General features: G+C 35.4%; 3 protein-coding genes across 7 annotated transcripts; 2 read left to right on the top strand and 1 right to left on the bottom strand.

Moving 5' to 3' along the window:
- Window positions 1–33,079: 33,079 nt before the first annotated feature.
- Window positions 33,080–93,467, bottom strand: LOC141386909 (uncharacterized). Its single transcript, XM_073955811.1, has 3 exons — window positions 92,608–93,467; window positions 90,954–91,866; window positions 33,080–33,202 (listed from the first exon to the last, which is right to left on the bottom strand). The coding sequence occupies exons 1-3, from the start codon at window positions 93,465–93,467 to the stop codon at window positions 33,080–33,082; spliced, it is 1,896 nt and encodes a 631-aa protein (XP_073811912.1).
- Window positions 84,273–125,579, top strand: LOC141387588 (uncharacterized). 2 transcript variants are annotated; one of them, XM_073957482.1, is made up of 5 exons: window positions 84,273–84,424; window positions 118,474–119,485; window positions 119,661–119,866; window positions 119,943–120,099; window positions 125,047–125,579. In XM_073957482.1, exons 2-5 carry the CDS (start codon window positions 118,498–118,500, stop codon window positions 125,502–125,504), a joined length of 1,809 nt encoding a protein of 602 aa, XP_073813583.1. In that variant the 5' UTR covers window positions 84,273–84,424; window positions 118,474–118,497; the 3' UTR covers window positions 125,505–125,579. The 2 variants fall into 2 exon arrangements, with proteins under 2 accessions (XP_073813583.1, XP_073813584.1); XM_073957483.1 differs by lacking the exon at window positions 84,273–84,424 and adding an exon at window positions 109,458–109,573.
- Window positions 97,328–117,941, top strand: LOC141387587 (uncharacterized). Of its 4 annotated transcripts, none has more exons than XM_073957478.1 (5): window positions 97,328–97,732; window positions 115,565–116,668; window positions 116,741–116,943; window positions 117,007–117,163; window positions 117,408–117,941. In XM_073957478.1, the coding sequence occupies exons 2-5, from the start codon at window positions 115,651–115,653 to the stop codon at window positions 117,863–117,865; spliced, it is 1,836 nt and encodes a 611-aa protein (XP_073813579.1). In that variant the 5' UTR covers window positions 97,328–97,732; window positions 115,565–115,650; the 3' UTR covers window positions 117,866–117,941. The 4 variants fall into 4 exon arrangements, with proteins under 4 accessions (XP_073813579.1, XP_073813581.1, XP_073813578.1 ...); XM_073957480.1 differs by lacking the exon at window positions 97,328–97,732 and adding an exon at window positions 109,429–109,568; XM_073957477.1 differs by lacking the exon at window positions 97,328–97,732 and adding an exon at window positions 110,180–110,373.
- Window positions 125,580–144,179: the final 18,600 nt, after the last annotated feature.

Here is a 144,179-nt window from a genome sequence, read left to right as displayed (position 1 = left end):
TCTTTAATTTCGTTTTAGTAGTGCCAACATATACCTTCTGGCATATGTTGGACTTGTCACCCTTGCAATTTATACGGTATACTAGGTTAGACTTTTCCTCGTCATTTACTTTATTTTTCAATTTGCTAAACACATTGTTCAGTGTGTTGGTAGATTTAAATGCCAGCTCGTATTTGGTATGGTCATATATATTTGCATCTTTTAGCCTTTCTGAAAAACCCCGTATGTACGTCATAGGTTTATATATTTTCTCGCCGGTTTCTCGTGGTTTCTCTGTGTTTACATTGGTTGCGCGTCTTATAAGACAGTCAATAATAAATGATGGAAAATCGTTTTTATGTAGAGTTTCCCTAATTTTATGTAGATTTTGTGTATGAAATTCTGTATCGCTAATGTCTAATACTCTTTTAATGAAATTGGTTGCTGTGTTGACTATAGTTCCTCGCGGATGTTTTGAGGTGTAGTTAATCAGTCTCCCTGACGCCGTAGGTTTCTGGTACCAGTCAAGTTTAAGTTGGGTTTCATTTCTAATAACTATTGCATACAGATATGGTAGTTTGTTGTCTCGTTCCATCTCCATGGTAAATTGTATATGTGGGTTGAAAGAGTTAAGAATGTCCATATTTTCCATGATTTCATCTTTTTTCATTATCGTAAAAATATCATCGACGTACTTCGTCAATATCTTAGGTTTTGTGCGCATTTTCTTGAGTAATGAGTCCAGTAACAGTTCCATTATAATATCGGCTACAACGGGGGAGGCGGGAGAACCCATTGGCATGCCTTTATTTTGTTTGTAAAACTTATCGTCATAAATGAAATATCTTGTATCCTTAATACACAGTGTCAAAATATTCATAAATAGTTCCTTAGGAATCGTCGTATGTGTTTTTATTGTATCCCACTTATCTTCTATGGTGTTTAATGCTAGATTTACAGGGATGCTGGGAAAAAGCGATACCACGTCAAATGAAATAAGGATTTCGTCAGGAAGTATTTGTATGCTATCGATTCTGGTCTTGAAGTCTTTCCTTGAAGTCCTTTACGTTGTAGATCGAGTTCGCTGTCAAATGCTTTAATATGTCTACCACATAGCTACAGAGAGCATTAGCAGGGGAGTTGATTGTAGAACAAATTGGCCTTAGAGGGTTACCATCCTTGTGTATTTTAGGTAAGCCATAGAGTCTAGGTGCCGTAGACGTTTTATTCAAAAGTTTTTATTTTCCCGCATCATTGATAATGTTTAGTTTATAAAGTTTTTCCACAATCAAATTGTTCTTATTTTGAAGAATGTTTGTTGGGTCCCTTTTTAGCCGTCTATAAGTGCATATATCTCCTACGATTGTTGCCATTTTTAATTGGTAGTCTTTTTTGTTCATAGCCACAGTTTTGTCCCCCTTGTCGGCATTTACAATAATTATGTCAGTATTTTGTTTTAAGAAGGTTCTGCATCGACCCGCTGTGTTAAGTATTTGTTTGTCTCTCGCGGGCAGTGTTGTTGTTGTTTTCTTCTTCATGTGTTCGTCTATGAGTGTTACTAATTTTGTTCTCGCGATCTCTTGTTTTTCTTTATCGTCGATTGTTTGTATGCAGTCCCCTCCTCCACATTCACATTCTTGAAAAAAATTATTCAAAAAATCCACGCCTATTTATTTAAAAAATCCACGTCTTTGAAAAAAAAAATTAAAAACTTCCACAACCTTAAAAAATAATTTAAAAAATCCATGTCCTTGAAAATTAAAAAAAAAATCCAATCTACTTGAAAGAATCTATTTAAAAAATCCAACTTTTTTCACAAATGTATTTTAAAAAATCCATGTCTTTGAAAAAAGCTATTTAAAAATCCACGTCCTTCAAAAAAATTATTTAAAAAATCCACGTCGTTGAAAAAATTCTTTAAAAAACCCACGTCCTTGAAAAAAAAAATTTAAAAAATCCACGTTCTTGAAAAAATTATTTAAAAAATCCATGTCCTTGAAAAAAATTATTTAAAAAATCCACGTCGTTGAAAAAATTCTTTAAAAAATCCACGTCCTTGAAAAAAAAAATTTTAAAAAATCCACGTTCTTGAAAAAAATTATTTAGAAAATTCACGTCCTTAAAAAAATTTTATAAAAATTCCACATACTTGAAAAAAATTATTTACAAAATCCACATCCTTGAAAAAATTATTTAAAAAATCCACGTTCTAAAAAAATTATTTAGAAAATACACTTCCTTAAAAAACTTTTATAAAAATTCCACGTACTTGAAAAAAATTATTTAAAAAATCCTCATCCTTGAAACAAATTATATAAAAAAATTCAAGTATTTAAAAAATATTTTAAAAATTTACGTCCTGAAAAACATTTTTAAAAAAGGCCACGTCCTTAAAAAAATTATTTAAAAAATCCGCGTGCTTGAAAACATTATTTAAAAAACCCACGTATTTGAACAACATTTTTTAAAAAATCCACTTATTTGAAAAAAATTATTTAAAAAATCCACGACCTACAAAAAATTATTTAACAAATCCTCGACCTAAAAAATTCGTGTCCTGGAAAAAAATATTTAAAAAAATCGTGTCCTGAAAAAAATTATTAAAAAAATCCAAGTCCTTGAAAAATAAAAACACGACCTTCAAAAAATGTATTAAAAAATTCACGCTTTTGAAAAAAATATTTAAAAAACAAAACCCTCAAAAAATGTTTTTAAAAAATCCACGTCCTTGAATAAATCCTCCTTCTGGAAACAAATCATTTAAACTAAATCCACGAACTTAAAAAAATTATTTAAAAAATCCACGTCATTGAAAAAGTTATTTAAAAAATATATGTCCATGAAAAAGTAAAATCCACATTTTTGAAAAAAATTATTTAAAAAATACACGTTCTTGAAAGAAATTATTTAAAAAATCCACGTCCTTGAAAAAAAAAATTAAAAACTTATAACCTTAAAAAAATAATTTAAAAAATCCATGTCCTTGAAAATTAAAAAAAAAAATCCAATCCACTTGAAAGAAATTATTTAAAAAATCCATGTCCTTGAAAATTAAAACAAAAAATCCAATCCACTTGAAAGAAATTATTTAAAAAATCCACGTCCTTGCAAAAATATATTTAAAAAATCCACGACCTTGCAAAAATGTATTTAAAAAATCCATGTCTTGGAAAAAAGTTATTTAAAAATCCACGTCCTTCAAAAAAATTATTTAAAAATCCACGTCCTTCAAAAAAAATTATTTAAAAAATCCACGTCCTTGAAAAAATTATTTAAAAAATCCACGTCCTTGGAAAAATGTATTTAAAAAATCCATGGCTTTGAAAAAAATTATTTAAAAATCCACGTCCTTCAAAAAAAATTATTTAAAAAATCCACGTCCTTGAAAAAATTATTTAAAAAATCCACGTCCTTGGAAAAATGTATTTAAAAAATCCATGGCTTTGAAAAAAATTATTTAAAAATCCACGTCCTTCAAAAAAATTATTTAAAAAATCCACGTCCTTGAAAAAATTATTTAAAAAATCCACGTCCTTGGAAAAAACATTTAAAATATCCACGGCCTTGAAAAACTTATTTAAAAAATCCATGGCTTTGAAAAAAATTATTTAAAAATCCACGTCCTTCAAAAAAATTATTTAAAAAATCCACGTCCTTGAAAAAATTATTTAAAAAATCCACGTCCTTGGAAAAAACATTTAAAATATCCACGGCCTTGAAAAAATTATTTAAAAAATCAACGTCCTTGGAAAAAACATTTAAAATATCCACGACCTTGAAAAAATTATTTAATAAATCCACGTACTTGAAAAAAAATTTAAAAAATCCACATTCTTGAAAAAAATTATTTAGAAAATCCACTCCTTAAAAAAATTATTTAATAAATCCACGTACTTGAAAAAAATTAAAAAAATCCACATTCTTGAAAAAAATTATTTAGAAAATCCACCTCCTTAAAAAAATTATTTTAAAAATCCACGTCCTTAAAAAAATTATTTTAAAAATCCACGTCCTTAAAAAATTATTTAAAAATCCACGTCCTTGGAAAAAAACATTTAAAATATCCACGGCCTTGAAAAAATTATTTAAAAAATCAACGCCCTTGGAAAAAACATTTAAAATATCCACGTCCTTAAAAAATTATTTAAAAATCCACGTCCTTGAAAAAAATTAAAAACTTCCACAACCTTATAAAAATAATTTAAAAAATCCATGTCCTTGAAAATTGAAACAAAAAAATCCAATCCACTTGAAAGAAATTATTTAAAAAATCCATGCCCTTGCAAAAATGTATTTAAAAAATCCATGTCTTTGAAAAAAAATATTTAAAAATCCACGTCTTTGAAAAAAGTTATTTAAAAATCCACGCCCTTCAAAAAAATTATTTAAAAAATCCACGTCCTTCAAAAAAATTATTTAAAAATCCACGTCCTTGGAAAAATTTATTTAAAAAATCCGTGGCTTTGAAAAAAATTATTTAAAAAGCCACGTCCTTCAAAAAAATTATTTAAAAAATCCACGTCCTTGAAAAAATTATTTAAAAAATCCACGTCCTTGAAAAAATTATTTAAAAAATCCACGTCCTTAGAAAAAACATTTAAAATATCCACGTCGTTGAAAAAATTATTTAAAAAATCCACGTCCTTGGAAAAAACATTTAAAATATCCACGTCGTTGAAAAAATTATTTAAAAAATCCACGTCCTTGGAAAAAACATTTAAAATATCCACGTCGTTGAAAAAATTATTTAAAAAATCCACGTCCTTGGAAAAAACATTTAAAATATCCACGTCCTTGGAAAAAACATTTAAAATATCCACGTCGTTGAAAAAATTATTTAAAAAATCCACGTCCTTGGAAAAAACATTTAAAATATCCACGTCGTTGAAAAAATTATTTAAAAAATCCACGTCCTAGGGAAAAACATTTAAAAATCCACGTCCTTGAAAAAATTATTTAAAAAGTCCACGTCCTTGGAAAAAATATTCCTTGAAAAAATATTATTTTAAAAATCCACATTCTTGAAAAAACTTATTTTAAAAATCCACGTACTTGCAAAAAAATTATTTAAAAGACACGACCTTCAAAAAAAATATTTAAAAAATCCACGTATTTGAAAAAAATCTTCAAAACAATTATTTAAAAAATCCATGTCCTTGAAATAAATAATTTAAAAAAATCCACGACCTTGAGAACGTTATATAAAAAATGTATGTCCTTGAAATAAATAATTTAAAAATCCACTACTTGTTCCTAAAAAAAATTATTTGAAAATCAACTTCCTTGAAAAAAGTTATTTAAAAAATCCAAGTTCTTGAAAAAAAATATTTAAAAACATCACGCAATTGAATAAAACTATTAAAAAATCCGAGTCCTTAAAACAAATTATTTAAAAATTTCCGTCTTTCAAAAAAAAAAAAAAAATATTTAAAAAATCCATGTCTTTGAAAAATATTTAAAAAAATCCACGTCCTTGAAAAAAATTATTTAAAAAATCCATGTCCTTGAAAAAAAATATTTGAAACCCATGTATTTGAAGAATGTTTTTAAAAATCCACGTTCTTGCGAAAAATTATTTAAAAATAAAAAAATTAAGAATCCATGTCCTTGAAAAAATTATTTAAAAAATTCATATTCTTGAAAAAATATTAAAAAACATCCACATCCTGGAAAAAAAAATAATTAAAAAATCCAAGTCCTTGAAAATCACAAAATATGTTTTCTATTTTCTAAACGCTTCCTTCAAACCTGTTGTTCTATAGAAATTTACTAACGCCTCTTTTCTATAAAACCCTGTACCAAAGCATATTTTCTATAGAAGCCTCCTACCGTATCAAATGCTCGAACCCTGTTTTAATCCTTCCAAATATATACCAATACTCTCTCCCTACATTTCAATAAAACTAACATTCTAACAAAAAGATGTATTTTTAAAGAACAAAAAAACTACTTGAAACCACTTACAAAAAAGTTGCTATTTGGAATTTCCCCCCTCTCTCTTTATTTACATCACTGAAGTTTCTTTTGAAAGGAAAAGTATCATAAAAAAGCAGATAACATAAAGTTTTAAATGACATTCTAAAAAATTTGTGCATACATATCTATATCGGGGACATTTTTTATAATATCTAACAAAAAAAAGAACTTCTCATAACATTATTCTTTCCCCGGGAATAGCATTCCACACCTTTCTCGCCTTTGTCGTGGCACGGAAATGGTGTGAAAATAATTGACAAAATACGTTGTTTTGTTGTTGTTGGTGTTGCTGTTGGGATTTTTATTTGTATTTACTGCCATAATCAAAAGGGTTAGGAAGGGGACATAAACATTTCAATACAATTCAATGGAGTGGAAAAAAGTACTGCTGCTCCAACAACAACAAAAAGCCCCAACAACTTTTGCTGCCATACCAACATACATACATACATACATATGTATGTTGCTCTATGTAAAGTCCTTCAAAACAGGAACAGGATATTCACAATGCCACAAAGGGATCGCCGATATAAAGAATCCTCGCCACACACAGTTTTGTGACAAACGACAAAGCACTAAAGGTAGTTGTTGGAGAGGGGATGTGAGGGAAAGGAAGTCAGCCAAGTGTTCAATAACGTGAAAATTTTCCCCCATATATTTCTATTTGTATTGAATATTGTAAAGTTATAAAAAGACATCATGCAAATATTTTACATATATTTTTTTCCGAGGGAGTGTAGAGAAGAAAATACGTTCCATAGAATGATGTGAACAAAAATAAACTTGTCTATAACAACAACAAAAAGAGGTAGGGAGAAAAAACAGCGCTGAAATGAAACAACTTCTAAATAAAGCTATTGAAAAGTTTACACTTCTACTTACAAAAGAAAGTTATGTTGATTTTTTTTATGTTCAATTTCAGTTGAATATAACTCTATATTAAATTCTAGGGAAAATATTTGAAAATTTAAAAGAGAATTGTGAAGGGAATTTGGTAAGGAAATGGGAAAAGCTTGCACATTTTAGAGATATGTGCAAAATACTTTTTGGGCCCTTCCATTGAAAGAAGTTTACTTAATTACTTAGATGGCTTTTATGCTAAACAGAACGTCTTGTTCCATAAGTCGAACTATGAATAGATTAAAAATGCCACAATATTCTGCTTTATGTGTCCAATTTTGGATGCCATGCTTTGCGATATCATTTTCAACATAGTCTTTCCATCGGAGTTTCGGCCTTCCCTTGGCTTGTATTGCATATTTATCCATCCTGCTGACATGGCCCAACCAACCCAATTGTTGTAGCTCGGTACGTTTTACTATAACGCTATCTGCCGAAGAATTTTTTTCTCAAACACACCTAGCAGTGCCTTATCTGCTCTCGCAAGTACCCGTGCTTCAGATCCATACTTAAGTACGGGTAGTATTAGTGTTTGGTAGAGTGATTTTGGGTGCTTCTATAGACCCTTTCTAAGAGAAAGGGTGCTTCTATAGACCCTTTCTAAGAGAAAGGGTGCTTCTATAGACCCTTTCTAAGAGAACGGGTGCTTCTATATATCCTTTCTAAGAGAAAGGGTGCTTCTATAGACCCTTTCTAAGAGAAAGGGTGCTTCTATAGACCCTTTCTAAGAGAAAGGGTGCTTCTATAGACCCTTTCTAAGAGAAAGGGTGCTTCTATAGACCCTTTCTAAGAGATAGGGTGCTTCTATAGACCCTTTCTAAGAGAAAGGGTGCTTCTATAGACCCTTTCTAAGAGAAAGGGTGCTTCTATAGACCCTTTCTAAGAGAAAGGGTGCTTCTATAGATCCTTTCTAAAAGAAAGGGTGCTTCTATAGATCCTTTCTAAAAGAAAGGGTGCTTCTATAGACCCTTTCTAAGAGAAAGGGTGCTTCTATAGACCCTTTCTAAGAGAAAGGGTGCTTCTATAGACCCTTTCAGAAAGGGTGCTTCTGTTTACCCTTTCAGAAAGAAAGAGTGCTTCTGCTGCCCCTTTCAGAAAGAAAGAGTGCTTCTGCTGACCCTTTCTGAAAGAAAGCTTACTTCTATGCTCTTTCTGAAATAAAGGGCGCTGATAAAGGCCCTTTCTGAAAGAAAGGGTGCTTCTATAGGCTCTTTATGAAAGAAAGGGTGCTTCTGTAGACCCTTTCTAAGAGAAAGGCTGCTTCTATAGACCCTTTCTAAGAGAAAGGCTGCTTCTATGGACCCTTTCTAAGAGAAAGGCTGCTTCTATAGACCCTTTCTAAGAGAAAGAGTGCTTCTATAGACCCTTTCTAAGAGAAAGGCTGCTCCTATGGACCCTTTCTAAGAGAAAGGCTGCTTCTATAGGCTCTTTCTGAAATAAAGGGCGCTGCTATAGGCCCTTTCGGAAAGAAAGGGTGCTTATATAGACCCGTTCTAAAGAAAGGTTACTTCTATAGACCATTTCTTAAGGAAAGGGTGCTTCTATAGACTCCTTCTGAAAGGAAGGGTGTTGCTATAGGCCGTTTCTGAAAGAAAGTGTGCTGCTATAGACCCATTCTGAAAGAAAGTGTGCTTCTATAGACCCTTTCTGAAAGAAATGGTTCATCTATAGACCCATTCTGAAAGAAGGGGTGCATCTATAGACCCTTTCTAAAAGAAAGAAGGGTGCTTCTATTGACCCTTTCTAAAAGAAAGGGTGCTTCTATAGACCCTTTCGAAAAGAAAGGGTGCTTCTATAGACCTTTTTTTAAAAGAAAGGGTTCTTCTATAGACCCTTTCTAAAAGAAAGGGTGCTTCTATAGACCCATTCTAAAAGAAAGGGTGCTTCTATAGACCCATTCTAAAAGAAAGGGTGCTTCTATAGACCCTTTCTAAAATAAAGGGTGCTTCTATAGACCCTTTCTAAAATAAAGGGTGCTTCTATAGACCCTTTCTAAGAGAAAGGCTGCTTCTATAGACCCTTTCTAAGAGAAAGGCTGCTTCTATAGACCCTTTCTAAAAGAAAGGCTGCTTCTATGGACCCTTTCTAAGAGAAAGGGTGCTTCTATAGACCCTTTCTAAGAGAAAGGGTGCTTCCATAGACCCTTTCTAAGAGAAAGAGTGCTTCTATAGACCCTTTCTAAGAGAAAGGCTGCTTCTATGGACCCTTTCTAAGAGAAAGGGTGCTTCTATAGACCCTTTCTAAGAGAAAGGGTGCTTCTATAGACCCTTTCTAAGAAAAAGAGTGCTTCTATAGACCCTTTCTAAGAGAAAGGCTGCTTCTATGGACCCTTTCTAAGAGAAAGGGTGCTTCTATAGACCCTTTCTAAGAGAAAGGGTGCTTCTATAGACCCTTTCTAAGAAAAAGAGTGCTTCTATAGACCCTTTCTAAGAGAAAGGGTGCTTCTATAGACCCTTTCTTAGAGAAAGGGTGCTTCTATAGACCCTTTCTTAGAGAAAGGGTGCTTCTATAGACCCTTTCTAAGAGAAAGGGTGCTTCTATAGACCCTTTCTAAAAGAAAGGGCGCTTCTATAACCCTTTCTAAAAGAAAGGGCGCTTCTATAACCCTTTCTAAAAGAAAGGGTGCTTCTATAGACCCTTTCTAAGAGAAAGGGTGCTTCTATAGACCCTTTCTAAGAGAAAGGGTGCTTCTATAGACCCTTTCTAAGAGAAAGGGTGCTTCTATAGACCCTTTCTAAGAGAAAAGGTGCTTCTGAAAGAAAGGGTACTTCTATAGACCCTTTCTAAGAGAAAAGGTGCTTCTGAAAGAAAGGGTACTTCTATAGACCCTTTCTAAGAGAAAAGGTGCTTCTGAAAGAAAGGGTACTACTATAGACCCTTTCTAAGAGAAAGGGTGCCTCTGAAAGAAAGGGTACTTCTATAGACCCTTTCTAAGAGAAAGGGTGCTTCTGAAAGAAAGGGTACTTCTATAGACCCATTCTGAAAGAAAGGCTGCTTCTGTAGACCCTTTCCGAAAGAAAGGGTGCTGCTATAGGCCCTTTCTGAAAGAAAGCGTGCTTTGCAGGCCTTTTCTGAAAGAAGGGGTGCTTCTATAGACCCTATGAAAGGGTGCTTCTATAGATCCTTTGAAAGAGTGCTTCTATAGACCCATTCTGAAAGAAAGGGAGCTTCTATAGACCCATTCTGAAAGAAAGGATGCTTCTATAGATCCTTTGAAAGAGTGCTTCTATAGACCCATTATGAAAGAGAAGGTGCTCCTAAATACTCTTTCTGAAAGAAAGGGTGCATCTAAATACTCTTTCTGAAAGAAAAGGTGCTTTTAAATACTCTTTCTGAAAGAAAGGGTGCTTCTAAATACTCTTTCTGAAATAAAGGGTGCTTCTAAATACTCTTTCTGAAAGAAAGGGTGCTTCTAAATACTCTTTCTGAAAGAAAGGGTGCTTCTAAATACTCTTTCTGAAAGAAAGGGTGCTTCTAAATACTCTTTCTGAAAGAAAGGGTGCTTCTAAATACTCTTTCTGAAAGAAAGGGTGCTTCTAAATACTCTTTCTGAAAGAAAGGGTGCTTCTAAATACTCTTTCTGAAAGAAAGGGTGCTTCTAAATACTCTTTCTGAAAGAAAGGGTGCTTCTAAATACTCTTTCTGAAAGAAAGGGTGCTTCTAAATACTCTTTCTGAAAGAAAGGGTGCTTCTAAATACTCTTTCTGAAAGAAAGGGTGCTTCTAAATACTCTTTCTGAAGGAAAGGGTGCTTCTAAATACTCTTTCTGAAAGAAAGGGTGCTTCTAAATACTCTTTCTGAAAGAAAGGGTGCTTCTAAATACTCTTTCTGAAAGAAAGGGTGCTTCTAAATACTCTTTCTGAAAAAAAGGGTGCTTCTAAATACTCTTTCTGAAAGAAAGGGTGCTTCTAAATACTCTTTCTGAAAGAACGGGTGCTTCTAAATACTCTTTCTGAAAGAACGGGTGCTTCTAAATACTCTTTCTGAAAGAAAGGGTGCTTCTAAATACTCTTTCTGAAAGAAAGGGTGCTTCTAAATACTCTTTCTGAAAGAAAGGGTGCTTCTAAATACTCTTTCTGAAAGAAAGGGTGCTTCTAAATACTCTTTCTGAAAGAAAGGGTGCTTCTAAATACTCTTTCTGAAAGAAAGGGTGCTTCTAAATACTCTTTCTGAAAGAAAGGGTGCTTCTAAATACTCTTTCTGAAAGAAAGGGTGCTTCTAAATACTCTTTCTGAAAGAAAGGGTGCTTCTAAATACTCTTTCTGAAAGAAAGGGTGCTTCTAAACACTCTTCTAAACACACTTCTAAATACTTTTTCTGAACGAAAGGGTGCTTCTAAATACTCTTTCTGAAAGAAAGGGTGCTTCTAAATACTCTTTCTGAAAGAAAGGGTGCTTCTAAATACTCTTTCTGAAAGAAAGGGTGCTTCTAAATACTCTTTCTGAAAGAAAGGGTGCTTCTAAATACTCTTTCTGAAAGAAAGGGTGCTTCTAAATACTCTTTCTGAAAGAAAGGGTGCTTCTAAATACTCTTTCTGAAAGAAAGGGTGCTTCTAAATACTCTTTCTGAAAGAAAGGGTGCTTCTAAATACTCTTTCTGAAAGAAAGGGTGCTTCTAAATACTCTTTCTGAAAGAAAGGGTGCTTCTAAACACTCTTCTAAACACACTTCTAAATACTTTTTCTGAACGAAAGGGTGCTTCTAAATACTCTTTCTGAAAGAAAGGGTGCTTCTAAATACTCTTTCTGAAAGAAAGGGTGCTTCTAAATACTCTTTCTGAAAGAAAGGGTGCTTCTAAATACTCTTTCTGAAAGAAAGGGTGCTTCTAAATACTCTTTCTGAAAGAAAGGGTGCTTCTAAATACTCTTTCTGAAAGAAAGGGTGCTTCTAAATACTCTTTCTGAAAGAAAGGGTGCTTCTAAATACTCTTTCTGAAAGAAAGGGTGCTTCTAAATACTCTTTCTGAAAGAAAGGGTGCTTCTAAATACTCTTTCTGAAAGAAAGGGTGCTTCTAAATACTCTTTCTGAAAGAAAGGGTGCTTCTAAATACTCTTTCTGAAAGAAGGGGTGCTTCTAAACACACTTCTAAATACTTTTTCTGAACGAAAGGGTGCTTCTATAGACCCTTTCTGAAAGAAAGGGTGCTTCTAAATACTCTTTCTGAAAGAAAGGGTGCTTCTATAGACCCTTTCCGAAAGAAAGGGTGCTTCTATAGACCCTTTCTGAAAGAAAGGGTGCTTCTGTAGACCCTTTCTAAAATAAAGGGTGCTTCTATAGACCCTTTCTTAAAGAGTCTTTTCCTTTTGAAAGAAATTGTGGTTCGCCATATGAAAATTTCTTTCTCTTCTGTAAGAAGACCCCTTGCGTCTTCTATTTTGAATAATTTATATTCCACTAGGTTATGCTTTCCTTCGAAAGCAACCATCTTTAAACTTAAAATTCCTAGACAAAGGTAATCCATTTGTAAGGTAAACTCCCTTATAACACGTGTCCCAGTCACTTCATTTTCTGTGTGTGTTTGTGTGTGAAAATGTGTATTAATTTGTAAATTCCTTTCAGCATTTCCATTTGTTTTCAATATTCTTTACTTAATAAAATGAACAACAGCAACAATTTTAAGAAACATTACTACGAAACAAAGGCTATACAACTGCTGCAACACGTGCCCTGGACAACATGTCTTCACTGAAACTGCCTTGTGTTCCCAAAAGAAAACGAAAAACTCGTAAAAGAAACAATGCACCATAAAAATGATGAAACTCTCTACCATTCAGAATCAGTTGGCCGGTACATTTTCCATATGTGTGTGATTTCGTAATGCGTAGCCCCCACCCCAAAAACAGGGAGGCTACTATAGAATTTACAAACAAACCAAGGCTACATTTGAGTGGAATTTTTTTTAAAAACCCAACAAAAGAAAAATAAGCAAAAAAAGAAACCTACCCATGTTTTCCATTAAACCAAACAATAGTTGTAAAAGAAGGAGAAGAAGAGCAAGCGGATTGTTGTAGAACTGATAAAAACCTACATTAAGGTTCAGTAAATGAAAATTAATTTGTCTGGGCTACTCTGAAAGATATGTTGTTTTGTGTTTATGTAATGCTAATGGTGGTTCATATGTATGCATGTGTGTGTATGCGTTTTTTCTTGTTTTGAGATAAACAAATGCATGTGTTGCTTTTAATATTTACACAAATATTTTTACCACATAATCCTTAATGCAGCCAGCCAGCTACTCAGACTACATTATGGAGATTTTGATAACATCTGACAAACTGCGCACATGTCTAGGTTTGAAATAAACACCAACAACAACTCCAACAAGAGTAAATTAGTAGACTTTACTACGTGTTGTAGAAGAACACTTGTTGGGAGGTCAAGCGATCTTCCACAAGAAAAGCAAGTGATCTTTTATAAGAATATAAGTTATTACTATGGATCTTAACTAATCCGCAGGAAGACCCGACTTGTGTGAGAAGACACACCTGTCATCTATGAGATGACCTTAAGTTCTTCGTGAAGAAACGTACAGGTCTAAAATTCTTTAAAAAATCCACGATTTATTGGCTAAAGGAAAGCTTAAAAAATTCTTTAAAAACTCATCGCTTTATTGGCTAAAGGAAGGCCTAAAAAATTCTTTAAAAACTCATCGCTTTATTGGCTAAAGGAAGGCCTAAAAAATTCTTTAAAAACTCATCGCTTTATTGCCTAAAGGAGGGCTTAAAAAATTCTTTAAAAAATCCACGCTTTATTGGCTAAAGGAGGGCTTGAAAAATTCTTTAAAAAATCCACGCTTTATTGGCTAAAGGAGGGCTTGAAAAATTCTTTAAAAAATCCACGCTTTATTGGCTAAAGGAGGGCTTGAAAAATTCTTTAAAAAATCCACGCTTTATTGGCTAAAGGAGGGCTTAAAAAATTCTTTAAAAAATCCACGCTTTATTGGCTAAAGGAGGGCTTGAAAAATTCTTTAAAAAATCTACGCTTTATTGGCTAAAGGAGGGCTTGAAAAATTCTTTAAAAAATCCACGCTTTATTGGCTAAAGGAGGGCTTGAAAAATTCTTTAAAAAATCCACGCTTTATTGGCTAAAGGAGGGCTTGAAAAATTCTTTAAAAAATCTACGCTTTATTGGCTAAAGGAGGGCTTGAAAAATTCTTTAAAAAATCCACGCTTTATTGGCTAAAGGAGGGCTTGAAAAATTCTTTAAAAAATCCACGCTTTATTGGCTAAAGGAGGGCTTGAAAAATTCTTTAAAAAATCCACGCTTTATTGGCTTGAAAAATTCTTTAAAAAATCCACGCTTTATTGGCTTGAAAAATTCTTTAAAAAATCCACGCTTTATTGGCTTGAAAAATTCTTTAAAAAATCCACGCTTTATTGGCTTGAAAAATTCTTTAAAAAATCCACGCTTTATTGGCTTGAAAAATTCTTTAAAAAATCCACGCTTTATTGGCTTGAAAAATTCTTTAAAAAATCCACGCTTTATTGGCTTGAAAAATTCTTTAAAAAATCCACGCTTTATAAGCTAAAGGAGGGCTTAAAAATTCTTTAAAAAATCCACGCTTTATTGGCTAAAGGAGGGCTTAAAAATTCTTTAAAAAATCCACGCTTTATTGGCTAAAGGAGGGCTTAAAAAATTCTTTAAAAAATCCACGCTTTATTGGCTAAAGGAGGGCTTGAAAAATTCTTTAAAAAATCCACGCTTTATTGGCTAAAGGAGGGCTTAAAAATTCTTTAAAAATCCACGCTTTATTGGCTAAAGGAGGGCTTAAAAAATTCTTTAAAAAATCCACGCTTTATTGGCTAAAGGAGGGCTTGAAAAAATCTTTAAAAAATCCACGCTTTATTGGCTAAAGGAGGGCTTGAAAAATTCTTTAAAAAATCCACGCTTTATTGGCTAAAGGAGGGCTTAAAAAATTCTTTAAAAAATCCACGCTTTATTGGCTAAAGGAGGGCTTGAAAAATTCTTTAAAAAATCCACGCTTTATTGGCTAAAGAAGGGCTTGAAAATTCTTTAAAAAATCCACGCTTTATTGGCTAAAGAAGGGCTTGAAAAATTCATTAAAAAATCCACGCTTTATTGGCTAAAGGAGGGCTTAAAAAATTCTTTAAAAAATCCACGCTTTATTGGCTAAAGGAGGGCTTAAAAAATCCTCGCTTTATTGTCTAAAGGAGGGCTTAAAAAATTCTTTAAAAAATCCACGCTTTATTGGCTAAAGGAGGGCTTAAAAAATTCTTTAAAAAATCCACGCTTTATTGGCTAAAGGAGGGCTTAAAAAATTCTTTAAAAAATCCACGCTTTATTGGCTAAAGGAGGGCTTGAAAAATTCTTTAAAAAATCCACGCTTTATTGGCTAAAGGAGGGCTTGAAAAATTCTTTAAAAAATCCACGCTTTGTTGGCTAAAGGAGGGCTTGAAAAATTCTTTAAAAAATCCACGCTTTATTGGCTAAAGGAGGGCTTGAAAAATTCTTTAAAAAATCCACGCTTTATTGGCTAAAGGAGGGCTTAAAAATTCTTTAAAAAATCCACGCTTTATTGGCTAAAGGAGGGCTTAAAAAATTCTTTAAAAAATCCACGCTTTATTGGCTAAAGGAGGGCTTGAAAAATTCTTTAAAAAATCCACGCTTTATTGGCTAAAGGAGGGCTTAAAAAATTCTTTAAAAAATCCACGCTTTATTGGCTAAAGGAGGGCTTGAAAAATTCTTTAAAAAATCCACGCTTTATTGGCTAAAGGAGGGCTTAAAAAATTCTTTAAAAAATCCACGCTTTATTGGCTAAAGGAGGGCTTGAAAAATTCTTTAAAAAATCCACGCTTTATTGGCTAAAGGAGGGCTTAAAAAATTCTTTAAAAAATCCACGCTTTATTGGCTAAAGGAGGGCTTGAAAAATTCTTTAAAAAATCTACGCTTTATTGGCTAAACGAGGGCTTGAAAAATTCTTTAAAAAATCCACGCTTTATTGGCTAAAGGAGGGCTTGAAAAATTCTTTAAAAAATCCACGCTTTATTGGCTAAAGGAGGGCTTGAAAAATTCTTTAAAAAATCCACGCTTTATTGGCTAAAGGAGGGCTTGAAAAATTCTTTAAAAAATCTACGCTTTATTGGCTAAACGAGGGCTTGAAAATTCTTTAAAAAATCCACGCTTTATTGGCTAAAGGAGGGCTTAAAAAATTCTTTAAAAAATCCACGCTTTATTGGCTAAAGGAGGGCTTGAAAAATTCTTTAAAAAATCCACGCTTTATTGGCTAAAGGAGGGCTTGAAAAATTCTTTAAAAAATCCACGCTTTATTGGCTAAAGGAGGGCTTGAAAAATTCTTTAAAAAATCCACGCTTTATTGGCTAAAGGAGGGCTTGAAAAATTCTTTAAAAAATCTACGCTTTATTGGCTAAACGAGGGCTTGAAAAATTCTTTAAAAAATCTACGCTTTATTGGCTAAACGAGGGCTTGAAAATTCTTTAAAAAATCCACGCTTTATTGGCTAAAGGAGGGCTTAAAAAATTCTTTAAAAAATCCACGCTTTATTGGCTAAAGGAGGGCTTGAAAAATTCTTTAAAAAATCCACGCTTTATTGGCTAAAGGAGGGCTTGAAAAATTCTTTGAAAAATCTACGCTTTATTGGCTAAACGAGGGCTTGAAAAATTCTTTAAAAAATCTACGCTTTATTGGCTAAACGAGGGCTTGAAAATTCTTTAAAAAATCCACGCTTTATTGGCTAAAGGAGGGCTTAAAAAATTCTTTAAAAAATCCACGCTTTATTGGCTAAAGGAGGGCTTGAAAAATTCTTTAAAAAATCCACGCTTTATTGGCTAAAGGAGGGCTTGAAAAATTCTTTAAAAAATCTACGCTTTATTGGCTAAACGAGGGCTTGAAAAATTCTTTAAAAAATCTACGCTTTATTGGCTAAACGAGGGCTTGAAAATTCTTTAAAAAATCCACGCTTTATTGGCTAAAGGAGGGCTTAAAAAATTCTTTAAAAAATCCACGCTTTATTGGCTAAAGGAGGGCTTGAAAAATTCTTTAAAAAATCCACGCTTTATTGGCTAAAGGAGGGCTTGAAAAATTCTTTAAAAAATCCACGCTTTATTGGCTAAAGGAGGGCTTGAAAAATTCTACGCTTTATTGGCTAAACGAGGGCTTGAAAAATTCTTTAAAAAATCTACGCTTTATTGGCTAAACGAGGGCTTGAAAATTCTTTAAAAAATCCACGCTTTATTGGCTAAAGGAGGGCTTAAAAAATTCTTTAAAAAATCCACGCTTTATTGGCTAAAGGAGGGCTTGAAAAATTCTTTAAAAAATCCACGCTTTATTGGCTAAAGGAGGGCTTGAAAAATTCTTTAAAAAATCTACGCTTTATTGGCTAAACGAGGGCTTGAAAAATTCTTTAAAAAATCTACGCTTTATTGGCTAAAGGAGGGCTTGAAAATTCTTTAAAAAATCCACGCTTTATTGGCTAAAGGAGGGCTTAAAAAATTCTTTAAAAAATCCACGCTTTATTGGCTAAAGGAGGGCTTGAAAAATTCTTTAAAAAATCCACGCTTTATTGGCTAAAGGAGGGCTTGAAAAATTCTTTAAAAAATCTACGCTTTATTGGCTAAACGAGGGCTTGAAAAATTCTTTAAAAAATCTACGCTTTATTGGCTAAACGAGGGCTTGAAAATTCTTTAAAAAATCCACGCTTTATTGGCTAAAGGAGGGCTTAAAAAATTCTTTAAAAAATCCACGCTTTATTGGCTAAAGGAGGGCTTGAAAAATTCTTTAAAAAATCCACGCTTTATTGGCTAAAGGAGGGCTTGAAAAATTCTTTAAAAAATCCACGCTTTATTGGCTAAAGGAGGGCTTGAAAAATTCTTTAAAAAATCTACGCTTTATTGGCTAAACGAGGGCTTGAAAAATTCTTTAAAAAATCTACGCTTTATTGGCTAAACGAGGGCTTGAAAATTCTTTAAAAAATCCACGCTTTATTGGCTAAAGGAGGGCTTAAAAAATTCTTTAAAAAATCCACGCTTTATTGGCTAAAGGAGGGCTTGAAAAATTCTTTAAAAAATCCACGCTTTATTGGCTAAAGGAGGGCTTGAAAAATTCTTTAAAAAATCTACGCTTTATTGGCTAAACGAGGGCTTGAAAAATTCTTTAAAAAATCTACGCTTTATTGGTTAAACGAGGGCTTGAAAATTCTTTAAAAAATCCACGCTTTATTGGCTAAAGGAGGGCTTAAAAAATTCTTTAAAAAATCCACGCTTTATTGGCTAAAGGAGGGCTTGAAAAATTCTTTAAAAAATCCACGCTTTATTGGCTAAAGGAGGGCTTGAAAAATTCTTTAAAAAATCCACGCTTTATTGGCTAAAGGAGGGCTTGAAAAATTCTTTAAAAAATCTACGCTTTATTGGCTAAACGAGGGCTTGAAAAATTCTTTAAAAAATCTACGCTTTATTGGCTAAACGAGGGCTTGAAAATTCTTTAAAAAATCCACGCTTTATTGGCTAAAGGAGGGCTTAAAAAATTCTTTAAAAAATCCACGCTTTATTGGCTAAAGGAGGGCTTGAAAAATTCTTTAAAAAATCCACGCTTTATTGGCTAAAGGAGGGCTTGAAAAATTCTTTAAAAAATCCACGCTTTATTGGCTAAAGGAGGGCTTGAAAAATTCTTTAAAAAATCCACGCTTTATTGGCTAAAGGAGGGCTTGAAAAATTCTTTAAAAAATCCACGCTTTATTGGCTAAAGGAGGGCTTGAAAAATTCTTTAAAAAATCCACGCTTTATTGGCTAAAGGAGGGCTTGAAAAATTCTTTAAATAATCCACGCTTTATTGGCTAAAGGAGGGCTTGAAAAATTCTTTAAAAAATCCACGCTTTATTGGCTAAAGGAGGGCTTCAAAAATTCTTTAAAAAATCCACGCTTTATTGGCTAAAGGAGGGCTTGAAAAATTCTTTAAAAAATCTACGCTTTATTGGCTAAACGAGGGCTTGAAAAATTCTTTAAAAAATCCACGCTTTATTGGCTAAAGGAGGGCTTGAAAAATTCTTTAAAAAATCCACGCTTTATTGGCTAAAGGAGGGCTTGAAAAATTCTTTAAAAAATCCACGCTTTATTGGCTAAAGGAGGGCTTGAAAAATTCTTTAAAAAATCCACGCTTTATTGGCTAAAGGAGGGCTTGAAAAATTCTTTAAAAAATCCACGCTTTATTGGCTAAAGGAGGGCTTGAAAAATTCTTTAAAAAATCCACGCTTTATTGGCTAAAGGAGGGCTTGAAAAATTCTTTAAAAAATCCACGCTTTATTGGCTAAAGGAGGGCTTGAAAAATTCTTTAAAAAATCCACGCTTTATTGGCTAAAGGAGGGCTTGAAAAATTCTTTAAAAAATCCACGCTTTATTGGCTAAAGGAGGGCTTGAAAAATTCTTTAAAAAATCCACGCTTTATTGGCTAAAGGAGGGCTTGAAAAATTCTTTAAAAAATCCACGCTTTATTGGCTAAAGGAGGGCTTGAAAAATTCTTTAAAAAATCCACGCTTTATTGGCTAAAGGAGGGCTTGAAAAATTCTTTAAAAAATCCACGCTTTATTGGCTAAAGGAGGGCTTGAAAAATTCTTTAAAAAATCCACGCTTTATTGGCTAAAGGAGGGCTTGAAAAATTCTTTAAAAAATCCACGCTTTATTGGCTAAAGGAGGGCTTGAAAAATTCTTTAAAAAATCCACGCTTTATTGGCTAAAGGAGGGCTTGAAAAATTCTTTAAAAAATCCACGCTTTATTGGCTAAAGGAGGGCTTGAAAAATTCTTTAAAAAATCCACGCTTTATTGGCTAAAGGAGGGCTTGAAAAATTCTTTAAAAAATCCACGCTTTATTGGCTAAAGGAGGGCTTGAAAAATTCTTTAAAAAATCCACGCTTTATTGGCTAAAGGAGGGCTTGAAAAATTCTTTAAAAAATCCACGCTTTATTGGCTAAAGGAGGGCTTGAAAAATTCTTTAAAAAATCCACGCTTTATTGGCTAAAGGAGGGCTTGAAAAATTCTTTAAAAAATCCACGCTTTATTGGCTAAAGGAGGGCTTGAAAAATTCTTTAAAAAATCCACGCTTTATTGGCTAAAGGAGGGCTTGAAAAATTCTTTAAAAAATCCACGCTTTATTGGCTAAAGGAGGGCTTGAAAAATTCTTTAAAAAATCCACGCTTTATTGGCTAAAGGAGGGCTTGAAAAATTCTTTAAAAAATCCACGCTTTATTGGCTAAAGGAGGGCTTGAAAAATTCTTTAAAAATCCACGCTTTATTGGCTAAAGGAGGGCTTGAAAAATTCTTTAAAAAATCCACGCTTTATTGGCTAAAGGAGGGCTTGAAAAATTCTTTAAAAAATCCACGCTTTATTGGCTAAAGGAGGGCTTGAAAAATTCTTTAAAAAATCCACGCTTTATTGGCTAAAGGAGGGCTTGAAAAATTCTTTAAAAAATCCACGCTTTATTGGCTAAAGGAGGGCTTGAAAAATTCTTTAAAAAATCCACGCTTTATTGGCTAAAGGAGGGCTTGAAAAATTCTTTAAAAAATCCACGCTTTATTGGCTAAAGGAGGGCTTGAAAAATTCTTTAAAAAATCCACGCTTTATTGGCTAAAGGAGGGCTTGAAAAATTCTTTGAAAAATCCACGCTTTATTGGCTAAAGGAGGGCTTGAAAAATTCTTTAAAAAATCCACGCTGTATTGGCTAAAGGAGGGCTTGAAAAATTCTTTAAAAAATCCACGCTTTATTGGCTAAAGGAGGGCTTAAAAAATTCTTTAAAAAATCCACGCTTTATTGGCTAAAGGAGGGCTTAAAAATTCTTTAAAAAATCCACGCTTTATTGGCTAAAGGAGGGCTTGAAAAATTCTTTAAAAAATCCACGCTTTATTGGCTAAAGGAGGGCTTGAAAAATTCTTTAAAAAATCCACGCTTTATTGGCTAAAGGAGGGCTTAAAAAATTCTTTAAAAAATCCACGCTTTATTGGCTAAAGGAGGGCTTGAAAAATTCTTTAAAAAATCCACGCTTTATTGGCTAAAGGAGGGCTTGAAAAATTCTTTAAAAAATCCACGCTTTATTGGCTAAAGGAGGGCTTGAAAAATTCTTTAAAAAATCCACGCTTTATTGGCTAAAGGAGGGCTTAAAAAATTCTTTAAAAAATCCACGCTTTATTGGCTAAAGGAGGGCTTGAAAAATTCTTTAAAAAATCCACGCTTTATTGGCTAAAGGAGGGCTTAAAAAATTCTTTAAAAAATCCACGCTTTATTGGCTAAAGGAGGGCTTGAAAAATTCTTTAAAAAATCTACGCTTTATTGGCTAAACGAGGGCATGAAAAATTCTTTAAAAAATCCACGCTTTATTGGCTAAAGGAGGGCTTGAAAAATTCTTTAAAAATCCACACTTTATTGGCTAAAGGAGGGCTTGAAAAATTCTTTAAAAAATCCACGCTTTATTGGCTAAAGGAGGGCTTCAAAAATTCTTTAAAAAATCTACGCTTTATTGGCTAAACGAGGGCTTGAAAAATTCTTTAAAAAATCCACGCTTTATTGGCTAAAGGAGGGCTTGAAAAATTCTTTAAAAAATCCACGCTTTATTGGCTAAAGGAGGGCTTGAAAAATTCTTTAAAAAATCTACGCTTTATTGGCTAAACGAGGGCTTGAAAAATTCTTTAAAAAATCCACGCTTTATTGGCTAAAGGAGGGCTTGAAAAATTCTTTAAAAAATCCACGCTTTATTGGCTAAAGGAGGGCTTGAAAAATTCTTTAAAAAATCCACGCTTTATTGGCTAAAGGAGGGCTTGAAAAATTCTTTAAAAAATCCACGCTTTATTGGCTAAAGGAGGGCTTGAAAAATTCTTTAAAAAATCCACGCTTTATTGGCTAAAGGAGGGCTTGAAAAATTCTTTAAAAAATCCACGCTTTATTGGCTAAAGGAGGGCTTGAAAAATTCTTTAAAAAATCCACGCTTTATTGGCTAAAGGAGGGCTTGAAAAATTCTTTAAAAAATCCACGCTTTATTGGCTAAAGGAGGGCTTGAAAAATTCTTTAAAAAATCCACGCTTTATTGGCTAAAGGAGGGCTTGAAAAATTCTTTAAAAAATCCACGCTTTATTGGCTAAAGGAGGGCTTGAAAAATTCTTTAAAAAATCCACGCTTTATTGGCTAAAGGAGGGCTTGAAAAATTCTTTAAAAAATCCACGCTTTATTGGCTAAAGGAGGGCTTGAAAAATTCTTTAAAAAATCCACGCTTTATTGGCTAAAGGAGGGCTTGAAAAATTCTTTAAAAAATCCACGCTTTATTGGCTAAAGGAGGGCTTGAAAAATTCTTTAAAAAATCCACGCTTTATTGGCTAAAGGAGGGCTTGAAAAATTCTTTAAAAAATCCACGCTTTATTGGCTAAAGGAGGGCTTGAAAAATTCTCTAAAAAATCCACGCTTTATTGGCTAAAGGAGGGCTTGAAAAATTCTCTAAAAAATCCACGCTTTATTGGCTAAAGGAGGGCTTGAAAAATTCTTTAAAAAATCCACGCTTTATTGGCTAAAGGAGGGCTTGAAAAATTCTTTAAAAAATCCACGCTTTATTGGCTAAAGGAGGGCTTGAAAAATTCTTTAAAAAATCCACGCTTTATTGGCTAAAGGAGGGCTTGAAAAATTCTTTAAAAAATCCACGCTTTATTGGCTAAAGGAGGGCTTGAAAAATTCTTTAAAAAATCCACGCTTTATTGGCTAAAGGAGGGCTTGAAAAATTCTTTAAAAAATCCACGCTTTATTGGCTAAAGGAGGGCTTGAAAAATTCTTTAAAAAATCCACGCTTTATTGGCTAAAGGAGGGCTTGAAAAATTCTTTAAAAAATCCACGCTTTATTGGCTAAAGGAGGGCTTGAAAAATTCTTTAAAAAATCCACGCTTTATTGGCTAAAGGAGGGCTTGAAAAATTCTTTAAAAAATCCACGCTTTATTGGCTAAAGGAGGGCTTGAAAAATTCTTTAAAAAATCCACGCTTTATTGGCTAAAGGAGGGCTTGAAAAATTCTTTAAAAAATCCACGCTTTATTGGCTAAAGGAGGGCTTGAAAAATTCTTTAAAAAATCCACGCTTTATTGGCTAAAGGAGGGCTTGAAAAATTCTTTAAAAAATCCACGCTTTATTGGCTAAAGGAGGGCTTGAAAAATTCTTTAAAAAATCCACGCTTTATTGGCTAAAGGAGGGCTTGAAAAATTCTTTAAAAAATCCACGCTTTATTGGCTAAAGGAGGGCTTGAAAAATTCTTTAAAAAATCCACGCTTTATTGGCTAAAGGAGGGCTTGAAAAATTCTTTAAAAAATCCACGCTTTATTGGCTAAAGGAGGGCTTGAAAAATTCTTTAAAAAATCCACGCTGTATTGGCTAAAGGAGGGCTTGAAAAATTCTTTAAAAAATCCACGCTTTATTGGCTAAAGGAGGGCTTAAAAAATTCTTTAAAAAGTCCACGCTTTATTGGCTAAAGGAGGGCTTAAAAATTCTTTAAAAAATCCACGCTTTATTGGCTAAAGGAGGGCTTGAAAAATTCTTTAAAAAATCCACGCTTTATTGGCTAAAAGAGGGCTTGAAAAATTCTTTAAAAAATCCACGCTTTATTGGCTAAAGGAGGGCTTAAAAAATTCTTTAAAAAATCCACGCTTTATTGGCTAAAGGAGGGCTTGAAAAATTCTTTAAAAAATCCACGCTTTATTGGCTAAAGGAGGGCTTGAAAAATTCTTTAAAAAATCCACGCTTTATTGGCTAAAGGAGGGCTTGAAAAATTCTTTAAAAAATCCACGCTTTATTGGCTAAAGGAGGGCTTGAAAAATTCTTTAAAAAATCCACGCTTTATTGGCTAAAGGAGGGCTTAAAAAATTCTTTAAAAAATCCACGCTTTATTGGCTAAAGGAGGGCTTGAAAAATTCTTTAAAAAATCTACGCTTTATTGGCTAAACGAGGGCATGAAAAATTCTTTAAAAAATCCACGCTTTATTGGCTAAAGGAGGGCTTGAAAAATTCTTTAAAAAATCCACGCTTTATTGGCTAAAGGAGGGCTTGAAAAATTCTTTAAAAATCCACACTTTATTGGCTAAAGGAGGGCTTGAAAAATTCTTTATAAAAAATCCACGCTTTATTGGCTAAAGAAGGGCTTGAAAAATTCTAATAAAATGTGTTTTATGAGAAGACCAGGAAGTCTTCTAAGGAAATAACAAGAAATCTTCTTGAGAAGACCACAACGTTGTCTAGGAGAAGATCAAGAGGTATTCTAACAAACGAAGAACATTCTTCTATGGGAAGACCAGAACGTCTTTTAAGAGAAGAACAATAGTTTTTTTTACGAGGAGACGCACAGGTCTTCTATGAGATTCCCACAAGCTTTGTATGATAAAACGACAAAACCCACAGGTTTTTTTCAGGGAAGAGCAAGAGGTTTTCCATGAAAAGGGCAACATGTCTTCTAAGAAGTATTCTATGAGCAGAACGGGATGACTTTTATGATGAGACCAGGAGGTCTTCTAAGAAAAATTCCGCAGTTCTTCTATGAGAAGATCCACAGGTCTTCTAAGAGAAGAGCAATACGTCTTCTATGAGAGGACCATGAGGTCTTCCAAGAGAGGAGCCACAGTGTAACATATGATTTTTCTTTGACTTGGTAAGTGTGTTCTGTTGCCTAGTGTTGTATGCAGCCTATTTTTCAGTTGTTGTTTTTATGTTTCATATCTTTTTCTTCGGTTTCAATATAACTTTTCATTTTTACTCTTTATTTTTTTTTTTCGTTCAATCGTCCCTTGAAAGAGGTAAGGTAGACATTATCCCGCAGTCAGCTCCAGTGACCATACAACCAGCCAGCCGAACGACGGCCATGCCATGGATTACATTTAAGAGATTAAAAGTGTTGCAATGACACAAACGTGGGCCACTTAAGACAGCATGTGATTTATGTAACATTAACGGCTAGTTTGGGGATTTTTTTCTGGTTTGCTTTCTTTTATTCTCTTCCCTCTATGAGCCGTCTTCTTGTCTGTTGCTTTTTGTGGGTTTCATGTTTTCGCAGACAGATAGCCAAAAGAACCTGGGTATTATTTCAAAAAGGATTAACCATTTCATAAGTGATTAAAATATCCTGCCGAAAAAAGAGGAGCACACGCAAGAGGACAACCGAATGGAAACCCCTTTCAGTTGGGAATGGGAATACGATAGACACAGGAAAATATTTTAATTACTATCCTGATGAAATGGATAACGAACAAAGTTCAAAGGATTTCAGTTTTTTTTTTTGTGAAAAGGGTCAATTTTTGTTGTGTTTGTGGATGAGATGAGTTTACTATCCCAATGAAACTGTAGTTGGTTGTCATTATCTAATGTTATTATTAAGCTAGTTAATTTGTTGGTATTAAAAACCCATATAATGTTTAACCAAAGGATACAGGAAATGTATCACGTAGAGAGGATTTTGTAGCAGGAAACCTCAACCTAATTAAAAGTATTTCACTAATTCTTTACGCATAACAATTTGTGCTTTTGAGACGGGTTAACTAAGTGTTAATAAATCACGAACGAAAACTTGTCGGACCTGTACCTTACGCCCATACTTTTGAAGCAATACAACGCAAAAAGTTTCTCTTGGATGTAAAGGGAACACCACTGATTACACTTTTTGCAGAAATGTAGTTGGTAAAGGCAATGTCTTACCGTGTAGACCGTTCTTCACAGAAAGGGAACACTTTCTTATGAAAAGAGTGCTGTTCTAGAAAAAAGCTGGCAATCCCTCTTTCTTATTGAACGGATGCTGGTAAGGACCTTTTCTTACCAACATCTCTTTCACAGGAACGGTTCTGTACCCTATCCCTTTCTACAAAAAGTTTTTCTTCCAGCATCCATTCTACATAAAAGGGTTCTCACCAGCAACCAACAGCTCTTCTTTGAGAAAACCAATATGTTTCCTATTAGAACATCAACACGTCTTACAAAGGGAGAAGAACAAATCTTCTATGTGAAGATGGCATGTCTTCTATGGGAAGAACAACAGATCTTCTATGTGAAGACCGAAGACCCTCCTCAGAGACCAAGAAGTCTTCTACGAAAAAACGGAGTAGTATCCTCATAGAACAAAAGGTCTTCTATGAGAACACCAACCGATTATCTTTGAGGATATCAAAAACAATGAGAAGACCAAGAGTTGTTCAATGAGAAGACCAAGAGAAACTCTATGAGAAGACAAACAAATCTATTTTGAGAAGACCAACAGATCGAGAGGTCTTCGATCGGGAGACATATCAATGAGTGCTCAATGATATGGAACTTACTGTTTATTGCCGAGTCCACTTGTACTCAAGAAATGGCGCCAACATCACTGAGGGTTATTTTGCCACAGTTGAAATTTTTTATGTTGCCTGGCCGGGGAATGAAACCCACGACTTTGAGCGTGGAAGGCGGGTGTGCATATAATTACACCACGGTGGCACCCATATAGGTTTTATATAGGAAAATCAAAAGGTCTCCTATGGGAAAACCAACAAATCTTCTATGAGAAGACCATGAGGTCTTGTATGCGAAGACCATGAGGTCTTGTATGAGAAGACCATGAGGTCTTCTATGAGAAGACCATGAGGTCTTCTATGAGAAGACCATGAGGTCTTCTATGAGAAGACCATGAGGTCTTCTATGAGAAGACCATGAGGTCTTCTATGAGAAGACCATGAGGTCTTCTATGAGAAGACCATGAGGTCTTGTATGAGAAGACCATGAGGTCTTCTATGAGAAGACCATGAGGTCTTCTATGAGAAGACCATGAGGTCTTCTATGAGAAGACCATGAGGTCTTCTATAAGAAGACCATGAGGTTGTCTTCTATGAGAAGACCATGAAGTCTTCTATGAGAAGACCATTAGATCTTCTATGAGAAGACCATGAGGTCTTCTACGAGAAGACAATGAGGTCTTCTATGAGAAGACCATGATTTCTTCAATGAGAAGACCATGAGGTCTCCTATGATAAGACCATGAGGTCTTCTATGAGAAGAACATGAGGTCTTCTATGAGAAGACCATGACGTCTTCTATGAGAAGAACATGAGGTCTTCTATGAGAAGACCACGAGGTCTTCTATGAGAAGACCACGAGGTCTTCTATGAGAAGACCATGAGGTCTTCTATGAGAAGACCATGAGGTCTTCTCATAGAAGATTTGCTGGTTTTCCCATAGGAGACCTTTTGATTTTCCTATATAAAACCTATATGGGTGCCACCGTGGTGTAATGATATGCACACCCTCCTTCCACGCTCAAAGTCGTGGGTTTCATTCCCCGGCCAGGCAACATAAAAAATTTCAACTGTGGCAAAATAACCCTCAGTGATGTTGGCGCCATTTCTTGAGTACAAGTGGACTCGGCAATAAACAGTAGGTTCCATATCATTGAGCACTCATTGATATGTCTCCCGATCGAAGACCTCTCGATCTGTTGGTCTTCTCAAAATAGATTTGTTTGTCTTCTCATAGAGTTTCTCTTGGTATTCTCATTGAACAACTCTTGGCCTTCTCATTGTTTTTGATATCCTCAAAGATAATCGGTTGGTGTTCTCATAGAAGACTTTTTGTTCTATGAGGATACTACTCCGTTTTTTCGTAGAAGACTTCTTGGTCTCTGAGGAGGGTCCTCGGTCTTCTCATAGAAGACCTGTTGTTCTTCCCATAGAAGACATGCCATCTTCACATAGAAGATTTGAGGTATTCTATGAGAAGACCATGAGGTCTTCTATGAGAAGACCATGAGGTCTTCTATGAGAAGACCATGAGGTCTTCTTTGAGAAGACCATGAGGTCTTCTAGGAGAAGACCATGAGGTCTTCTAGGAGAAGACCATGAGGTCTTCTAGGAGAAGACCATGAGGTCTCCTATAAAAAGACTGTGAGGTTTTCTATAAGAAGACCGTGAAGTCTTCTATGAGAAGACCATGAGGTCTTCTATCAGAAGACCATGAGGTCTTCTATGAGAAGACCATGAGATCTTCTATGAGAAGACGATGAGGTCTTCTATCAGAAGACCATGAGCTCTTCTATGAGAAGACCATGAGGTATTCTATGAGAATACCATGAGGTCTTCTATGAGAACACCATGAGGTCTTCTATGAGAACACCATGAGGGCTTCTATGAGAACACCATGAGGTCTCCTTTCAGAACACCATGAGGTCTTCTATGAGAAGACCATGAAGTCTTCTATGAGAGGGCCATGAGGTCTTCTATGAGAAGACCATGAGGTCTTCTATGAGAAGACCATGAGGTCTTCTATGAGAAGACTATGAGGTCTTCTATGAGAAGACTATGAGGTCTTCCACGAGAAGACCAGCGGTCTTTTAGGAGAAGACCAACAGATTTTCTATTAGAAAAAATCTTCTATGAGAAGACCATGAGGTCTTCAATAAGAAAACCATGAGGTCTTCTATGAGAAGGCCACGACGTCTTCTATGAGAAGGCCATGAGGTCTTCTATGAGAGGACCATGAGGTCTTCTATGAGAAGACTATGAGGTCTTCTATGAGAAGACTATGAGGTCTTCTATGAGAAGACTATGAGGTCTTCTATGAGAAGACCGTGACGTCTTCTATGAGAAGACCATGAGGTCTCCTATAAAAAGACCGTGAGGTTTTCTATAAGAAGACCATGAGGTCTTCTATGAGAATACCATGAGGTCTTCTATGAGAAGACCATGAGGTCTTCTATGAGAAAACCATGAGGTCTTCCATGAGAAGACCATGAGATCTTCTATGAGAAGACCATGAGGTCTTCTATGAGAAGACCATGAGGTCTTCTATGAGAAGACCATGAGGTCTTCTATGAGAAGACCATGAGGTCTTCCATGAGAAGACCATGAGATCTTCTATGAGAAGACCATGAGGTCTTCTATGAGAAGACCATGAGGTCTTCTATGAAAAGGCCATGAGGTCTTCTATGAGAAGACCATGAGGTCTTCCATGAGAAGACCATGAGATCTTCTATGAGAAGACCATGAGGTCTTCTATGAGAAGACCATGAGGTCTTCTATGAGAAGACCATGAGGTCTTCTATGAGAAGACCATGAGGTCTTCTATGAGAAGACCATGAGGTCTTCTATGAGAAGACCATGAGGTCTTCTATGAGAAGACCATGAGGTCTTCTATGAAAAGACCATGAGGTCTTCTATGAGAAGACCATGAGGTATTCTATGGGAAATCATGAGGTATTCTATGAGAAGACCATGAGGTCTTCTATGAGAAGACCATAAAGTGTTCTATGAGAAGACCATGAAGTCTTCTCTGAGAAGACCATGAGGTCTTCTATGAGAAGACCATGAGGTCTTCTATGAGAAGACCATGAGGTCTTCTGTGAGAAAACCAACAGATTATCTATGAAAAATCCAACAGATTTTCTATGAAAAATCCAATTGATCTTCTGTAAGAAGTCCAAAAAGTCTTCTCATAGAAGACCAAAGGTATTCTATGAGAAGACCATGAGAAGACCATGAGGTATTCTATGAGAAGACCATGAGGTCTTTTAAGAGAAAACCATGAGCTTTTCGAAGAGAAGACCGAAGGCCTTCTATTAGAGGACCATGAGGTCTTCTATGAGAAGACCATGAGGTCTCCTATGAGAAGACCATGACGTCTTCTATGAGAAGACCATGAGGTCTCCTATGAGAAGACCATGACGTCTTCTATGGGAAGACCATGAGGTCTTCTATGAGAAGACCATGACGTCTTCTATGAGAAGACCATGACGTCTTCTATGAGAAGACCATGAGGTCTTCTATGAGAAGACCATGAGGACTTCTATGAGAAGACCATGAGGTCTTCTATGAGAAGACCATGAGGCCTTCTATGAGAAGACCATGAGGTCTTCTATGAGAAGACCATGAGGTCTTCTATGAGAGGACCATGAGGTCTTCTATGAGAAGACCATGAGGTCTTCTATAAGAAGACCATGAGGTCTTCTATGAGAAGACCATGACGTTTTCTATGAGAAGACCATGAGGTCTTCTATAAGAAGACCTTGATGTCCTCTAAAAGAAGACCATGTTCTTCTATGAGACCATGGTCTTCTATGAGAAGACCATGAGGTCTTCTATGAGAAGACCATGAGGTCTTCTATCAGAAAACCAAAGGCCTTCTATGAGAAGACCATGAGGCCTTCTATAAGAAGACCATGAGGTCTTCTATGAGAAAACCATGAGGTCCTCTATGAGAAAGCCATGAGGTATTCTATGAGAAGGCCATGAGGTCTTCTACCAGAAGACCATGAAGTCTTCTATGAGAAGACCATGATGTCTTCTATGAGACGACCATGAGGTCTACTATAAAAAAATCATGAGGTCTTCTATGAGAAGACCAAGATTTGTTTATTAGAATACCAAAAGTTCTTTTATGAGAATACAAACAGGTATTATATGAGAGGACCAACAGGTCTGCTATGAGAGGGCCAACAGGTCTTCTATGAGAAGACCAACAGCTCTTTTATTTTTTGTGAGAAGACCAAGAGGTCTTCTATGAGAAGAACAATAGGCCTTCTATGACAATACCATGACTTCTTCAATGGAAGACCAAGATTTGTTTTATCAGAAAACCAAGAGTTTTTCTTTGAGAACACCAACTGGTCTTCTAAAAGAAGACAAAAGAAGTCTTCTATGAAAACAATTGATCTTCTCTGAGGTGAAGAACCAATGTTTTATGAGGAGACCAACAGAAGGACCCCTCAAAGAAGACCAAATTTTCTTCTTATAGAAGACCAGTTTATCTTTCATAAACCTTCTTATAGTAGAACAGGTAGTGTTCAAATAGTTCGACTACTCATAGAACACCAGTTCGTCTCCTCATAGTTGGTGTTCTAATAGAAGGCCAGTCTTAATAAAATACCAGTATATCATCTAAGTCTTCTCAAAGAAGATCAGTAGGAGAGGAAGTATTTCTGATACAAAGTAGACCAGTAGTTCGTCTCCTAGAAGAACAGTTTGTCGGTCTGCCTATTTTAGCCAAGTTCGTATAAAAGACCGCTATATTTTTCTACGGAAGACTGAAATACAAATGACAGAATACAAACATGTCTCACTATAAAGACAAAAAGTATTTTAACGGAAGATTTTTTGTTTCCTATAGAAGATGACCGGATCTTCCATTAAAAACTGAAGTTGTTCTATAGAATACCACCAGGTTATACTATTGACGATTTGGTCTTATTTTTAGACAAAGTTTTCTTATGCAAGGGTATCTATTACATTTAAAGTTCATTCATCTCAAAAAATACATATTATTATTTTAAATAATTAGCATGATTTTTCTTAAGCAGATTCTGTTGAATTTTCATTTTACTTAAGTGCGGATTCAGCTCCGTTCGATTCGGTCTTTTACAAATTGGCTTTCATTATTTGATTTTAATGTTCGAGGGGGTAATAATGTTCGGTGATTAATTTAAGGTCATTAATAGACCATTAACACTTAAATGCAGGCACGCAAGCCAAAGAAGACACGCAGCCCTTGATCCTCGGGGTAACAGCAGGGAGTGAAATATGTGTGTTATTCTTATTGGGTTGTTGTTTTTTCGTCCATTAGGTTAAAATGTATGCCATGCCAAGCAGGCAGGCAAATAAGCAACAAATCATTTTGTAAGTCCTGAATGCGTGATGGTGAAGAGGAGGGAGACGTAGGGATAGGGTGAGGTTTGTTATATTTAACTGAGATTTTTTTGTGTATTGTTGTTTTGATTTGTAATTTATTTTTAATGTTGAGCCAAGATTTATTTGCAAATGAATTCATTTCGTGTTGCCAACATTTTGTTTCTTTTTGTGTTGGAGCTCGCTGTTCCCCTTGCTCCTGAGGACGTTTAATTGTTGTTAGGGCTTAGCTTAACTGACACATAACAAATGTATTTGAAAGGGGTGTAGGTTTTGTTAATGTGTACAATACAAAACTGGTTTGGGGAGAAGGGGAGGTAAAGTAAATGGTAAGGCTTTCTTTTTTATACCACTCTTCCATTCTATTTTTTCTTTTTTACATACAGAAGGATGAACACAATGGTCCCCGTTGTTCTCCGAGTGGTTTGTCGCATCATTAAACCTAAAACTACATTAACTTTAGAAAATATAGCCATTTTCAAAAACATATGAGTTTTGGGACCGCAGTATAACAGTTCAAACTAAGATGAGTGGCTCAGCTGCAGTCACTTTCCTTTTCACAAAAAGTCTTATAAGGCTATGGGGAAAGTATTCCGAGTGCCTTAAAGCTTTAAATTAAATTTCAATCAACTGTCGACTTCCTCTTTGAAGTCCCATCTAGCGTTCCTAACTACTCGACGTCTCATTTTCTTTTGATGTCGCCTTCCATTCTATATTTTCTCTTCCCTATTTACAGGATAACTCAATGTACCTTTGGTCTCTGAGCAGCAGCATAAATTACTGTCGCGCGTCCTTAAACATAAGCCTACATAAACTCTACAAAATATTAACATTTTCCATAGCATATTTGATCGCAGTATAACAGTTCAAGCACTTAGTTCTGAGATGGCAATGGGTAAAGTATTCTCAGCGTCTTCCTCTTTGAAGTCCTGTCTATTTGTTCTAACTACTTGCCGCTTAAAATTATTTTTATACTACTTTCCACTCAATGTTTTCTCTTCTACTTAGGGGGATGAAAACAATAGACCTTTGGTCTCCGAGTGACTCATCGAGGCCCTAAACCTACATAAACTGTACAAAATATAGTCATTTTCAATAGCATATGCGTTTTGGGGACAGCAGTATAACAGTTCAAATAAAAATGAATGACTTCGCAGCAGTCACTTTGTTTTTCTCAAGAAGTCTTCGATGGCTATGGGGAATGTATTCTGAGTGTCTTCAAGCTTTAAGCTAAATTTCAATTAACTTTCGCCTTCATCTTTGAAATCCTAACTAGATTTCCTAACTACTTGGCATCTAAGTTTATTTTTGATGTCACTCTTCCATTCTATATTTTCTCTTCTGTTACAGGACCTTTGGTCTCCGAGCAGCTGCACAAATTACTGTCGTGCGTCCTTAAACCTAGACCTACATAAGCTTTAAAAAATGTAGTCAAAATAGCAGTTCAAGCAAAGTCTCAGATGGCCATAGAGAAAGTACTCTGAGCGTCTTCAAGTTTTAAACTAAATTGCTATCAACCGTCATCTTCCTCATTGGAGTCCTATATGTCTTTTCCAACTTCCGGTTATTTAATTTATTTTTATACTATTCTTTTATTCAATATTTTCTCTTTTACTTAAAGGAGGATGAACACAATGTAACTTTGGTCTCAGAGTGAGTCGTCGCGGCCCTAAAACTACATAAACTGTACAAAATATAGTAATTTTCAGTAGCATATGCGCTTTGGGGACGCAGCTGCAACGAAAAGAGATTATTATTTTTTAAGTACAAATTATTTGTTTAAATTTGACTATTTTTTGTTTTTGAGCATTTTAGAACAGTATAACAGTTTTGAAAAAACTGTTATACAGCTGTTATACAGCAAACAATCACTTACTATTTTTAAAGTACTCATTTTGACAGAATTAAGAATATTTCCTTCAAATTTTGAAAATTATAAAAGTTTTTGAAACTGTTATAAAGCAACCAATTATTATATCTGTGTTTATAATTGTAGGTTATTGCCAAATAAAAGTTAATAAATGTATTCAGGACTACAGTACAACAGTCAAAAGAGTATTTAATAAAATTATAACAGGTTTTAGAACTGTTATATAGCACACAAATGTTGTATTTTACAAGCATTTTACAACCATTTCTCAATCCTTGCGATATTTTATTTTTTAACATTATTTTTTTAAGTACAAATTAAAACAGAAATTTGACTATTTTTTGCTTTTTGTGCATTTTAGAAATGTATAACAGTTTTTCAAAACTGTTATACAGCTGCTGTAGAGCAAAAAATCTCGTCCTATTTTTAAAGTACACATTTTGGCAGAAATACGAATATTACTTTTACATTTTGAAAATTATAAAAGTTATTGAAACTGTTATACAGCATCCAATTTACTTATAAATGTTGGTAATTGCCAATTAAATATATTTTACATATTCAGAAACACAAAAGCTAAAAGAGCATTTTAAAAAATTATAACACTTTTTAAAACTGTTAAAACTGTCATTTAAGAACAAACGAAATCATCCTCACCCTTTCCCAATACATGCTAAATTATTTTTTATTTACATTCAGTATAACAGTTCAAAGGTGTGTGAATCAGCTACAACAAAATATATCATTACTTTTTAATTAAAATTATGACAAAATTAGTCTATTTTTTAGATTTGTGAGCATTTTGGAGAAATATAACAGATATTTCTAAACTGTTATACATTCAGTTTTCTAGAGTGTTATACAGCCAACAATCACTTGCTATTTTACAGTACATATTTTAACAGAAATAAGAACATTTCTCTCAAATTTTGAATATTATAAAAGTTTTTGAAACTGTTATACAGCAACCAATTATTATATTTAAGGTAATTTACCCTAAAATTATTTAGGAAAATTATAACAGGTTAGAAAACTGTTATGCAGCACATAATTTTATATTTTACAAGCTTTTCATGACGCATTTAAGAAAAAAAGAAATCATCCTCACCCTCTCCCAATACTTGCGAAATTATTTTTTATTTACATTCAGTATAACAGTTCAAAGGTGAATGACTCAGCTACAACGAAAAGAGGTCAAACTTGTTAAGCTTTTTGAGCATTTTAGAAAAGTATAACAGTTTATACAAAACTGTTATACAGTCAGCTTTCAGAACTGTTATAAAGCAAATTATCACTTACTATTTTTAAAGTACACATTTTGACAGACATAAGAATATTTCTTTCAAATCTTAAAAATTATAAAAGTTTTTGAAACTGTTATACAGCAACCAATTATTATATTTGTGTTTATAATTGTAGGAAATTGCCAAAAAAAGTAATTTATGTATTCAGGACTACAGTTAAAAGAGTATTTAAGAAAATTATAACAGTTTAGAAAACTGTTTTACAGCACACAATTTTTAGTATTTTACAAGCTTTTCATGACGCATTTGAGAACAAAAGAAATCACCATTTCTCAATCCTTGCGAAATTTTATTTTTTAAAATTATTATTTTTTAAGTACAAATTATGACAGGCATTTGACTATTTTGAGCATTGTAGAACAGTATAAGAGTATTTTTCCAAAACTGTTATACTATACTATTTTTAAGTACGCATTTTGGCAGAAATAAGAATATTTCTTTTAAATTTTGAAAATTATAAAAGTTTTTGAAACTGTTATACAGCAACCATTTTATTTATAATTGTTGGTAATTGTCCAAAAAGATATTTTAGGTATTCAGGACCACAGTACAACAGTTAAAAGGGAATTTAAAAAAATATAATACTTTTTAGAACTGTTATACAGCACACATTTTTTATATTTTATAAACTTTCCATGACGCATTTAAGAAAAAAAAAAAAATCACCATTTCTCAATCCTTGAGAAATTAATTTTTTATTTCCATTCGTGTCAATTATTTTGTTGCCTCAATATTGTCTCTTCATTTACCACAAACTTACCACAGAAGCACCAATTGTTGCTTCTTATTATTACAGATGCTGCTGCAAGTAGTGCATTTTCGGAGAAAATATACATTTCCCTTGAATTTCCCTTCCATAGAAGAAGACGAAGACGACAAACATGCATGGCATCCGCTGCATACAATCTGCAACCACTACTCTACTTGCTTTTTCAAAAAGCTATTCATTGTAAATATGACATCAATTTATTGTTGCTTTTCATAAAATGTACACATTGCGGAATGACATCTTGTTACAGTTGCTTACATTTTTCCAGATGAGAACTACAGACATGTCAGCCATGTATGCAGGCAGTCGACCAGTCAATCATCCAGCTAAAGTCATGCTGTGCATAGGTAATTGTTTTTGTAGTTGCTTACTTGTAACACACATACAAGCAGCTGGGACACAACATATCCTTTAGCAGGAAATCATATAACTTCGAATGCCATTACTGCATGTGGATGGAAATGTGTGAAATTCCGGTTAACTTTGAGATGTACTCTATTAAAAGGCAAAGACTTCTTTGTGTGTGTGTGTTTTATGGAAGCTTATTATATTTATTGTATTTTGTATGGATTTAATAAGAATCACACACACAATGGCATATTTGCAGATCAAGGAGTCAGGAATTACGGCAAACAAATGTGATTTCATTGTCCAGAATAAAATGATTTGATTTTTAAGAATTTTATTGAAGATGTTATTTAAGCTTCTTTCTTGGATTAAGAGCGTTTTTCTTCCACCAATTGGGTTTCTTTGAGAAGACCAAATGGACTTCTATGAGAGGACTAATTGATCTTCTATGAGAAGACCGACTGATCTTCAATTAGAAGTCCGACTGATCTTCAATTAGAATACCTACTGTTCCTCCATGAGGAAACCAATTGGTTTTCTATCAGATTTCCGGGTCTTGCTTGAGAAGATCTACTTGGTCTGCTATGGAAGACTTCAATAGGACTTTTGTTACCTCTAGAGACCTCTAGAATGAGAGATAAGATTTATTGACTCTCTATGAGAAGACCTACTGGTTACCTAAAAGAAAACTCTGAGACAGAATTTCCTGTGTGAATTTATACTCTTTGCGCTATGTTCTACTACCCTTTTACAATAAAGTCACAAACGTTGTTTATAGGTAACCGTAAGTTGTTATTTTTAAAGAACTGTCTTCTGTCTTCTATTAAATTCCTTTGTCACTAACAACACACCTAATATCACACATAACCGACCAAACAACAACATCTAAAGTCAGATTATTACAACTGTCTGATTGGATTTTTGTGTAAATGAACAATCGGAAATTGCAGTACCCGCCCCCCAACAAATGTCTCGATACACAACGGATACAAATCATGGCAAACAAGCAGCTAAACAGTAACAGTACCGGCAACACCATAAGCATTAATACAACCATTATGATGATGAACACCCCACGAAAGGAACTAAAACATACCATTTGCAATGTACATATGTATGTAGACAACACAAGTAATAATATGTGTTTATGGGGATTTTAGAGAGTGGGGATGCAGGATGTGTTGTGTAAATGTATCACTTCTGTATATAGAGATGTTTGTTTGTCTGTGTGCGTCTCGTTTACCTGTATAATTATCTGTATGAATGAAAATTATTGTTCACAATGTTGGGAAAATGTATAGAATTATGATGGTTGTCGCCGGTACATACACACATATAAATACATACATATGTATGTGTGTATATTGTCTGTGAGTCATTTTGGTTGTTGTTATTGTTTGTTGGTGTAGTCTAGATATTACTGAGTGTGTGAATGTGCGTCTTGTGTAGAAAAAACTTTGAATACTTTTTCCATTTTCATTGTAAATGGCTGAGCTTTTTACAACGTGTATTTACCTTGACAGGATAATTCACAGTTATTAATATAAATAACAATTTTTACAAATGTAATGGTAAATTGGCAAGCACACATATTTCACGCATTTCGGCAGACAGATATGTAGGTTGTATGTGTATTCTGTGATAATACATCAGGTGTTCGGAACAGAGCAAAAATTTACAGTAGAACTAGAAAACGTGGATTTTTTTATGGAGCCCATCTGCCTAGAAAACGTGGATTTTTAAAGAATTTTTTATAGAGGCCATCTGCCTAGAAAACTTGTATTTTTTAAAGAATTTTTTATGTAGCCCATCTGCCTAGAAAACGTGGATTTTTTAAAGAATCTTTAATGAAGCCCATCTGCCTAGAAAACGTGGATTTTTTAAAGAATTTTTTATGGAGCCCATCTGCCTAGAAAACGTTGATTTTTTTAAGAATTTTTTATGGAGCCCATCTACCTAGAAAACGTGGATTTTTTAAAGAATTTTTTATGGAGCCCATCTGCCTAGAAAACGTTGATTTTTAAAGAATTTTTTATGGAGCCCATCTGCCTAGAAAACGTTGATTTTTTTAAGAATTTTTTATGGAGCCCATCTGCCTAGAAAACGTGGATTTTTTAAAGAATTTTTTATGGAGCCCATCTGCCTAGAAAACGTTGATTTTTTAAAGAATTTTTTATGGAGCCCATTTGCCTAGAAAAAGTGGATTTTAAAGAATTTTTATGGCCTAGAAAACGTGGATTTTTTTATGGAGCCCATCTGCCTAGAAAACGTGAATTTTTTAAAGAATTTTTTATGCAGCCCATCTGCCTAGAAAACGTGCATTTTTTAAAGAATTTTTTATGTAACCCATCTACCTAGAAAACGTGAATTTTTTAAAGAATTTTTTATGCAACCCATCTACCAAAAAACGTGGATTTTTTAAAGAATTTTTTATGCAACCCATCTACCTAGAAAACGTGGATTTTTTAAAGAATTTTTTATGCAACCCATCTACCTAGAAAACGTGGATTTTTTAAAAGAATTTTTTATGTAGCCCACCTGCCTAGAAAACGTGGATTTTTTTAAAGAATTTTTTATGGAGCCCATCTGCCTAGAATCGTGGATTTTTTAAAGAATTTTTTTATGGAGCCCATCCGCCTAGAAAACCTGGATTTTTTAAAGAATTTTTTATGGAGCCCATCTGCCTAGAAAACGTGAATTTTTTAAAGAATTTTTTATGTAACCCAGAAAACGTGAATTTTTTAAAGAATTTTTTATGTAACCCATCTTCCTAGAAAACGTGGAGTTTTTAAAGAATTTTTTATGGAGCCCATCTGCCTAGAAAACGTAGAGTTTTTAAAAATTTTTTATGGACCCCATCTACCTTTAAAACCGTGAATTTTTTAAAGAATTTTTTTATGGAGCCCATCTGCCTAGAAAACGTGGATTTTTTAAAGAATTTTTTATGCAGCCCATCTGCCTAGAAAACGTGGATTTTTTAAAGAATTTTTTATGCAGCCCATCTGCCTAGAAAACGTGGATTTTTTAAAGAATTTTTTATGCAGCCCATCTGCCTAGAAAACGTGGATTTTTTAAAGAATTTTTTATGCAGCCCATCTGCCTAGAAAACGTGGATTTTTTAAAGAATTTTTTATGCAGCCCATCTGCCTAGAAAACGTGGATTTTTTAAAGAATTTTTTATGCAGCCCATCTGCCTAGAAAACGTGGATTTTTTAAAGAATTTTTTATGCAGCCCATCTGCCTAGAAAACGTGGATTTTTTAAAGAATTTTTTATGCAGCCCATCTGCCTAGAAAACGTGGATTTTTTAAAGAATTTTTTATGCAGCCCATCTGCCTAGAAAACGTGGATTTTTTAAAGAATTTTTTATGCAGCCCATCTGCCTAGAAAACGTGGATTTTTTAAAGAATTTTTTATGCAGACCATCTGCCTAGAAAACGTGGATTTTTTAAAGAATTTTTTATGCAGCCCATCTGCCTAGAAAACGTGGATTTTTTAAAGAATTTTTTATGCAGCCCATCTGCCTAGAAAACGTGGATATTTTAAAGAATTTTTTATGCTGCCCATCTGCCTAGAAAACGTGGATTTTTTAAAGAATTTTTTATGCAGCCCATCTGCCTAGAAAACGTGGATTTTTTAAAGAATTTTTTATGCAGCCCATCTGCCTAGAAAACGTGGATTTTTTAAAGAATTTTTTATGCAGCCCATCTGCCTAGAAAACGTGGATATTTTAAAGAATTTTTTATGCTGCCCATCTGCCTAGAAAACGTGGATTTTTTAAAGAATTTTTTATGCAGCCCATCTGCCTAGAAAACGTGGATTTTTTAAAGAATTTTTTATGCAGCCCATCTGCCTAGAAAACGTGGATTTTTTAAAGAATTTTTTATGCAGCCCATCTGCCTAGAAAACGTGGATTTTTTAAAGAATTTTTTATGCAGCCCATCTGCCTAGAAAACGTGGATTTTTTAAAGAATTTTTTATGCAGCCCATCTGCCTAGAAAACGTGGATTTTTTAAAGAATTTTTTATGCAGCCCATCTGCCTAGAAAACGTGGATTTTTTAAAGAATTTTTTATGCAGCCCATCTGCCTAGAAAACGTGGATTTTTTAAAGAATTTTTTATGCAGCCCATCTGCCTAGAAAACGTGGATTTTTTAAAGAATTTTTTATGCAGCCCATCTGCCTAGAAAACGTGGATTTTTTAAAGAATTTTTTATGCAGCCCATCTGCCTAGAAAACGTGGATTTTTTAAAGAATTTTTTATGCAGCCCATCTGCCTAGAAAACGTGGATTTTTTAAAGAATTTTTTATGCAGCCCATCTGCCTAGAAAACGTGGATTTTTTAAAGAATTTTTTATGCAGCCCATCTGCCTAGAAAACGTGGATTTTTTAAAGAATTTTTTATGCAGCCCATCTGCCTAGAAAACGTGGATTTTTTAAAGAATTTTTTATGCAGCCCATCTGCCTAGAAAACGTGGATTTTTTAAAGAATTTTTTATGCAGCCCATCTGCCTAGAAAACGTGGATTTTTTAAAGAATTTTTTATGCAGCCCATCTGCCTAGAAAACGTGGATTTTTTAAAGAATTTTTTATGCAGCCCATCTGCCTAGAAAACGTGGATTTTTTAAAGAATTTTTTATGCAGCCCATCTGCCTAGAAAACGTGGATTTTTTAAAGAATTTTTTATGCAGCCCATCTGCCTAGAAAACGTGGATTTTTTAAAGAATTTTTTATGCAGCCCATCTGCCTAGAAAACGTGGATTTTTTAAAGAATTTTTTATGCAGCCCATCTGCCTAGAAAACGTGGATTTTTTAAAGAATTTTTTATGCAGCCCATCTGCCTAGAAAACGTGGATTTTTTAAAGAATTTTTTATGCAGCCCATCTGCCTAGAAAACGTGGATTTTTTAAAGAATTTTTTATGCAGCCCATCTGCCTAGAAAACGTGGATTTTTTAAAGAATTTTTTATGCAGCCCATCTGCATAGAAAACGTGGATTTTTTAAAGAATTTTTTATGCAGCCCATCTGCATAGAAAACGTGGATTTTTTAAAGAATTTTTTATGCAGCCCATCTGCCTAGAAAACCTGCCTAGAAAACGTGGATTATTTTTTATGGAAACGTGGATTTTTTTAAAGAATTTTTTATGGAGTCCATCTGCCTAGAAAAAGTGAATTATTTATAGACTTTTTTATGGAGACCATATGCTTAGAAAACGTGGATTATTTTTTATGGAAACGTGGATTTTTTAAAGAATTTTTTATGGAGTCCATCTGCCTAGAAAACGTGCATTTTTTAAAGAATTTTTTATGGAGTCCATCTGCCTAGAAAAAGTGAATTATTTATAGACTTTTTTATGGAGACCATATGCTTAGAAAACGTGGATTATTTTTTATGGAAACGTGGATTTTTTAAAGAATTTTTTATGGAGTCCATCTGCCTAGAAAACGTGCATTTTTTAAAGAATTTTTTATGTAACCCATCTACCTAGAAAACGTGATTTTTTTAAAGAATTTTTTTATGTTTCATCCCACTGTATATTGGCCCAAATTACGAGCAGCATAAATATCTCTTTTGACTTTGGACCATGAAATGGCAAATAAAAGCCATTCATAGCCTATAGTTGAGAGTATCATGTGCTAGTGAACATTTTGTAGAACCAGGACACACAATAGACTCTGGAAACTACAGTACAGTAGTTGTTACACAAATACACACTCACATTTACATATCCATCTACAATTACATTAATATTTATAATTATTTTTGGTAGCGTAAAAAGGTTTTTTTCGTATCTTACTTTATGACACTTGTGACACACTGCATTACAACAACAATAACAACAAAGCTATGTGAAATATAAAATTTGTTGAAATTAACTTGCATAAATGAAAAACTGCCGGAATTGCAAATGACACAATGAAATGAAATAATTACAAATGGAATAAACGGAAAACGGGCGACATTGATGTTGAATTCAAAAAAAAAAAATCGCTTGAAATTTTTAATTATTCACAACGCCTGTAATGGGTGAAAGTGCTGGTAGCGAGAGCGAATAATTGAAGTTCATAAATTTAAATTAAATCATTAAAAATAATCAGCAGAACAAATACATATGTAAATACACATATCCAACTTCGGATATACATATATAAAATATGTTACATTAATATACATCAAATGAATAATGCCAAAAATCCAAAATTTGTACAGAATTTAATTATGCATAATTTAAAAATAATTTCGGGAGGGTGCACAATAAGACATACCCCCATTATTATAAGTATTATTTTGTTATAGTTTGGATTTACCGAACAGATTCATTGCGTTCCGGTTAACTTAAACTTAAAAGTGGTGATTGAATTTCAAGGAAGAGCTTCTTGGAATTAACTTTCGATGTAAAAATTATATTTTTAATACTTCCAAGTTGGTTTATTTTGCATTTTCAAATCCATCAGATAGTAAAAGAACACGTAATAATGGCCCATATTCTCATAGAAGGCCAGGGCATCTTCTTAAGCAACACCAACAAATATTTGTTTACTCACCAACAGGATGACTTTCTAAAGAGTGCCACGAGGTCACCATACAGAGGATCTCGTTGTCGCTCAAATGAAAACTTGGAGGCTTTTTATAGAAGACCCTTAGGTAGTCGTACAGAACACTGCAGATTTTATAATAAAATACCAGCAGGCGTTTTTTTAAAGGCCAGGAGATCTTTGTAAAAATACCAGTGTTTCATAGCATTCTGGGACAAGTATGTCTTATAAAAGAATCCCCGTATGTCATTTTATAGAAACCAGTAGGTCTTCCCATACAGGACATTAGTCTCCTTATTGAAGACAATTACGGTTCCTTATAAAAGAAAAGTCTATAGACCTTTTCAAAAAGAAAGGGTGCTTCTATAGACCCTTTTTAAAATAAAGGGTGCTTCTATAGACCCTTTCTAAATAAAAGGTTGTTTTTGTAGACCCTCTCTGAAGGAAAGGTTGCTTCTGTAGTCCCTCTCTGAAAGAGTGGGTGCTTCTATAGTCCCTTTCTGAAAGAATGGGTGCTTCTATAGTCCCTTTCTGAAACAATGGGCGCATCTGTGGTCCCTTTCTGTTATAATGGGTGCTTCTATAGTCTTTTTCTGAAAGAATGGGTGCTTCTATAGTCTTTTTCTAAAAGAAAGGGTGCTTCTATAGACCCTTTCTAAAAGAACGGGTGCTTCTATAGACCCTTTCTAAAAGAAAGGGTGCTTCTATAGACCCTTTCTAAAAGAAAGGGTGCTTCTATAGACCCTTTCTAAAAGAAAGGGTGCTTCTATAGACCCTTCCTAAAAGAAAGGGTGTTTCTATAGACCCTTTCTAAAAGAAAGGGTGTTTCTATAGACCCTTTCTAAAAGAAAGGGTGCTTCTATGGACCCTTTCTAAAAGAAAGGGTGCTTCTATAGACCCTTTCTAAAAGAAAGGGTGCTTCTATAGACCCTTTTTAAAAGAAAGGGTGCTTCTATAGACCCTTTCTAAAAGAAAGGGTGCTTCTATAGACCCTTTTTAAAAGAAAGGGTGCTTCTATAGACCCTTTCTAAAAGAAAGGGTGCTTCTATAGACCCTTTCTAAAAGAAAGGGTGCTTCTATAGACCCTTTCTAAAAGAAAGGGTGCTTCTATAGATCCTTTCTAAAAGAAAGGGTGCTTCTATAGACCCTTTCTAAAAGAAAGGGTGCTTCTATAGACCCTTTCTAAAAAAAAGGGTGCTTCTATAGACCCTTTCTAAAAAAAAGGGTGCTTCTATAGACCCTTTCTAAAAAAAAGGGTGCTTCTATAGACCCTTTCTAAAAAAAAGGGGTGCTTCTATAGACCCTTTCTAAAAGAAAGGGTGCTTCTATAGACCCTTTCTAAAAGAAAGGGTGCTTCTATAGACCGTTTCTAAAAGAAAGGGTGCTTCTATAGACCCTTTCTAAAAGAAAGGGTGCTTCTATAGACCCTTTCTAAAAGAAAGGGTGCTTCTATAGACCCTTTCTAAAAGAAAGGGTGCTTCTATAGACCCTTTCTAAAAGAAAGGGTGCTTCTATAGACCCTTTCTAAAAGAAAGGGTGCTTCTATAGACCCTTTCTAAAAGAAAGGGTGCTTCTATAGACCCTTTCTAAAAGAAAGGGTGCTTCTATAGACCCTTTCTAAAAGAAAGGGTGCTTCTATAGACCCTTTCTAAAAGAAAGGGTGCTTCTATAGACCCTTTCTAAAAGAAAGGGTGCTTCTATAGACCCTTTCTAAAAGAAAGGGTGCTTCTATAGACCCTTTCTAAAAGAAAGGGTGCTTCTATAGACCCTTTCTAAAAGAAAGGGTGCTTCTATAGACCCTTTCTAAAAGAAAGGGTGCTTCTATAGACCCTTTCTAAAAGAAAGGGTGCTTCTATAGACCCTTTCTAAAAGAAAGGGTGCTTCTATAGACCCTTTCTAAAAGAAAGGGTGCTTCTATAGACCCTTTCTAAAAGAAAGGGTGCTTCTATAGACCCTTTCTAAAAGAAAGGGTGCTTCTATAGACCCTTTCTAAAAGAAAGGGTGCTTCTATAGACCCTTTCTAAAAGAAAGGGTGCTTCTATAGACCCTTTCTAAAAGAAAGGGTGCTTCTATAGACCCTTTCTAAAAGAAAGGGTGCTTCTATAGACCCTTTCTAAAAGAAAGGGTGCTTCTATAGACCCTTTCTAAAAGAAAGGGTGCTTCTATAGACCCTTTCTAAAAGAAAGGGTGCTTCTATAGACCCTTTCTAAAAGAAAGGGTGCTTCTATAGACCCTTTCTAAAAGAAAGGGTGCTTCTATAGACCCTTTCTAAAAGAAAGGGTGCTTCTATAGACCCTTTCTAAAAGAAAGGGTGCTTCTATAGACCCTTTCTAAAAGAAAGGGTGCTTCTATAGACCCTTTCTAAAAGAAAGGGTGCTTCTATAGACCCTTTCTAAAAGAAAGGGTGCTTCTATAGACCCTTTCTAAAAGAAAGGGTGCTTCTATAGACCCTTTCTAAAAGAAAGGGTGCTTCTATAGACCCTTTCTAAAAGAAAGGGTGCTTCTATAGACCCTTTCTAAAAGAAAGGGTGCTTCTATAGACCCTTTCTAAAAGAAAGGGTGCTTCTATAGACCCTTTCTAAAAGAAAGGGTGCTTCTATAGACCCTTTCTAAAAGAAAGGGTGCTTCTATAGACCCTTTCTAAAAGAAAGGGTGCTTCTATAGACCCTTTCTAAAAGAAAGGGTGCTTCTATAGACCCTTTCTAAAAGAAAGGGTGCTTCTATAGACCCTTTCTAAAAGAAAGGGTGCTTCTATAGACCCTTTCTAAAAGAAAGGGTGGCCAACATAACAGACCACCACTTCTCACAGAAGACCATTCCGTCTTCTCCTAGTAGACCGGATTTTTCATAGAAGACCAGTAGGTATTTTCATAGACCAGATGATCTGCTTATAGACGGAATTTGTATATCCTCATAGAACAAATTGGCATACGACATCTTGAGATCTCCTGCCTATTGCAGACCTTAAGTGATATTTAGGTGCTTATAGAAGACCTCAACAGATCAGATTTGTTGCCTATAGAAGACCACGAGATGTCTTATGTCAATTAAAAGAGTAAGAAAGTATCAGTCAGCGGTGCTGATGGAGATATACCCTGAGCCCCTGACCAAAAAAACAAAACATGCTTTTTTGTTTTTGCCTATGGCCAAATTTATTGAAAAAACAGTCTTACAACTTAACAGATTGGGCCAAACCATACACTACCTATGTTGATTTTGTATCACAAGTTTGCTTTAAAATCTGTACATACCGTAATGTGGGGCTATACCAAATCATTGACATATACCAAACATTTTTAGTAACAAAACTTCTTTATAAAAGGCTCGAAATATTAAATTACGTTAAACTAAGTTAGGAAGAAATTTTTGAAAAATTTTTAGAGTTATCTCCATTTTAGTAAGTGCCGCTAGGATTTTGGAGCTTTTGAGCCATTATCTCAGGAAGTATTGTCGTACTCCGGAAAGAAATTGTACCGTTATAAATGAGGCCGCTAGAACTACTTACTGACAACAGAATCAAAACGATGCGAGAGGAGCTCTTAAACATCACTTTTTCCGAATTTTGTGTGGGAGGTCCCCGAACCAATGGACCGATATAGTCCATATTCCCACTTAATACATGACTAGGTGAAAAATACGATGTGCTTATTCTGCACCAATCAGAAACTCCCTGAAAAATTATCTTGCGGATTTGACATTTTGGTTGGTGCCCTCAGGATTTTATCCGAAATTTTATGTGAGAGGTACCAGAAGGAGTAGACAAATAAAGTCCATAGTCGAACCTGATCTATATCTGGTAGATATATTAGGATGTGCGGTCACTCCCTTCAAGAGTTATCGTGCGCACAATTTTTCCGAACATTTTTGAAATTTTGTGGGGGGGGGGGGGTACCTAAAGGAGTGGACCGATATGGCTTATCTTCAAACTTAAACTATGTTTGGACAAAATATTACTAAGGCCAAATTTTGAACCGAATCGGCAGATCCGTTCTAGAGTTATCTTGCGCTCCAACCACCTCACACGGTGTCATAGGGGGTTTTTGCAACTTTCAAGCTATTTTCTCAGGAAGTATGGACTTGTCCCTAATGAAACATGTACCGTCGTATGGAGGGCAGTGAATACAAGTTGCTAAAACAAAAATTAGAGCCATTCGAGAGATGGCCCTAAACTGAACTTTTCCGAAATTTTGTGTGGGAGGTACCCGAAGCATTGGGTCAATTGAGTCTATACAGAAACATTATTTAAGTCTGGTACACATTTTATGATGGGCAAAGTGTGGACCAAATCGGTTACTCCCTTCAAGAGTTATCGTGCGCACAAATTTTCCGAACATTTTCGAACTTTTGTGGGGGAGGTACCGGAAGGAGTGGACCGATATAGCCCATCTTCGAACTTAATCTAAGTTTGGGCAAAATATTACGAAAGCCAAAATTTGAACCGAATCGGTTTATCCGTTCGAGAGTTATCGTGCGCTCCAGCCAGGCAAACGGATAGACGGACGGACATTGCTCTATCGACTCCAAATTGTCTAAAACACATTTCGTCCAAACATACTTGGGGTCTAAAACCATTATTTCGATGAGGCACATTTTGCCCGTATGAAAGTGTATATACCCTCGTTAGCATAAATGCTGAGGGTATAACAAGGTGTTCTCCTAATATAAGACCAGTTGACCAGCACTTCTCACAAAAGATAATTCCATCTTCTCCCTGTAGACCGCTTCTCCTCAAGAAGATTGGGAACAAAAGACTCCTTGAGATCTCTTGCCTATAGAAAAGATCTTTAGGTACTTACAGAAGACCTCAAAGGGTCTGTTGTTGCCTACAGAAGACCACAAGATGTCTTATGTTAATTAAAAAGTCCTCAGGAGATATTTTGTTTCCTAAAGAAGACCTCAAAAGATCTTTTGTTGTTAGAAGACCACAAGAGGTCTCCGTTTGCTAATAAAAGCACTCAAAAGATCTTCTGTTGCCTATAGGACAACTCAAGAGGTTTTTTGGTGCCTGCAGAAGACCTGAAGAGGTCTTTTATTAATTTTAGAAGACCTCAGGACTTCTCAAGAATTCTCCTGTTTCCTACAGAAGACCTCAAAAAGTGCTTTGTTGCCTATGGAAGACCTCAAAAGTCCTTTGATGCCTATGGAAGACCTCAAAAGTCCTTTGATGCCTATAGAAGACCTCAAGAGGTCTTTTGTTGCCTACAGAAGACCACAAGAGGTCATTTGGTGCCTGCAGAAGACCACAAGAGGTCTTCTGTTGCCGACAGAAGACCCCAAATTGTCTTTTGTTGCTTATGGAAGATCTTAGGGGATATTCTATTGCTCATAAAAGACCTCAGGACTTCTCAAGACTTCTCCCGTTGCCTATAGAAGACCTTAAAAGGTCTTTTGTTGCCTTTAGTCGATCTCAAGAGGTTTTTTGGTGGCTATAAAAGACTTCAAGAGGTATTCTGTTACCTTTATAAGACTTCAAGAGGCCTTCTGTTCCCTATTGAAGGCCTCAAGAGGTATTTTGCTGCTTATTGAAGACCACAAGGGCTCTTTTGGTACCTATAAAAAAATTCAAAAGGACGAAACGATTAAAGAAGACATCAGAAGATATTCTGTTGCCTAAAGAAAACTTCAAGACGACTTCAAGAGATCTTTTGGTGTCTATGGAAGGCCTCAAGATGTCTTCTGCTGTCTACAGAAGACCACAAGATATCATCTGTTGCCTAAAGAAAACCTCAAGAGGTCTTTGGTGCATATAGAAGACCTCAACAGGTTTTCTGTTGTCTATGGAAACAATAAGTCTTTATGAGGCCTTCTGTTGCCTATTGAAGACCTCAAGAGATATTTTGTTGCTTATTGAAAACCTCAAGAGATCTTTTGGTGCATAAAGAAGACCTTAAGAGGTCTTCTGTTACCTATAGAGGACCTCGAGAGGTCCTCTGTTTCCTATATAAGACCTTATGAGGTCTCTTGTTGCTTATTGAAGACATCAAGAGGTCTTTTGGTGCCTATTGAAAACTTAAAGAGGTATTATGTGTCCTATAGAAGACTTCAAGAAGTACTTTGGTGCCTATAGAAGATCTCAATAGGTCTTTTGTTTCCGACAGAAGACTTCAAAAGGTCTCTGTGAACTATAGAAGACCACAACCAATATAAGACCTCAATAGGCCTTATGTTTCCTATTTGACACCTCAAGAGGTCTTTTGGTGCCTATAGAAGACCTCAAGAGGTCTTTTGTTGTCTATAGTAGACCACAAGAGGTCTTTGGGGGCCAACAGTAGACCACAAAAAGTCTTTTGTTGCTTATGGAAGACCTCAGGGGATCTTCTGTTGCTTATAGAAGACCTCAGCACTTCTCAAGAGTTCTCCTGTTGCCTATAGAATACCTCAAAAGGTCTTTTGTTGCCTATAGACGATCTCTAGAGATCTTTTGTTGTCTATATTAGACCGCAAGAGTTTTTCTGTTGTCTATAGAAGACCTCAAGATGTCTTATGTTGCTTATTATTGCTAACAGAAGGCCCCTCGCGGTGTTCTATCAGCAATACATGGTCTCTCGAGCTTCTCTGCAAATAACAAAAAAAACTCTTGAGGATTTCAATAGGCAACAGAAGGTCGCTCTAGGTCTTCGATAAAGTCCATAAGACCTCCTGAGTCTTCTATAGGCAGCAGAAGACCTCTTGAAGTCTTCTATACGCCTACAGAAGACTTGTTCCCTTAAAAGTCTTCAAGAGGTCTTCTATTGCCTTAGAAGACTCTGTTGTCTACAGTAGACCTCAAGAGGACTTCGGTAGGCAACAGTAGACCTCTTAAGGTCTTCTATAGGTAACAGAAGACCTCTCGTGGTATTCTATAGCACCAAAATATCACTTGAGGTCTTCTATAAACAACAGAAAACCTCTTGGGGTATTCTTTCTATGGGCACCAGAAAATCTCTTGAGGTCTTCTATGGCAACGAAGACCCCTAGATATCTTCTAGAGGCAACAGAAGACCATTTGAGGTCTTCTATTGCCAACGTAAGACCTCTTAAAGTCTTCTATAGACACCAAAAGTCCTCCTGAGGCCTTCAATAGGCAACAGAAAACCTCTTTAGCCTTCGATAGGCAACATAACATAACAAGACCTCTTGAAGTCTTCTATAGGAAACACAAGATCTCTTGTCTTTAGAAGACCTTAAGAGGTCTTCTGTTCCCTTAGAAGTCCTTAAGAGGTCTTCTGTTGTCTACAGTTATTTCGCCATAGAAGACCTCTTGAGCTCTTCTGGTGCCCATAGAAGGTAGGAGAGGTCTTCTGTTGTCTACAGTAGACCTCAAGTGGACTTCGGTAGGCAATAGTAGACCTCTTGAGCTCTTATATAGGCAACAGAAAAAACTGTATTTCCTTCTATGAGCACCCGAAGACCTCTTGAGGTCTTCTATGGTCTCTGTGCTTAACAGAAGACCCCTCGATATCTTCTAAAGGCAGAAAAAGACCATTTAATATCTTCTATTGCCAACAGAAGACCTATTGACGTCTTCTATATGCACCAATAAGCCTCTTGAAGTCTGCTATAGGCACCAAAAATCTCTTGAGGTCTTCTATAGACGCCAAAAGTCCTCCTGAGATCTTCTTTAGGCAACAGAAGACCTCTCGAAGTATTCTAAATTCAAGAGAAGAACTCTTGAAGTCTTTTATGGTCAACAAAAGTCCTATTTGGAACTTCTATAGGCAGCTGAAGACAACTTGTCTCTTATGGGCGATAATTATAGTACTTCTATAAGCAACAGAATGGTCTATAACAAGAAGACCTCTTGGCAATCTGTCAAGAAAATTCTTGGTTTTCTACAAGAAGACCTTCCGGTTTTTAATGATAATACTTCCCGGTTTTCTATGGGAATATCTCCTGCTACGAGAATACCTTATCATCTTCTGGTAGTCTTTAGGAAGACCTTTTGGTCTTCTATGAAAATATCTTCTGGACTGCTTCAAGAAGACCTGCTGGTCTTCGTTAAAAAAAGGGGTTTTGATTAAATTCTCTTCGTAAAGAGAGAGACGTTTTACTGAAGGGCAGGAATTCTTCTAATAGTTAGCCATAAGTTCCTTTCTTAGAAGAACTACCAGCAATTCTACTTAAAGAGGTATACAGAAGACGAGTAGGTCTTCTTATGGCATTCCAGGTGTTGTGATCCATGAGATTTTTTCATAAAAGATCAATGAACTCGTCCTACAGAAGCCCAGTCTGTATATTTAAAGAGGGTCAGAAAATCATATATTATTGAAATGGCTCATGGTCTTCTAAGATACGATTTTATAGTTATTCCGTAAGAGGGCCCTATGATGTTCAATAAAATAACTGTATTAATATACACGGTGTGACTTAACCAAATTTTAATGGAAGGTGCTTACACCTGGAAAGGTTTTGCAGATTCTGAAACTACAATGCTCATAGATGAGAAAGGTAAAGAAACAAAAAAATCGCCGGAGGGATTTTCAAATAAATCGCGATTTAAGTTCACATTTTTAGGGGTTCTTTAGGTTTTCACGATTTTGGTTGGAAACCGCGAGTCCTATGTGAATGGGTCTAAAGAAAATAATGTAGCTGTGAAAATTCTCCACAAGATTAGCCTTTAGCTATTTTCGTAGGTTTTACCGTTTTTGAGATATAGAAGTTCAAATTGAGACAATGCACGGACTGTATCGCCTCCTTATAAAACAATGTCATTACTGCAATTTCCCAAATTAAACTTATATATCTTGAAAATGGTACAACCAAGGGAAAAATAAATCTTCCAGCCTTATAGAGAATTTTCACTGCTTCAACATTTCCTTTATTCCCATCTTGAAGACTTAAGATAAAAACCTAAAAATTTGAACTGAACCTCTGTATTTCAAAAATGGTAAAACCTACGAAAAAACCGAAAGGTCAGTCTTGTAGAAAATTTTCACAGCTACAACACTTTCTTTAGACTCATTTCGATACGACTTGCGGTTTCCAAGCAAAATCGTGAAAACCTAAAAAACCCTAAATTGTGAATTTTGATCGCGATTTATTTAAAAATCCCTCTGGCGATTTTTTGGTTGTTTTTTATTTTTTTTTTATCTATGAACATTGCTGTTTCAGAATCCCCGAAATCTTCCCATCTGTAAGCGGTTTTCATCAAATGTTAGTTAAGGCGCACTGAGCATGATATTGTTTTATAAGGGGGCAATACAGTCAGTGCATTGTCTCAATTTGAACTTCTATATCTCAAAAACTGTAAAACTTACGAAAATATCATAAAAGTCAATCTTGTGGAGAAATTTCAGAGCTACAATATTTTCTTTACGCCCATTTACATAGGACTCGCGGTTTCCAAAAAAAATCGTGAAAACCTAATGAACCCCTATAAATGTGAACTTAAATAGCGATTTATTTGAAAATCCCTCCGGCGATTTTTTGTTTCTTTACCTTTCTCATCTATGAGCATTGTAGTTTGAGAATCTGCAAAAACTTCCCAGGTGTAAGCACCTTCCATTTAAAATTAGTTAAGACGCACCGTGTATATATGGTCCCTTATTTGAAAATTCACAAGAATTTGCAATTTCCCACCATTTTCAACCATACCATTTCCCCATGGGTGAACCATGCAATTACGCATACCATCATTTCCTGAATCTTAATTCCATTCGGATTTTATTTGTGGCTCCTTTGTGGTTACGACATTACATCAATTGAACTGGACGGCAGCAAGCAAAAACATAATGCGACAACAAAAAAACCACAAGCGTAATGTCGTCAAGACCACCGCCGAACAACGGCTATAATTTTTGACTTAATGGAAAATAATGTTCGACGGCATTGTTGTCACCGTGTCATTAACGACAAATGTCCTTAAAAATTACTCCTTTGACATTTAATGTCACGGCGAGAATGGAGAAATTGAGGTTAACGCAGTTAAATCAAGGATTTACAGGGTGTCAAAGTATGTATGTACCACACACACATGTGTATTATGTATGTGTGTGTGTTAAGTAGGACATAAAGCGCGGCAATAAATCTTATTTTGTAAAAAAGGATATTTTTAAAGCAGATTATAAATGAACACATTGGCCGTACTCAAATAGGTGTTCTATATTGTAGTATTATTTAGGGGATCCAGGATTAACAGGGCATTTAAGGTGGTATTCTATGAAAAGGCAAATTATCCTGTATGTAGGGATAGAATCTCCTCATAAAAGATGAAAATGTATTTCAAAGACAATAATTTATGTCTTGTTGTTGCTGTTAATAAATGCATGTACAATTCCCTAATTCCTCGACCTCTTTATATCACATTTCATTTAAAATTTATTCCAAGCACTGCCTCCCACTGCAGGAACAAAATATTAAGAATTTTTCCAAAAAAAGTCCTTTTGTGAATCTTTGAAATGTCAACGACAGCAGCAACAATAGCTGCACAGAATAGAACTTGGACTAAATTCTTTTGTGGCAAAAGGCTAAAAAAGGAAATACGAATCCGCCAAGCAGATAAAAAGAGACGGGGGAAGATAAAACGGAGCATCAGTTTAATATTGCAGAAGAATTTGGCTGTCAGCCCAATTTAATAGTTTTCAAATCATTGCAATCATTTTGCCTGTGGCCTGCCCGCTTCGTGTTCTTCTTTGACTTGGCTTTTTTACCACTTCCAATGCCGGCAAAGCATTTCTTAATCACAACGATGATGATGAGGACGATGACGATTATCAACATCATCTTCTCATTCAGCTTTATTCGCATCCTTTTTTTCTGCGCATAAAAAGCAAGGATTGCAGTTGTTGTCCCCTTTAGGCGAAGATTCCTTTTTGCCGTTTATCGCAGCAGTTGTTGTTGCCGCTGTTGTTCTTGTGGTTGTTATAGATAGCCATGGAGCAATAAGTCAAAAACTCAAAAGACATATAAATTTTCTATTTGCCTTTTATACCCAGCCAAGGCAAGAAAGCATCTCTTCCGATGATATTGACAATAAAAGAAATTGCTTGGCAAAGATTTTTCTTCGGCGCTTTGTGGTTGAAGTCTTTTTTCTGGGGGTTTTTATTTGTTGTTCGCAAAGCGTAGCTGAAATTATCAACTGGAATGGGAATAATCATTGAACATTTAAGAGCATTTAATAATGGTTTATTACACATTGAAGTGACCCCAGCAAATTTAAGGATAACTGGATGGGGAATATTATGGAATATCAAAAAAAAAAAAAAATTAGTCGACTTCACTTAAAAAGGTTAAACTGCACTCAAATGAAGACGATAAAAATAAGTCCTTTTTAGGAGGTCACGAGGTGGAGGACCAGGGACGACTTAAACTTCCAACGCAACACCAAGAGAACTTTCTATAGGGGACCAGTAAGAATTCTCATAGAAGGGCAGCAAGAATCCCCACAGAAAACCAGTCTTTATCAATGAAACCACCAAGTATTCCTATGAAAATCAGTGAGTCCTCTCAGAAAACCAGAAGGTCTTCCCAATGACAACAACAAGGACTTCTCATAGAAGAGCAGTTGGTCTCTAATAGGAAGTCATCTACTAGAAGATCAGGAAATTTTCTCCTAGGTCTACTCGTAGAGAACCAGCAGGTCTCTTCTTCTCATAGAAGACCCGTAGGTCTATCAGTAGAAGATAAGTAGCTATTGTTCCTCCAAAGACCTACTCCTAGAAGACCATCAGGTCGTTTGTTATCTTCTTATTGAACATCAGTATGTTTTAGAAGGCCGGTAAATCTTCTCTAAGAAGACTACTACGTCTTATCCTAGAAATTTTGTTGATCTTGGACCTGGGAGACCAGGAGATTTTCTCCTAGAAGACTATGACGTACTCGTCGGCAATAAAAGAAGGTCTTTACTGAGATGACTAGGAGGTCTTCTACAAGAAAGTGGGTAAATCTTCTCGTAGAAGACCTCCTTGAAGACCATTAGGACTTCTGCTTAAAGGACCTGTTGTACTTATCCAAGAAGACCCGCAGGTTTCCTCCTTGAAAACCAAGAGGTCTTCCACTAGAAGACCAGGAGGTCTACCTCTAGAAGACAACAAGCTTTTCCTTTAGAATACCAGGAAGTCTTCTTCTAGAAGACAAGGAGGTCTTCCACTAGAAGACAGGGGGTCCTCTTCTAGGAGACCAGGTGGTCTTCTTCTGGAGAACCAGGAAATCTTCCACTAGAAGACCAGGATGTCTTCCAGTAGAAGACCAGGAGGTCTTCCAGTAGTAGTAGCAGACCAGAAAGTATTCTCCTAGACCAGGAGGTCTTCCTCTAGGAGACCAGGAAGTCTTCTTCTAGAAGACGGCGATGTTTCCGTTACAAGACCAGCAGGTCTTCTTCTATGCGACCAGGAAGTCTTCCCCTAGAAGACTAAGACCAGAATACCAAGAGATCTTCTCATAGAAGACCTGGAGCTCTTCTCATAAAAGTCCTGGAGGTCTTCTCATAGAAGACCTGGAGCTCTTCTCATAAAAGGCCTGGAGGTCTTCTCATAGAAGAACTAGAGGTCTTCTCATAGTAGACCTAGAGGTCTTCTCATAGAAGACCTGGAGGTCTTCTCATAGAACACCAGGAGGTCATAGAAGGCCAAGTGGTGCTCCCATAGAATATCAATAGGTCATAGGAGACAAGAAGGTCTTCTCACAGAAGAAAAAGAAGCTTCCTCATAGAAGAACTAGAGGTCTTCTCATAGTAGACCTAGAGGTCTTCTCATAGAAGACCTGGAGGTCTTCTCATAAAAGACCAGGAGGTCTTCTCATAGAAGACCTGGAGCTCTTCTCATAAAAAGCCTGGAGGTCTTCTCATAGAAGAACTAGAGGTCTTCTCATAGTAGACCTAGAGGTCTTCTCATAGAACACAGGAGGTCATAGAAGGCCAAGTGGTGCTCCCATAGAATATCAATAGGTCATAGGAGACAAGAAGGTCTTCTCACAGAAGAAAAAGAAGCTTTCTCATAGAAGGTAAGAAGATCTTCTCATAGAAGATAAAAAGGCTTCCCTTAGAAGACCAGGACGCCTTTCCTTAGAAGGCCAGGAGATCTTTTCACAGAAGACCTGGAAGTCTTCTCATTGAAGACCTGGAGGTCTTCTATTGAAGACCTGGAGGTCTTCTATTGAAGACCTGGAGGTCTTCTCATAGAAGACCAGAAGGTCTTCTCATAAAAGATCTGGAGGTCCTCTCATAAAAGACCTGGAGGTCTTCTCATAAAAGACCTGGAGGTCTTCTCATAGAAGACCTGGAGGTCTTCTCATAGAAGACCTGGAGGTCTTCTCATAGAAGACCTGGAGGTCTTCTCATAGAAGACCTGGAGGTCTTCTCATAGAAGACCTGGAGGTCTTCTCATAGAAGACCTGGAGGTCTTCTCATAGAAGACCTGGAGGTCTTCTCATAGGAGACCTGGAGGTCTTCTCATAGAAGACCTGGAAGTCTTCTCGTAGAAGACTTGGAGGTCTTCTCAAAGAAGACCTGGAGGTCTTCTCAAAGAAGACCTGGAGGTCTTCTCATAGAAGACCTGGAGGTCTTCTCATAGAAGACCTGGAGGTCTTCTCATAAAAGACCTGGAGGTCTTCTCATAGAAAACCTGGAGGTCTTCTTAAAGAAGACCTGAAGGTGTTCTTATAGATGGCCCGGAAGTCTTCTCATAGAAGACCCGGAAGTCTTCTCATAGAAGACCAGGAGGTCTTCTTATAGAAGACCAGGAGGTCTTCTCATAGAAGACCTGGAGGTCTTCTCATAGACGACCAGGAGGTGTTCTTATAGAAGACCAGGAGGTGTATTCTCATAAAACACTTGGAGGTCTTCTCATAGAAGACCAGGAGGTGTTCTTATAGAAGACCAGGAGGTATACTCATAGAAGACGTGGAGGTCTTCTTATAGAAGACCAAGAGGTCTTCTCATAGAAGACCAGGAGGTTTTCTCATAGAAGACCAGGAGGTCTTCTCATAGAGGACCTGGAGGTGTTCTCATAGAAGACTTGGAGGTGTTTTCATAGAAGACCAGGAGGTCTTCTCATAGAAGACCTGAAGGTGTTCTCATAAAAGACCTGGAGGTGTTCTCATAGAAGACGTGGAGGTCTTCTCATAGAAGACGTGGAGGTCTTCTCATAGAAGACCTGGAGGTCTTCTCATAGAAGACCTGGAGGTCTTCTCATAGAAGACTTGGAGGTGTTTTCATAGAAGACCAGGAGGTCTTCTCATAGAAGACCAGGAGATGTTCTCATAAAAGACCTGGAGGTGTTCTCATGGAAGAGCTGGAGTTGTTCTCATTGAAGACCTGGAGGTCTTCTCATAGAAGACCTGGAGATCTTCTCATAGAAGACATGGAGATCTTCTCATAGATGACTTGGAGGTCATCTCATAGAAGACCTGGAAGTCTTCTCATAGAAGACCTGGAGGTCTTCTCATAGAAGACCTGGAGGTCTTCTCATAGAAGACCTGGAGGTCTTCTCATAGAAGACCTGGAGGTCTTCTCATAGAAGACCTGGAGGTCTTCTCATAGAAGACCTGGAGGTCTTCTCATAGAAGACCTGGAGGTCTTCTCATAGAAGACCTGGAGGTCTTCTCATAGAAGACCTAGAGGTCATCTCATAGATGACTTAGAGGTCTTTTCATAGATGACTTGGAGGTCTTCTCATAGAAGACCTGGAGGTCTTCTCATAGAAGATCTGGAGGTCTTCTAATAGAAGACCTGGAGGTTTTCTCATAGAAGACCTGGAGGTCTTCTCATAGAAGACCTGGAGGTCTTCTCATAGAAGACCTGGAGGTATTCTCGTAGAAGTCCTGGAGGTTTCCTAATGGAAGACCAGGAGGTCTTCCCATAGAAGATTAGGAGGTCGTAGAAGACCAGGAGGTATTCTCACAGAAGAAAATAAGGCTTTTAGTAGAAGACAAGGAGATCTTCTCATAAAAGGCAAAAATGTTTTCCCTTCCGTCTTTTTTTAGAAGATCAGAAGGCATTCTCCTAAAAGACTAAGAAGAAGGCAGGAAAGAGTTCATCTAAAAGATTAGTAGGTATTTACTTAGAACAACAGTAGGCCTTCTCTCGGAAGAGGTCTTCTCATAGAAGACAAGGAGGTCGTATTACAGAAAAAAAGGAAGGAGATCTTCTCATAGAAACCCAAAAACTCTTCCCTTAGAGGAGGGGATCTTCTCATAGAAGACAAGGAGCTCTTCTTATAGAAGATCTGCAGGTTTTTTTATAGAAAGCCTGGAGGCTTCTCATAGAAGACGTGGAGGTCTTCTCATAGAAGGCCTGGAGATCTTCTCATAAAAGACCTGGAGGTCTTCTCATAGAAGACCTGGAGGTCTTCTCATAGAAGACCTGGAGGTCTTCTCATAGAAGACCTGGAGGTCTTCTCATAGAAGACCTGGAGGTCTTCTCATAGAAGACCTGGAGGTCTTCTTATAGTAAACAAGGAGATTTTCCCATAGAAGACCAGGAGGTCATAGACGGCCAGATGGTGCTCCGATAGAAGAGGAGCCCTTCTCCTATAAGTTCTTCACCTAAAAGGTCAGTAGGTCTTCCCCAAGAAGACCAGGAGTTATTGTCCTTACAGATCAGGAGGTTTTCTCTTAGATGACCAGCAGGTCATAGAAGCCCAGGTGATGCTCCCATAGAGTATCAGGAGGTCATAGGAGACAAGAAGGTCTTCCCTTAGAAGATCAGGAGATCGTCTTATAGAAGTCCTGGAGGTATAGAAAACCTGGGTGGACTTCTCATAAAAAACCTGGAGGTATTCTCATAGAAAACCTGGATGGTCTTCTCATAGAAGTCCTGGAGATCATCTCATAGAAGACCTGGAAGTCTTCTTTCGAAGACCTGAAAGTCTTCTCTTCGAAGACCTGGAAGTCTTCTCTTAGAAGACCTGGAGGTCTTCTCATAGAAGACATGGAGGCTTCCTCATAGAAGACCAATAGGTCCTAGAAGATAAGATGTTCCTTCCTAAAGATCAGTAGGTCTTCCCATATAGACTAGGAAGTTTATTTAACGATCAGAAGTTCTTCTCTTTGGAGACGAAGAGCCGTAGGTCTTCACTTAGAAGATCAGAAGTTCTTCCCATAAAAGCCGAGTAGTTCTTCCCCTAGAGGAGTCCTTCTCCTAGAAAATGAGAAGTTCTTCACCTAAAAGATCAGTATGTCTTCCCTTAAAATACCAGAAGTTCTTGTTCTTGAAGATCAGGAGGGTTTCTTTTAGATTCCCAAAAGGTCTTTCTTAGATGAAGAGGACATTTTTTATTAGAAGACTAGAAGTTTTTCCCCAAAAATAAGACAAGAAGTCCTTCTCTTCGAAGTCTAGAAGGTCTGCCACAAAAAATCAGTAAGTCTTCTCCAAAGAGATCAGTAGGTCTTCTCGTAGAAGATCAATCAGTTTCTCATAGAAAACCAGTAGTTCTTTTCTTTGACCAGAAGGTCTTCCTTTAGAAGATTAGTAGGTTTTCCTCTAGAAGACCAGGAAGCCTTCTCTTAGAAGACGAAGATGTTTTCTGTTAGAAGACCCGGAGGCCTTCTCTTAGAACTCGAAGATGTCTTTTATTAGAAAACAAGTATGTATTCTCCTAGAAGGTCAGAAGTTCTTTACCTAGACCCATCAGTCTTTTCTTAGAATATCAGTAGGGTTTCTCTTTAAAGACAAAATGGTATTCTCTTAGAAAACGAAGATGTCTTCTGTAAGAAAACAAGGAGTTCTTCTTCTAGAAAGCGGAAGACAAGAAGATTTTTTTCAGGAGGAGGTGTTTCTTCAGGATTTTCTTCTCCTATATTACCAGGGGGTCTTCTTATAGAATACCAGGGTGTCTCAACCAAGAATATTAGTGGGTCTTGTTTTAGAATATCCGTAGGTTATCTCCTAGATGATCAGGAGCTGTTGCGATAGTAGACTAGAAGGTCTTCTCCTGGAAGTTCTGTAGATTTCATAAAAGAAGAAGGTGTTCTTCCAGAACGATCACAGATTTTCTTTTAAAAGACCAGTAGGTATATTATTAGAAGAGCAGGAAGCCGTTTCCTTGACGACTAGGAGGTCATCTCTTAGAACACCAGTAAGTCTTCTTCGAGAAAACAATGAGGTATTTTTTTAAAAAGTCCGCAGGTTCCAGTAGAAACCAGGAGATCTTCTCCTAGAAGGCAAGTAAGTCTTCTCCTGACAAATCAATGTTCTTCGAAAAGGCCCATAGGTCTTATGCTAGAAAACTAGTACGTATTTTCCTAGAAACCCTGGAAGGCACCCTCTAGGAGAGTAGTGGGTATTTCCTAGAAGAATGCCATTACGTCATCTCATAGAATACCACAGTGTTATACAAAGTCGATGAAAGAGTTATCATATTCGGTCCTGTAATTTTTACCACTTTTTTGTCTATCAGGCCCAATGTTTGGCGTCTATCATCACCAGAGTCTGGTAGGCTGCTTTGAAATTAAATTAAATTCCCCCTCTCATACTTATAATTCCATCCATTAATATGTCAGTTAGGTAGCCTTAAAGAGGCCCCATTACATACGAAATCTACAAATTTTGGCTTAAGGGCTAAAAACCTCTCTCTCTCCTCATCCCCAGGTTAAATATTGCGGTTATTGTATTTCAATCCAATTAAAAACCGCCAAAGTAGGCGATTACAAAAGAAATGATTTCAGCTGAAACTAAGAGCGTAACGAGAGTGAAAACTGAAGAGTTCTGCACTTTTGAATATTAAGCAGGTAGAACTGATGAACGGATGACGGCGACGACGACGATGATGATGATGGTAGCGGTGAAAGAAACAGAAGCAAAAAAATTAAATCACATTTTGTAATCATGCAGATTTCAGACGAATTCCAAAATACAACAACAAAAAACACATTTTTTGCAATGCAAAAACAAGAAACGTTGTAACCACCACAGCGATTATAATTAAATGAAAACACTCACGGAGATCTGTGGATGGTAGAATGTTTGCTGATAAATGCACAGATATGCAGACATTTGCAAAGGCTGGAGGGAGGTAAAGTTGCTTGGCGGGTTAGTTACAACGCAGACGACAGTGGTGACGACATAATAACGGATGCAAAATGTCAACATTAATTTATTTTTCATTTGACAAAAGCTAAAACAATCCCGCCAGAGGAACAAGAATAAACCGAAGGAATCTCTTGCTAAAAAAACAGAACGCATATCTGTGCTAAATTCCAAGGAAAAGGGAAATATAACAAAATGAAATTATTCCACAAACGAAATGTAACCGAGGCAAAAAATACTATATTTCAAATGACAACCAAGAAGAAGAAGTAAAACTGAAATCTCTATCTCCAGGTTAGGGAAGAGGAAATAAAAACGAAAGCACCAAGGAAAGGAGCTAAGCACTAAATTCCAAATGCAAATGTTCCACAAACCAACCAACAATCCACTACCGCCAAGAAAGCAATGGAATCAAACACTTAACATTGTTGTCAGAAGTTAAACCACAGAATAAGCTAAACCAAAACAAGGGTACCTATTTGACTCTTTTTCTTTCCCGCCCTGTCTTCCATCACCATCTTCCGCTGTTTGTGCATATCAAATCAACTAAAACAGACGGTTAGGATACCCCGGCCAGGAACCGCTTCATTTTACGCTTTTTTTTGTTGCCCTATCTCCTCCTAGCCATGGCTAAAATTACAAATGCAACAGACATTACCCCTAACAGTGCCATTGCCAATGACATTACCACTGGAATTCTGTTAGCTTTATCTTAGTAGTTAGACGGATACAACAACAACAACACGGGTAGTAACTACATGGAATAGTGTTTGCCTGGCTGGATGTCTGGCTGGCTGTATGGTTGGCAGACGCATGCCAAAGCCAGCCACACTTTTACATCTACACATCACATCAAATCCTTGTTCAAAGCCTGTAAGAGGACGACACACAACAAAAGCTAGACAATCGGAGAGAAACAAACACACAAAAACAAACAATAACCGACAAAAAGGATGCGTGGATTTTACACAGGAAGGAAATGAATATCTCTTCCAAAACAAAGGGTGTCTTAGGTATAGGAGGATGGGAATTGAAAATTGAAAAAGTTTTCCTATAGAAAACATGTTGACTTTGCCATTTGGACCTATTCAGAAAAACAAGGAGTTTTATACCGAAGCAAGAATTTCACTACATTTTCTTATAGAGGACAAGTCGATCTTCCTGTAGAAACTTAAGAGAACCGTAGGTCTTCTCAAACCAGACATATATATCATTACGGCAGAGCGGTTTGTCTAATTCTAGAGGATCAGATCCCAAACACTATCCTATTGAACAATAGCACGTCTTTTAGAAGACAGACTTCCAAGTATTCTTCTAGAGAAATAGCAGTAATCCTACCCTAGATTAACCGTACGACTTATAAGACTATAAAGTCTTCGATTAGAAGAATAAAAGGTCTTCTCATAGAAAACTCGTAGGCCTTCTCATAGAAGGCTTGAACATCTCTCAGAGATGACTCGAAAGTCTTCTCCCGTAGGTCGTCTCATAGAAAACCCAAAGATCTCCTCAAAGAAGATATTCAGGTCTTCTCACAGAAGATTTACAGGTCTTCTCCTAAAAGTCCCGTAGGTCTTTTCTCAGTCGACTCGCAGGAACACACTCTTAGGTCTTTTCAAAGTCGAATCGAAGGTATATAAGACCTTCTACCTTTCTTTCTGAAAGGGTCTATCGAAGCACCCTTTCCTTCTGAAAGGGTCTATTGAAGCACCCTTTCCTTCTGAAAGGGTCTATTGAAGCACCCTTTCCTTCTGAAAGGGTCTATCGAAGCACCCTTTCCTTCTGAAAGGGTCTATCGAAGCACCCTTTCCTTCTGAAAGGGTCTATCGAAGCACCCTTTCCTTCTGAAAGGGTCTATCGAAGCACCCTTTCCTTCTGAAAGGGTCTATCGAAGCACCCTTTCCTTCTGAAAGGGTCTATCGAAGCACTCTTTCTTTCAGAAAGGATCTATCGAAGCACCCTTTTTTTCAAAAGGGGTTAACGAAGCCCCCTTTCTTTTCGAAAGGGGTTAAGGAAGCACCCTTTCTTTCAGAAAGGATCTATCGTAGCACCTTTTCTTTTAGAAAGGATCTATCGTAGCATCTTTTCTTTTAGAAAGCGCCTATCGAAATACCCTTTTTTCAGAAAGGGGTTAACGAAGCACCCTTTCTTTCGGAAAGGGGTTAACGAAGCACCCTTTCTTTCGGAAAGGGGTTAACGAAGCACCCTTTCTTACGGAAAGGGGTTAACGAAGCACCCTTTCTTTCGGAAAGGGGTTAACGAAGCACCCTTTCTTTTCGAAAGGGGTTAACAAAGCACCCTTTCTTTTCGAAAGGGGTTAACGAAGCACCCTTTCTTTTCGAAAGAGGTTAACGAAGCACCCTTTCCTTCAGAAAGGGTCTATCGAAGCACACTTTCTTTCAGAAAGGATCTATCGAAGCACCTTTTCTTTCAGAAAGGGTCTTTCGAAGCAGCCTTTCTTTGAGAAAGGGTCTATCGAAGCACCCTTTCTTTCAGAAGGGTCTATCGAAACACCCTTTCCTTCTGAAAGGGTCTATCGAAGCACCCTTTCCTTCTGAAAGGGTTTATTGAAGCACCCTTTCCTTCTGAAAGGGTCTATCGAAGCACCCTTTCCTTCTGAAAGGGTCTATCGAAGCACTCTTTCTTTCAGAAAGGATCTATCGAAGCACCCTTTCTTTTAGAAAGCGCCTATCGAAATACCCTTTTTTCAGAAAGGGGTTAACGAAGCACCCTTTCTTTCAGAAAGGGGTTAACGAAGCACCCTTTCTTTCAGAAAGGGGTTAACGAAGCACACTTTCTTTCAGAAAGTGGTTAACGAAGCACCCTTTCTTTCAGAAAGGGGTTAACGAAGCACCCTTTCTTTCAGAAAGGGGTTAACGAAGCACCCTTTCTTTCAGAAAGGGGTTAACGAAACACCCTTTCTTTCAGAAAGGGGTTAACGAAGCATCCTTTCTTTCAGAAAGGGGTTAACGAAGCACCCTTTCTTTCAGAAAGGGGTTAACGAAGCACCCTTTCTTTCAGAATGGGGTTAACGAAGCACCCTTTCTTTCAGAAAGGGGTTAACGAAGCATCCTTTCTTTCAGAAAGGGGTTAACGAAGCAACCTTTCTTTCAGAAAGGGGTTAACGAAGCAACCTTTCTTTTAGAAAGGGTCTATAGAATAACCCTTTCTTTTAGAAAGGATTTATCGAAGCACCCTTTCTTTCAGGAAGGATCTACCGCAGCACCCTTCTTTTTAGAAATGGTCTATCGAAGTTCCTTTTCTTTCAGAAAGGGTCTATCGAAGCACCTTTTCATTCTGAAAGGGTCTATCGAAGCACCCTTTCTTTCAGGAAGGATCTACCGCAGCACCCTTCTTTTTAGAAATGGTCTATCGAAGTTCCTTTTCTTTCAGAAAGGGTCTATCGAAGCACCTTTTCATTCTGAAAGGGTCTATCGAAGCACCCTTTCTTTCAGGAAGGATCTACCGCAGCACCCTTTTTTTAGAAATGGTCTATCGAAGTTCCTTTTCTTTTAGAAAGGGTCTATCGAACCACCTTTTCTTTCAGAAAGGGTCTATCGAAGCACCCTTTCTTTCAGAAAGGGTCTATCGAAACACCCTTTCTTTCAGAAATGGTCTATCAAAGCACCCTTCCTTTCAGAAAGGGTCTATCGAAGCACACGTTCTTTCAGAAAGGATCTATCGAAGCACACTTTCTTTCAGAAAGGATCTATCGAAGCACCTTTTCTTTCAGAAAGGGTCTATCGACCCACCCTTTCTGAAAGAAAGGGTGCTTCGTTAACCCCTTTCTCAAAGAAATAGTGTTTCGATAGACCCTTTCTGAAAGAAACGGTGCTTGGATAGACCATTTCTGAAAGAAAAGGTGATTCGATAGACTCTTTCTGAAAGAAAGGCTGCTTCGGTAGACCCATTCTGATAAAAAAAGGGTGCTTCGATAGAGCCTTTCAGAAATAAAGGGTGCTTCGGTAGACCCTTTCTAAAAAAAGGTTGCTTCGATAGATCTTCTTTGAAAGAAAGAGTGGTTCGATAGACTCTTTCCGAAAAAAGGGCGCATCGATTCACCCTTTCAGAAAGAAAGGCTGCTTCGATAGACCCTTCCAAAAAGAAAGGCTGCTTCGATAGATCCTTCCAAAAAGAAAGGCTGCTTCGATAGACCCTTCCAAAAAGAAGGGTCGTTCTATAGACTGTTTCTGAAAGACAGGGTGCTTTTGAAACTAGAAGATTCTTAAGTCGTCTCGTCAAAGACGTGTAGGTCTTCTCCTAGAAGTGTGGAAAGTCTTCTTGGAAGACCCGTAGGTCTTTTCGTATTAGAAATTATTCTGCAAAATGTCATTAATTTCTCTTCATAGGAGTTCTTTAGGTCTTGAAGAGCCTTAGGTTTTCTCATTGAAGAGCTTTAGGTCTTATCAAAGAAGAGCTTTATGCCTTCTCATAGAAGAGCTTTTGCTCTTCTCATAGAAGATCTTAAGTCTAATCAAAAAAGAGTTTTTTGTCTTCTCATATAAGAGATTTAGATCTTCTCATAGAAGAGTCTTAGGTCTCCTCATAGAAAAGGTTTAGGTCTTATCAACGAAGAGCTTCAGGTCTTCTCATAGAAGAACTTTAGGTCTCCTCATTGAAGTGCTCATAGTAGACTTTTAGATCTTCTAATAGAACACTCGCCTGTCTTTCTATAGAGAACCCGTAGGTCTTCTCGTATAGAAAAGCCTTAGTATTTTTCATGGAGGACCCGTATTTCTTCTTATAGAAGACCTGCAAATCTTCTCATAGAATTCTTTTAGTTCTTGTCATAGAAGACTGTTTATTCGGTCTTCTCAAAGAAGACCTGTAAACCGCATTTTTTCAGCAGAATATTTGTTCAGGTTGTTCCCAAAGAAGTCCCGTGGGCCATCTCATAATATATAAGTAGTAGGTGTTCTCACAGATGACCAGATGTTCTTATCATGGATGACTAGTAGATCATCTCAAAGAAGTCCCGTAGATCTTTTCACAAAGCTCTTCTCATAAAATAGCGTTACGTCTCTCATAGAATACCCGTAGGAAGGCTCATTGATCTTCTCAAAGTTATTCTCAGAGAAGTCTCGTAAGTCTTCTCATGGAGACTCGTAGGTCCCCTGCGCCTTCTAATAGGAACCCGTAGGACTTTTCATAGAAGAACTGTTATTGAGAACCCGTAGGTGGTCTTATAATAAATCCGTAGGAGGCACCTAGTTCTTCTCATAAAAGATCCATAGGTCATCTTACAAAATATCAGCGTCCCTTCACATATAAAACCCATAGGTCTTCTGATAGAAAACCGTTTTTTTTTTTTGTCTTAGAAGAAATTTCCCATCATTCCTTTTGTACAACCCCTTCTACATGTAAAATTCTCCAATAGAAAATAAAAGCGAAAAAATACATTTTGAAACATTTTATAAAACATTTAAATAAATTCATAAGCAATATTTGGATCTCTGCCTTACTTCGTGTTTACATCAGTATTTGCAGTTCTCAAATATGCTGGAAATGTGGATTCAAAGATCCAACTGGTGCCAGCTAGACAAAATAAAATTAAAGAAAAGACAAACCACAGACCAGTAGACAGACACCTGCATCAGCAAAACATGGAATGTGCGAGAAGCATAGATTACTGGATTTGAATATGAAATAAGGAGCAGCAGCAGCACCATCATAAGAACGGGGACGGCATATTTTTAGTATTAAATTTTGAAAATGTTAAAAATAGTAATTCAATTAAGTCACGATAAGATGGGAAGACAGAAGAGAGCCCCACATAAAAATTGTAAAAATTGCAAACTATTCATGCGGGAGGGCGAGTGTCTATTAAATCCAAATTTTTTTTGGTGTGGGTGTTTTTGGAAAGATATCCTGGAAAGGAAAACATAGGTTATACTTTCAAAATTTTGTAAAAAATATTTCTTAAAATAGTCGACAATTATGGTTATGAAAGTCCTTGAAAATTTCAAAGAAATGTCCATTGTTATAGCTCTGATAGTCCTGTATATTTTAAAAAAGTGCTATCTTCCCCGAGATGTACTCAATTTAAAATCTCTTGCAAATCATTTTTCAAATTGTCATCATTACATTATTCAAATTTGTTGTTGCAATCGCCCCCTTCCCTACCCACCATTCAATTTTGCTTAGCTGTGATTTTTTGCGTCCTGCTCCAAGTGCCCTCAGCACAATAGGAATTACAACTTTTGTTGTACAAGAACTTTTAGTCTTCTTCTTCTTATTCTCTATTATTATTGTTGTTGTTAGTTTCTTGTTGTAGCAGAAGTAGGGAAATTGTCGTGGGATCTGCTGTAGTAGTTGGCTGTTGACGCTAATGTCACCAAAGGCTACTTTACAAAATACAAGCTGCTGCTGGCAACAACTACTTAAGTTTTGTTGCCTGACTTCCAGGGAGGAGGGGGAGGAGTCAAAAGAGGGAGGGAGGCACTCAGGCAATATCAACATAGGATATCGCCTGTTGTTAGAATAAATTGTAAGTAGTTGCTGCAGCTGTAACTAGTCGAGTAAATAAAAAAACTCCGAACTTTTTTGTAAAAAACTACACAGAAAAGTAATTGGTACACAGAAGTTGTTCGAAAGTTTTTGCTAGCTAAACGGGCAAGGAGGGATATTTAAATTTATTTAAGATTTTATTTCGAAATGTAATTTAAATATGAAAAAAGGGGGAAAGGAGCGATAGGCCGTCCAGAAAAATGTCTTTAAAAATCCACGCTTATGGCAGAGATTGTCCTCTAGAAAAATTTCTTTAAAAATCCACGCTTATGGCAGAGATTGTCCTCTAGAAAAATTTCTTTAAAAATCCACGCTTATGGCAGAGATTGTCCTCTAGAAAAATTTCTTTAAAAATCCACGCTTATGGCAGAGATTGTCCTCTAGAAAAATTTCTTTAAAAATCCACGCTTATGGCAGAGATTGTCCTCTAGAAAAATTTCTTTAAAAATCCACGCTTATGGCAGAGATTGTCCTCTAGAAAAATTTCTTTAAAAATCCACGCTTATGGCAGAGATTGTCCTCTAGAAAAATTTCTTTAAAAATCCACGCTTATGGCAGAGATTGTCCTCTAGAAAAATTTCTTTAAAAATCCACGCTTATGGCAGAGATTGTCCTCTAGAAAAATTTCTTTAAAAATCCACGCTTATGGCAGAGATTGTCCTCTAGAAAAATTTCTTTAAAAATCCACGCTTATGGCAGAGATTGTCCTCTAGAAAAATTTCTTTAAAAATCCACGCTTATGGCAGAGATTGTCCTCTAGAAAAATTTCTTTAAAAATCCACGCTTATGGCAGAGATTGTCCTCTAGAAAAATTTCTTTAAAAATCCACGCTTATGGCAGAGATTGTCCTCTAGAAAAATTTCTTTAAAAATCCACGCTTATGGCAGAGATTGTCCTCTAGAAAAATTTCTTTAAAAATCCACGCTTATGGCAAAGATTGTCCTCTAGAAAAATTTCTTTAAAAATCCACGCTTATGGCAGAGATTGTCCTCTAGAAAAATTTCTTTAAAAATCCACGCTTATGGCAGAGATTGTCCTCTAGAAAAATTTCTTTAAAAATCCACGCTTATGGCAGAGATTGTCCTCTAGAAAAATTTCTTTAAAAATCCACGCTTATGGCAGAGATTGTCCTCTAGAAAAATTTCTTTAAAAATCCACGCTTATGGCAGAGATTGTCCTCTAGAAAAATTTCTTTAAAAATCCACGCTTATGGCAGAGATTGTCCTCTAGAAAAATTTCTTTAAAAATCCACGCTTATGGCAGAGATTGTCCTCTAGAAAAATTTCTTTAAAAATCCACGCTTATGGCAGAGATTGTCCTCTAGAAAAATTTCTTTAAAAATCCACGCTTATGGCAGAGATTGTCCTCTAGAAAAATTTCTTTAAAAATCCACGCTTATGGCAGAGATTGTCCTCTAGAAAAATTTCTTTAAAAATCCACGCTTATGGCAGAGATTGTCCTCTAGAAAAATTTCTTTAAAAATCCACGCTTATGGCAGAGATTGTCCTCTAGAAAAATTTCTTTAAAAATCCACGCTTATGGCAGAGATTGTCCTCTAGAAAAATTTCTTTAAAAATCCACGCTTATGGCAGAGATTGTCCTCTAGAAAAATTTCTTTAAAAATCCACGCTTATGGCAGAGATTGTCCTCTAGAAAAATTTCTTTAAAAATCCACGCTTATGGCAGAGATTGTCCTCTAGAAAAATTTCTTTAAAAATCCACGCCTTTGGCAGAGATTGTCCTCTAGAAAAATTTCTTTACAAATCCACGCTTATGGCAGAGATTGTCCCCTAGAAAAATTTCTTTAAAAATCCACGCTTATGGCAGAGATTGTCCTCTAGAAAAATTTCTTTAAAAATCCACGCTCTAGAAAAATTTCTTTAAAAATCCACGCTTATGGCAGAGATTGTCCTCTAGAAAAATTTCTTTAAAAATCCACGCTTATGGCAGAGATGGTCGTCTAGAAAAATTTCTTTAAAAATCCACGCTTATGGCAGAGATGGTCGTCTAGAAAAATTTCTTTAAAAATCCACGCTTATGGCAGAGATTGTCCTCTAGAAAAATTTCTTTAAAAATCCACGCTTATGGCAGAGATTGTCCTCTAGAAAAATTTCTTTAAAAATCCACGCTTATGGCAGAGATTGTCCTCTAGAAAAATTTCTTTAAAAATCCACGCTTATGGCAGAGATTGTCCTCTAGAAAAATTTCTTTAAAAATCCACGCTTATGGCAGAGATTGTCCTCTAGAAAAATTTCTTTAAAAATCCACGCTTATGGCAGAGATTGTCCTCTAGAAAAATTTCTTTAAAAATCCACGCTTATGGCAGAGATTGTCCTCTAGAAAAATTTCTTTAAAAATCCACGCTTATGGCAGAGATTGTCCTCTAGAAAAATTTCTTTAAAAATCCACGCTTATGGCAGAGATTGTCCTCTAGAAAAATTTCTTTAAAAATCCACGCTTATGGCAGAGATTGTCCTCTAGAAAAATTTCTTTAAAAATCCACGCTTATGGCAGAGATTGTCCTCTAGAAAAATTTCTTTAAAAATCCACGCTTATGGCAGAGATTGTCCTCTAGAAAAATTTCTTTAAAAATCCACGCTTATGGCAGAGATTGTCCTCTAGAAAAATTTCTTTAAAAATCCACGCTTATGGCAGAGATTGTCCTCTAGAAAAATTTCTTTAAAAATCCACGCTTATGGCAGAGATTGTCCTCTAGAAAAATTTCTTTAAAAATCCACGCTTATGGCAGAGATTGTCCTCTAGAAAAATTTCTTTAAAAATCCACGCTTATGGCAGAGATTGTCCTCTAGAAAAATTTCTTTAAAAATCCACGCTTATGGCAGAGATTGTCCTCTAGAAAAATTTCTTTAAAAATCCACGCTTATGGCAGAGATTGTCCTCTAGAAAAATTTCTTTAAAAATCCACGCTTATGGCAGAGATTGTCCTCTAGAAAAATTTCTTTAAAAATCCACGCTTATGGCAGAGATTGTCCTCTAGAAAAATTTCTTTAAAAATCCACGCTTATGGCAGAGATTGTCCTCTAGAAAAATTTCTTTAAAAATCCACGCTTATGGCAGAGATTGTCCTCTAGAAAAATTTCTTTAAAAATCCACGCTTATGGCAGAGATTGTCCTCTAGAAAAATTTCTTTAAAAATCCACGCTTATGGCAGAGATTGTCCTCTAGAAAAATTTCTTTAAAAATCCACGCTTATGGCAGAGATTGTCCTCTAGAAAAATTTCTTTAAAAATCCACGCTTATGGCAGAGATTGTCCTCTAGAAAAATTTCTTTAAAAATCCACGCTTATGGCAGAGATTGTCCTCTAGAAAAATTTCTTTAAAAATCCACGCTTATGGCAGAGATTGTCCTCTAGAAAAATTTCTTTAAAAATCCACGCTTATGGCAGAGATTGTCCTCTAGAAAAATTTCTTTAAAAATCCACGCTTATGGCAGAGATTGTCCTCTAGAAAAATTTCTTTAAAAATCCACGCTTATGGCAGAGATTGTCCTCTAGAAAAATTTCTTTAAAAATCCACGCTTATGGCAGAGATTGTCCTCTAGAAAAATTTCTTTAAAAATCCACGCTTATGGCAGAGATTGTCCTCTAGAAAAATTTCTTTAAAAATCCACGCTTATGGCAGAGATTGTCCTCTAGAAAAATTTCTTTAAAAATCCACGCTTATGGCAGAGATTGTCCTCTAGAAAAATTTCTTTAAAAATCCACGCTTATGGCAGAGATTGACCTCTAGAAAAATTTCTTTAAAAATCCACGCTTATGGCAGAGATTGTCCTCTAGAAAAATTTCTTTAAAAATCCACGCTTATGGCAGAGATTGTCCTCTAGAAAAATTTCTTTAAAAATCCACGCCTATGGCAGAGATAGTCCTCTAGAAATTTTTATTTAAAAATCCACGCCTATGGCAGAGATAGTCCTCTAGAAATTTTTATTTAAAAATCCACGCCTATGGCAGAGATAGTCCTCTAGAAATTTTTCTTTAAAAATCCACGCCTATGGCAGAGATTGTCCTCTAGAAATTTTTCTTTAAAAATCCACGCCTATGGCAGAGATAGTCCTCTAGAAATTTTTCTTTAAAAATCCACGCCTATGGCAGAGATAGTCCTCTAGAAATTTTTCTTTAAAAATCCACACCTATGGCAGAGATAGTCCTCTAGAAATTTTTCTTTAAAAATCCACGCCTATGGCAGAGATAGTCCTCTAGAAAAATTTCTTTAAAAATCGACGTTTATGGCAGAGATTGTCCTCTAGAAAAATTTCTTTAAAAATCCACGCTTATGGCAGAGATTGTCCTCTAGAAAAATTTCTTTTAAAATCGACGTTTATGGCAGAGATTGTCCTCTAGAAAAATTTCTTTAAAAATCCACGCTTATGGCAGAGATTGTCCTCTAGAAAAATTTCTTTAAAAATCCACGCTTATGGCAGAGATTGTCCTCTAGAAAAATTTCTTTAAAAATCCACGCTTATGGCAGAGATTGTCCTCTAGAAAAATTTCTTTAAAAATCCACGCTTATGGCAGAGATTGTCCTCTAGAAAAATTTCTTTAAAAATCCACGCTTATGGCAGAGATTGTCCTCTAGAAAAATTTCTTTAAAAATCCACGCTTATGGCAGAGATTGTCCTCTAGAAAAATTTCTTTAAAAAACCACGCTTATGGCAGAGATTGTCCTCTAGAAAAATTTCTTTAAAAATCCACGCCTATGGCAGAGATAGTCCTCTAGAAATTTTTATTTAAAAATCCACGCCTATGGCAGAGATAGTCCTCTAGAAATTTTTATTTAAAAATCCACGCCTATGGCAGAGATAGTCCTCTAGAAATTTTTCTTTAAAAATCCACGCCTATGGCAGAGATTGTCCTCTAGAAATTTTTCTTTAAAAATCCACGCCTATGGCAGAGATAGTCCTCTAGAAATTTTTCTTTAAAAATCCACGCCTATGGCAGAGATAGTCCTCTAGAAATTTTTCTTTAAAAATCCACACCTATGGCAGAGATAGTCCTCTAGAAATTTTTCTTTAAAAATCCACGCCTATGGCAGAGATAGTCCTCTAGAAAAATTTCTTTAAAAATCGACGTTTATGGCAGAGATTGTCCTCTAGAAAAATTTCTTTAAAAATCCACGCTTATGGCAGAGATTGTCCTCTAGAAAAATTTCTTTTAAAATCGACGTTTATGGCAGAGATTGTCCTCTAGAAAAATTTCTTTAAAAATCCACGCTTATGGCAGAGATTGTCCTCTAGAAAAATTTCTTTAAAAATCCACGCTTATGGCAGAGATTGTCCTCTAGAAAAATTTCTTTAAAAATCCACGCTTATGGCAGAGATTGTCCTCTAGAAAAATTTCTTTAAAAATCCACGCTTATGGCAGAGATTGTCCTCTAGAAAAATTTCTTTAAAAAACCACGCTTATGGCAGAGATTGTCCTCTAGAAAAATTTCTTTTAAAATCGACGTTTATGGCAGAGATTGTCCTCTAGAAAAATTTCTTTAAAAATCCACGCTTATGGCAGAGATTGTCCTCTAGAAAAATTTCTTTAAAAATCCACGCTTATGGTAGAGAGTGTCCTCTAGAAAAATTTCTTTAAAAATCCACGCTTATGGCAGAGATTGTCCTCTAGAAAAATTTCTTTAAAAATCCACGCCTATGGCAGAGATAGTCCTCTAGAAATTTTTATTTAAAAATCCACGCCTATGGCAGAGATAGTCCTCTAGAAATTTTTATTTAAAAATCCACGCCTATGGCAGAGATAGTCCTCTAGAAATTTTTATTTAAAAATCCACGCCTATGGCAGAGATTGTCCTCTAGAAATTTTTCTTTAAAAATCCACGCCTATGGCAGAGATAGTCCTCTAGAAATTTTTCTTTAAAAATCCACGCCTATGGCAGAGATAGTCCTCTAGAAATTTTTCTTTAAAAATCCACGCCTATGGCAGAGATAGTCCTCTAGAAATTTTTCTTTAAAAATCCACACCTATGGCAGAGATAGTCCTCTAGAAATTTTTCTTTAAAAATCCACGCCTATGGCAGAGATAGTCCTCTAGAAAAATTTCTTTAAAAATCGACGTTTATGGCAGAGATTGTCCTCTAGAAAAATTTCTTTAAAAATCCACGCTTATGGCAGAGATTGTCCTCTAGAAAAATTTCTTTTAAAATCGACGTTTATGGCAGAGATTGTCCTCTAGAAAAATTTCTTTAAAAATCCACGCTTATGGCAGAGATTGTCCTCTAGAAAAATTTCTTTAAAAATCCACGCTTATGGCAGAGATTGTCCTCTAGAAAAATTTCTTTAAAAATCCACGCTTATGGCAGAGATTGTCCTCTAGAAAAATTTCTTTAAAAATCCACGCTTATGGCAGAGATTGTCCTCTAGAAAAATTTCTTTAAAAATCCACGCTTATGGCAGAGATTGTCCTCTAGAAAAATTTCTTTAAAAATCCACGCTTATGGCAGAGATTGTCCTCTAGAAAAATTTCTTTAAAAATCCACGCTTATGGCAGAGATTGTCCTCTAGAAAAATTTCTTTAAAAATCCACGCTTATGGCAGAGATTGTCCTCTAGAAAAATTTCTTTAAAAATACACGCTTATGGCAGAGATTGTCCTCTAGAAAAATTTCTTTAAAAATCCACGCTTATGGCAGAGATTGTCCTCTAGAAAAATTTCTTTAAAAATCCACGCTTATGGCAGAGATTGTCCTCTAGAAAAATTTCTTTAAAAATCCACGCTTATGGCAGAGATTGTCCTCTAGAAAAATTTCTTTAAAAATCCACGCTTATGGCAGAGATTGTCCTCTAGAAAAATTTCTTTAAAAATCCACGCTTATGGCAGAGATTGTCCTCTAGAAAAATTTCTTTAAAAATCCACGCTTATGGCAGAGATTGTCCTCTAGAAAAATTTCTTTAAAAATCCACGCTTATGGCAGAGATTGTCCTCTAGAAAAATTTCTTTAAAAATACACGCTTATGGCAGAGATTGTCCTCTAGAAAAATTTCTTTAAAAATCCACGCTTATGGCAGAGATTGTCCTCTAGAAAAATTTCTTTAAAAATCCACGCTTATGGCAGAGATTGTCCTCTAGAAAAATTTCTTTAAAAATCCACGCTTATGGCAGAGATTGTCCTCTAGAAAAATTTCTTTAAAAATCCACGCTTATGGCAGAGATTGTCCTCTAGAAAAATTTCTTTAAAAATCCACGCTTATGGCAGAGATTGTCCTCTAGAAAAATTTCTTTAAAAATCCACGCTTATGGCAGGGATTGTCCTCTAGAAAAATTTCTTTAAAAATCCACGCTTATGGCAGAGATTGTCCTCTAGAAAAATTTCTTTAAAAATCCACGCTTATGGCAGAGATTGTCCTCTAGAAAAATTTCTTTAAAAATCCACGCTTATGGCAGAGATTGTCCTCTAGAAAAATTTCTTTAAAAATCCACGCTTATGGCAGAGATTGTCCTCTAGAAAAATTTCTTTAAAAATCCACGCTTATGGCAGAGATTGTCCTCTAGAAAAATTTCTTTAAAAATCCACGCTTATGGCAGAGATTGTCCTCTAGAAAAATTTCTTTAAAAATCCACGCTTATGGCAGAGATTGTCCTCTAGAAAAATTTCTTTAAAAATCCACGCTTATGGCAGAGATTGTCCTCTAGAAAAATTTCTTTAAAAATCCACGCTTATGGCAGAGATTGTCCTCTAGAAAAATTTCTTTAAAAATCCACGCTTATGGCAGAGATTGTCCTCTAGAAAAATTTCTTTAAAAATCCACGCTTATGGCAGAGATTGTCCTCTAGAAAAATTTCTTTAAAAATCCACGCTTATGGCAGAGATTGTCCTCTAGAAAAATTTCTTTAAAAATCCACGCTTATGGCAGAGATTGTCCTCTAGAAAAATTTCTTTAAAAATCCACGCTTATGGCAGAGATTGTCCTCTAGAAAAATTTCTTTAAAAATCCACGCTTATGGCAGAGATTGTCCTCTAGAAAAATTTCTTTAAAAATCCACGCTTATGGCAGAGATTGTCCTCTAGAAAAATTTCTTTAAAAATCCACGCTTATGGCAGAGATTGTCCTCTAGAAAAATTTCTTTAAAAATCCACGCTTATGGCAGAGATTGTCCTCTAGAAAAATTTCTTTAAAAATCCACGCTTATGGCAGAGATTGTCCTCTAGAAAAATTTCTTTAAAAATCCACGCTTATGGCAGAGATTGTCCTCTAGAAAAATTTCTTTAAAAATCCACGCTTATGGCAGAGATTGTCCTCTAGAAAAATTTCTTTAAAAATCCACGCTTATGGCAGAGATTGTCCTCTAGAAAAATTTCTTTAAAAATCCACGCTTATGGCAGAGATTGTCCTCTAGAAAAATTTCTTTAAAAATCCACGCTTATGGCAGAGATTGTCCTCTAGAAAAATTTCTTTAAAAATCCACGCTTATGGCAGAGATTGTCCTCTAGAAAAATTTCTTTAAAAATCCACGCTTATGGCAGAGATTGTCCTCTAGAAAAATTTCTTTAAAAATCCACGCTTATGGCAGAGATTGTCCTCTAGAAAAATTTCTTTAAAAATCCACGCTTATGGCAGAGATTGTCCTCTAGAAAAATTTCTTTAAAAATCCACGCTTATGGCAGAGATTGTCCTCTAGAAAAATTTCTTTAAAAATCCACGCTTATGGCAGAGATTGTCCTCTAGAAAAATTTCTTTAAAAATCCACGCTTATGGCAGAGATTGTCCTCTAGAAAAATTTCTTTAAAAATCCACGCTTATGGCAGAGATTGTCCTCTAGAAAAATTTCTTTAAAAATCCACGCTTATGGCAGAGATTGTCCTCTAGAAAAATTTCTTTAAAAATCCACGCTTATGGCAGAGATTGTCCTCTAGAAAAATTTCTTTAAAAATCCACGCTTATGGCAGAGATTGTCCTCTAGAAAAATTTCTTTAAAAATCCACGCTTATGGCAGAGATTGTCCTCTAGAAAAATTTCTTTAAAAATCCACGCTTATGGCAGAGATTGTCCTCTAGAAAAATTTCTTTAAAAATCCACGCTTATGGCAGAGATTGTCCTCTAGAAAAATTTCTTTAAAAATCCACGCTTATGGCAGAGATTGTCCTCTAGAAAAATTTCTTTAAAAATCCACGCTTATGGCAGAGATTGTCCTCTAGAAAAATTTCTTTAAAAATCCACGCTTATGGCAGAGATTGTCCTCTAGAAAAATTTCTTTAAAAATCCACGCTTATGGCAGAGATTGTCCTCTAGAAAAATTTCTTTAAAAATCCACGCTTATGGCAGAGATTGTCCTCTAGAAAAATTTCTTTAAAAATCCACGCTTATGGCAGAGATTGTCCTCTAGAAAAATTTCTTTAAAAATCCACGCTTATGGCAGAGATTGTCCTCTAGAAAAATTTCTTTAAAAATCCACGCTTATGGCAGAGATTGTCCTCTAGAAAAATTTCTTTAAAAATCCACGCTTATGGCAGAGATTGTCCTCTAGAAAAATTTCTTTAAAAATCCACGCTTATGGCAGAGATTGTCCTCTAGAAAAATTTCTTTAAAAATCCACGCTTATGGCAGAGATTGTCCTATAGAAAAATTTCTTTAAAAATCCACGCTTATGGCAGAGATTGTCCTCTAGAAAAATTTCTTTAAAAATCCACGCTTATGGCAGAGATTGTCCTCTAGAAAAATTTCTTTAAAAATCCACGCTTATGGCAGAGATTGTCCTATAGAAAAATTTCTTTAAAAATCCACGCTTATGGCAGAGATTGTCCTCTAGAAAAATTTCTTTAAAAATCCACGCTTATGGCAGAGATTGTCCTCTAGAAAAATTTCTTTAAAAATCCACGCTTATGGCAGAGATTGTCCTCTAGAAAAATTTCTTTAAAAATCCACGCTTATGGCAGAGATTGTCCTCTAGAAAAATTTCTTTAAAAATCCACGCTTATGGCAGAGATTGTCCTCTAGAAAAATTTCTTTAAAAATCCACGCTTATGGCAGAGATTGTCCTCTAGAAAAATTTCTTTAAAAATCCACGCTTATGGCAGAGATTGTCCTCTAGAAAAATTTCTTTAAAAATCCACGCTTATGGCAGAGATTGTCCTCTAGAAAAATTTCTTTAAAAATCCACGCTTATGGCAGAGATTGTCCTCTAGAAAAATTTCTTTAAAAATCCACGCTTATGGCAGAGATTGTCCTCTAGAAAAATTTCTTTAAAAATCCACGCTTATGGCAGAGATTGTCCTCTAGAAAAATTTCTTTAAAAATCCACGCTTATGGCAGAGATTGTCCTCTAGAAAAATTTCTTTAAAAATCCACGCTTATGGCAGAGATTGTCCTCTAGAAAAATTTCTTTAAAAATCCACGCTTATGGCAGAGATTGTCCTCTAGAAAAATTTCTTTAAAAATCCACGCTTATGGCAGAGATTGTCCTCTAGAAAAATTTCTTTAAAAATCCACGCTTATGGCAGAGATTGTCCTCTAGAAAAATTTCTTTAAAAATCCACGCTTATGGCAGAGATTGTCCTCTAGAAAAATTTCTTTAAAAATCCACGCTTATGGCAGAGATTGTCCTATAGAAAAATTTCTTTAAAAATCCACGCTTATGGCAGAGATTGTCCTCTAGAAAAATTTCTTTAAAAATCCACGCTTATGGCAGAGATTGTCCTCTAGAAAAATTTCTTTAAAAATCCACGCTTATGGCAGAGATTGTCCTATAGAAAAATTTCTTTAAAAATCCACGCTTATGGCAGAGATTGTCCTCTAGAAAAATTTCTTTAAAAATCCACGCTTATGGCAGAGATTGTCCTCTAGAAAAATTTCTTTAAAAATCCACGCTTATGGCAGAGATTGTCCTCTAGAAAAATTTCTTTAAAAATCCACGCTTATGGCAGAGATTGTCCTCTAGAAAAATTTCTTTAAAAATCCACGCTTATGGCAGAGATTGTCCTCTAGAAAAATTTCTTTAAAAATCCACGCTTATGGCAGAGATTGTCCTCTAGAAAAATTTCTTTAAAAATCCACGCTTATGGCAGAGATTGTCCTCTAGAAAAATTTCTTTAAAAATCCACGCTTATGGCAGAGATTGTCCTCTAGAAAAATTTCTTTAAAAATCCACGCTTATGGCAGAGATTGTCCTCTAGAAAAATTTCTTTAAAAATCCACGCTTATGGCAGAGATTGTCCTCTAGAAAAATTTCTTTAAAAATCCACGCTTATGGCAGAGATTGTCCTCTAGAAAAATTTCTTTAAAAATCCACGCTTATGGCAGAGATTGTCCTCTAGAAAAATTTCTTTAAAAATCCACGCTTATGGCAGAGATTGTCCTCTAGAAAAATTTCTTTAAAAATCCACGCTTATGGCAGAGATTGTCCTCTAGAAAAATTTCTTTAAAAATCCACGCTTATGGCAGAGATTGTCCTCTAGAAAAATTTCTTTAAAAATCCACGCTTATGGCAGAGATTGTCCTCTAGAAAAATTTCTTTAAAAATCCACGCCTATGGCAGAGATAGTCCTCTAGAAATTTTTATTTAAAAATCCACGCCTATGGCAGAGATAGTCCTCTAGAAATTTTTCTTTAAAAATCCACGCCTATGGCAGAGATAGTCCTCTAGAAATTTTTCTTTAAAAATCCACGCCTATGGCAGAGATTGTCCTCTAGAAATTTTTCTTTAAAAATCCACGCCTATGGCAGAGATAGTCCTCTAGAAATTTTTCTTTAAAAATCCACGCCTATGGCAGAGATAGTCCTCTAGAAATTTTTCTTTAAAAATCCACACCTATGGCAGAGATAGTCCTCTAGAAATTTTTCTTTAAAAATCCACGCCTATGGCAGAGATAGTCCTCTAGAAAAATTTCTTTAAAAATCCACGCTTATGGCAGAGATTGTCCTCTAGAAAAATTTCTTTAAAAATCCACGCTTTTGGCAGAGATTGTCCTCTAGAAAAATTTCTTTAAAAATCCACGCTTATGGCAGAGATTGTCCTCTAGAAAAATTTCTTTTAAAATCGACGTTTATGGCAGAGATTGTCTTCTAGAAAAATTTCTTTAAAAATCCACGCTTATGGCAGAGATTGTCCTCTAGAAAAATTTCTTTAAAAATCCACGCTTATGGCAGAGATTGTCCTCTAGAAAAATTTCTTTAAAAATCCACGCTTATGGCAGAGATTGTCCTCTAGAAAAATTTCTTTAAAAATCCACGCTTATGGCAGAGATTGTCCTCTAGAAAAATTTCTTTAAAAATCCACGCTTATGGCAGAGATTGTCCTCTAGAAAAATTTCTTTAAAAATCCACGCTTATGGCAGAGATTGTCCTCTAGAAAAATTTCTTTAAAAATCCACGCTTATGGCAGAGATTGTCCTCTAGAAAAATTTCTTTAAAAATCCACGCTTATGGCAGAGATTGTCCTCTAGAAAAATTTCTTTTAAAATCCACGTAGAAAATTTTCTTTAAAAAACCCAAGCCTTTGGCAGAAATGGTCCTCTAAAAAAATGTCTTTAAAAACCCACGCCTATGGCAGAGGCGGTCCTCTAGAAAAATTTCTTTAAAAATCCACGCTTATGGCAGAGTTAATCATCTAGAAAATTTTCTTTAAAAATCCACGATATTGTCCTCTAGAAAAATTTCTTAAAAAATCCAAGCCTATGGCAGAGGCGGTCCTCTAGAACAATTTCTTTAAAAATCCACGCTTATGGCAGAGTTAATCATCTAGAATATTTTCTTTAAAAATCCACGCTTATGGCAGAGTTAATCATCTAGAAAATTTTCTTTAAAAATCCACGCTTATGGCAGAGTTAATCAACTAGAAAATTTTCTTTAAAAATCCACGCTTATGGCAGAGTTAATCATCTAGAAAATTTTCTTGAAAAATCCACGCTTATGGCAGATACTGTCCTCTAGAAAAATTTCTTAAAAAATCCAAGCCTATGGCAGAGGCGGTCCTCTAGAAATAATTCTTAAAAAATCCACGCTTATGGCAGAGATAGACCTCTAGCAAAATTTCTTTAAAAATCCACGCTTATGGCAGAGATAGTCCTCTAAAAAAATTTCTTTAAAAATCCACGCTTATGGCAGAGATAGTCCTCTAGAAAAATGTCTTTAAAAATCCACGCTTATGGCAGAAATAGTCCTCTATAAAAATTTCTTTAAAAATCCACGCTTATGGCACAGATTGTTCTCCAAAAAAATTTCTTTAAAAATCCACGCTTATGGCAGAGATAGTCCTCTAGAAAAATGTCTTTAAAAATCCACGCTTATGGCAGAGATAGTCCTCTAGAAAAATGTCTTAAAAAATCCAAGCCTATGGCAGAGGCGGTCCTCTAGAACAATTTCTTTAAAAACCCATGCCTATGGCACAGGCGGTCCTCTAGAAAAAATTCTTAAAAAATCCACGCTTATGGCAGAGATGGCAAAATTTCTTTTAAAATCCACGTTTATGGCAGAGATGGTCCTCTAGAAAATTTTCTTTTAAAATCGACGTTTATGGCAGAAATGGTCCTCTATAAAAATTTGTTTAAAAATCCACGCTTATGGCAGAGATAGTCCTCCAGAAAAATTTCTTTAAAAATACACGCTTATGGCAGAGATTGTCCTCTAGAAAAATTTCTTTAAAAATCCACGCTTATGGCAGAAATTGTCCTCTAGAAAAATTTCTTTAAAAATCCTCGCTTATGGCAGAGATTGTCCTCTAGAAAAATTTCTTTAAAAATCCACGCTTATGGCAGAGATTGTCCTCTAGAAAAATTTCTTTAAAAATCCACGCTTATGGCAGAGATAGTCCTCTAGAAAAATTTGTTTAAAAATCCACGCTTATGGCAGAGATTGTCCTCTAGAAAAATTTCTTTAAAAATCCACGCTTATGGCAGAGATAGTCCTCTAGAAAAATTTCTTTAAAAATCCACGCTTATGGCAGAAATGTTCCTCTAGAAAAAGTTCTTTAAAAACCCATGCTTATGGCAAAGATGGTCCTCTAGAAAAATGTTTTTAAAAACCCATGCTTATGGCAGATATGGTCCTCTAGAAAAATGTTTTTAAAAATCCACGCTTATGGCAGAGACAGTCCTCTAGAAAATTTTCTTTAAAAATCCACGCTTATGGCAGAGATTGTCCTCTAGAAAAATTTCTTTAAAAATCCACGCTTATGGCAGAGATTGTCCTCTATAAAAATTTCTTTAAAAATCCAAGCTTATGGCAGAGATTGTCCTCTAGAAAAATTTCTTTAAAAATCCACGCTTATGGCAGAGATTGTCCTCTAGAAAATTTTCTTTAAAAATCCACGCTTATGGCAGAGATTGTCCTCTAGAAAAATTTCTTTAAAAATCCACGCTTATGGCAGAGATAGTCCTCTAGAAAAAATAGTTTAAAAACAACAACAAATAATCGACATTCAAATTTCCCCTCTGCCTTACCATCGCATATTGAAAATTCAAATATTTATCTTACAGAAAAATACAAAAATACATTTTCCCGATTTCCGTTTCCCATTCATGACTGTTACTGCTAAAGTCAATGTTAGTCTCTGTTCGTTCATCTTTCAAATGTTAATAACCCCAAAGCATGGCAAATCTTTCTATATTTTTTTCCTCTGCTATGCTTTGTTTCAAAATAACAAATATTTTCTATAATTTGAATAGTTTGAGTTATTGTTTGATAAACCAATATGTTCTTATCCCCCTCGCAACCAATTCAAAACAATTTCTTCTTCTTCTTCTTTGGTTTTCACTGACAATGATAAATGTTAAAGTCATTAAAATTCGATTTGCAAGGATTCTGATTTGTTTTTGTTTTCTCCTTTTCGCATTTCCTTTGTTTCAAAGAAACTTTTTAACGAGACAATCTCCAGTATTCCAACGGCGGACAAGTACAAGAAAATTTACATGGTTTTTACATTGAAAAGCAGAAAAAAAATAAAAGAGGGAACTCACATCATGAGGGGTGCAGTGCATAGATGAGCACAAAGATTCTGTAAGCAAAAACGGAATGAAGAAAGGGATACAAATCCGTGAGACTTATAAGTTTTACACTAATTGCTCTTTGATACTGTTCGAGTGGTTTAAATTGAGGTTACAAAAGTTTCGTATTGAATATAATGATCGTAAAATTACGAAAGGGGGAAATTTTTTAAATAAAACATAATCGAACTCAACTCAATTCTGGAAAAGACAAAAACACATAATCAATTAAGGACAAAATCAATCAGGGAACAAAGGGCCTACCTTGATAAGACAAAAGGGTTTTCCATGTAAGAAGGTTGAAAGGGTAATCTTTGAGAAGACCAATAGGAAGGACTTCAAAGTGTGTTCTATGTGAAGACCACAGTATAAGAATTAGAAGAGCACAGTGCTCTTCTAAAGACCCTTTCTATAGACCCTTTCTGAAAGAAAGGATGCTTCTATAGAACCCTTCTGAAAGAAAGAGTGCTTCTACAGACCCTTTCTGGAAGAACGGGTGCTTTTATAGACCCCTTTTGAAAACAAATTCTACTCCTATAGACCCTTTCTGAAAGAAAGGATGCTTCTATACACTTTTTGAAAGAAATGGTACTTCTACAGACCCTTTCTGAAAGAAAGGATGCTTTTATGGACCCTTTTTGAAAGAAATTGTACTTCTATAGAAGCTTTCTGAATCAAAGGGTAATTTTATATACCCTTTCTGAAAGAGAAGATGCTTCTATACAAGATATCTGAAAGAAAGGGTGCTTCTGTACAACTTATCTGAAAGAAAGGGTGCTTCTATACAACCTTTCTGAAAGAAAGGGCGCTTCTACCTACCCTTTCTGAAAGACAGGGTGCTTCTATACAACTTTTCTGAAAGAAAGAGTGTTTCTATACGGCCCTTCTGAAAGAAACGGTGCATCTATACAAACTATCTGAAAGAAAGGATGCTTCCATACAACCTTTCTGAAAGAGAGTGTGCTTCTATAGACCCTTTCTGAAAGACAGGGTGCTTCTATACAACTTTTCTGAAAGAAAAGGGCGCTTCTATGCAACCTTTCTAAAAGAACGGGTGGTTCTATACAACCCTTTCTGAAAGACAGGGTGCCTCTATAGGCCCTTTCTGAAAGACAGGGTGCTTCTATACAAAATTAATGAAGGAAAGGGTGCTTCTAAACAACCTTTCTGAAAGAAAGGGTGCTTCTAAACAACCTTTCTGAAAGAAAGGGTGCTTCTAAACAACCTTTCTGAAAGAAAGGGTGCTTCTAAACAACCTTTCTGAAAGAAAGGGTGCTTCTAAACAACCTTTCTGAAAGAAAGGGTGCTTCTAAACAACCTTTCTGAAAGAAAGGGTGCTTCTAAACAACCTTTCTGAAAGAAAGGGTGCTTCTAAACAACCTTTCTGAAAGAAATGGTGCTTCTAAACAACCTTTCTGAAAGAAAGGGTGCTTCTAAACAACCTTTCTGAAAGAAATGGTGCTTCTAAACAACCTTTCTGAAAGAAAGGGTGCTTCTATAGACTCTTTCTGAAAGAAAGGGTGCTTCTATAGACTCTTTCTGAAAAACAGGGTGTTACTATAGGCCCTTTCTGAACGAAAGGGTGCTTCTATAGACCCTTTCTGAAAGACAGGGTGCTTCTATAGGCGCTTTCTGAACGAAAGGGTGCTTCTATAGGCCCTTTCTGAACGAAAGGGTGCTTCTATAGACCCTTTCTGAAAGACAGGGTGCTTCTATAGGCGCTTTCTGAACGAAAGGGTGCTTCTATAGGCCCTTTCTGAACGAAAGGGTGCTTCTATAGACCCTTTCTGAAAGACAGGGTGCTTCTATAGGCGCTTTCTGAACGAAAGGGTGCTTCTATAGGCCCTTTCTGAACGAAAGGGTGCTTCTATAGACCCTTTCTGAACGAAAGGGTGCTTCTATAGACCCTTTCTGAAAGAACGGGTGCTTCTATAGACCCTTTCTGAAAGAACGGGTGGTTCTATACAACCTTTCTGAAAGAACGGATGGTTCTATACAACCTTTCTGAAAAAAGCGAGCTTCTATAGACCCTTTCTGAAAGAAAGTATGCTTATGTAGACCCGACTTTTAAAAGATTGAAACTGTTCCAAAATAATTAATTTGTGCGGTGTTTTTATACACTGAAAGTTTATCGAATGCGTTGTAATCCCGGATCATAAAGGTTTTCACGGTTAATCGGTGTAAAAAGTAGAGAAAATTTTGTTTCTCCTTTCCGGTATAAAGGACGTTCGCGGATAATCGACTGTATTTTCTACCAACTATTCACACTGCAAAGTGTATTTTAATGGTTTAGAAGTTATTATTTATTCCCGATTGCATCACCTCCTTAATTGCCTAAAAAATCTTCATTAGTTAAATGAATTATTTGTAAATAATCGATTGAAACAGTTGTCAAAGCCACATTCATTGAATTTATCTGAAAATTCATTTATAAAAAGTATCTCATGGTCTAACTTCCCATAACTCATTTTCACCACATTGCAAAAATATCTTTCAATTCTCGCATATCTTTCAATTCTCGCATAGATAATTGAGAGCACAGACCAAAGAACTCACAAAACAATTGCTGTTTCTGTTGCCCTCAGCCACAAACGATTAGTCAACGCTGGCATTTATCAAAGTAACAACAGAAAAAGTGTCGTCCGTTCGTGTTAATTCGTTATCAAAGTTTTTTATCAAAGAAAGTTTAAAACATCAACATAAATTGTGAAATAACAACACACCAAACACTGTGCCACAATATTAAAAGGTAAATTAATATTATTGTGAAATATTAAGTAAAAAAAGTATTTTTATTCTATTTAATGTATTTTTTACACTTTTGTCCTCATACACAAAAGTGTAAAAAAGCATTTCTGCCCAACAGTGGTGTATACCAAGCATTTTTTTTTTCGTTGCAATACCAACAACAGTCAACTCGGGTGGTGAATTATTTCGCGACTCTCTATTTGAGCTACATACGCTCGTCATCTCTTTCTTGTGTTTAATAACCATACACAGCAATGAAAATGCATTGTCATTTGTGTGTGGTTATGTATTGTTGTTGTTTATATAAGGGGTGTTTACACTAGCCATCAATGCCATATGACCTGAAATTTTCCATCGTTATATAGTTATTAATGAGTGGAATATTGGGGATTTTCTTTACGCCATTTACTTTTGGCGTCCACACCATCAAAAATGCAGTGAAATTACGTCTCCACATTGTCTGTGTGGGCAGATATAGAATGGTTTTATATCGGATCATATGACATTGATGGCTAGTGTAAACAGCCCTTTAATAACGCATGGCACAATCATACAGTTACTAGAGTTGGGCTGACTTCCGTATCGTCAGTTGCTTTACAAAGGACTGAAAATGTGCCAAGTATTGTGTTTCTTAACGCCGTTGCAATTAACCACTACGAAGCTATGTGTATCAAAACATCAAAAACACGCATTTTCAACGCAGGTAAATAGCAAACATGTTTCATTTTTATTTCTGATACATTTAGGTAGTTGTATTTTCGAGGAACAATGTATGAGTGTGCAACTGAAATATTTTGACGAAGTTTAAACACGCAAAGTAAAAAACGGTACGAAAGTCAGCTTTGTTAAATCTAGTGAACTTGTTCAGTACCGTAGTTCGTTTGAAAACAAAGTGACATAATAACTCATTCGCAGTTCGTTCATACAATGACCGGTGTGTACTGAATTATGTAGTGAACTAGGTCGTTCAAACGAACTAGATTTTAACAACTCTAACGAGCTGCCAAATTCGATTGATTTTTTTAATAATAACCTTTTTATATTATACCTTTTTGTTGGTTTCACCTTCTTTACAAGAATTTATTTGACGTACATCATGGTAGAACAAGAAAAGGTAGCAGCAATACCCAGCTGACTGAACTGGGTTGTAGTGTTAGTGTCAAATTCCATTCGACATTTTATGTATTTATTTCTATGTTCGATGTATATTAGGGATATATATTTTTGAAGAACAAATTTATTCATCAGAAAAAAAAAACTTTTTCCCATAACGACGGCTTCATATCATTGACATGTAACCTCCTCCAGGTCCGAACGACATGCCGCACACTAAAACACCGCTTATAGAGGCGGTACAATATTTGTTAATATGTGTGGTATTTTCTTAAACTTGAAAAGAATGAAGCCCTAATAAACATGTGCTTTTTTGTTTTCAAAAGCAAATGATTGAAACATCTTCTCTTTTTTCAATGAATTACCAGCGACCCGAAACATTTTTGCAAGTATTCTACTTTCTGCGAGAAATTATGCATTTAGTGGAATGATATGGAAACATTCAAATTGAAAATCTAACGAGTTTTCATTCATGTTTTCCAAAATATTCAATCAAATGTGAAAAATTATTAGTTTTTTAAATTCCAATAATTTATAGACATTTCCTTGTTTTGTTTACATTTACGTTGACACTAAGGTTTACAAACAAAAACAAATTCCTTTGTGGTTGTTGTTCGAGTTGTATTTGTTGTAGTATTAACTTTACCTTGTATTTGTTCTACCATGGACGTACATAATATACGCAATGGAAAAGACATTTGAAACCCAGGGGGTTAATTAAAACCGATTATATGTAAACGTACTATAACATATTTAAATTAAAATATTGTAATGAATTTGTTGAATTATAACCCAGTTAGACTATGCATGTTTAACAAATCCATGGATTTACACCATGGTAGAACAAATACAAGGTAAAGTTAATACTACAACAAATACAACTCGAACAACAACCACAAAGGAATTTGTTTTTGTTTGTAACGTTACTGCCAGTTGTATTTGTAAACAAAACAAGGAAATGTCTATAAATTATTGGAATTTAAAAAACTAATAATTTTTCACATTTGGTTCAATATTTTGGAAAACATGAATGAAAATTCGTTACATTTTCAATTTTTATGTTTCCACATCATTCCACTAAATGCATAAATTCTCGCAGAAAGTAGAATTCTTGCAGAAAAGTTTGGGGTCGCTGGAAATTCATAGAAAAAGGAGAAGCTGTTTCAATGTGTTGTTTTAGAAATCAAAGAAGCACATGTTTATTAGGGCTTTATTTTTTTAAATTTTAACAAAATACCTCACATATTAACAAACGTTGTATCGCCTCTACAAGCGGGGATTTACTGCTGCGCGGCTTATCGTTCGAACTTGGAGGAGGTTACATATCATTGATATGAAGAAGTCTTTCTGGGAAATGTTTTTTTTCCGAATGATATATTTTTTTCTCAAAAAATATATGTCCCTAATGTACATCGAAATAGAAATAAATTTATAAAATGTCATATGAAATTTGACACTAACGTTACAACCCAGTTCAGTCAGCTGTGTATTGCTGCTACCTTTTCTTATTCTACCATGGATTTACACCTGGGAAGTTTTTGCGGATTTGAAACTACAATGTTCATAGATGAGAAAAATCAATAAACAAAAAATCGCCAGAACACTTTTTAAATAAATCGCATTCAAAGTTCACATTTTTAGAGTTTTTTTTTAGGTTTTCACTATTGTGCTTGGAAACCGCAAGTCCTATCGAAATGGGATTAGAGAATATATTGTAGCTGTGAAAATTCTCTACACGATTGACCTTTTTGATATTTTCGCAGCAAAACTTGAAGGAAGGGGTTCTTTGCGATGATGTGATTTCATGGCATCTTTTGTATTGGTTCAAAGGAAGTCGTGAAAGATCTGATCTTTTCATTAGCATTTGAACCCATGCTAAGAATGTCGTAAAAGATCCGATCTTTTCATCAACATTTGAACCCATTCCATCGATCCAATAGATATTAATTTTGTATTTTTATTATACACAATTTTTTGTAATATATAAGATTAATTATTTACAATAAGCTTGATGTTGTCGGAGACTCGAAATCAAATAATGTCATTGCAAAGGGTTGGTGAAAATGACATGCCAAAGCATTGGTTAAAATGACATACTTTGGATCCAAAAATGAATAGCTTCTTTTGGGGTCCACGCTCATATAAAATTCATCGATTAAGATGCTAAAAAGATGACATGCCAGATCACTTTCACCCATGATTGAATGACATCTTTGGCATCGAACATTTTGCTGGGTTCGTATTTCACTTGAGCTACATACGCTCGTCGTCTCTTTCTTGTGTTTAGCAACCACACACAGCAGGGATGCCGTGTTAGGCGACCATCTGCTTTTTCACATGTATGTTGTCACTTTGGATATACTAATATACAGAACAGCTGATGTCATACATGTGAAAAAGCAGATGGTCTGATGACGGCCTTAGTGGTTTTCCAGCTACTTGTGGATATTTTTGAAGTCCAAAAACCACTGCAGTGATGTCAACTGTTCTGAGGTAAAAATCGCTACAGATTTATGGTCTGTAACGGTTTTTACCTCGGAACAGTTGGTATTCCTACCAAACAGCAATGAATATTTGGTTTTGTGGTTATGTATTGTTGTTTATTTACTGGAATGCCGTAAATAGGTCTGTTCGATAACTCAAAAAGTACTTTTTAATTGCGAAGTTATCGAGCAGACCTAATGTTTTAGCTGGGTACACATTGTCAGTTTTGAATGACAGCTTTGTTGTTGCTTGCTAGTGTGGCCGTTCATTTTTGTCATTCATCATGCAATCACAAAATGTTTTGTGGTTGCTGGACGGTTTTACAGTTATCGATAATTGCGAAATATCGTCATTCAAAACTGACAATGTGTAGCCAGCTTTCGATGTTACTGAGCTGTTTGACAGTAATCGATATATCCGAAACATCCAGAGTAAAAACTGATGGTGCGTGCCCCGCTATACAGGTGCCCTCGTCAGCCCAGCAGATGGCACCACGAGCTGTCAAAAGTCCCGAAAACTTTGAAGGGTAATATAGGTGTATTCTTGCATGCCTTGTTTTTTGATTGAGAAAATACTCTTACTGTACTCCTAACAAATCCCTGACTTTATATGAATGTAATATGCTGTTTATATTAGAGCTTTTTGCAGGGTTAACCTTCTTTATAAGGATTTGTTTGAAATATAAGCAATGGAATTGACATTTAAAACCTAGTCGGTTTGTTAAATCCGGTTGTATATAAACGGGGTATAATATTTATGAATAAATTGTTATCGCATGTTTAAATTTTTCATCAAGTCTAAAATTGCAAAAAAAAGTCGATTTTTTGAATTGCTTGCGTTTAAGGCTAATTGCGTGGAGATGCATTGGCCAAATAAAGCTTTATGAGCATGAAATGACTGATAACAGGCAATACTATAAGAAAATGCAAAATAACCCACAAAAATATGCGAAAATATCCAAGTTTTACGTAAATTTTTGCAACCATTTTTGGTGGCGTTTAAACGATAGCCTGTTTATATTACAACTTTTTTCCAATAGGATTGACAGTTGAAACCCAGTGGGTTTATTAAATCCGGTTATATGTAAACGTACTATAATATCTTTAAATTAAGATGTTGTAAATTGTGTGAAAAAAGTATTAAAACTTTTATCGCTTTTTTTTTTAAACAAAAATGAAATGCGTATTTTGTGCGAATATTTTCTTTCTATGCTTTTCGCCTAATATTCTTACTTGTCGTTATTGTTGTTATGGGTACTTTACACGGTATGTTTTTTACATATGAGTTTTCACTTCTCCCATACAAAATGTACATATATGCAAAGTGACAACTCATATGTAAAAAGTATTGGAATTATAAGGCAGAGGACTTTTCACAGCAATTCGATTTTATTGAATGACAAGAAAATTAAAATATATTTTCAATGAATATACATTTTCTATCAATGCCAACTAGAATATAAAGTTAAATAAATAAGAAAGTATAAATGAACAAGGTATAAAATTGAACGCCAATCCAACACTCCTCCTCGTTCATTTTATATTACACTTCAAACGTAGAAATTCGTGTTTTGATATTGGTAGAGGCTTTGTTAAAATATCCGCTATCATATACTCAGTCGGACAATATTCACAAATTATTATATTTTTCTTCACCAATTCCTTTGTAAATTTATATTTAATATCCATATGTTTTGTTCTAAATGAAAATTTGTCATCTGTAAGAATTCGAAGACAACTTTGATTATCATTGAAAATAACAGTAGGTTTGGTAGGAGGTTCATCGAAATCTCGGAGCAGTTGTCGCAACCATTTAGTTTCCTTTCCGGCTTCAGACATAGATATGTATTCTGCCTCACAAGTAGAAGTAGCGACGATGGATTGCTTTTGACACGTCCATGATATTGTTCCTCCATTATAAAAAAATATGCGACCGCTTGTTGACTTTCTTCCCAATTGATCATCTGCCCATGATGCGTCAGCATAACCAATTAATTCCAAATTCTCATTTTGAACGTTACTTAAGTTTAATTTCATGCTTTCAGTGTGTACCAAATACTTTACAACCCGTTTACTTTGTTTCCAATCTTCTTCTGACGGATTTGAAACCTTTTGTGACAAGATACATACTGCTGCAGAAATATCTGGTCGCGAATTAACAGATACATATAGTAAATGACCAATAAGTTTTCGATATTTTGCATTAGTTTCCAACAAGTTTGAATTGTTTTTCTTTCCGTAACTTATATCCATAGGAGATTTTGACAACTTGCAACTTCCCAGGCCAAACTCATCTGCTAACCTTTTAATATATTGGGATTGACAAATTTCATAATTTCCATATAAATCTTTGTTAATTTGAATTCCCAAATAACTTCTTATATCTCCCAAATTCTTCATAACAAAACTGTCAGATAATATTTTTTCTATATGTTGTATCTGATCAGTTGTTGAACAAGCCAAAATAATATCATCAACATATATAATAATATAGCATATTTGATTTAATATATATCCGGAATAAAGACAGGGGTCACTAACGCTTTGTTTTAATTTTGCCTTTGTCAATGTTTCATTCAATAAATTATTCCAAGACCTTGAAGCTTGCTTCAACCCATATATAGCCTTCTTTAATAAACAAACATTTTTCTCATTTCCATCTTCAAAACCCTTCGGTTGTACCATGTAGATTGTTTCTTCCAACTTTCCATTGAGAAATGCGGTTTTTGCATCTATATGTTGGACAATAAGATTTCGTTTCGCAGCAACAGAGAGAAGTATTCGAAAAGTTGTATGCATGACGACAGGCGAAAACACCTCATTGTAGTCTACTCCATATTTCTGCGAATATCCTTGGGCAACGAGTCTTGCTTTATAACGAACAAAATCCCCATTCGCGTTCCTTTTTAATTTGAAAACCCATTTACTGCCCACCGCTTTCCTCCCTTCAGGTAATGGTACTATGTCCCATGTATTATTAGTTCTCATAGCTTTTATTTCTTCTTGCATAGCATCAAACCATTTGTCCTTATCATCGCTGTTAATAGCTTCATCATACGTTTTCGGTTCTGATTCGTGATTCGCCATCCAAATTTCATCTATTAATCGTTTAGCTGCAATACCCTTAGTTGATCTTTTTGACACGCGTACTGTTTGCTCCTCCTCATTCTCACTCTCCTCCTGAATGTGCACATTACTGATTGCTTCTTCATTTTCCTGATTACTTGTAACAGACCTCGATGTTTGACTTTCATCACTATTTGAAACAGAATCTGAAACTGGTAAATTCTCCTCCTCAATCTGTAATGTGCCTTGTTTCTTTTGTGGGAAATCCATTGAGCAATCTCTTAATTCTATTTCTGTAAATCTTACATCCCGACTTACGACAACCTTATTTTTAGATGCATCGTAACATCGATAGCCTTTTGAATTGGCATCATATCCGAGAAAAATCATCTTATTTGCCGTTGAATCTAACTTTTGCCGTTTTTCGGATGGTATATGTACGAAACACTTTGAACCAAATATATGAAGGTTTGAAATATCTGGCTTTTTACCATACCATAATTCGTAAGGAGTTGTTTTGGTTGCTCTCGTTAGAACTCGGTTTTGTATGTAGTTTGCTGTTGACACGGCTTCACCCCAGAATGATTTTGGTAAATCAGCGTCAATAAGTAAACATCGACCCATTTCCACAAGTGTGCGATTTTTCCTTTCAGCCTTACCATTTTGTTGTGGAGAATAAGGGGTGGTAAATTGAACTTGAATACCTTCCGATTTTAAATAATCTTGTAGTCGTTTTCCTGTATATTCACCGCCTCTATCGGAACGGATTACCTTTGGGTTACTGCCAAAAAGAGTATTGCAAAACTTTATGAATCCTCTTATAGTCCCTTCCACTTCAGATTTCTCTTTTAGCAATTGTATCACTGTAAAGCTGGAGAAGTCATCTATAAAAGTGACAATATACCTTTTTCCACTAGCTGTTGCAGTCTGCATAGGTCCGCATACATCAGTATGGATTAAATCTAGGGGAGCTTTAGATAAACATTTTGACTGTTTGGGAAAAGGCAGCCGAGTCATTTTTCCTTTTATACACGTCTCACAAGATTCTTTAATATTGCAATCAACTATTTTCATACCTTCAACTAATCCGCCTGCTTCCATTTTACGAATTGCTTTGGGATCCCTGTGGCCTAATTTTCGATGCCACTGATGAATACAATTTTCATTATGTTGTGTCAAGGTACAAACAGCATCTGGTGTCCTTAAAATATACATTTCTCCACTAACGTCTGCAATTCCGACAGTTTTATCTCTATGTAGAATTTCACAAACATTTCCTTTAAATTTGACTTCATATCCATCTTTCGACAGTTGTCTAACTGATAGAATATTTCCAACGAGGGTAGGTACATATAGAACTTCCTTCAGTAAAATTTTTCGTTCATCACCATTATCATTCGCTATCTTTAAATCACCATATCCTAAGCCTTGTACAAAAATATTTTCGCCATTTGCTAATTGCAATGTACTTTTGTATGTCTCATTTAAAGATCGAAAAAATTCTTTATTGTTCACCACATGCCTTGTAGCACCTGAATCGATTAGCCAAGAACCTTTACTTGCACTTCCAAAGTTGAAAAGAAAATCTTTCGACGGTTTTGGCGATTCCTGCTTTTCTTCAATCGCATGTACCTTATACTTGCCCTTGCTGGTATCTTGTTTTACTTTCCAATTTTTATATTTTGCACAATTTTTCTTTTGGTGACCAGGCTTTTTGCAAAAGAAACACGTCTTATTGGAATTGTCAGCAACTTTCATAACAGCATCATTTGAAACACCATTAGCATGTAGTCGTCTTTCAAATTCAGCAATGACCCTTTGTTGAACAAATGCGAACGTAATTTCCTCTTCTTTGCGTGATTCGAGTGATGTTATCAAAGTATCGTAGCTCTCTGGAAGACTACTAAGTAACATAGCAGCACTCCATTTATCCGTCAAGGCCTCTTCGCCGATATCTCTTAATTTTGTGAATAAATCATTCATGTCATTAATATGGCTTACCGCATCACCTCCTTCTTCAAGTTTTAATGAGCATATGGAACGCATCAAAAAGACTTTATTCGTTAATGTATTTCGCTCATGATATTCTTTTAAAGCATTCCATGTCTCTTTTGCTGTTTTGAGGTGCCTTATATGACATAATTGATCATCCATAACTAATAAACCGATTGTACCTCTTGCTTCGTCATCCTTATCTTCCCAATCACTAATTTCTGCCGCATTTACAATAATACCTGCTTGTCCTCGATTTTCTTGGGGTCTTGATCCTTCAATTACTTTCTTCCATAGATTTTGTTTCCGTAGCAATAATTCTATTCTAAATTTCCAATTCGCATAATTTGAATTGTTCAATTTTGCAAATCTTGGTTTTGCTTCAGCCATATTGCCTTTGCTCCTTATTGAATCCTGTACCTTGAAATATTGATGTCCTTAAAGTTTCTTGATAATCCTTTTATCGAATCTAGAAGCTCTTTAATGGCCCATAACCTATTGGAATTATAAGGCAGAGGACTTTTCACAGCAATTCGATTTTATTGAATGACAAGAAAATTAAAATATATTTTCAATGAATATACATTTTCTATCAATGCCAACTAGAATATAAAGTTAAATAAATAAGAAAGTATAAATGAACAAGGTATAAAATTGAACGCCAATCCAACAAAAAGCATATCGTGTAAAGTACCGATTAGTCTCCCTGTCCCGTCTGGAATGTTTGTGGAACAATTATTATATTATTGTTGGTATCTTAGTCGCGGTCCACACTAAAGCCATTTCAATGAAATAATTTCATAAAATTAGGCGTCCTTAGGCCACACTAGAGTAATTTCAATGAAATTTTGACATCAAACATTGCATTTTTTGGGAAAATGCATAATTTCACGAAACTAGTGTACACAGTTTCATGTGTTCTGCAATTTTGTTTTGTTGCAATATTCGTATGAAACAAACAGACCGTTTTATTTTACATTTTCTTTTACTTTCATGTCAAAATTTCAGTGAAATTACTCTTAGTGTGGCCCCGGACTTAGATAGAATTCCCCACTACAGCAATTTCATAAAATTATATGCCATTTATAGTACGGTTACACTTAACCGGATTAACCCAGTGGGTTTGGGTTTCAAATGTCAATTCCATAGCGCAAACGTCAAATAAATCCTCATGAAGTTGGTTAACTCGATAAAAAACTCTAGTGTAACCGTGCTATTAGATATAAATTCATTAGCCAGATTTAGCACATTATCAGGTTTTATTTGCTAAATCCGGTCATAATCTAATTTCCCATACAAAAATAAATCCTCGTGTTGAGCGGATTTGTTTTATATCCGGCATAAATCGTCGTATTCAACTCTGTTTTTCGCAACATGTTGCTAGAAAATACAAAAAGTTGCAAGCTGGCACAAGAAACATGGTAGATGCATTGGTCAATTGCTACAATAAAAATAATTTAAAATGACAAAATTTGTAAACATGGAGAAAAAAATTAATTTACTTTGATATACAAAGTTGATTTTAATCAACCAAGACTAATATTTACGATATCTAAACGACACAATAATTTATTATTTGCTAATATTTTCAACATTGAACAATAAATTTCTAATTTGCGACGAATTCGATTTACAACAACTTCTTTTGACGTTTAAATTCGATCAGATGGGCTCATGTATCTACTTTGGTATTTGCGCTATGAACAAAAATCAGCTGACTGCCAATTAATTTCTCCAAAGGTATATTTAAATGCAATGAGATTTGTACTATATTTATTATGGCTATATCACACCATATGCTTTTTCACATGTATGACATCAGCTGGTCTGCATATTAGTATACCCAAAGTGAAAACATACATGGTAAAAAGCATATGATGTAATATAGCCATTAAATCCAGTTGAGGATTTATGGCTAGTCAAAATGAGCTATTACTTTAGTATGGATCTCGATCTATGAACTCCCCGTGAGTTTTCTCACTTTTGAAAGTTGAAAGGGTAGAAAGACAAAACTCACGGGAGTTTACATTCATAATCACCCTGATAATTTCATGAAATCATTTCATTGAAATAAAGACATAGAACTGTAAAGACAGGAAAAGATGCATAATGCACAAATGTTTATGAAACAAAGTATATAATAAAATAAAATTGTAGGAAAGCAAAAAGTTGGACTCAGGATTGTATTCCATAGCAGTTTCCAGTTCATTGAATATGAACTTGGCGGTTGAAAACTCCTGAAATGGTTAATTACTTAACAGAATGTTGTTATGATATCGTAACAACAGAGCTTGACTCCATCTATTGACAAATGTTAACAATTGAGTTTTCCAATCATTATGTATTTAAATCTTTGATTGAAATCGCTTTAGTATGGACGGGGACTTAACATAAACAAAATTAAATGCTGAAAAAATTAAATTCAATGTTCAATTTTTGTGGTTTTTTATTTGGATGAATTTATTGAATCTAAAATTAGTTAAATATTTCATGGGTACACTGCGGTTTTTTCGTTTGAAATTTCTATAGCAGAAGGTAACTCAGCAACATTTTATCGAGGTGGTTGCATGTGATGCCGTGATTTCAGTGGATCATTTGCATTGGTAAAGAATTGTTATTCCATATTTTACTTTGAGAGGTAAAACCATTATTTCCTATTTGGATTTGACCCTCACATAAACAAAACTACTTGGCGTATCAATGCCAAAATCCAAAAAAAATCTATTTGGAATGTTTTCTATCGACTCCCGTCATTACATCTGTATTCCGAGGTACTTGGTTTTGACCATTTTGGCCGCTGTCGTGACACTGTGCGAATATAAACTGCAAAGTGTATTTATGATTTAGAATCTAAACTTTTGACTTTATTTATTGTCTATTCCATGACGTCGTTAATTGACTAAATAAATATTCATCCCAACTTTAAATGAAATACAGTTTGACAAGTAATTGTTTTCAAACTGAGAAAACGAACACTTTTCATGCATTTATTACTAAAAAATTACAAATAGTTGTGATAAAAATGTCGGGTTTTTTGCAAAAATTAGTTGGTCGACTTATTTAAGACCAAATTGAATGGATAAATAAAAAATTAACCCGCTTAGTTCAACAATAATAACCAAAAGAATAATTAACATGTAATGCAAGGTGCCAAGAAAATGTTTTCAAAATGTAATTAAGGTTCCAAAATACCCCATGTTTTCGGTAAATGCTTAAAAATCATGACATTTTATGAATTTCATTCTTAACAAGGATTAGTTGCTAACAAGTATCAGCAATATTAGGCATGGGATATCCCCACTAAGAGGGTTACCATATGGACCAAGGGTTTATCAGATCATATTGCATATAAACAATGTCCTATAGGTCTCAAGCCGAGAATATCTAAAAACTAAGACGTTTTATGAGTATTTTGGTTTACCAAGATGGTATGACATCAATTACAATGAATATTACCTACAACAGAACTCGATCAAAAGGGTTGCCAGATCGACTAAAAATGTACCAGGTCTTAATAACAGTAAACTGGACCACCTAGGTCCACAAGTAGGTCATAGTAAGTATTTGCGAAAATTTTAGAAATCAGTACCCCCAAAATTTCTAAGGAATATTAGTCTCCAAATGTGCTATTTTCGACTGTTTCATGAAACCACTTGTATGCTGTCGTTGTGGGCCTAGTTGGTCCCTTTTACTGTTAATAAGACCTGGTACTTTTTTACTCGATCTGGCAACCCTCATGATCGAGCTATTCTGTAGACAATATTTATTGTAATTGATGGAAGTCCATCCTGGTGAACTAAAAATATTCATAAAATGTCTTAGTTTTCAGATATTCCCGGTTTGAGACCTATAGGACATCGTTTACATGTAATACGATTTGGTACCCCCTTGGTCCATATGGTAACCCTCTTAGTGGGGATATTCCATGCCTAATATTGTTGATACTTGTTAGCAACTAATCCTTGTTAACAATAAAATTCATACAATGTCATGATTTTTAAGTATTTATCGAAAACATGGGGTATTTTGGAACCTCAATTACATTTTGAAAACATTTTCTTGGCACCTTGCATTACATGTTAATTATTCTTTTGGTTATTATTGTTGAACTAAGCCGGTTATTTTTTTATTTATCCATTCATTTTGGTCTTAAATAAGTCGACCAACTAATTTTTGCAAAAAACCCGACATTTTTATCACAACTATTTGTCATTTTTAGTAATTAATGCATGAAAAGTGTTCGTTTTCTCAGTTTGAAAACAATTACTTGTCAAACTGTACATATTTTAAAATAATCGATTGAAACATTTGTCAAAACCGCATTTATTGAATTTATCTGAAAATTCATTTGTAAAAAGTATCTCATTGTCTCACCATCCATAACCCATTTCACCACATTGCAAAAATAAACCAAAATTATCTTTCAATTCTCGCATAGATAATTGAGAGCACACATACCAACAAATCCACAAAACAGCTGTTTCTGTTGCCCTCAACGACAAACGATTAGTCAGTCTACGCTGGCATTTATCAAAATAACAACACAAAAAGTGTCGTCTGTTTGTTTATTCATTATCAAAGTCTTTAAAGTTTAACAAAATCCACGTAAATCGTGAGATAACAATATACCAAACATTGTGCTACAATATTAAAAGGTAACTTAATTATATTATAGTGAAATATTAAGTCAAAAAGTATTTTTATTCTATCAAATGTGGCCATCAAATAATGATTTTGTGTGTATACCATTATGCCGGCCAAGCAATAACAACAACAACCAAACAAACTCACTTGGGTGGTGAATTATTTCGCAACTCTCTACGAATTGTGCTCTTTCTCTCTCCGTTGTGTGTTTAACAACCCCACACAGCAACGAATATGCCTTGCCATGTGTTGTTATGTATTGTTGTTGTTGATTTACTGAAATAATGCCTTATGCTGCGTACAGACTGTTTGGCTGAGTGTCCCTTTGCGAAACCGGTCTTTGTTGTTGTTTCATGTATAATTGTTTGTGTGTTTATTCTTTCTGTGCAATTCGTCTGCTTTTTGTTTTGCTTTGCCGTTATTAGGTCTGTACGATAACCCAAAAATGTTGACAAATTCGTACAGAGCGAGTTCAGAGACATTAGGTGTGTCTTTTTACTTACTAAATGTTGATGAAACATTTTTTCAGCAATTTAATGTAAACAATCAGTGCAATCATGAATAATTCTCTCGGAATTTTCAGCCCGGAAAACAATTTTAAAAAGTGAAATTCTTTAAAAAATCAATATTTGAAAACGTTAAAAACTGCTAAAATCACTTATGGAATATTCTGAATATTCTCGCCGAATCGTCACAAACCTTCCCTTTTTGGACATAAATTTCGAAATAAAAAAAATGTGAAATTGGAGAAAGGAAACAAAATCCGCACGGAATTTTTATTATTAAAAATATAACGCATTATTACCTTAAATAAGTAAAAAACAATTTTAAATTAATATTTTTGTGTAAAAATTGTTCATTCATTTTCGGAAAAGCTGGCTGTTTTGTGTTTTTACAAAATGTTGTTCGATAACTCGTTGGAAATTTTATGCTTGAGTTGCTCCCTCAAGTTCAATTCAGTGAGAGAAGTAACTGTTATTTGCTGAGTAATTATTGCCGGGAAAGTTATCGTACATACAGTGAGTGTCAAAAATATTCGGTTTTAAATTTCACCAACAATAACACCTCAGTATTTAAGATGACCATACCCAATATTCAAAAAACCAAATACTTAAAAAAATGTTGGTCCTGTGGCAATTAAAAAATGTCTTTAACATGGATCCATGGCAACCCTATAAGCGAGAATAACAAAGAAGAAGTTGTTAACCCTGTTTTCAATGTGTCAAAAATATTCGGTTTTTGTAAGAACGTTTTCACACGATAAGGTTTGCCTGCTCAAAAATACGTTTTCCGTTTTGGTTCTCATTCGTTAATTGTGTCAGTGTTGAAACAAAATGTGGAAGTGAACGAAAACGTACATAAAGTACCATACATACAACACTAGCATGTAAGATATTACCTACCTGTTTCATCATATTTTTTACAAAACATGACTTCAAAACATGACTTCTATGTTCCTGTAATAACAAAGGTATTTCCCTATTTCATAAAAATCTTTCTTGAAAAATTTACGCAGGTATCATCTTACCTTCAGGTGGTAAGAATTATTACATTATTTTTTACATGGCATGCGCGCATGAGGCAACAATTTTAACAACGCATACATTTTACCCAATTTTATGGGATTCACAAGAATTACTTTTTTTAATTTTCAAATACAATACACACATAAACCTTTTTGGTACATTTATGTAAAACCGTACTTCTATTTGTTCAAAAAGTACGCTTGTATACAATGACTTCAAAAACGCAACACTAGATGTGAAAATTACGAATGAGAGTCAAAACGGAAACCACGTTTTTGAGCAGTCAAACCTTATCGTCTGAAAACGTTCTAACTTTTGTTACATATTTTGGCAAAAAACCGGTCAATATCGAACTTTTTCTGCAATATTAGTGTAAATTTCAATAATTGCGAACAGAATCTTTGTTCCTGTGTGCAAAAATATCATATTTCATAGAAAATTATCAAAATTTAGGGCTAAGTATATACGCTATCCTAGAAACGAGAAAACTGTTTATATTTTATTATAAAAAGGGCAGAAATAAAGGGAATTTTTGCTTATTTTTGAATATTTAGTGGAATATAGTTTAAATAATTTGCAAAAGTCACGAAAACACAGAAATAATCGATTTCGTGAAACGCATAAGCCAGCCAAACCAAGGTCTGGGAGGGAAGGTAGAGGAATCTCCTGCAAAATTATGGCTAAACCGCCCTTAATTTTCTTGAAATTAGTCACCGAGCCCTTAATGGCTTTCAGAAGATAGAAAATATGTACTTACTTTCCAAAGAAATCGTAAGGATAAAGCCTTTCATGGCCTTGTAACAAATCATAAGTCATTGATAAATACATGCCTCCTAGAAGCTCCTTCGTACTTTTTGTGTTGGAGTACACAGAAAGGCCGGAAACTTGGTGGTATACTGATTTTCCTGCTTAGACATTCAAAACTAACTCCTTTTCACCAAGTTTCAGATGTACATCAAGTGTTGAAGGTACATCAAGGCGAAATTTATACTAGATTATTGGTTGTGTAAGTAAGCCGATGGTGTGTGATCTGTTACAAGGCCATGAAAGGCTTTATCCTAACGATTTTTTTGGAAAGTAAGTACATATTTTCTATATTCCGAAAGTCATTTAGGACTCGGTGACTAATTTCAAGAAAATTAAGGGCGGTTTAGCCGTAATTTTTCAGGAGATTCCTCTACCTTCCCTCAAAGACCTTGGTTTGGATGGCTTATGTGTTTCACGAAATCGATTATTTCTGTGTTTTCGTGACTTTTGCAAATTATTCAAACTATATTCGACTAAATATTCAAAAATAAGCAAAAATTCCCTTTATTTCTGCCGTTTTTATAATAAAATATAAACAGTTTTCTCTTTTCTAGGATAGCGTTTTTCCCTAGCCCTAAATTTTGATAATTTGCTATGAAATATGATATTTTTGCACACAGGAACAAAGATTCTCTTCGCAATTATTGAAATTTATACTAATATTGCAGAAAAAGTTCGATATTGACCGGTTTTTTGCCAAAATATTTACCAAAAGTTACAAAAAACCGAATATTTTTGACGCATTGAAAACAGGGCTAACAACTTCGTCTTTGTTATTCTCGCTTATAGGGTTACCATGGATCCATGTTAAATACATTTTTTAATTGCCATAGGACCAACATTTTTTTAAGTATTTGGTTTTTTGAATATTGGGTATGGGCTTCTAAAATACTGAGGTGTTATTATTGGTGAAATTGAAAACCGAATATTTTTGACACTCACTGTACCTATTATTGGCATCTTAACATCAAAACTAATATTGAATTATAAAAGAATTGAACTACTACTTCATTCCGGAACTACACAATTCTAATAATATTTTGTTTTCTCTGCCGCACCTCTTAATTGTTTATTTTCTAGTTAATGATGGAAAACTACGAAAATTTATTAGCAGATCTTGAACGCGAGGAACTGCAGGCAGCTGTTCCAAGTACTGAATTGTACATCAAATTGTTTGCCTGTTATCTGGTTGAAAATAGATTGTATGATGCAAAATTTTTGTGGAAACGTCTGCCAAAAACGTTGTGCGACGAAAATGATGACCTCAAGGCATTACATTTGATCTTACGATCTCTTCTTGCCAATAACATCTTACAACTAAGCCAACATATTCAACGAGAATGGCCAGAAGACATCAAACCTATTATGGAAGAGTTATTACGCAGAGTCCAAATTAATATTCTCAATACTGTTAAGAATGCATATTCTTCGATTGTGAAAGATAATCTAATTGAGGCCATCGATGTTTGTCAAAAGAATGTGAATGGGACAGCAGTTGCTACTGGTGATAAGATTACTCCTTACTGTGGATCTCAAAATACAATTTCGGCTGTTAGCTCTGAACAACAATTGTCTAAATTAACTGGATTTGTATCGTTTTTAGAAAATTGATTTTTTAAAGAAATCAATTAAATATGTAACTTATTAAAAACGCAACCTTTTGTTTTTTTTTTCTTTAAAATAAATGCTTAATGTTATTTTATAAAATCATATTCAGTGTTTTAACTTTTTTTGTCATTTAGGTATTGACAATTTGAAAAATTGGGTAATTGTTGAGTGTTAATTAAATGTGAAATTTATCAAATATTTCGTAAGTACACTGTTGGTTTTCGTTCAGAAATTTCTTATTCAGAAAATCAGTTATATAATTCTCTCATACTTATTGGAAAAAATCAAAATAATAATAGGTATAAAAAATTTTGAAAATATGGAAATTCCAAAAATAGCAAGTAAAAAAGTATCGGCCAAGGCATATTTACATAAGGTAAATGCATGAATTACAGCAAAACAGCCCGAAAAGTGTAAAAAATCCCTATGGCACCAAAAGCTTTGAGCTTTAATCCTAGTCCATATTTTTCTCGGGAAGTTCATACGCCCAAAATTCTGAAACCCCCCTAAATACATAGGTTTTTTTGAGAACAAAGTATTTTAAGTCACACAGGCTTTTACTTGTTATAATAAAATATAACCTGTATAGGAATTCTGTAACTTTTATCGATTCCAAAGTTGTTAAAATTTCTTTTGTTTTTGTAACAACTACAAAACAAACAAATGAAATTGTTGTAAAATAAACAATGAGTAAAATTGTTAAAATGTTACAGAATAGGACCCCAGTTTTCTCTTTTCTGGAATAGCGTTTTTCTTTAGTGCTAAATTGTAACAATTTGATATAAAATATAATATTTTTACACACAGGAACGGAGATTATGTTCGCAATTATTAAAATGTATACAAATATTGCAGAAAAAGTTCGATAATGACCCGTTTTTTTGACAATTTATTTAACAAAATTTACAAAAAAACGGAAATTTTTGACGCATAGAAAACAGGGTTTACAAACCTTTCATTGTTATTCTCGCTTATAGGGTTCCATGGCCATGTTATATACAGTTTTTAATTGCCAAAGGACCAACATTTTTATACGAATTTGTTTTTTTTTTAGTTATTGGGTATGGGCTTCTAAAATACTGAGGTGTTATTAGCTGTGTTCCTTTACTTACCTGTTACCATTTTTAACCTGCAAAGCGTTCCTTAACCCCAAAAAGTGGTAAAGCTGGCAGCAATTTTTTTCTGTTCTACCAGAGGCTACCAGACAAATTTCTGCAGGTAAAAAATGGTAGAACTGATTTTTTGACGGTTCTTTCACAATGAATAAAGAAATGAACGAAAAGAAGAAGAAAAAGGCGAAAACTGACAAAACAAAATTAAAAACTGTGAAATAAAAGAAGAAAATTGAATTTTTATGTTTCTTTTTGACATTGCTACCAGAACTACAATTTTTTCGTTCCTTTACTTTTCTGGTAAAAATGTTAATGAGAGAGCAATTTTGACAGTTTTCTCTTTTACTACTTTTACCACTTTTGCCATTAAAAAAGTAAAGGAACAAAGCTATTATTGGTAAAATTGAAAACCGAATATTTTTGACACTCACTGTACATATGTATGTATGTTATGCCTTGTTCAGACTGACGGTAATTCGCTCTCTATTCGTTGTTCGACCCTAAATTACAATATAATTACTTCATTTCCCATACAAAATTTTGAGAACGAACAACGATTTTTGTACATTGTTCAATTTAAATTACTCTCAGAACGACGATAAAATATGTCCCATCTCTAACAAATGAGAGAATTTATCGAAATAAATTAATTATGACAGAAAAAATATAAAATTTAAAAATTTATTAAAAACTCAAATATTTTTAGAAAAACTGCAAAACGTGAATGAAAAGTAAACGGTTTAACGACTAGTATACATTCAAATCATAGCAAATTTTCTCTTCTCTTTTACTACAGCTGCATTTCTTGTCCATCGTTTAAAATTCGCGTACAAATTTAGAAACAAAAATCAGAAAGTCTGTATACCAAAAAGTTATTTTGGCAGGTCTCTCTCTTGATAATTTTGAAAATAGAAAAATTAAAAAATGTGCTGAAAACACCAAAATTGTGAGAAAAAATAGAAAAAATGAATGAACGTTGCTATGAATTGTGTACCATGTCGTATGAACGGGTTAATTCGTGTACATATTTATGAGAGCGAACAACGTGATTCAAATGCTGGTATGAACATGGCATTACACGTGTTATGTGATCAAATTCTCATGAAAACGAGGAAACAAAAAGTAAGGAAAAACAAGTGAGAAAAGGCTATAGTCGGTACGGGCCCGGCTATGTGATACCCTACACCACTACTTCTGTGCATAATCTTTTCACTCGAAAACATTTCTTTTACGGAGATACGAAAGGTTAAGGCGAACTGAACCAAAATAATTAATATTTAGTTTTATATTAGACTACTCTCGACATCACCAACATCAATAGGCTTCTATATCTTTGAGAAAATTTCGTGATGATCCGACACAATTCCGACCTGTAGTGTGATTGCAGAAAAAGCGAAAAAAAGGGATGCATTACAGACTATTGTGATATCTCTATTGTTTGAATACCTACGCCAACCTAATTTGCATAATTTTAAAGATGGGATTTTCTACTTTCAGGCTTTGCTTTTAGAAGGTCCCCAACCAAAGGTGTGATATCCGTCATTATTATTAAAATCGCAAAAATGAAAAGTTGGGACCACCTACGACAACCTACGTTACATCGTTTCAAAGGTGATATTTTCTACTTTCATTGCCAAGTTTTGCTTTTTATAAACCCCTTTAGACGCTGAGATATTTGCTTTGGAATAAAATGTAGTATTTTTCTCCAAATAACTTTTTTGCTCATTCCGACCCCTAATTATTATCTGACCAACACCAAAATCAATAGGCTTCTTCCCCTCCGGGACACCCACTAACACCCAAAATTTCGTGACGATCCGATCAAAATTGCGACCTGTAGCGTGATTTCCAAAAAAATGGAAAAATGGGATGTATTACCGACTATTGCGATATCTCCGTTAGTTGATCACCTACGCCAACTTGGTTGCATCATTGTAAAGATGGGATCTTCTACTTTCATAGTCAGGCTTTGCTTTTAGAAAGTCCCCAACCAAAGCTGTGATATTCGTCATTATAATTAAAATCGCAAGAATGAAAATTTGGGGTTTATTTGCGACTATTGTGATATCTTCGTTGTTTGATCACCTACGAGAACTTACTTTACATCATTAGAAAGGTGATATTTTCTACTTTCATTTTGGTAAACCCCATATAAAAGCTGAGATATTCGCTTTGGAAAAAACGTTGTCTTTTTATCCACATAAGTTTTTTGCCCATTCCGACCCTTGAATATTATCCGACCATCACCAAAATCAATAGGCTTCTTCCCCTCCGGGACCCTCATCAACACCCAAAATTTCGTGACGATTCGATCAAAATTGCGACCTATAGCGTGATTACAAGGTTTAGATGGACAGACGGACGGATACACATAGCCAGATCGACTCAGCTCGTCGAGACATTCATTTTGGTATATATAAGTATGGGTCTACGACCATTATTTCGATGCGTTACAAACTTTTTGGGCAAAACCAACTAGTGGTGTAGGGTATAATAAATTATCTTTCTTAATTACGAATGGTGTAGTGGAAACGGGTTTATTCGTGTACGCATTTCGAGAGGCGAATAACATACTTCAAACGCTCGCGTGAACATGACATTAGCCATTTCAATTTTTGTACATTTGTTCACTTTTGCTCTGTTCCTTTACTTGCCTGAGGTTACCATTTTTAACCTGCAAAGTGTTCCCTTACTTTAAAAAGCATAATGCGGCCCATACACTATGGGCATGCAGGACAGCTACCGATGAACCCTTGTGTACGTGTGTGATTGAGTGTGTGTGGCATCCGTTCAATCCATTTTTCAGAAATGATAAATTTTCCTCCAAAAACACGATTTTAAGTTCAAGTTTTCCAATTTTTTAATTTCTTCACGAATAATAAGTCTGTCTGGTTACTTTCCCAGCAAGAATTGTCCAGCAAGAACTTTCTCAGAGAGTAAGGGGTTTTTATTCTCTTTTGCTAGAAAATTGTAAAAAGTAAAGAGACACCTTCCCAGCAAAAACCAGCAAGCAATCAGCTGACTTGCCAAAACAGAACAATTTGTCCGCCAACAAAGGAAGCAAACACGTTGTATTTTATTAAAAATAAAAAAGAAAATGAAACAAAAAAGTATTTTTCCACTTTACAAATTTGTTCTCCATAAAACAATACAATTAGACTATGTTATTTCCACAATAAAATTGTTTTTAATGTTCACAAACATAAATCAACAAAAAACTAAAAACGGCTGATTGATTGTTTTCAGGAAGAAGAAGAGCTTGCAAGTGCTTGCTAGAAGAAATTTGTCCAGCAAGAATTTGCAAGCTCTCAGTGAAAGAACTGTCAAAATGTCTCTCTCGAATCGCTCTCTTTTGCTGGTTTTTTGTGTTAACAGACGACTTCCAGCAACAATTGGTACAAATTGTTACAAATTTTAGGGTAACCAGACACAGCTAATATTTGTCGTTTTCAAAAATTGTTTGTTGGTTACTTTGAAAATAAACAAACTTCATTGGTTTGAAAGGGTTTCATTTTCAAAATCAAAATTGTTTTGATTTCTATCCTGCATAAAATATTCACACATACATTGACAAATATTTCAAAATTTACTAATACTATTACAAATGCTGTCCTGCATGCCCACAGTGTATGGGTCGCATAAAATTTATATGAGAGCAATTCACCACTTTTACCATTTTCTGTCACTGTTACCATTTTTAAAAGTAAAGGAACAGACCATGGTAGAACAAATACAAGGTAAAGTTAATACTACAACAAATACAACTCGAACAACAACCACAAAGGAATTTGTTTTTGTTTGTAACGTTACTGCCAGTTGTATTTGTAAACAAAACAAGGAAATGTCTATAAATTATTGGAATTTAAAAAACTAATAATTTTTCACATTTGGTTCAATATTTTGGAAAACATGAATGAAAATTCGTTACATTTTCAATTTTTATGTTTCCACATCATTCCACTAAATGCATAAATTCTCGCAGAAAGTAGATTTCTTGCAGAAAAGTTTGGGGTCGCTGGAAATTCATAGAAAAAGGAGTAGCTGTTTCAATGTTTTGTTTTAGAAATCAAAGAAGCACATGTTTATTAGGGCTTTAGTTTTTTAAATTTTAACAAAATACCTCACATATTAACAAACGTTGTATCGCCTCTACAAGCGGTGATTTACTGCGCGGCTTATCGTTCGAACTTGGAGGAGATTACATATCATTGATATGAAGAAGTCTTTCTGGGAAATGGTTTTTTCTGAATGATATATTTTGTTTCTCAAAAAATATATGTCCCTAATGTACATCGAAATAGAAATGAATGTATAAAATGTCATATGAAATTTGACACTAACACTACAACCCAGTTCAGTCAGCTGGGTATTGCTGCTACCTTTTCTTGTTCTACCATGGGAACAGACCATTTTTGTTTAACAAGTTATTTTTTTTATATCTTTTATCAATTTTAATTTTCCATCCCTGAGTCTCAATCGAGTCTCAATCATTCACCATTGCAATTTGCAACCCTCACAGCGTTGTCAGTATTGGGGATTTTTCCCCAAATTGGGGAATTTTTTTTTGAAATGGGGAAAAAAATTTCGACTTGGGGAATTGGGAAAATGTTGAGGAAATCTGAAAAATCTTTGGGGATTTTTGGGGAATTTCTTTTTAGACTAATTACTTCAGATTAACTGATCTTTTTTAATTTCAGTATGTGAATAGTAGTAGCATCATATACTAACTGGTCGCAGCTGTAACAATTTATGACAGATTTGAAAAGTTATCATGCGGTTCGACGACTGACAGCGTACTAGAACAGTGGGTTGAATTTAAATAACATTTTCTATAATTTCTACTGCGGGGACTTAACTGCAGAAATAATTTCTAGATTGATGGGCAATGATAAAATTAAACTTTATTTAACATTCATGGCTCCAATTATAAAAGAGATAAATATGCTTAGGCCCGTTATTATATCCTTTTTTGTAGTTAAATGTTAGCCGATATCGGACAGATAACCCGTTTTATATTCCTACAAGTTTGCTTTAATAATAAGAGTCAGATAAAATAAAAGCAACTTTGTGTTCCTTTTAAAATTTAAAGTGCGCCCAAAAACAAGAAAAAATTGAGAACAAATTCAAATCAACCAATCCGATTTGAGTAAATTTTATGTATACAGACTGTTTTGCTTGAAATGGAATGGAAGATGTAATAACAAATTCCTGGTAATGCGAACTTTATTCCTTATTTTTCTTAAAGTAAGGTATAACAAAAAGGGATTTTAAAGAAAAGATATAAGAACGGGCCTTAATCTAAGTTTTCAAACCGATGCACACTGCTAATATGCATTTTTCCCTGTACACTCGAATATTGAAACCATTTATAAAAAAAAATTAAGAAGATATTGAAAAAATAGTGGAATCGATAGAAAGGCTTTAATTTTGACTTGTACTTTTTTGGGTAAACAATTATTAAAGTTAAAAAGACCAGTGCCGAATATCTTAAACGCTGTTAATACAAATGCTGTGACCGATGCCTACAAATATGCAATTATTAAACTTAAAAGCAATTATACCCCAATATTTGCAGCAATTCACTGGGTTAACACAATTTTAGCTCTATACGAACCTTTTTAGAACCAGTTGTCAACACAAAAGTCTCCACGATTGTTTAAGAATCGCAATGGAGAAAGTTATCATTCGTAAATTGGAAATGGTATTAAGTCCCGGGCCACACTAAGAGTAATTTCACTGAAATTTTGACATGAAAGTAAAAGAAAATGTAAAATAAAACGATCTGTTTGTTTCATACGAATATTGCAACAAAGCAAAACTGCAGAACACATGAAACCGTGTACACAGTTTTCTTGAAATTATGTTTTTTTCCCAAAAAATGCAAAGTTTCATGTCAAAATTTCATTGAAATTACTCTAGTGTGGGCCGGGACAAAATAGGCTTTCCGTTCCAACAAGTAATTCTTAAAATGCAGTACAAGTTACTAGAATAAATAATCAATTTTCTAACAACTCCATTTGTTGTAGAAATTTTGACCCACCTAAAGAAATGTTACAACTCTTTCATTATACAAATGTATATACATAAATCCAATGAGACTAATGATTCTGAATCGCTTGAAAGTGAAGTTTTCAATATCGTTAATTTAATTCATATATTGCTTTGTTCCAGAACATGCAAGAAGCTATTATTTTTTACTACGATAACATTTTTTCCCTTATGTTATCGGAAAAAATAGTAAAAGTTAGTAGATTCTTGCAGTACTGGAACAGACCATATAAGTGTATAGAATAATTTACAAGTTTAATGATATGAATTTCAATAGTAAATTAAAACTACTTTCGATTTTTTTTGTAATTATTGGCCTGTTCCAGAACTGCAAGAATCTACTAATTTTTACTATTTCTTCCGATAACATAAAGGAAAAAATGTTATCGTAGTAAAAAATAGTAGGCTCTTGCAGGTTATGGAACAGAGCATATTTGTTAAAAAAATTTTGGGGATTTTTTTGAGGAAATTCAATAAAATCTGGGGAATTTTGGGGAAAAGTTTTGGGCAAGTTGGGGAAAAGAGTCTAAAAAATACTGGCAACGCTGAACCCTCAACCAAACAATTCTCTTTCAGTTATCTTACAGATAACTGAGAAACGCTAACAACATGAAGTTGCCTCAATGAATTGTGTAGTCAGTCTTGTGTGGAATTTATCAAAGCAAAGTAGAAAAATGTATTTTTTGAAATAGATTGCAACAAAGCAGTAAAAAAACTTGTTTCCAACTAAATAAAATACAACAAAAGTAAGGTATAGTATATATAGCATAATAACCAATTTGTTTTTAATAAATTATTTAAAATGAAATAACATTATCGTGCTAAATATTGATTAAATTTTGTTGTACATTTAACAAAGCCATCGAATAGTGTGTCGGTGTGTGCATTGCATTTCATTTTTACAACAAACCAAAAGTGTGGTGAATTGTTGTGGCTAGGGAGAGTAAATAATTTAGCTCTCCTTCTGTATTGACCAGATAAAACAAGAATATACCTATGTACATATGTACAAACATACGAGTATGTCAACTACATATGTACGTCAATCAAAATACATACCAACAACAATCTCTATAGAAATATAGGATAGAGAGTGAAATTCGCTCGATTTCGAGCGAGAGCACCCCGTACGTTGAATACGTCGCTGTTGCCACCAATCTATACCAACAATACATATGCTAGTAGTTTGATTGCTAGCTTTGTACTGCGTGGTTTGTAACCCTGCCGCCGGCCGTCGTGAATGGTTTAATGTTTTAAGTGTAAATAATTTGTATACTATAATGTATAATAAAGAATTAAATAATGAAATCCGAAAATATTTCCATTATAATGCTGAAGAAAACAAGACACTTTGTGGAATTAACAATTGTGAAAGAAAATTAAGTGGAAAATTTTTAATGTCAAATTTAAAGCGACACATAATATGCTTTCATAAAACTTTTGCTGACTCTTTACAACTACAAATTGTCAACAATTATGGGGTTAACTACGATGTTAAGTATGAAGAAGAAGACTATGACATGGCAACACCATCAACTTCTGCAGGCATAGGTAACTCTAAAGTGGGGTACACACGATCAGTTTTGACTGTCAGTTTTGCTCAAATAATCGGTTGCTTTGCCAGTGTGGCCGCTAATTTTTGTCAGTCGTCAGGCAACCACAAAATATTTTGTGGTTGCTGGACAGTTTGACATTTATCGATATTTCCAAAAAATCGACATTCAAAACTGATCGTGTGCGCCTCACTTAACTATACAAAAAACCGAAATAAAAAAATAAAATTAGTATGAATAAAAAATCAATAAATTCTGCTGCTTGTTGCTCTGTTAGAGAAACCTGCAAGAATCTACTAATTTTTACTATTTTTTCTGATAACATAAAGAAAAAAATGCTATCGTAGTAGAAAATAGTAGCTTCTTGCAGGTTCTGGAACAGAACATCTAATTTTTTAAGAAAGAGCAATCTCCAGCGCTGTCAAAAAACTAGGGAGTGGAGAGCAAGGAATATTTACGAAAGTAGATGCATCAGCAAACTGCTTAAAATAAAGTGTATCATACAATTTTTTTAACAAAATTATATTAAACGTATTTTTACAAAAAATCCATAATTTTTCACTTACAAGTACGAATAATGCATTGCTTGCAACTTATTGCTACCGTGTAAATTAGCTCTTATTTGAGAAGAGTAAATGTCAACAAAAAAACAGTCTCAGTTTTCGTTGGTGTTTTTCCCGCTATTTCTGGTGATTTTTGGCGTACAAAAACCATGTTTAAGCAGGGATGTCAACTGTTCAAAGATCTATGGCCTGTAGCGATTTTTACCTCGGAACAGTTGGCATCATGGTGGCATGTGCCATGGTTGGCATCCTTGTAAAAAATCCATTGATTGTTGTTGTTTTGAGTTATTGTTGTATAAAATGGGGTGTTTTTTGTTCTGTTCTCTCTTCTCTCAAATAAGATCAGCTGTTCATTGTTTATTTGTGAAATTACATGAAAACCCAAAGAAGCGCCAAAATACAAAAAATATTAAATATTAAACTCTCGAATAGTCGCGGAATTTATGTAGAATATTGAATCAAAAACTACGGTCTGCTGGAAGGGATCACAATAGGTGCAATTTTGCAAACTAATAGATTTAAAGAACAAAATGTAAGTAACTAATTTGTTCCTCCTTTACAGACATCTTAAAATCGGTGATTTAAGTTAATTTTAGGTGCACCTTTCGGATTGCGGTGAAATTTTGTAGCACAGGTAGGGTTTGAGTCCTAATAACATTTGCTTTGCTGTTGCGAGAAAGTCCAAAAACGAAGAAAATTTATTTGAAAGAGCATTTTGGGCTTATCTTTCCTTTACCGACCCACCTCAGAAAATTGTGAACAAATTACCACAGATAGTGCCTTTTATCCCGATTCCAACCATGTATAGCTTTTGTTGCGGAAATGTATACTTCCCGAGATATGGGCCTCCAAAGTTCCACAAAGGTCCTAGTATAAAATGTTGGCAAGCCACAGCAGAAAATTATGAAAAAATTACCACAGATAGTGCTTTTAATCCCGTTTCCAACCATGTATTGCATTTGTTGCGGAACTGTATACTTCCCGGGATGTAGGCCTCTAAAAATATTAAATTTAAAAGAAAATCTTGTTCCCGTTCCCGAGATTTGCACCTGTCCATAGGAGAAAGTCCTAAATCCCGGCCGAAGGCCGTCTATTTAGAGAAAAATAGGTTAGGGCCATTGTGGATATTTTGAGGCCCATATCTCGGGAAGTATACATTTCCGTAACAAAAGCAATACATTGTTGGATTCGGTGTAAAAAGCACTATCTGTGGTAATTTTTTCTTTATAATTTTCTGCGTTGTTTTGCCAAACTTAAAGGTTAGGGCCTTTGTGAATCTTTGTAGGCCTATATCTCAGGATTTATACGTTTCCGCAACAAAAGCAATACATGGTTGGAATCGGGATAAAAAGGAGTTCCGCATTTTGGACATTGGCTATCAAAATCCTCAATTTGCCATTAATACGAATAATTTTTGTGAAAAGGGCCGACTTCCGTATTGTTCGTTGCTTTGTATTCGTGCTTAAACTAGGGGTTCTTAAATCGATTTCCCCACTACTGCAATTTCATAAAATTACTCTAGTATGGAACTCGATTTAAGAACCCCCCATAGTTTCATGCACGAATACAAAGCAACTGACAATACGGAAGTCGGCCAAGCTATGGAGCATCAACAAGATCCTCAAGCCGCCACTGACCGGCATCACTTTTGGTGTTGTTGACCACCAAAAGTGCGGCTTATGTGGTAAGCCGGTCCGTAGTAAACCAATATTGACAGCAAGTAACAAGAGAAAAACAATTTTACATAAATCTGTAAAAATGCTGTTCTTGAACCCTTAGGCCACTGTATAAGTTCGGTGCACCTACAAGGAGAGAGACAGACAAGAGGGCTTGTCAGTATTATCGACCTTAATATGTGTCATGCCAGCTTTAACCATGTAAAATCTGCAATCAACCTGATATCCATCTTACGTCAAATTCCAAAGATGAGTCAAGAGAGAAACAGATCCTACTGACAGCCCTATGGTGGCTGCTTTCAACAGGCCGATGGTATCAAAGATATTCCATGTATGCGCTCGATATCCCCGCAAAGCTCTTATGGATTTGCAAGAGGACATTTGTTGATACTGATCTCTCTAACATCTTTCTGGGAAAAAATCATGCGAAATTCAATTTTTTTATCCAGACAACCGGGGCTATTAAATTAAAATCTAGATTATTATCTTCGAATTATCTTCTCTATAAAAGATAATGGAATAATGGAGCAAGTTGAATGTAGTGGCTGGATTTGTAACGTTTTCTACAAAAAGTTTTCAAAAATGAGAATTCGAAAATAGCAGGCCTTTGGCCGGGATTTAAGACTTTCTTCTATGGACAGATGCTAAACGATCATAATTTTTTTCATATTAATTTTTTTGTCAAAAATTATTTGGTTCTTCGGAACTTTCGAAGCCTATATCTCGGGAAATACGGACTTCCCAAACATGAAATATATATTGGCATAATCAGCATTCCAAGACCAAGACATTCATCTTATGCCAAGATACTCCAGCAGCATATCTTCTCCTTAAAAAATGCAATAGGATGGACTTTGCCGAAGCATATCAGTTGGGCCTTCTCTTAGAAAAGAACACAAGTGCCACTGGGATAGCGCATACATAAAAAGGGACGACCCAATGGGACACGGTATTTATGGAAGGGAGCCCAATAAATCATCGGTATGTGATTTTCTGTACAGAAGACGACCCTACGAAAGAGGTGTCATTGGGTTATATTCTCAAAAAAAGACCAATTGGCACCCCTATTTTATTAAAGAAATCCCATCTTCACTATAGGAGACCAAATTTGTCGTCATCTGTACCGAAGTGACCAAATGGATAATTTTCCAATTCGAATAGGCGATGAACTAAACACTATTCAGAAAAGAACAATGTAGGCGATCTTATCTATGTAACAAAAGGAGATACTCCCTATAGAAGATTTCCCAGTATATAATTTTCTCTATAAACGACGTCCGAGGGTGTCATCTTCTCAATGGAATAGGTGTCATTGGTTTATTTTCTCAAAAAAGGACCTATTGAATACTCTTTTGTAAATGGAAGTGCTATGTGGCACTACCCTTTCTTTCAGAAAGAGTCACTCGAAGTACTCTTTTTTCAGAAAGGGTCAATCATTGTACCCTTTCTTTCAGAAAGAGTCAATCGTAGTACAGTTTCTTTCAGAAAGAGTCAATCGTAGTACCCCTTCTTTCAGAAAGAGTCAATAGAAGTACCCTTTCTTTAAGAAAATCAATAAAAGAGATCTTTCCTTCAGAAAGGGTCCATAGAATTACCCTTTCTTTCAGAAAGAGTTATTCGACGTACTCTTTCTTTAAGAAAGGGTCAATCATAGTACCCTATCTTTCAGAAAGAGTCAATCGTTGTACACTTTCTTTCAGAAAAAGTCAATCGTAGTACCCCTTCTTTCAGAAAGAGTCAATAGAAGTACCCTTTCTTTAAGAAAAAGTCAATAAAAGTAACCTTTCCTTCAGAAAGGGTCCATAGAATTACCCTTTCTTTCAGAAAGAGTCATTCGTAGTACTCTTTCTTTCAGAAAGGGTCAATCATAGTACCCTATCTCTCAGAAAGAGTCAATCGTAGTACACTTTCTTTCAGAAAGTGTCAATCGTAGTGCCCCTTCTTTCAGAAAGAGTCAATAGAAGTACCTTTCTTTCAGAAAGAGTCAATAAAAGTAACCTTTCCTTCAGAAAGGGTCCATAGAAGTACCCTTTCTTTCAGAAAGAGTCAATAGAAGTACCTTTCCTTCTAGAAGGTGTAAATAGAAATATCCTTTCTTTCAGAAAGAGTCAATCGAAGTACCGTTTCTTTCAGAAAGAGTCAAAAGAAGTACCATTTCTTTCAGAAAGAATACATAGAACCACCCTTACTTTCAGAAAGGTTCTTTAAAATCACCCTTTCATTCAGAAAGGGTCTATAGAAGCACCCTTACTTTCAGAAAAGGGTCTATATATGCACCCTTTCTTTTAGAAAGGGTCTATATAATCACCCTTTCTTTCAGAAAAAGTCTATAGAATCACCCTTTCTTTCAGAAAAAGTCTATAAAAGCTCCCTTTTTTCAAAAAGGGTCTATAGAAGCACTCTTTCTTTCAGAAAGGAGCGATAGAAGCACCCTTTCCTTCAGTAAGGAGCAATTGAAACACCCTTTTATTTAGAAAGGATCTATTAAAGCATCCTTTCATTCTGAAAAGGTATACCAATCCGATTATAGCATCGGAACTATATACAATCTAGTGGCGAAAGACCCAGCAATAGGGGTTTTTCGCAAGAAGCCTTAAATGGATAACTTGGCTAGAAGTATAAACCAAATTCGTGAGTTCGATGTATAACGATCTTTCTACATCCTATCTAATGGCTATAGACTCACCAGTAAATTTTCATTATCTCACGGAACCTTGTACAACTATGAAGAACCACTCAGAGGAACTAAAAACATAAATCATACTCAAGAATTTCAGACTGGATGGCCTTTTTTCGCTTCCTCTTCTTGGCAAACAGTTGTCAACTTTTCCTATTTCTTACAATGGATTCTATGCTAAATAAAAATTCTAAAAAAAAAATCATAAAACAAAATCGACGCAATCCGAGGGTGTCCGCAAAAATAAACACTTTTTCTTTCTTTCTGTTACAGAATACCTAAAAAACGACAACCAACCAACCTATCAATGGAGTGATACTCCTAATACTCCAGACTTTAGCAACTACAACAACAATAATATGAATACTCAATACACCCCAAAATCCGATTTGGAATTAAAAACTCTTCTTGCATCATGGCAGCTGGAGCATCTCTACAATCATTGTTTGGAACAAAAGATAACGCTAAAAGTTTTAAAGATACTCCAGCCGAAACATGTGGACAAACTTTTTGCCAATCGTCCTGTGGGTGATCATGCCATCTTTGAACATCGTTTAGCAATATGGAAGCAATTGCAGCTATTCGATGATCCAACACCAACAGCAATTCCCAAGGCCAATGGGAATGATCCACCGACACTAGCAGCATTCTCAAGGCCAAAAGACGATCTCCTTACACCAAAACCAAAAGAAAAATCTAAAAATAACACCAGCAGCAGCGTACAAAATAAAGAAGTAAATAATAAGGCCACATATGACGATGGTGATGATGATTATGAAGAGGAGATGGATGATGATGACGACGATGAAGATTGGCTGGAAGTTAGAAACAAATCAAAACGTTTGTCAATTCCAAGACGTTCTTCTTCTTCGAAACCAGGTACAACAATGCCAAAATTTGAAGCAATGACTGCTATCCCTTCACCTATGTCTTCCTCTGTACCGCCTCCTTCACCATATGCAAATTCCAGTGACTCTGGACAAATGACGTATGCCACAACTGCCTTGGGGCCACGTTATAACTTGAGAAAAATCTTAAGTGAGAGTTGTGATGGCCAGGGGATTGTCAGATATTATGAGCAACATAAAATCCTAAAAGAGGAACATCGCATCAGCTTGATAAATTGTATAGCACGCTATATAGAAGGTTTTGGTGGCATTCTATCCCTGTCTGAGGGTACAAATTTGGAAAATCAAATTTTGGAAATGTTTCCCACGGAAAAGGAAGAATATTATCGCACAGGTAAACGTGGCCGGCTCTATAATAAAATGTCCAATTTGAGAAGGGCATGTAGAAGAAGTAAAAAGCACGAAGAAGTATTGCAAAGCCTTGCTTCAGCACCAGACACACCAGACAATTTGGGAAATATTCAGATAAGTAAGGGAAAGAGAGTGAAAAAGGGGGTTTGAGTTTAAAATAATGTTTGGTATTTTTTGTTTGCTCGCTTAGAGGAAGAATTCATTGAGGAGGAGCAGCAGACGGAAACTGTGGATTTTGAGGAAATGAGAAAAACTATCACCAGTGATGAGGAACGTATGGAGTTTTGGAAACGTCATCAATTGCCACGTTTCAAGGATACTGATGCCATAGAAGCTTTGCAGGATATATTGGATAAGTGGCCAGAGTATAAGCTACCAAATCCCAGGGAATATGTATGTATAGTCCAGGGGAAAATTGCTTTTGATTGAATATTGGTTTCTGTTTTAATTCTGCAGATCAGCTATGACTTTAAGGTCAAGTTTCCAACGGCCACCAAATTTTCAGAAGTTTTCTTTAAGAATCTTAAGAAATTGGAAAAGGTTTTGTTCGACAAGGTATACACCTCCTCGGCAACGTACAAGTGTCTACAGCAATACAATAACTGTTCAAAAGGTAAGAAAAGGGATGGGGGAAAGAAGGTGGCAAATAGAGGTGGGCGACTGTCGTGTTTCGTGGCACTAGAAAACCCGACACAACAAAGCTAAAGAGTTTAGTACTTAGTCGTCGCTAAAGTGTTGTTGTTGTTTATGTGCGCATTTGTTGTTGTGTCGTGTTATCTAGGGCCACGAACAGGACCCACCTCTAGTAGAAAACTCTTTATTTTATTGTGAAAATTTGTTCTCTTTGTTTTTTTCAGAATCTAAAAACTTATTAATTTTATGGGCCCTCCATCAACTCATACCCCCCACCCATCAAGTGGTTGTCGATGACAATGGAGTGCGACGCAAAAAACGTTTCTCCATACAAGATTCCCAAAATGCCTGCTTTTGTATACGCGACACACTGGCCGACATTGAACAAGTCCTGGCCGCACGTACCACTTCCACACCACCCATGCTGTTGGTTGTTGGCGAACTGATTGGTGACATCGATGAAGTTTATGTTTATTTCGAGGAGCAACGTTATCGCTGTCAAACGGTGGTAGAGGCCGTAGAACTATGTATGGAATTGTATTTTGTCTTTAGCATAGCATTTCCCGAGGAAGCCGTATTGTATTATAGTTTTGCCCAGACCTTCTTTTTGAACATACCATCGGAAGTGAAAAATCCAAGGATTTTCACCACAATCAACGACATCAATGCCTGTGAAATATGAACAGAGAAATATTTAATTTTTTTTTTAACAAAAAAGAAAAAGACAAAATAAAACAAAATTTTATTGCAAAAAGAAAGTGATTTGGAAGTGGTTTTATTGGGTGGTACAAGTGGTAATATTGTGTCGAAGAAGTTGCCTTGATCTTCTTTAGCTAAGTGAGGATGGGACTCAAGGTGCAGTAAGGGTCCTTAGGGGGAAAAAGGTCCTCTCAGTGGGTTGGAAACAGTTTTAATTAAATTAAGCCAAGAGAGAGAGTGAGAAGGAAGTAGGAAGACCTCTATGATACTGTCGAAAACTATGCATCCCTTGGCATGGACCGTAGGGGTTAAAAAATCCCAACTGGATTCCTTCTAGCAGCTAATGCCATTTTAGGTAGCAACATATAGGGAACTTAAAGAGAGCATTCAACTATGATGCCCTCTTCTTTCCTTCCTATTCTCTTCTAGGCATTCTAATTCCTTCCCCTTCCTATATAGACAGGAGTGGGACGGCTATTTCGATCCCAAACCAAGTTTTTTGCAAAAAATATCATAGAACTCCCCCAACAAAACCTTTTCCCAAAATCAAATATAAATAACACGTCTCCCCATCTCTCTTTCTCTTTACAGATTACCTAAAACCTCCACAACAACATGGATACCCTATACGGCACCAAATCAGATATGGATATAAAAACCCTGCTCGCTTCATGGCAGCTGGAACATCTGCACAATCATTTTTTGGAACAAAAAATAACGCTAAAAGTTTTAAAGATACTTCAACCGAAACATGTGGATAAACTTTTTGCCAATCGTCCAGTGGGTGATCATGCCATGTTTGAGTATCGTTTGGCAATATGGAATCAATTGCAACTACTGAATGAACCAACAGCAGCAGCATTTTCAAAGCCCTTAGGTGATCCAACATCAAACGCTACAATTTCAAGGTCAGTTCAAAGATTTCAACATAATAGCGGCAGCAGCAGCAGCACACATAATAAGGAAGTAAGTGATAATACCATGGATGATGATGAGGAGGATGATTATGATGACGACAATGATGATATTGAACTGAATTTACAACAAGTAATGGTAAATAAACCCAAAAGACCGCCCACAGCAAGGCGTTCTTCTAAATTCAGTGCTGCCACAATGCCCACATGTTCACAACAGGTGGCCCAAACTCCACCACCGCAACCTTCCTCAACGCAACCCTCATCCCATATACTAACTTCCATTAACTGTGGACACACCACATATCCCATAGGTGTACTACCACCACGTTATAACGTAAGGGCAATCTTAAATGCCTGCACTGAGGCTAAGGCAATTTACAGATACTATGAGCAGCATAACATCCTAAAGGAAGAACATCGCATCAGCTTGATTAATATCATAGCCCAGTATATAGAAAGTGTGGGTGGCAGCATAACCTTATCGGAGGGTACACATATAGAAAATCAAATTTTGGAAATATTTCCCACCGAAAAGGAGGAATATTATCGGACCGGCAAACGTGGTAGGCTCTATAATAAAATATTCAATATGAGGAGAAACAATAAGAGAAAGTCTAATGGTAATTTGTTGAAAAACCTTTCGGAGCCTCCATCACCAGACAACAATTCCAGTAATTGTGAATTAAGTAAGTATAAAGGGGGGTTATTCTGAACGAAATGTCCCCGTCAGCTTTTTCACTTTCTCCCTTAAGTTCAATCGGCGGAAAGACAAAAATCAAGGGCAAATTTTCGTTCAAAATAACCCCCTAAACCTTAATCTGAAACATGAATATTCAACTATTTTTCCGTCCACAAACAAAGAGGAGGAATTCATTGAGGAAATATTGGATAATGTTGATCTAGAGCACATAGATGATGTGAGAGCAAATATCACCAATGATGAGGAGCGTATGCAGTTTTGGCAACGTTATCAATTGCCACGTTTTAAGGATATAGATAATATAGAAGTTTTACAGGGCATACTGGATAAATGGCCGGAATATAAACTACCAAATGCCAGGGAATATGTATGCAAAACTCCCAAGAGAGAAAATGCACCATCACTTATTTTAAACATTATTCTGTTTATATGCTTTATTGCAGATCCACAACGATTTTAGTGCCAAATATCCCAGGGCCACAAAATTTTCCGAAATTTTCTTCACTAAATTCAAGAAATTGGAAAATGTTATATTCGACAAAGTCATTAAAACTTCGGTAACATATAAGACCATGCAGTCATATATGAACTGTACAAAAGGTAAGGAAGGAAAAACCTCGAAAGAATAAACCCAAAAACCACGGCAGTGGGTTCTTTGTATCTGATAAAAAATATATAATAATAAATAGACAGCGGAATCCTATGCATATGCTTATATGGTTAAGATGATCGTAGAGAAAATCAGAAGCCCAGTCCTAAATTTTGACGGACCAAAAATAGGGGTTGCATAAAATTCCGCTGACTAATAATAAAAAATGAAAAAAGGTAATAACAAATAAATTATAATAACAAATTAATTATAGTAAAATTAAAAAAATAATAACATTAAAAGTAATAAATAAATAATAGTAAAGGATATAAATTTAAATAAATAATTACATTATTTTATTTTTTATAAATATTTATTTACATAATACAATAAATAAATATAATAATAAAAATAAGTTAATAATAGTAATAATAACAATAAAGCAATAATACAAAATAAAATTATAATAAAAAAATAATTATAAAAAATTAGTTATAAAAAAAGTAATAATACAAAATAAAATTATAATAAAAAATAATTATAAAAAATAAGTAATAATAACAAAAAAATTAATAAAAGTAAACAATAAATAATAATAGATTATAAAAATATGTAATAATAAAAAATAAAGAGATTTGATAATAACAAATTAATAATAATAATATATTGATTATAGTAAAAATTAAAAAATAATAACAAATAATCATAAAAATTAAATAACACAAAAAAATAACTATAAAAAATAAAACAAATACTTAATAATTATAAAAAAATAAATAACAATAATAAATACATAATAGTAAAGGATATAATTTTAAATAAATAAAAATAAATAATAAGAAAATAAAAAATGACAAAATTTATTTATACAATATAATAAATAATTATAAATAAACAATTAAAATAAGTAAATAATAAAAATAATAGTATTAAAAACTAATAAAAATAAATATATAATATTGATAGAAAATTATATAATAATAAATTTATAACAAAAAATAAAAATAAATAATAATAGATTATAAAAAAATAAAAAATAAAAAAAAATATAAAATAATAAAAAATAGATAATAGCAAATAAATTATAATAATAATTTAATAATAGTAAAACTTATAAAAATAATAACAAATAATTAAAAAAAATGAATAATAAAAACAAATAAAAAAGTATCAGTCGGCTTGGCCGACAGAGATATACCCTCAGCCTGTGTAGTTTGAAACAATTTTTTCTCCCCAAAAAACGTATGTATTTAGACGGTTTTAAAAATTTTGGGCATATGAAACGACAAAAATGTTGATTAGGATTAATGAGCAAACGTTTTGTGGAGGAAATACTTAAAGGAATGGATCGACATTGACCATTATGGAAGTGGATCTCCAGCCACTACATATGGTGCCATAGGGGGTTTTTACACCCTTCGGGCTGTTTGCTCAAGAATTGTGGATTTGCCCCTGAAAAAACTTTTACCTTCGTAATTGAGGCAGCGAATGCAAGTTGCTTCAACAAAAATCAAAGTGATTCGATAGCAGGTCTTAAAGTGAACTTATCTGAAATTTTGTGTGCGAGGTACCGGATGGAGTTGACAAATATAGTCCATATTTGAACCTGATCTTTATCTGGTAGATATATTAGGATGTGTAAAGTATAGACCAATTCGGCCACTCCCTTCAAGAGTTACCGTACGAAAAATTTTCCGATCATTTTTGCATTTTTGGGGGGAAGGACTTGAAGGAGTGGACCGATATGGCTTATCTTCAAAATTAAACTATGTTTAGACAAAATATTACTAAGGCCACATTTTAGACCGAATCTGCAAATCCGTTCGAAAGTTATCTTGCGCTCGAACCACTACACTCGCTGTCATAGGGTTTTTTTGCAACTTTCAGGCTATTTTCTCAGGAAGTATGAACTTGCCCCTGATGAAACTTGTACCGTTGTATGGAGGGCAGTGAATACAAGTTGCTAAAACAAAAATCAAAGCGATTCGAGAGATGGCCCTAAACTGAATTTTTCCGAAATTTTGTGTGGGAGGTACCCGAAGGAGTGGACCTATTGAGACCATATTGGAACCTCATATTACTCTGGTAGAAAGTTTACACTATACAAAGTATGGACCAAATCGGTCACTCCCTTCAAGAGTTATCGTGCGCACAAACTTTCCGAACATTTTCGAACTTTTGTGGGGGAGGTACCGGAAGGGGTGGACCGATGTAGCTCATCTTCGAACTTAAACTAAGTTTGGGCAAAATATTACGAAAGCCAAAATTTGAACCGAATCGGTTCATCCGTTCGAGAGTTATCGTGCGCTCCAGCCAGCAGGACAGACAGACAGACGGACGGACATGGCTAGATCGACTCCAAAGTGTCTGAAACACATTTCGTCCAAACATACTTGGGGTCTAAAACCATTATTTCGATGAGGCACATTTTCATCGTATCAAAGTGTATATCACCAATATTTTTGAAAATTTAACATAGCTGAAGCCAAGGTTTACCCTTTTAGAATACGCGACTTGTGGTTCTATATTATACAAATTAAATATTTTTGGATAAAATGAAATGTTTTTGGACGTGGCAAAAAATATTGGCCTTCAAAGTTGATTTGCGTGGAAGCTGTGGCTATATTTATGTTAAAAAATGGGTAAAAATGGGTTGAAGCCACCATGTCTTTTTTTGTTTTCTCTCGATTTGTGAGTAAACCATACTTCTCTCGATTTTCCTGTCAAAGTAAAAGTTGAAGCAAACTAAATAAGGATCATCTCACTAATGTATCACTTTTCAAAATTTGAACTGCTTTTACCATTAAATGATGCTGACATTTTGAAGCCAGTTTTACAGTGTTTTTTTTTCATTTTCTTCTAATTTCATTCCGCAAACAGGGTTTACAAAAAATCGTACATAGGATTGTAGAACTCGCGATTCTGAGTTATTTAATATATATGTGTCGTGAATGTAATCTACACAGCTTCATAGAAATCTGCATCCAAATACGGAAATTTTGTGCGAACATTTTTCTAAAAATCATATTTTTCGGGCCTAATTTTTACAATTATCATTCGATTTCCTCGTACTTGATTGCACATTTTAGTTTTTTACGTTCCGGATCTAATAAATCGTTCCCCGTGAAAATCCATCCATTAAAACGCGAGTTACAAGAAAATCCAAAGTAGAAAAATCGCCTAAAATTGTTTTTGGAAATATCGCGTATTTTATCGCGTTTTCTGCGGTACGTTCCCACTGCAATGAAACAACTAGTACAGCATCTTCGTTTTAGCGGAAACAGAGTTTTGAAAACTTCAGTGATAAGGGAGCTCCATTAATTTTATCCCAAAAAATAGTGTGTGATGCTACATTCACGGTTCTTAATTGATCGCCTTGAAATAGATATATATCGATGTAGATTTTCATGGTGGACATTGAAATCGGATGCGGACAAAAATTGTATGCACTTTGCGCAAATTAGCGATATTTTATAGGTATTTTAATGCTAAGATGCAGACGATGCTACATATTAGCGTCCAAATTATATTTCGAAAAATATATACAAATTATAAGATATGGTCTTGCTGTACAAGAAAATCACATGCGGACAAAACGATTTTGATAATTACGCGATCTACACGTATTTTAAAATTCATATAAATTAAAATGGATTATTTGACCTCTATTTCCATTTCAGAAGCTTTGACATATATCCTCATCAACCCAATTAGCTTCCCTAATGGGAAAGCTTTAATATGAATGTCAATAAAGCAAAATCCGTCTATTTTGTTGGGAGATTAAAGCAAAATGAAGGAAGTATTCCTATACATTTTTAAAATATTTTCTACTACATAATGCATGTGAAAAAAATATTTTTTCAAACAAACAATTATTTTTTGACCAAAATTTGTACTTATTTTGGCTGTAACATCCAAACTATAACACCAATCTGTATGATTGCAGTCTCATTTGATACGCCGTGAAGTTTGGATCCACAACAATTTTTTATGTAGTTATATGACCACTAAATGGGCCTTAATTTTGAAAAAAAGTAGACTTATATTCAATAATTTGTACATTCCGCGAATTCTGTGTAACATTTTGCAGGTATTATGCAATCTACTCGCTGAAGTCACTTCGAGAGAAATTTTTTGTAACAATTGTGCTCATTAAAATAATTAGCGTTTTTATAATTTTTTTTCTTAAAAAGCGAAATAAAAGCGCCATAACTTTTGTCCGCAACAACCAAAAATTGGCTCGCGACCAGATTCGTACTGGGAATTTTTTTCTTAACCTACATATCAAAAATCGTTGATGTAGCGCGAAAAAAAATCATCCTTTTTTTCTGAAATGGAATATGAAATAATTGACAATATTCCTGATATACCCTCTTTAGCCTAAAGGCTGAGGGTATAAAAACAAATAATAAGAAAATAAATAATAAAAAATATAAAAATAAAGTATATAATTATTTATATAATATAAAAATAAAAATATAAAAATAATGATAAGTAAATAAAAATAAGAAATAATAATATTAAAAAATAATAAAAATTAATAATATTGATAATAAAAAAATAGTAATACAACATAAATAATAGTGATAATAATAAAGCAATAATACAAAAAAATATAAAAATAATTAAAAAAAATAAAAATAAATAATAATAAAAAAATAATATTAATAAATAATAATAGGTTATAAAAAATTAATAATAAAAATTTATAATAAAAAATAAATAATAAAAAATATATAATAAAAAATAGATATTAACAAATAAATTTTAATAATAAATCGATTATAGTAAAAATTAAAATTAATAAAAAATAATTATAAAAAATAAATAGCAATAATAATAAAAAATAAATAACAGCAAATAATAATAATAAAAAACCTATGCTGCTACAACAAAAACAAAATACCCTCCCCCCATTCTTCTATGATTTTCTTTTCCTATTTTTTTGTTTCTTCCAGAATCTAAACATTTATTACTCCTGTGGGCCCTACATCAGCTAATACCGCCCACAAATCTTGTGGTTGTTGATGACAATGGAGTGCGACGCAAAAAACGCTACTCCATACATGATTCTCAAAACTCCTGCTTTTTTATACGCAAATCGTTGGCAGAAATTGAAAGCAGTTTGGCTACGCGAACCACCTCCACCCCACCCATGCTGTTAATTGTTGGCGAACTGGCTGGTAGCATCGAGGAGGTGTATGTGTACTTTGAAGATCAACGTTATCGCTGTCAGACGGTGGTGGAGGCAGCTGAACTATGCATGGAACTGTATTTTGTTTTTAACATAGCTTTTCCCGAGGAATCCGTAATGTATTATAATTTTGCCCAGACGTTCTTTTTGAACATACAATCTGACGTCAAATATCCCAGGATTTACACGACAATTAATGACATTAATGCCTGTGAACTGTAAAGAGGAAAGTATGATTTTTATTAATTTTAAGGAAAAAACAAAACAGACAAAATAAAAACTTTTTATTGCAAAAAACAGTACGGATTTTTTAATTGTTTCACTAAGGTTTGCAATAGAAGACCATACTCAGCCAAGCTGAATTTAGGTCTTGCTATAACAACCTCCACTCAGCGAGGTTAAATTGAAGATTTCCTGTGCAAAGCCAGGCTGAACTTCCACTCAGCCAGGCTGAATTGAAGATTTCCTATGGAAGCCTTAATTCAGCCAATTAATTAACATTTTGCAAAAATAATAACCCAATTAAAAAAAGTATTTTTTAACACGTTTCTTTTTCATTCTTCACTTTAGCTAATTAATTTTGAGTTGAAAAAACACACACACATCACACGTTTCTTTTGTGTTTGGCATCAAATTAGCAAAAGTCGTCCTTCAACATTAATTAATTGTATTTCCATTCGCTATAACACAAAAACAGTTACAGTGTTGTAATTGTTTCTGACATATTTCAAAGAAAATCGTATCCAGCAAACAGAGAAATACCAACAAAAACAAATAAGCCAAACCTAATATAAGCTTCGTTCCCGTACTTTTTAATGGTAAAACTCGTAAAAGAGAGAACGGCAAAATATTTGTTCTCACACACACGTTTTTTGAAATAGTTCGGGAACGGAAAAATGGAAAATACGTCAAAAAAACTGGAACAAATGTCAAAGTCGGCATATTAGCCAATCAGACGCCGGCAACCATGTTACTATTTTTTTACTCGCCCAAATTTGTCGTGTAAAAAGTTTTTAAAGAGAGCGTCATTCAGCGCCATTTTTGTTTAAAGAGAAGTGAACATTTTACAACTTTTTTGTGTACGGGAACGCTTTTTCGAGTAAAATGTGTAAAAGTCGTAAAAATTGTAAAAACTTTGTAGTTCTGGAACACAGCTATAATTTGCAAACACTGTCAGTGTAAGACGAACGGAAGAAGGAAGATTGGTTGGTTTGCAAAGATGGTTGGTTGGTTGGTTGATGATGGTTCATTCATGGCGTTTTTGTTGTTTGCATTTCCTTCACATGATGCTTCATGAAACTTTAGCAAACAATTTTTTTGTAAAGAAAATTTTCCATTAAATGGGTCAGAAGCCACCAAAGTTTCATTTATCATTTGCAAAGAGAAAGAGAGGCAGTACAAGAGAGTAGAAAAGAAACTATAAATGCAAAAAAACAATGAAATTCCAATGGCTTTTGGTGGCACTAAATCATCGAATGTAAAACAACAGTTACAAATTATAAGGATTCCCAGATATACAGAGGAATAACATCAAATGGAAAAAATCTTGTTACTTTTGGGGGAGCTACAGGATGCATATAAAGACATGCCGAATTATATAGAAACCCCTATTCAGCCAGGATGAATTGATAGTTTCCAATAGAAACCACTATTCAGCCAGGCTGAATTGATGGTTTCCTATAGAAATCACTATTCAGCCATGCTGAATTGATGGTTTCCTATAGAAATCACTATTCAGCCATGCTGAATTGATGGTTTCCTATAGAAACCACTATTCAGCCATGCTGAATTGATGGTTTCCTATAGAAACCACTATTCAGCCAGGCTGAATTGATAGTTTCCTATAGAAACCCCCATTCAGTCAGGCTGAATTGATGGTTTCCTATAGAAACCCCTATTCAACCAGCCTGAATTTATGGTTTACTATAGAAATCTCTATTCAGCCAGCCTGAATTGATGGTTTCCTATAGAAACCACTATTCAGTCAGGCTAAATTGATGGTTTCCTATAGAAATCCCTATTCAGGCAGCCTGAATTGATGGTTTCCTATAGAAACCACTATTCAGCCAGGCTGAATTGATGGTTTCCTATAGAAACCCCTATTCAGCCAGGCTGAATTGATGGTTTCCTTTAGAAACCCCTATTCAGCCAGGCTGAATTGATGGTTTTCTATAGAAACCCCTATTCAGCCAGCCTGAATTGATGGTTTCCTATAGAAACCACTATTCAGTCAGGCTAAATTGATGGTTTCCTATATAAACCCTCATTCAGCCAGGCTGAATTGATGGTTTCCTATAGAAACCCTCACTCAGCCAGGCTGAATTTATGGTTTCCTATGAAATCCCCTCTTCAGCCAGACTGAATTGATGGTTTCCTATAGAAACCCCCATTCAGCAAGGCTGAATTGATGGTTTCCTAAAGAAAACTCCATTCAGCCAGGCTGAATTGTTGGTTTCCTAAAGAAAACTCCATTCAGCCAGGCTGATTTGTTGGTTTCCTAAAGAAAACTCCATTCAGCCAGGCTGAATTGATGGTTTCCTATAGAAACCCCCATTCAGCCAGGCTGAATTGATGGTTTCCTATAGAAACCCTATTCAGCCGGGCTGAATAGATGGTTTTCTATCGAAACCCCTATTCAGCCAGGCTCAATTAGGCTGAATTGATGGTTTCCTATAGAAACCCCCATTCAGCCAGGCTGAATTGATGGTTTCCTATAGAAACCCCCATTCAGCCAGGCTGAATTGATGGTTTCCTATAGAAACCCCCATTCAGCCAGGCTGAATTGATGGTTTCATATAGAAACCCCTATTCAGCAAGGCTGAATTTATGGTTTCCCATAGCAACCCATATTCAGCCAGGCTGAATTGATGTTTTTCCATAGAAACCCATATTCAGCCAGGCTGAATAGAAGGTTTCCTTAAGAAACGCCTATTCAGCCAGGCTGAATTGATGGTTTCCTATAGAAACCCCTATTCAGCCAGGCTGAATTGATGGTTTCCTATAGAAACCCCTATTCAGCCAGGCTGAATTGATGGTTTCCTATAGAAACCCCTATTCACCCCTATTGCTTCTTGAGACCATTTTTGAAAGAAAGGGTGTTTCTTGAGACCCTTTTTGAAAGAAAGGGTGTTTCTTGAGACCCTTTTTGAAAAAAGGGTGCTCCTTGAGTCCCTTTTTGAAAGAAAAGGTGCTTCTTGAGACCCTTTTTGAAAGAAAGTGTGCTTCTTGAGACCCTTTTCAAAAGAAAGGGTGCTTCTTGAGATTTTTTCAAAAGAAAGGGTGCTTCTTGAGACCTTTTTGAAAGAAAGGGTGCTTCTTGAGATCTTTTTGAAAGAATGGGTGCTTCTTGAGACCTTTTTGAAAGAAAGGGTGCTTCTATAGACCCTTTTGTGAAAGAAAGGGTGCTTCAATAGACCTTTTTTGAAAGAAAGGCTGCTTCTATGCCCAATTTCTGAAAGAAAGGCTACTTCTATGCCCCTTTTCTGAAAGAAAGGCTGCTTCTATGGATCCTTTCTGATAGAAAGGCTGCTTCTATGGATCCTTTCTGATAGAAAGGCTGCTTCTATGGATCCTTTCTGATAGAACGGCTGCTTCTGTTGACCATTTTTTTTTCAAAGAAAGAGTGCTTCTATTAACCCTTCCTGAAAGCAAGGATGGTTCTATGGACCCTTTCTGATAGAAATGCTGCTTCTGTTGATAATTTCTTAAAGAAAGGGTGCTTCCATTAACCCTTCCTGAAAGAAAGGATGCTTCTATGGACCCTTTCTGAAAGAAAGGCTGCTTCTATGTACCCCTTCTGAAAGAAAGGCTGTTTTTATGGATCCTTTCTTAAAGAAAGGCTGCTTCTATTGAACCTTTCTGAAAGAAAGGCTGCTTCTATGGACCCTTTCTGAAAGAAAGGCTGCTTTTATGGACCATTTCTAAAGGAAAGACTGCTTTTATGGACCCTTTCTTAAAGAAAGGCTGCTTCTATAGACCCTTTCTCAAAGGAAGGCTGATCCTATGGGCCCTTTATGCAAGAAAGGCTGCTTCTATAGACCCTTTTTCAAAGAAAGGGTGCTTCTATAAACACTTTCTCAAAGAAAGGCTTCTTCTATGGGCCCTTTCTGAAAGAGTGGCTGCTTTTATGGATCCTTTCTGAAAGTAAGACTGCTTCTATAGACCCTTTATGCAAGAAAGGGTGCTTTTACAGACCTTTTCTGATAGAAAGGGTGCTTCAATAGACCCTTTCTTAAAGAAAGGCTGCTTCTATAGATCCTTTTTGAAAGAAAGGCTGTTTCTATAGACCCTTCCTGAAAGAAGAAGTGCTTCTATAGACCCTTTCTGAAGGAAAAGGTGCTTTTATAAACCCTTTCTCAAATAAAGGGGGCTTCTATGGACCCTTTCTGAAAGAAAGACTGCTTCTATACCCTCTATATAGAGAATTCAAGTGTAGCCCTACCACTATTCCTTGTCAACATTATTTTATTCATCCATCCCCTCCACAAATTTCTTGGTGCGAAAAGTCAAAGATATTATTTAAGTAGATGCTGGGAGGTGGAAGAAGAAATAAATGTTTCAGCACTCAGAAGACGAATGACAATAAACTGCATGCAATTTGTTTTGAAAGTAGAAAACCCCATAAGCTTACTAATGCTGCTGCTCAGCAGGAAAAAACGTAAAGAATTCAATTCATGTCTGTTGGCATGCAATGTTAAATTGCATTGGATTGCAGCAGTATTGCACGAAACCCAAGCTATGGCACCCGGTGGTGAACTGGCAGACCAAAGAGAACAGGGAAAATGTTTTAAACATGTTGTTCCTTGCATCCGAACAGAACAATATCATTAGTGAAATTAAAATGTGAGAATAACAATTTTGATTTATTGCTGCTATGATGTAGAGGTGGAAGAGGGTTCCACAGCTAACATTAACAACCAAAAATATTCCAAGTTACTCGGATAATGTTAGATCCCAAATGGGGTTTACTGGTGCTGAAAGGTTTTTAGTGTTTTGCTTCTTCATTGTTCAGTGAGTTATTCATTCATAAAAAATTCTCTGCTACAACTTGAAAATATGTCGTCGTAACATTAACAGCCAACCAACCAGGCATTCATCCGACCTCCCAAAGCATTGCTGTTGCAGTGCTTTTGGTGAGTTATGCCTTGAGTGGCAAATGACAATTTCATGTATCCTTCCGGTAGATTTAAGTAAGCCTTGATGGCATTATTACAGTTACGCTAGTAACATTTTAGGATGACACCTGGTGTTGGAATATTCGCGTTTTATGTTTGTCAATAGAAAAGATTGGGTGTAAAAGTAAGACTACCTTTTAAGTGAGCATATTTTCAGGTGGCAATACCTATTTTCTCAGCATAATATTTATAGAAACATGCAATTGAATTTGCCTGAATGGAGGCTGCGGTACGCGAACCTCAATTCAGCCTGGTTGAAAGGTTTCCATGGAAAATCTTCAATTCAGCCTGACGACATTAACATATCTAGAAACCCAATTCCCACAAACCAAAGCCATTTCCAATTAATGAAACAAACAATGCCGTTTAATAATCCACAAAAAATTAATAAACCATCGCAAACACATTTCGTCAGGCCAAATCGAGAACTAATACATCGCCACGTCGCCACCACCATTGGCATATAAATATAAATTTAAGGCACGTGCGCCACTCTTCTCTCATGCTCTATGAGTGCGTGTGTGTTCGGGTGTTTTGTGTGAACACCTCTGACAATTTGCCGTTGGAAAAATCTAATTATGCAAATCAAATTTGCTATCTTTACGGCATCACAATGCGAGGAAAATTTGCACATGCCGCGCAATGATGCTGCCAGCATTCCAAAAAATTCTACGCCAAGAAATTCATAAAGAAAATTCGAAATTTGTGACACCTTGCGGAGACGACGACAACGGCAAAGGCGATAAAACTTGAATGTGTCAACAACAGCAAATCTAAATCAAATTCTATTTCTGATTAGATTTTGTTGCAAACGATTTACGTGACACAGAACAATTGGTGGTTTGGTTGGGTCTGCCAAGGTAGGCACAATAAGAGAAAAATATTCAACAATATGACGCCTAGCTAATAAAATTTCAATATTCAACAAAAAACGAAATCAAGTTAGGTTTGGTAATAAAGTATCAATTCAGCGTGAATGAATAGGGCTTTTCATGGGAAAAAGTCAGTTGAATGGAAGATTTCCTAGGGAAACCTCAGCCAGCCTGAATTGAAGTTTTCCCATAGAAAACTCCATAGAAAACTCCATTCAGCCAGGCTGAATTGAAGTTTTCCTAAAGAAACTGCCATTCAGCCATTCTGAATTGAAGTTTTCCCAAAGAAAACTCTATTCAGCCAGGCTGAATTGAAGTTTTCCTAAAGAAAACTCTATTCAGCCAGGCTGAATTGAAGTTTTCCTAAAGAAAACTCCATTCAGCCAGGCTGAATTGAAGTTTTCCTAAAGAAAACTCCATTCAGCCAGGCTGAATTGAAGTTTTCCTAAAGAAAACTCCATTCAGCCAGGCTGAATTGAAGTTTTCCTAAAGAAAACTCCATTCAGCCAGGCTGAATTGAAGTTTTCCTAAAGAAAACTCCATTCAGCCAGGCTGAATTGAAGTTTTCCTAAAGAAAACTCCATTCAGCCAGGCTGAATTGAAGTTTTCCTAAAGAAAACTCCATTCAGCCAGGCTGAATTGAAGTTTTCCTAAAGAAAACTCCATTCAGCCAGGCTGAATTGAAGTTTTCCTAAAGAAAACTCCATTCAGCCAGGCTGAATTGAAGTTTTCCTAAAGAAAACTCCATTCAGCCAGGCTGAATTGAAGTTTTCCTAAAGAAAACTCCATTCAGCCAGGCTGAATTGAAGTTTTCCTAAAGAAAACTCCATTCAGCCAGGCTGAATTGAAGTTTTCCTAAAGAAAACTCCATTCAGCCAGGCTGAATTGAAGTTTTCCTAAAGAAAACTCCATTCAGCCAGGCTGAATTGAAGTTTTCCTAAAGAAAACTCCATTCAGCCAGGCTGAATTGAAGTTTTCCTAAAGAAAACTCCATTCAGCCAGGCTGAATTGAAGTTTTCCTAAAGAAAACTCCATTCAGTCAGGCTGAATTGAAGTTTTCCTAAAGAAAACTCCATTCAGCCAGGCTGAATTGAAGTTTTCCTAAAGAAAACTCCATTCATATATATATATATATATATATATATATATATATATATATATATATATATATATATATATATATATATATATCTATATAATTGAAGTTTTCCTAAAGAAAACTCCATTCAGCCAGGCTGAATTGAAGTTTTCCTAATGAAAACTCCATTCAGCCAGGCTGAATTGTAGTTTTCCTAATGAAAACTCCATTCAGCCAGGCTGAATTGAAGTTTTCCTAAAGAAACCGCCATTCAGCCAGGCTGAATTGAAGTTTTCCTAAAGAAACCGCAATTCAGCCAGGCTGAATTTAAGTTTTCCTAAAGAAACCGCCATTCAGCCATACTGAATTGAAGTTTTCCCATATTGAAGTTTTCCCGGGCGGAATTGAAGTTTTCCCATAGAAAACTCTATTCAGCCAGGCTGAATTGAAGTTTTCCCATAGAAAACTCTATTCAGCCAGGCTGAATTGAAGTTTTTTCATAGAAAACTCTATTCAGCCAGGCTGAATTGAAGTTTTTTCATAGAAAACTCTATTCAGCCAGGCTGAATTGAAGTTTTTTCATAGAAAACTCTATTCAGCCAGGCTGAATTGAAGTTTTCCCATAGAAAACTCTATTCAGCCAGGCTGAATTGAAGTTTTCCCATAGAAAACTCTATTCAGCCAGGCTGAATTGAAGTTTTCCCATAGAAAACTCTATTCAGCCAGGCTGAATTGAAGTTTTCCCATAGAAAACTCTCATAGAAAACTCTATTCAGCCAGGCTGAATTGTTGGTTTTCTAAAGAAAACTCCATTCACCCAGGCTGAATTGTTGGTTTTCTAAAAAAACTCCATTCAGCCAGGCTGAATTGTTGGTTTCCTAAAGAAAACTCCATTCAGCCAGGCTGATTTGTTGGTTTCCTAAAAAAACTCCATTCAGCCAGGCTGAATTGAAGTTTTCCTAAAGAACACTCCATTCAGTCAGGCTGAATTGAAGTTTTCCTAAAGAAACCGCCATTCAGCCAGGCTGAATTGAAGTTTTCCTAAAGAAACCGCCATTCAGCCAGGCTGAATTGAAGTTTTCCTAAAGAAACCGCCATTCACCCAGGCTGAATTGAAGTTTCCCTAAAGAAACCGCCATTCAGCCAGTCTGAATTGAAGTTTTCCTAGAGAAAACTTTATTCAACCAGGCTGAATTGAAGTTTTCCTAAAGAAAACTCCATTCAACCAGGCTGAATTGAAGTTTTCCTAAAGAAACCGCCATTCAGCCAGGCTGAATTGAAGTTTTCCTAAAGAAACCGCCATTCAGCCAGGCTGAATTGAAGTTTTCCTAAAGAAACCGCCATTCAGCCAGGCTGAATTGAAGTTTTCTTAAAGAAACCGCCATTCAGCCAGGCTGAATTGAAGTTTTCTTAAAGAAACCGCCATTCAGCCAGGCTGAATTGAAGTTTTCTTAAAGAAACCGCCATTCAGCCAGGCTGAATTGAAGTTTTCCTAAAGAAACCGCCATTCAGCCAGGCTGAATTGAAGTTTTCCTAAAGAAACCGCCATTCAGCCAGGCTGAATTGAAGTTTTCCTAAAGAAACCGCCATTCAGCCAGGCTGAATTGAAGTTTTCTTAAAGAAACCGCCATTCAGCCAGACTGAATTGAAGTTTTCCTAAAGAAACCGCCATTCAGCCAGGCTGAATTGAAGTTTTCCTAAAGAAACCGCCATTCAGCCAGGCTAAATTGAAGTTTTCTTAAAGAAACCGCCATTCAGCCAGGCTGAATTGAAGTTTTCTTAAAGAAACCGCCATTCAGCCAGGCTGAATTGAAGTTTTACTAAAGAAACCGCCATTCAGCTAGGCTGAATTGAAGTTTTCCTAAAGAAACCGACATTCAGCCAGGTTGAATTGAAATTTTCCTAAAGAAACTGCCATTCAGCCAGGCTGAATTGAAGTTTTCCTAAAGAAACCGCCATTCAGACAGGCTGAATTGAAGTTTTCCTAAAGAAACCGCCATTCAGCCAGGCTGAATTGAAGTTTTCCTAAAGAAACCGCCATTCAGCCAGGCTGAATTGAAGTTTTCCTAAAGAAACCGCCATTCAGCCAGGCTGAATTGAAGTTTTCCTAAAGAAACCGCCATTCAGCCAGACTGAATTGAAGTTTTCCTAAAGAAACCGCCATTCAGCCAGGCTGAATTGAAGTTTTCCCATAGAAAACTCTATTCAGCCAGGCTGAATTGAAGTTTTCCCATAGAAAACTCTATTCAGCCAGGCTGAATTGAAGTTTTCCCATAGAAAACTCTATTCAGCCAGGCTGAATTGAAGTTTTCCCATAGAAAACTCTATTCAGCCAGGCTGAATTGAAGTTTTCCCATAGAAAACTCTATTCAGCCAGGCTGAATTGAAGTTTTCCCATAGAAAACTCTATTCAGCCAGGCTGAATTGAAGTTTTCCCATAGAAAACTCTATTCAGCCAGGCTGAATTGAAGTTTTCCCATAGAAAACTCTATTCAGCCAGGCTGAATTGAAGTTTTCCCATAGAAAACTCTATTCAGCCAGGCTGAATTGAAGTTTTCCCATAGAAAACTCTATTCAGCCAGGCTGAATTGAAGTTTTCCCATAGAAAACTCTATTCAGCCAGGCTGAATTGAAGTTTTCCCATAGAAAACTCTATTCAGCCAGGCTGAATTGAAGTTTTCCCATAGAAAACTCTATTCAGCCAGGCTGAATTGAAGTTTTCCCATAGAAAACTCTATTCAGCCAGGCTGAATTGAAGTTTTCCCATAGAAAACTCTATTCAGCCAGGCTGAATTGAAGTTTTCCCATAGAAAACTCTATTCAGCCAGGCTGAATTGAAGTTTTCCCATAGAAAACTCTATTCAGCCAGGCTGAATTGAAGTTTTCCCATAGAAAACTCTATTCAGCCAGGCTGAATTGAAGTTTTCCCATAGAAAACTCTATTCAGCCAGGCTGAATTGAAGTTTTCCCATAGAAAACTCTATTCAGCCAGGCTGAATTGAAGTTTTCCCATAGAAAACTCTATTCAGCCAGGCTGAATTGAAGTTTTCCCATAGAAAACTCTATTCAGCCAGGCTGAATTGAAGTTTTCCCATAGAAAACTCTATTCAGCCAGGCTGAATTGAAGTTTTCCCATAGAAAACTCTATTCAGCCAGGCTGAATTGAAGTTTTCCCATAGAAAACTCTATTCAGCCAGGCTGAATTGAAGTTTTCCCATAGAAAACTCTATTCAGCCAGGCTGAATTGAAGTTTTCCCATAGAAAACTCTATTCAGCCAGGCTGAATTTAAGTTTTCCCATAGAAAACTCTATTCAGCCAGGCTGAATTGAAGTTTTCCCATAGAAAACTCTATTCAGCCAGGCTGAATTGAAGTTTTCCCATAGAAAACTCTATTCAGCCAGCCTGAACTGAAGTTTTCCTTAGGAAAACTCCATTCAGCCAAGCTGAATTAAGGTTTTCATAGGAAAACTTCAATTGTTCAGTGGACACAGAGTTCATTGAACACTTTGCCCTTTTTAAAAATTCCTTTATTAAATATTCTTTTGAATTGAATGGATTTCGTCATCTTTACGCCAGACAAAAGAAACGAAACATTGTTTATTTCGTAACCCCCACCTTTTTATAAATCCGACTGTTATGGCTGGCCGCATATTCATATTCAAATTGTTGAAAATATTTTTGAATTGCCAAAAGACAAGGCTAAAAAAACTTTATCGAATATTCTCATCAAGTAATTTAATTAAAAATCCCCAATCTTGAAGACGCCAAGACATTTTGACAATTCCCCCTTCCGTAGCTACTTTCAAGTGGGAAATTTGAATAACGTAATGGTTGTTCGTATGCCCCCCTTTCCATATCCTTTTCATATTTCAACCAAATATTGAGGATTTATAAAACAGTTTCAATGAGACGTTTAGCCATCATTGTGGTGGGTGGGGGAGAGTTTGAAGAGAAAGTAAAAGCGTTAAAATTTATTTCAATACCAAGAAGAGATAATTTCATTAGGCCATTTGGAGATTCAAAAGGCATCTTTTATTGCCCGCAAATGAGCATTTAATTTGTATTACAGAATTCCAATCTCAGGCAATGGAATTAAGGGCACTAAATGACGGCCAAGGAACTTTGCCAATAGTCCTTTGAATTATAAAACAGGAATTCAGTATTTTCGAGATTCATTTAAATGTTGTTTGGTTATGAAGATGGTTGCCTTTGTGGTTGTCTCCATCAAAAGTTTCCTTTGGCCGTCCAATTTTGGTTTTGTTTACAGTTTGTCTGCTGAACGCGTTTTGTCGGTACACTTCAAGTTGTTTACTTTAGGTTGGCATTACATCCGTTTACTTTTGGGCCCACCCACCTCCATCTTCAAGAAAATCCATTGTGAATTTATTTCAAATCAAAGGCAAAGAAGTTTGTCTTTTATTCCATATTTATTACAATTTAATGGTTATACTTATCTTTCCTTTGCCAATTTTCTGTTTATGGAAAGAACAGCAGCTCCCTGAGCAGCTGTTAGCCACAAACAAAAATTTGAATTACAAATTTTCCTTTGTCGGAGAGGCATATTTGGGTGTTTCGATTAAATCTTGTTAAAATATAATTAAATGGAAATTTTTATTAATTTGTTTTGTTGTTATTTTTGAAATTGAATAAAGAAAAAGTGATTAAAAAGGCAATATGCAGAGGACTTTTAGAAATATTCTCCTTATTCATCCTGGCTGAACCGAAACTAAAGAATCCCCCCTTTGGACCAGCTGAATTGAATATTTTCCATCGGAACCTTAATTCAGCCAGGCTGAATTGAAGCCAAACAGAATCGTTAATTTCATAAAGAAAATCTATTCCATTTTTGTTTTAAAAATTTTCTGTTTTCTTTTTCATATAAAAAATTAAAGGTTGACTTTTACAATCTCATTGGATATTACAGTTATTGGAAAAAGCCATGCACACACACATACGTGCATTGCCGAAAATACGTGTATGTGTTCTGTTTCAAACATGAAGTGATGATGGATGACGTTGATGTGTCATCAGGCGGGTGCATCGTGGCTTTTTTAATGCAATCTCAGCATATGTTTTGGTCGAAATCAACAAGAGTGCAACAATAACAATAACAAAAAATATTTCACCAAAAAACCATTGCAGACAATTATGATTGATGGATGTGAAATAAATGGATGGATGTGCTACGGACTGGAGAACAATAAAACGAAAAGTTAAAAAACTTTTGAAGCAAATCAAAATAAAAAACTCCATTATTTAAAGAAAAATTGAAAATCCGCCCGGATGAATAGAGGTTTCCGATAAGAAAACTTCAATTCAATAGAGGTTTCCATAGGAAATCTCTAATTCAGCCTGGCTGAATAGAGAATTCCATAGAAAAATCTCTAATTCAGCCTGACTGAATAGAGAATTCCATGGGAAATCTCTAATTCAGCCTGGCTGAATAGAGAATTCCATGGGAAATCTCTAATTCAGCCTGGCTGAATAGAGAATTCCATGGGAAATCTCTAATTCAGCCTGGCTGAATAGAGAATTCCATGGTAAATCTCTAATTCAGCCTGGCTGAATAGAGAATTCCTTGGGAAATCTCTAATTCAGCCTGGCTGAATAGAGAATTCCATGGGAAATCTCTAATTCAGTCTGGCTGAATCTCTATTCAGCCATAGGAAATCTCTAATTCAGCCTGGCTGAACAGACAATTCCATAGGAAATCTCTAATTCAGCCTGGCTGAATAGGGAATTCCATAGGAAATCTCTAATTCAGACTGGCTGAATAGACAATTCCATAGAAAAATCTCTAATTCAGCCTGACTGAATAGAGAATTCCATGGGAAATCTCTAATTCAGCCTGGCTGAACAGACAATTCAATAGGAAATCTCTAATTTAGCCTGGCTGAATAGAGAATTCCATAGAAAAATCTCTAATTCAGCCTGACTGAATAGAGAATTCCATGGGAAATCTCTAATTCAGCCTGGCTGAACAGACAATTCCATAGGAAATCTCTAATTCAGCCTGGCTGAATAGAGGTTTCTATAGGAAATCTCTTATTCAGCCTGGCTGAATAGAGGTTTCTATAGGAAATCTCTTATTCAGCCTGGCTGAATAGAGGTTTCTATAGGAAATCTCTTATTCAGCCTGGCTGAATAGAGGTTTCTATAGGAAATCTCTTATTCAGCCTGGCTGAATAGAGGTTTCTATAGGAAATCTCTAATTCAGCATGGCTGAATAGAGATTGCCATAGGAAATCTCTAATTCAACCTGGCTGAATAGAGAATTCCATAGGAAATCTCTAATTCAGCCTGGCTGAATAGAGAATTCCATAGGAAATCTCTAATTCAGCCTGGCTGAATAGAGAATTCCATAGGAAATCTCTAATTCAGCCTGGCTGAATAGAGAATTCCATAGGAAATCTCTAATTCAGCCTAGCTGAATAGAGAATTCCTTAGGAAATCTCTAATTCAGCCTGGCTGAATAGAGAATTCCACAGGAAATCTCTTATTCAGCCTGGCTGAATAGAGAATTCCATAGGAAATCTCTAATTCAGCCTGGATGAATAGATAATTCCATAGGAAATCTCTAATTCAGCCTGGCTGAATAGAGAATTCCATAGGAAATCTCTAGTTCAGCCTGGCTGAATAGAGAATTCCCCCGGAAATCTCTAAATCAGCCTGGCTGAATAGAGAATTCCATAGGAAATCTCTAATTCAGCCTGGCTGAATAGAGAATTCCATAGGAAATCTCTAATTCAGCCTGGCTGAATAGAGAATCCCATAGGAAATCTCTTATTCAGCCTGGCTGAATAAAGAATTCCATACGAAATCTCTAATTCAGCCTGGCTGAATAGAGAATTCCATGGGAAATCTCTAATTCAGCCTGGCTGAATAGAGAATTCCATGGGAAATCTCTAATTCAGCCTGGCTGAATAGAGAATTCCATGGGAAATCTCTAATTCAGCCTGGCTGAATAGAGAATTCCATGGTAAATCTCTAATTCAGCCTGGCTGAATAGAGAATTCCTTGGGAAATCTCTAATTCAGCCTGGCTGAATAGAGAATTCCATGGGAAATCTCTAATTCAGCCTGGCTGAATAGAGAATTCCATGGGAAATCTCTAATTCAGCCTGACTGAATAGAGAATTCCATGGGAAATCTCTAATTCAGCCTGGCTGAATAGAGAATTCCATGGGAAATCTCTAATTCAGCCTGGCTGAATAGAGAATTCCATGGGAAATCTCTAATTCAGCCTGGCTGAATAGAGAATTCCATGGTAAATCTCTAATTCAGCCTGGCTGAATAGAGAATTCCTTGGGAAATCTCTAATTCAGCCTGGCTGAATAGAGAATTCCATGGGAAATCTCTAATTCAGTCTGGCTGAATCTCTATTCAGCCATAGGAAATCTCTAATTCAGCCTGGCTGAACAGACAATTCCATAGGAAATCTCTAATTCAGCCTGGCTGAATAGGGAATTCCATAGGAAATCTCTAATTCAGACTGGCTGAATAGACAATTCCATAGAAAAATCTCTAATTCAGCCTGACTGAATAGAGAATTCCATGGGAAATCTCTAATTCAGCCTGGCTGAACAGACAATTCAATAGGAAATCTCTAATTCAGCCTGGCTGAATAGAGAATTCCATAGAAAAATCTCTAATTCAGCCTGACTGAATAGAGAAATCCATGGGAAATCTCTAATTCAGCCTGGCTGAACAGACAATTCCATAGGAAATCTCTAATTCAGCCTGGCTGAATAGAGGTTTCTATAGGAAATCTCTTATTCAGCCTGGCTGAATAGAGGTTTCTATAGGAAATCTCTTATTCAGCCTGGCTGAATAGAGGTTTCTATAGGAAATCTCTTATTCAGCCTGGCTGAATAGAGGTTTCTATAGGAAATCTCTTATTCAGCCTGGCTGAATAGAGGTTTCTATAGGAAATCTCTAATTCAGCATGGCTGAATAGAGATTGCCATAGGAAATCTCTAATTCAACCTGGCTGAATAGAGAATTCCATAGGAAATCTCTAATTCAGCCTGGCTGAATAGAGAATTCCATAGGAAATCTCTAATTCAGCCTGGCTGAATAGAGAATTCCATAGGAAATCTCTAATTCAGCCTGGCTGAATAGAGAATTCCATAGGAAATCTCTAATTCAGCCTAGCTGAATAGAGAATTCCTTAGGAAATCTCTAATTCAGCCTGGCTGAATAGAGAATTCCACAGGAAATCTCTTATTCAGCCTGGCTGAATAGAGAATTCCATAGGAAATCTCTAATTCAGCCTGGATGAATAGATAATTCCATAGGAAATCTCTAATTCAGCCTGGCTGAATAGAGAATTCCATAGGAAATCTCTAGTTCAGCCTGGCTGAATAGAGAATTCCCCCGGAAATCTCTAAATCAGCCTGGCTGAATAGAGAATTCCATAGGAAATCTCTAATTCAGCCTGGCTGAATAGAGAATTCCATAGGAAATCTCTAATTCAGCCTGGCTGAATAGAGAATCCCATAGGAAATCTCTTATTCAGCCTGGCTGAATAAAGAATTCCATACGAAATCTCTAATTCAGCCTGGCTGAATAGAGAATTCCATGGGAAATCTCTAATTCAGCCTGGCTGAATAGAGAATTCCATAGGAAATCTCTAATTCAGCCTGGCTGAATAGAGAATTCCATAGGAAATCTCTAATTCAGCCTGGCTAAATAGAGAATTCTATAGGAAATCTCTAATTCAGCCTGGCTGAATAGAGTTTTCCATAGGAAATCTCTAATTCAGCCTGGCTGAATAGGGTTTTCCATAGGAAATCTCTAATTCAGCCTGGCTGAATAGAGTTTTCCATAGGAAATCTCTAATTCAGCCTGGCTGAATAGAGTTTTCCATAGGAAATCTCTAATTCAGCCTGGCTGAATAGAGTTTTCCATAGGAAATCTCTAATTCAGCCTGGCTGAATAGAGTTTTCCATAGGAAATCTCTAATTCAGCCTGGCTGAATAGAGTTTTCCATAGGAAATCTCTAATTCAGCCTGGCTGAATAGAGTTTTCCATAGGAAATCTCTAATTCAGCCTGGCTGAATAGAGTTTTCCATAGGAAATCTCTAATTCAGCCTGGCTGAATAGAGTTTTCCATAGGAAATCTCTAATTAAACCTGGCTGAATAGAGTTTTCCATAGGAAATCTCTAATTCAGCCTGGCTGAATAGAGAATTCCATAGGAAATCTCTAATTCAGCCTGGCTGAATAGAGAATTCCATAGGAAATCTCTGATTCAGCCTGGCTGAACAGAGAATTCCATAGGAAATCTCTGATTCAGCCTGGCTGAATAGAGAATTCCATAGGAAATCTCTGATTCAGCCTGGCTGAATAGAGAATTCCATAGGAAATCTCTGATTCAGCCTGGCTGAATAGAGAATTCCATAGGAAATCTCTGATTCAGCCTGGCTGAATAGAGAATTCCATAGGAAATCTCTGATTCAGCCTGGCTGAATAGAGAATTCCATAGGAAATCTCTGATTCAGCCTGGCTGAATAGAGAATTCCATAGGAAATCTCTAATTCAGCCTGGCTGAATAGAGAATTCCATAGGCATCTTAGGTGTAATCATCTTTTTTTATAATACGACATTGTCTTTCAAGTGTTTGAAATGACCAATAAAAACCTGTACATCATATTTGAAAACTCTATACAAGGTCATTGTTGTGCTTTCCATTTTTGTTTATGACCAAATTCCCTCTTGCTCTCTCCGTTTCCACTTGACAAAGATAAAAATATTATTACCAAGTATTTCATCTTTTTATGTTGACACTTTTAGAGCGCTCTTTTTGTCGTCCTTTGTGACAATTTCAACGTTTTTATTTCCTTTTGACGGAAATTACAGTCCAGATTAAAGCCAAATCTCATTGCTATTTTTGATAAGCTTTCTAGGCATTTGCCAAGAGCCTTGCCATTGTTATTGTTACATTTTTAAAGGCAAGCGAGGCAATTATATTTTATGTTTAATTGTTTAGATGAAGATTCTGGGATTTAGTGGTCTAATGATACGAATACATGTTGTCACAACGCATACGCCCCTTGGTAACCAAATATTTTAAATTGATGCCCGTTTTTATTTAATTTGGAATATTGCTTTGACTTCAATTGTTCATTATTATTGTTATTAAATCATGTTCCTGCGAGACAATTGTCGTTGGCATTGAAAAATGGCCAACTTCCAAAGCAATTCAAACAAACTCAATATTTTTCCAATTTCGAAAAAACGAAATGAAACCTTCGCCATATCCAATCAGCATCACAGATAAAATTTCTATAATAAACAAAATTTGAACAATCTATTTTAACCACAATCTGCAGAAGCTATAGTTGCACCGCCCTCATCACTAGAAAACTCCAGAGTACCCCTAGCCCAGGCATGGCTCAACAATAGCACAAAACAGGAAAACGGAAATCGATGTCATTCTTTAGTTTATTCGATTCATGGTTTCATTTATTTCAAATAAAAGCATTGAACAAAGACAACAACATTGAACAAAGACAACAACAACACATCAACAGAGGAAATAAATATGCTTTGACATTTCACTGGAGAATTGCGTGAGAGTAATGTGTCTGTGTGGCTTCCAAGGATATATCCTTTTTTTGGTAGTCGGATTGTTGTGCTTTGGTATTGATTTGATAAAAACAACAACAACACGCGTGTACACCCTCAAATCAAGAGAAAATTGTTTAGTTTTCTTGAGAAGCACCAAAGAAAAAAACCGTTGAGTTCCGAATATAAATCGACATGATTATGTTTTCCAAAATAAATTGTGCAAGGATTTTGTGTATGTGTCTTTTTTCTGGTAAAAAAAACATAACAAGATTCGTTTAGGATGTACATGTTCAATGCCAGACATAGCCTTTGGGATTACTAAATTGCATTTTCGATGGAAAATTGAATTGTTCATAAATGATGGACATTATATTCTCTCACAAAATACATATAATATAAAGAACAAAGGAACATCACCAAGAAGTAGGGGAGAGTTTCCTATGGAAACCTCTATTCAGCCAGGCTGAATTGCAGTTTTCCTATGGAAACCTCTATTCAACCAGGCTGAATTGCAGTTTTCCTATGGAAACCTCTATTCAGCCAGGCTGAATTGCAGTTTTCCTATGGAAACCTCTATTCAGCCAGGCTGAATTGCAGTTTTCCTATGGAAACCTCTATTCAGCCAGGCTGAATTGCAGTTTTCCTATGGAAACCTCTATTCAACCAGGCTGAATTGCAGTTTTCCTATGGAAACCTCTATTCAGCCAGGCTGAATTGCAGTTTTCCTATGGAAACCTCTATTCAGCCAGGCTGAATTGCAGTTTTCCTATGGAAACCTCTATTCAGCCAGGCTGAATTGCAGTTTTCCTATGGAAACCTCTATTCAGCCAGGCTGAATTGCAGTTTTCCTATGGAAACCTCTATTCAGCCAGGCTGAATTGCAGATTTCCAATGGAAACCTCTATTCAGCCAGGCTGAATTGCAGTTTTCCTATGGAAACCTCTATTCAGCCAGGCTGAATTGCAGTTTCCCTATGGAAACCTCTATTCAGCCAGGCTGAATTGCAGTTTTCCTATGAAAACCTCTATTCAGCCAGGCTGAATTGCAGTTTTCCTTTGGAAACCTCTATTCAGCCAGGCTGAATTGCAGTTTTCCTTTGGAAACCTCTATTCAGCCAGGCTGAATTGCAGTTTTCCTATGGAAACCTCTATTCAGCCAGGCTGAATTGCAGTTTTCCTATGGAAACCTCTATTCAGCCAGGC

The sequence above is a fragment of the Musca autumnalis genome, unplaced genomic scaffold, assembly GCF_047663935.1.
Source record: "Musca autumnalis isolate F117 unplaced genomic scaffold, ASM4766393v1 scaffold_5, whole genome shotgun sequence".
Lineage (NCBI taxonomy): Eukaryota > Metazoa > Arthropoda > Insecta > Diptera > Muscidae > Musca > Musca autumnalis.
The sequence above is the reverse complement of the archived record's forward strand: the minus strand, read 5'-3'. Positions and strand labels throughout refer to the sequence as shown.

Excerpts from the sequence above, each read along its gene's own strand:
- LOC141387587 (XM_073957477.1), top strand. The coding sequence starts at position 110,220 with ATGTCAAATTTAAAGCGACACATAATATGCTTTCATAAAACTTTTGCT. Across the intron at positions 110,374-115,564 it reads ATCAACTTCTGCAGGCATAG|AATACCTAAAAAACGACAAC; the intron begins GTAACTCTAAAG and ends TTTCTGTTACAG. Across the intron at positions 116,669-116,740 it reads TTTGGGAAATATTCAGATAA|AGGAAGAATTCATTGAGGAG; the intron begins GTAAGGGAAAGA and ends TTGCTCGCTTAG.
- LOC141387588 (XM_073957482.1), top strand. The coding sequence starts at position 118,498 with ATGGATACCCTATACGGCACCAAATCAGATATGGATATAAAAACCCTG. Across the intron at positions 119,867-119,942 it reads TACCAAATGCCAGGGAATAT|ATCCACAACGATTTTAGTGC; the intron begins GTATGCAAAACT and ends GCTTTATTGCAG. Across the intron at positions 120,100-125,046 it reads ATATATGAACTGTACAAAAG|AATCTAAACATTTATTACTC; the intron begins GTAAGGAAGGAA and ends TGTTTCTTCCAG.
- LOC141386909 (XM_073955811.1), bottom strand. The coding sequence starts at position 93,467 with ATGGCTGAAGCAAAACCAAGATTTGCAAAATTGAACAATTCAAATTAT. Across the intron at positions 91,867-92,607 it reads ATCGATTCAGGTGCTACAAG|TAACCCAAAGGTAATCCGTT; the intron begins GCATGTGGTGAA and ends TCTTTTTGGCAG. Across the intron at positions 33,203-90,953 it reads TACCTGAAGGGAGGAAAGCG|CTGCGTCCCCAAAGCGCATA; the intron begins GTGGGCAGTAAA and ends TTTTCGTTGCAG.